General features: G+C 43.6%; 1 protein-coding gene across 1 annotated transcript; it reads right to left on the bottom strand.

Annotated features, from left to right (window-relative positions):
- Positions 1 to 10,487: 10,487 nt before the first annotated feature.
- Positions 10,488 to 126,901, bottom strand: LOC116880671 (WD repeat-containing protein on Y chromosome-like). Its single transcript, XM_032879948.1, is given in 30 exon segments — positions 10,488 to 10,695; positions 15,853 to 15,929; positions 17,926 to 18,110; positions 19,104 to 19,142; positions 19,145 to 19,188; positions 19,815 to 19,854; positions 21,713 to 21,854; positions 22,795 to 22,853; positions 24,404 to 24,499; positions 31,630 to 31,795; positions 32,914 to 32,973; positions 34,449 to 34,494; positions 35,169 to 35,223; positions 36,080 to 36,159; positions 36,240 to 36,346; positions 40,255 to 40,357; positions 43,955 to 44,106; positions 50,511 to 50,616; positions 51,930 to 52,170; positions 59,902 to 59,971; positions 62,690 to 62,807; positions 76,792 to 76,838; positions 83,244 to 83,289; positions 104,008 to 104,100; positions 105,988 to 106,070; positions 106,867 to 107,097; positions 108,417 to 108,482; positions 121,608 to 121,691; positions 122,008 to 122,061; positions 126,838 to 126,901. Coding segments are annotated over 25 exon segments (2,415 nt in total). The 5' UTR covers positions 106,023 to 106,070; positions 106,867 to 107,097; positions 108,417 to 108,482; positions 121,608 to 121,691; positions 122,008 to 122,061; positions 126,838 to 126,901.
- Between the last annotated feature and the right edge of the window lie 4,271 nt (positions 126,902 to 131,172).

Here is a 131,172-nt window from a genome sequence, read left to right as displayed (position 1 = left end):
AAGTAGGCAGAGCAGCGGGCAGAGGGAGAGGGAGAAGCAGACTCTCTGCTGAGCAGGGAGCCTGATGCAGGGCTTGATCCCAGGACTCTGGGATCATGACCTGAGCCAAAGGCATCCGCTTAACCAACTGAGCCACAGGCACCCCAATCCAGTATTTTCAACCCTGGTCAAGAGAGAGAAGAAGGGAGGGCGCCTGGGTGGCTCAGTCTGTTAAGTGTCTGCCTTCAGCTCAGGTCATGATCCCAGGGTCCTGGGATCGAGTCCCACATTGTCCTCTCAGCTCAGTCGGAAGCCTGCTTCTCCCTCTGCCCCTCCTCCCACTCCTTCTTCCAATCTCTCTCTCAAATAAATAAATAAAAATCTTAAAAAAAAAAAAAAAAGAGAGAGAAAGGGAGAGGGTGCCAGGGATTAAGCAAAATATCAACGTGTCAAGATCAGTATTGGTTCTGTTAGACAATCGCAGTTGTTTTTCATGCTTTTGTTAGGCTATTGCAATTATTCATTAAAAAACATAACAAAACAAAAAACAAAAACCAAGTTTGCCCTTCCATTAAACTCCAGCCTGGAAACTGATTTGCAACACTGGCCCAACTTACATTGTATCAGAGGCTTAAAAAACAAACAAACAAACAAACAAGCAACCACTCACCCTCAGAAGTTCTGATTTAATTGGTCTGGGATGGCACCTGGGCATCAGGATTTTTAAGCCTTCCCAGATGAGGCTAAGGTGCAGGCTCAAGAGCCACGGAGCTACTGTTGACTGGATATGTGGCATCTTTCCGCCCTAAGAGTTTGTAAGTTTCATTTCCCAGTGTGGCCTCACACTGGCATTGATACTCTGTTCTGCAAACTGACGAAGACGCTCATCCGTCTCCCTTTTTCTGCATGCAGCCTTTTCTCATGGGCTACAGATGTTCAGTTCTCACTTATAGCTCCCCAACTTCCTTACACCTGTCCCATCGCTTCGCATGAGAGGAATTTGGGGATGGATGTGAGATGGTGGCTGAGCCTTTCCATAGGTCTGTGTATGTCATTTTCATGGCTTCTGTTTTCATCACTTAAGGCTTGAGTCATACTGAGAATGAGCCCCTGTGCAGCCAACCGAATGAATGGTCATGGTTATTTGCGCCAGTGCCTCTTGGGGGGCCCTTCCTTGCATCACTACCACCCCTCACCCCAGCATCGTCTGCCTGTTCTACTCCTACTCCACCCAGCCCAGAGATTTCCTACAAATGTGCTCCTTTTACATGCTTTTGTCTTTTATTACTAAAAATCAAATACGCCAAGCAGAGGGAATCAGGAAACAATCCCCTATGTACCCAGTCCTGGCTGCTGCTCAGCTGGGAATTGTGCTGGATAATAAATTAAGTGCTCGCATAGCTTTTAAGTCAAACATACTGGAGGTTCCATTCTGGCTCCGATTTTTATATCAGCATGGCTTTGGCATTGACCTGCCCTAACCAATTTCCTCTGTAAGCTCAGCTTCTCCCTCCACAAAGTGGCTGTGAGGATTGAAGGAATTTATATGCAGGAAGTGCTTGGCAATTGGGGGACAGAGCCAGCACCGAGCACCCGGAAGGCTTGCCACACGGAGAGGAGGGAGTTGTTTCTTCTTTTCGCTAGTTTTCTTCTCCAATATCAGCATATACTGTTTACTCCTCAGCTGCTATCACTGCACACACACAAACACATCAATATTTTAAAATTTCCTCTCTTTCATGTTTTTTGTAAAAAACGTGGCTTTTTAAATAGACATAGGCAGTCAAAGCATGCCTGTCTTCCTGCTCAGGGAACAAACCAGCTGCTGTGCACTTTGTGGAAATTCAACCTATTTATTAGTGCTGGGTGCCCAGGACTACCTCTTTGCTAACCATTTCCAGATCTGGGAATGTTCTAAAAGCCAGATGGTGCCCAAAAATGGCTCTTGGGAACCATGACTTTATAGTCCATAAGCAGAGGACAGTACTTTTCCAGCTGCAAAGAAGTGATGATTGTCAGGATTTGTGAATTGTCCTGTTTACTAGCATAAAAAAAACATCTAAAAGAGGAGGGTGCCTGGGTGGCTCAGTCGGTTAAATGTCTGACTCTTGATCTCAGTTCAAATCTGGATCTTGTGGTCATGAGTTCAGGCCTCACACTGGGATCCTTGCCAGGAATGGAACCTACTTAAAAACAAAACAAAACAAAACGAAAGAAAAACCTCTGAAAGAGTTGCCTTAATCCTTTTCCCTTAAAACAACAAATACCAGAGTAGCATTCCTTTTTTTTTTTTTTTTTTTTTAAGTGCCCCTATCTTTTTACTTAGAAACTTTAACAAAGCCTCTGCCTTCAGCTCAGGTCTTGATCTCAGGGTCCTGGGATCGAGCCCCACATTAGGCTCTCCGCTCAGGAGGGAGTCTGCTTCCTTTTCTCTCTCTGCCTGCCTCTCTGCCTGCTTATGATCTCTGTCTGTCAAATAAATAAATAAAATATTTTAAAAAAAAGAAACGTTAACAAAATATTACAGCAAACACTTGGCCAATTATGACAACTCTCACCTGTCTCTTCTCCACATACCTTCCCAGAACAGGGACCTCCTCCTCCCAAACCACAAGTCCATTGCCACACCCAGGGTACCTCTCACTGGCACAACAGCATTATCAGGTACACTTGTGCCTTCGATGTCCTTTACAGCTGTTTTTTGGAATCTGGGATACGATCAAGGATTATACACTTCCTTTGGTTGCCATAATCCGCCCAACTCTTTTTAAATGATGTAAATTAAGTTTTGTTTGAGAATGTTGGACATTTTACAACAATACTGTTCATAAGTGTTTGGCCTAAGGAGAGGTTTATTGAGGAATTAGAAGAATTAGAAATAATTAGACAGTACTTGTATTCACTTAGCTCAACTGCTTCTTTTTAAAAGCTTTGGGGGTGAGCCCACGGTTAGGGACAAAACACTCTTCCGTTAGTAGATAAGATAAATCCAAGAGCAAACAGCCCTACTACTTAACATCCACAAAAATCAAATCTAGACTAGCAGAGCTCCACTTTACAATTGTTGTGTTTCAGTGGGACAGAGGTGTATGTCCTGCATACTGCGGGTCCCTACATGTCCCACACACAGCTGATGTGTTGAGGTCATGAACGCTGTACCCTCAGGAGGAGGCACTGCCTTTGCGGTACTGATCAGGCTTTTCAGCTGTCAAGTGTAAGACACCCAACTTCAAGTGCACTGGTTCAAAGAGGGAATTTATAGGAAGAATGATGGCATGTGATTAAAGAGCACTGAATAACCAGCGTATGGATAACCTGGCATGACTCATCTTCCAGAATGCTGGGACTGGCATGAGCACAGCATGCATCTCTTCTGCCCTTGCTCATGTCTGCTCTGTCTCCTGCACACATGCTTGCTCCCTGGGCAGGGTGGGAAGTCCCCCAGCAGCCAGTGCTGACACACACCTCCCTGTATCCTGGAGTCGGTGGCGAGGGGACTTGTGATGGGTGCCCTCCTGGGGACCAAACTGCCCACAGCTGAGCTCTGTAAGAACATGACCACTTGCATTCAAGCCCTGGGCGACGTGGCAGGAGGAGCACTTCTCAGGACAGGAGCTGCTCTGGGAAGAACGAGGACGCTTGACACACCCAGTCGTGGGGTCTGCCAGCTCCCGGGGGCTGCCTGGGCTCTCCCCAGCAGCTCAGCGCATCTCTACAGCACCCTTGTGGGGCATGGAGGAAAGTGGCCAGGAAGTGATTCTTCAGTGAGTGGTGGCATTGAGGATGTCCACCTGTCCCCACCTGTCCCAAAGTTGTGCACAGGAAGGATGGACAGGCATGCTGAGAGGGAAGCAGGCAGTTCTTTCTTCTTTCCTGTCACTGGGAGTCACCACAAATAACCTAAACTATTCATGAATCCCTGTCTCTGAACTCAGCCCTGATGGTTTGCCCAAGAAGGCTTGCCTCCCCTGAGACTTCGGCGCTCTCATCGGTCACTTCCGCTCCTCTCCACCCTGCTGTGTTGTGGGCTCCCAATGAATAGCGGGGACAGGGACAGGATGACTGCCAGGTCTCTGACTTTGGTGTCATTCCTCAAAATGGAGCCCACAGGAGGAGACCAGGGTGGAGGAGGAGGTGAGGAGGGCTGACTTCACCTTTGTGCATGTTGAGTTTGAAATACTTGCCAAGGACCAGACCAGGGCCGAGAACCAGTGAGGGGTGGGGGGTGGCTCCCAGCTGCGGACTCAGGAGGGAGGGCTGAGCGGAAACAGACCGCCATTCTTCACGGAGGCCATGTCTCAGGCTTTGTGTGTAGAAGAAAAAGTGGGCAATGCATGGAGCCAGGGGGAAGGGTGGGTGGTCGGAGGGTGGGGTGAGCAGGGCTACTATGTCCTGTGAAAGAGTGTGTGGGGGGGCGCAGGGCCCCTGGGAAGCAAAGGGGGAAGCCACAGATGGACAGGGGAAGCCACAGTCCTGCTCCAACATCCCCATGTCCTCCCCTTCTCCAACGGGAGGCTGATCGTGGTCTTAAGGATCTTCTTCGACAAGCCCCGACTTCCCCAGGCAGCTACCAGAGACTAGCCTCAGATTGCTCCCTCTGGTCACCCAAACTGGCTAGGACACCCTGACCTCTCCCCCTACAAGGAGACGAGGATTTATTAGCTAATGTAAGAAATGATGCCCCCTGTCAAGAACACGGTCTGTGAAGGCTTCAGCCCTGAGTTGGTCCCAATGGCCTCTAAGACCCCTCTGCAGATTTGTTTCCGGGGACGATGGCAGCTCCCTGCCCCTGCATGTCCTCTCCCTGCCCCCATGAGACAAAGCTAAAGCAGGACTGGCCACATGTGGATTTCTGTGTCCAGCTCTGGTACTCCAAAGAGATCTTTGAGTCATGGGACTTTACAGTGTCTGTGAGGGGTGGAGTTTGAAACCCACTCTTGGCTAAAACTCTGGATAGCATGTGGAAGTCAATTCTCAACTGCAGCTGAGATTCGTTTCAGGAGGTTCCCAGGGGGCGAAGCAGGTGGAGGCAATGGGGTGAGAACCGGGTGACACGAGATGGACAGAAGGGAGGACCAGGATGCCCGGGGGTTCTTTCTGGGTTTGATGCCAGTGGCTGAAACAAGTGCTTCTGATTTCCAGGGCCTGTTTGCTCAGCGGGACAAAGGACATACAGGTCCTGGAAGTAACTTAGGGTTCCGGTTTACTCCTCACTCTCCTAAGTCTACATGTGGGGGAGTGCTCTGCAAACACCGTGTCCCCTGTTTCCTTAGAGCCATTCACTCCAACTGCTCTGCTCTCAGAAATCACCAGGGAACCTTCTGGGGGCTAAGTCTGGAGACCTTTTGGGCCTCATCTCCTCTGGTGGCTCCGTAGCACTCACTGCTCTCCATGTCTCGCCCTCTCTCATGGGTCTGGAGGCCAGAGGTCTGAAATCCAGTTGGTGGCAGGTTCCCCTCTCTCTGAGGGCTCTGCAGGGAGGATCCTTCCTTTCCTCTCCCAGTTTCTGGTGGCTCCAAGTGTCCATTGGTATGTGGCCTCATGTCTCTTTTCCATGTCACCCCCCCACACCTTGTTCCCCTTTCTCCTGTTCTCTCCTTTGCCTCTCTCACAAGGACACTTGGAATGACATTTAGGAGCCATCCAAATAATCCAGGGTCATCTCCTCCTCTCCTGATACTGAGGTTAATCAGAACTGCAAAACTGCAGAACTTCCCAGTAAGGTCACATTCATAGGTTTTGGGGATGGGAACTTGCTGGGTCTGGGCAGCCATTCCTCAGCCCACTACCTGGCCCCACAGTGGACAAGAAGAAATAGTGCCTATGTCTTCCTCACCATGTCCTCCTGTCTGTATTTCACCGGAGAGAAATCTCCCACATAAATGTGCTTGCTTTGTCATTGTGTAGGAATATTAAGCCAGTAATTAAAATTTGTAAGCCTTTAGTAATACCTCTGACAGTCATAAAGAAGCACACAAATGACATCTTTCTTCATGAGAGTCACCACAACAGGAGGCAGAAGTGAAAGGGGAGGCTGGAAAGTGTATCTTGGGATGGGGGTGGCAGGCGTGATATATCAAACTGGCCAAATTACTGCAGACCAACATCTAAACTATAGAATATTCTCTTTGGGACCTTAGAACTGAGGGTGATGGGAGGACAGACCCAGGTTTAACCTGATCAGATAGGACATGGGGTGGTATGAGGGATGGAGGGTAGAGGCTGGCCTCAGAGAGGGGCCTGGGAACAGTCAGGATTCAGGTAGGACAGAGTGGCTTTCAGGGTCTAGAAGAGTGATCCTGCTTTGGTTTCGAATCTCTGAGGCAGCCGACCAAGCATCTAGGAGCTGTAGCTAGCCTCCCTCAAGCTCATGGAGTGGAGAAAAGACTGTGGTTCCTCTTTGTTGGGCCCCTACCTTCCACAGAGCAACCTTGAAAGGCAAACAAATTGTGCTCCAAGGCTTAGCCAAGTGGTATAGTCTGGGTTGTCCCCAACAGAGGAGAGAAGACAGTGCCATCACTCTAATGCCACTGGTGAGAGACAGGGAGCCCGACTGGGCTTCACCACTCATGGTGGGTCACTCACACCAGAGTCTTCAGGTCACCAAAGTCCAGTGGTAAGATTTGGATAGGAGGAGGAAAGAGCTGGTCAAGCTCTGAGCCTGTCCTAGCCCCAGCTCAGCTTCCTGGAGCAGTCCATCCAAGGGACTACCGGGTATCTCAGTTAGAAATAAAATGGCACTTGCTTCCGTCTTCCGTTGTTCCTTGTCTCCGTCTGGGATCTGACCAGAAGAAGGGGTTATTTGGCGGGGCAGATTTGGATTCCCCAGGGCCACTGTTCAGATGCCGGACATCATCAGCCTCTCAAATTCTATCCAGTCTAATCTTTCCCACCAGCTGCCCAGCATAGCACATACGCCCCATAGTCCATGATGCCCCATACTGTCCTTTATGTACAAGGGAAACAGGACAGATGGAGGAATCTGGAGACTTCGTCCCAGACGTGGCTCTTGCCACCTTCTTGCTTATGATCCTGAACAAATTACTCTCTGTTATAGACTGAGTGTTGGTAACACCCCCAAATCCATATGTGGAAGCTCTAATTGCCATGTGGTGGTGGTAGGAGGCAATGCCTTTGGGAGGTGATTAGCTTGAGATGGGGTCAGAGGTAAACAAACTCGAGCAACTGTCTTTAATCCAGCATTTCCCAAACTCATTTCTTCAAGGCCCTGGGGGTAATGCTGGGGTTGTCTCTGTCTGCTCCTGCTGTGGTGGGAGGCAGGGAGTTGAGAAAGCAGGCTTCTGGCTACAGAGGTAGGAGTGGGAAGGGGCAGAGGGAAGACCTGGGTCAGACAAAGATCTGATGTTCTTCACTGCTTTGCCCCATCTTCTTCCAGCAAGGCCAGACCAACTGGAAGTTGCACCTGGAGGTATCTGGAACGCTGCTTGGCATGATTTATAAGATGGGTTTTGTTTTGAATGTCGCTGACTTCATATAATGGCATTATTTCCTCAAGGGATTAGTTAATGGAAGGAACACTGCCCTCAGCAAAACAGCATTAATGCAGAGCTCTCAATTTAAAATAGTACCAAGTAGGCAGGCTAGAACCCCAAGGATTAAACTCTAAATGTTATGGTCCAAAAATAAAGGATTAAAAATGAGTACTTCATTAAAATAAGGAGAGATCAAGTATTTTAAAGGTTTACATAAAGCATCGTGGGAACAGTGGTCTGGCCAAGGTAGATTGGTTGCTTAGGAGGCTCAAAGATTCAGAAACAGAAGCGCAAAGCCTGTGTGGGAGCAAATTGTTCCCCCTTCCCTTTTCAGCAGTTAAGGATATTAAGGCTTAAGGGATAAAGTAATAATATGCTCTGGCCCAGCAGCAAGCTGGTAACATAGCAGTGAGCAGGTCCTCTCTGTGCCTCTGGAGCCTGGAGAAAACCCAGGATTTAAACCCATGTCAGGAAGAAGGCAAGGAAGGAGGAAGGGAGGGAGGGAAGGGGAAGGAAAAGATAGGCAGATAGGCATAGTTTGACAGTCTGAGGCAGTGGGAATCAATTGTCTAGCCTTCAGAGGCATACAGAGGATGTCTGTGTACCCAGCCCCCTTCTCTTCTCCAGGAGAAGCAGGGCCTTTGCATCACTATGGATCTAAGGGACCAGCCATTTTTAAAGGAACCAGTCCCCAGCCTTCACTTGGTTTGAGCCAAGGTAAGTGCTGACCCAAGATATGGCAGCAAATCTCTTTGCTAGGGATTTGAGGCTTGGAATGCAAGAGAACTTGAAGTCAGTCTCTGTGGAATTAGAGCTACAAATTAAACCCAGAGACTGCTGTGGCCATGTTTCCTGCAAGGGGGACAGAGCTGGTCTGCAGAGAAAAAGAGGACAGTACCACAGGGACAAAGATAGAAGGTCAGTCCTGATGGGGTTGTTAAGTTCTTGGTCACCATTTTCCCCATGGTTCTATGAATCAATACATTTCTCATTTTGCCTAAGCTTGGATTATTTAATGGGGAACCAGGAGTCTTCCCTGATGTGAGCATTTTCTACCGGCATCAGCTGGAGTTACTGAGGTCTGGGCTGCTGCGTGGCTGGTCAGAAAAATGTCAGGGAACAAGCAGACAACTTAGCCAGGAAGCAGAGCAACATCTCCCCGGGAGCTACTGAAAATACCGAAACCTGTGGAATGCCCTTCAAGATGGGGGTTGGGGGAGAGGGGGCTCCTAAAAAGCACTCAGTGAGGATCCAACATTCTTGGCAAGGGTGAAATAAGGTATAAGGTCACAGGAGCCTTGGGGTGGGGGACAAGAGGAGTCTAGAAGCTAAAGAGAAGTAGGGGCAGGCTCACCCCTGATGCTTGGGGGCAGGGCAAGAGTACAAATGGGGGCTCAGTCTTTAAAAGTTAAATATCAAGTTAACAAAGTGTTCATTAAAATCTTAACAGATGGTGAGTGTTCTCTCCTCCTACCTTGGCCACTCAGAAGGCTCCAGAAGGCCAGGATGGTTGTAGAATTTTTGGAATCCTCATAGTTCCATGGGGATCTGGCAATGCAGGGAGGGCAGCCTCTGGCTCCCAGCGCCCAGCTCACCCTCTTGCTCCCTCCACCCTTGGCTTCTTCCTGCACCATGACGGACATGTATGGGCACCCTCCCCCAACGCATGTCCACTGTGTGCGTGCACCCCAGCACATACCCGCCCCCTTTGCTGCCCTGCTGAGCTGGGACTGTGTGAGTCTCTCCATGAATGGACAAATCTCCGAGGACACGGCATGACTCTGGACACAGATTCAAGGTCATCTGGACTCACATTTCCAGCTCCCAGGACCTATAGCACGGTCCAGAAGTGGGACACTTCTCAGTCATGCAGACTCTTTGCCCTATGCGGGGGTGGGGGGGCATGGCCAAGACAGTACCTCTCCTGTCCTTCTGAGAAGCCTACTGCTCATGGACTGACCAAAGAGCCGGTGAGCCGGTACTGGAAAGTACTGGACTGCAGGGTCGAGACCTCCTGTGTTTGTGGTACTCTGTACCTTGCTGCCTTCCTTTGCAAAGTGATGGCTTTGAATTAGGGGTGGAGATTTATAGCCTGGTGACTGGGGCCACACTAAGGTTTGAAGTTTGAAAATTTTGGCTTGTGTGACTTTGTGCAAAAAAACCCGTAATCTCTCCGAGGACCGTTTTCTCATCTGTAAAGCAGGGATGCACCTTCCCTAGGCTGCTTCAGGGTTGAAAGACGCCCATGGAGAGATTGGCATAGCAAGTCGCTGTGACTGGCAGCTGCTTTGTTATTCTTTTTCTACCCCTGTCAGGGTCTCTGAGAGGGCTGAGAGCTTCAGAATGGCTGTTCTAGGACCATGCTTGGAAAGGAGAGGGCAATCGGCCTCCTGATTCTATTCCCAGAGCCTGCTTTTCTCAGCTCTGACGGTCCACATTGTTGGTAGTTAAGACCGTGGGCTCTGGATTTTCTTTTGCCATTTACTTAACTGATAGCCATCAGCCAGCCGTCTAACCTCCCGGAGCCTCAGGTTCCTTGTTGGTGAAACGGGACACTAATAGTATCTACTCATAGAGGTGTTATTAGGAATAAAGGAGATAATACATTCCAGCGATTAACCGTGGCTTGCCTGGCATAAGACAAACTTTCGAAATTGTCGGATTTTTCCCAGCAGCCTCCCTTTCCTGTCCATCCACGGCGGCGGATGGCGGTGGTTGGTGATATCTGCGTGTGTTGGAGCTGCAGCCCGTCAGCTCTGCGCTGGCTTCCCTCAATGAAATCTTGGCTTCCAAGGAAGGAAAACCTTGAATCTGACTCGTTTGCTTCAATTCAAGCTCTAATCGCTTTGGGAGGAAGCCCACACTGGCCGAAATCACTCCTTGGTCTTTCTTCCTGGCCCTTGATGGGCAAAGTGGGCTCTCGCTCAGACATCTAGGTTAACTGGGAAAGAAGAACTTGCCAAGAAAATAGCAACCTGGTCCCTTCAGAGCGCAGACAGGGAAACTGCTGTGTGATCAGTGCTCCTTCTGGGCAGCTTCACCTCCTTCTTGTTCCTTCGCGAGGAAATTTACGTTAAACAAATCTGAGCCGATAATAGACAAGTCTGGCTTCTCCCCGACAGCGGATGCGCAGGCGACCTCGTGGCACCGGAGGGTCTGGAAGATGCTCGGCCACCCCAGCCCACATGTTCTCCTGGAAGATGGGCTCCAGTCCAGCGGCAGCCTGGAGGGAAAGAACCAGGTGAGGGTGCAGATTCCTCAATTCCTCAGCCCCCTGCTGCCTCCTGCCAAAACGTAAGCCCCCTGCTCAGCACGGTGGTCCTTGCCATCATCCTACGGCTTGCATTAGCAATACCAGGGGCATGTTGGTCTCTTCTACTCACCCCTCTATCCACCCTCTGTCAGCAGCTCATCTCCCTCCTGTTTATTTCTCAACACCTTGAAAAGCCACCTACTCCCACCTCTCAGAATCCTTTCATAGTCAAGTCCTTGCCACAGTCGCCCCCTCCCCCACCCCAGAATCCGAGCCATTCGCACAACACACGCTGTGCCATCTTAGCCATTGTGAACTACAGTGTAGTTGTGTAGCCTTAAGCCCATTCACACTGTTGTGCAAACATCGCCTCCGTTCATGTCTGGAACTCTTTGCATCTTGTAAAATGGAAACTCTATCCCCCATTACACTACAACTCCCTATTCCCCTCTCCCCCCAGCCCCCTGGCAATGGCCTCTCTGTCTCTCTGAGGCTGACTCCTCCTAGTTTCTCCTGTAAGGGGAGTCCCACGGGATTCATCCTTTTGCCTCTGGCTTATTTCACTTAGCTTAATGTCCTTATAGTCGATCCAGGCTGTAGCCGCTCTTCCTTCTCTAAAGGTTCCCTTGCGAATGGCTATGTCCTATTCAACTTACAGGTCTGGGTACGAACCATTCTTCCAGGAAGCCTGCACTACTGTTTCCACGATGCTTTGCACCCCGGCTGTCAGAGGACAGCCAAGCGGTGAAGGGCTAGAGCCTGGAGACAACCTCCCTGATTCCCCTAGTGTAAACTCCTTCGGGTCACAGACTCTTCTATTCTCACCACGCCCAGCTGAGGGCAGTGTAAATGCCCTGAAAGTATCCATGTACAATTTCCGGCAAAAATCTTGAGACCAAGCCTGAATGTTCTGCATCTATCAGGTATAGGAGGTATACTTGTCTACCCTTCCCTAGAGCACCGTTTGTCTCTGTGGTGCCCTTCTCTGTTTCCTGGCTTCCATGGCCTCTGTCAGTAGCTCCCCCCACCCCCCGTGTCTCTGAGAGTCCAAGGGTATCCTCTCCCTCCCTCTGCTCCATGCATGGTCACTGAGTCACCCACTCGCCTTCCTGGTACAGGGTCTCTTCCCAGTCTGCCGCTCCCAGACTCGCTTCACCCCACAAAGCCCGGAAAGTCCCTACTCCTGGCAGCTTGCTTACCCCTTTGTGTACAAGTGAACCCCAGCTAGTTAACACTAGCGCCATCACTCTGGCCTGCGTTTGGGGGAGGGTGCTTGATTCCACGATCAGCTGCCCATTGCCTACAGCTTCTACTTCCTATCTGGAGCATTGTAAAGCTATACTTCAGGGGGACGTCTGGGTGGCTCAGTTGGTTAGGCAACTGACCCTTGGTTTCAGCTCAGGTCATGATCTCTGGGTCATGAGATTGAGCCCCGCTTGGGGTTCCATGCTCAGTGGGGAGTCTGCTTGAGGATTCTCTCTCCTTCTCCTTCTACCCCTCTCCACTGCCTCAAAAGAAAAAAAAAAAAAAGCTACAACTTCCTTTCTATGCTCATATAAAAGCCCTTCTCTGAGGCCTGGTCTTTTCACAGACCGGTGACACCATGTGCCAGCCTTATACTGACCAGTGGTTTGACTTTGGTCAACTCCCAAGCCTCAGTTTCCTTATCTATAAGTGTGGAAAACACACAGTCCATCTCCAGGATGCTATGAGAATGAAACAAGATCATTTAGTAATTCCCGCCTAAACATCAGAGGTGGCCTGGAAGATCCCCAATATTTTTTGGTGTTGGATGAGGTGTGTGCTGTTTGAGAAGGCAGGCCCCACTGAGAAAGTGCAGGTGAGGTATCTGATGGGTAGACCAAGGACAGGGTCATAGCCCTCTTGCTTCCTGCCCGTGTTCTCTTCTTCTTGTCCTCAATGCTACAGCCAAGCTGTCCAGAGAAAGGCATCCGTTTGATTTGTTTTGATTCTTGCTACTCAAAGGATCACACATGGTAGATGCCCTCTTAACTGAAATGATGGATTGACTGACCCTGTAAACACCGTGCCCGATGCCCACAGCTTCCCAACGGTCACGGCTGGTCAATGACACATCTGCTCCCAATGGTTGAGGGTTGAGTTGTGTGCTTAACAAAGACCTTCTGTATTTGTTCCCAAATCTATATGCCAGGAGTACCTTTTATTGCGGTCATAAATCAATTTACATGATATGAAATTTAATGAAATTCGGGTGAATAGTTTTCATTTTGTGAAAACTAAGACGAATTCTTTGGGAAGACAAGAAGAAGGGTGATATTGAATTGAGGATAGATGGGACAAATTTTTAAAGTGTGTGGAAAATTCTAAAAATCTAGGAGGGTACTGTGCTCATATTGCTTTGCAAGTATCTTTCAGTTCTTGCTCTACTTAAAAAGAGCAGAAACTGAAGCCGTATATAATGTATTTATGGAAGGCTGTGCTGAATTGTCTCTTGGTTGAAGAGAAAGTCATGGCCCCAAATCCAAAGATTGGGGAACAATGTATATCTTACTGTTGCAAATTGAAGTAAAACATTTACTGTTTTATGTAGGGTTCTCTGCCTTAAAAAATATAGAGTTTTAAGTAGCCCAACAAACTGGTGTCCATCCAACTGGATGAGAATATTTCCACTGGTTCCCCTCCTGGCTGGGACTCTCTAAGCAGCCCCACTCTGGCCTCTTTTCTTCACTGCTCACAGCTCCCCCCTTTAAGGTTCCACTCTTGTGGCCTTGCAGCAGAGAGAAAGAGAGAATCGATGCTGAGTCCAGAGCCAACGTTCATGCTGCCCCTCTTGGCGTGGACCTAACGAGCATGATGGTATCTTCCTACAGCTGCCTCCTGCTCTTGGTTTATGTTGTTTGGCAGCCTTGTCCCACCCCACACCCAGAGCCATCTCTGGAGATGGACTGAACGATGTCCCTCAAAACTCAGATGTTAGAGCCCTAACCCCCAGTGTGATGCTGTTTGGAGATGGGGTCTTTGGGAGGTCATTAGGGTTGATGAGGTCATGAGGTAGGACCCTTAGGATAGGATTAGTGTCTTTAGAAGAAGAAGAAGAGAGAGATTCTTGTTTCACCCCATGAGGACATAGTGAGAAGTCCGTCACCTGGAACTGAGTTGCCCCAAACCTCAATCTTGGACTTCTACCCTCCAGAACTCTAAGAATAAATGTCTGTTGGGTAAGACTTGGGTAAGACTGGTTTGTTACAGCAGCCTGAGCAGACTAACACTCCAAGGAGAGGCAATTAAAACCCACACTGGTTCTGCAAAGGTGTTTAAAGAATGATGTTGATTCTGCCCTCACCTGTGATGACAATGATGAAGACCCAAGGTGTCTGTGGATGGAGACTCCTGCTCCCTTTCTGTCTCCAGACAAACACAACGTCATTCTCACCATCTCCTTAGATCACAGATCCTCCTGGGAGATCCTGGGTACCAACAGGAAGTCTAAATGCCTTGCCTGAGGTCACACTGTTTTCAAAGACAGACCTGTAACTCTAATCTTTGTCCATGCCATTTAATTTCTTTTTAAAAAAGATTTTATTTATTTATTTGACAGAGATAGAGAGAGCACAAGTAGGCAGAGTGGCAGGCAGAGGGAGAGGGAGAAGCAGGTTCTCCACTGAGCAGCGAGCCCGATGTGGGGCTCGATCCCAGGAACCTGGGATCATGACCTGAGCTGAAGGCAGCCACTTAACCAACTGAGCCAACCAGGCACCCCTTGTCCATGCCATTTTCTAACCAAACTTTAGATTCATGGCTGTCAACTTTTTTCTGGCATGATACACAAGGTAGGGTTTCCATGTGTGATGCCTTCTGATTTTTTTTTTAAAGATTTTATTTATTTATTTGTCAGAGAGAGAGAGAGGGAGAGAGAGCGAGCACAGGCAGACAGAATGGCAGGCAGAGGCAGAGGGAGAAGCAGGCTCCCTGATGAGCAAGGAGCCCGATGTGGGACTCGATCCCAGGACGCTGGGATCATGACCTGAGCCGAAGGCAGCTGCTTAACCAACTGAGCCACCCAGGCGTCCCTGCCTTCTGATTTTGATAGCGTCTGAAACATCCTACTATTTGACCCACTGGAACAGAGATTGGCTAGTCACCTACTAAAAGTCCTTTGTTGCTTTCCTTCTTGGTTACAGAACTTTGAATTCTCTTGCAGCTAGGTGTGACCATGTGTCTAAGTTCTGGCCAACAAGATGTAAGCAGAAGTGTGTAGGACCTCCTGGAAAAGTTCATAAAGGGAGCAGTTCTGGCTGGGATGTGCCTCCCTTTTGTCCTGGGCATCTGTTCTCCATGATCCTGTTTCTTCAGACTATTTGGAAAGTGGGAGGCCCTGGCGGCTATTTGTACCATAAGATGATAGTGAAGACAGAAACCAGAATGAAGATACTGGGCAGAAGTACAAAGAAGAGGTCTGGGCTCCTGATGATTTGGAACCACTGCACCATGGAAATGGGCAAGTCAGGGTGGTGTCATCACTCATGCACCCCCACAGCCTAGATCTAAATCCCATGATGAAAGGAGTAACAGGTGACACTGAGTAGCTGTTTCCAGGTCCCTTGATGATTGGGACCCAAGACAGCTGGTATGGGGCCTGGAGAACAAAACACCTCACAGAACTGGAGAGACGCTTTCATTCATCTCACTTCTCTGTGGGACCCAGCCACATCCCGGTGCAGGGAAACTAGAGGGCACACAAGGCCTTTGGGGTACCCCATGTTTTCTGAGCTTTGGATCTTCACCCCACACCCTCAGGAAGTCTGAGCGGCTGCAAGAAGAACAGTGAGGGAGTACTGCCCCACATGGCCTTGAAGGCAGCAACATCAGCCATGGAGCTCAAGGTGAAGAACTCAACAAGGTCGCCCTTGGCCACCTGGGATGGCTAGACAAAACTGGGGCTCAGGGTGTCCAGTCATGCAGGTAGGACATCACACTGGCGAGATTTAAATGATGACCTCATTATAGTCTAAGGGACAAGTGACCCATGTTGATGACAGAGTGGTGTGGGATGCCTCAGCCAGGAAAGGCTGCCTTACTTCAGAGGGGCCCTCACTTCAACCTGCCTATTCCTATTAGGCTAACCTGCCATTGCGAAATGCATACCATTGATCGATGTCTTCTTTCATTTCAACTTCAGGGATGGGGTCTTCTGGAGAGCGAGGATTAGGGGTCTTTTCAGGCTGGAAGAAGAAGGAACAGTTATGGGACTGAGAACCCAAGATCACACTTTGGTTGGGGAACAGGGATAACTTGTCAGTTACATGAATTTTCCATGTTGGAACAAGATCCAGCCTGGCTGAATCTGCTGGAAAACAAGAACATTTTCCCCTGAGATTTTACTCAAGTTTTCAAACCACCAACTCATATGAGATATTTTCCAGGTGAATGATTTTCTGCATTCCGTCAACTTATTTTAGTTGTGATTGTATTTGATATGCTGATATTCTGGAAGAATTGCTACTGACACCCAGAATCCAATCAACACATTCAGTTTTGCAAAACAGACATACAGAGAAACCTAACGTTTTTAGGGCTGGAACAAAACACACACATCAGCTGATCCCCCTCTCGTTTCATAGATTAATAGGAGTGATTGGTGAAGGTCACACATCTAATGAAGGTGAACTTGAGACCAGAACTCAGGAGACCCTACCTTGTAAACAGAGCTGCCAACACTTTATTCTGCAATTTCACAGTTTGGATTCCCATTGACTGGCCCAAATACTCTACGTAAGGGCTGAGATTCTTTTCTTAATTTTCCCCATGTATTTCTCTTAGAAAGAATTGACAGACTGTTTCCTGAGGTAACAGCAATCAAATTGGACAGGATAATAAACACAGAAGCACCTAATGGTTTATCTACACAAGACCAAGGTCAATCCTGGAGTCCACTGCCCCACCCCCTTTCACTCTCAGAGAACAAACATCACGTAAATTATCTATTTTGATTTGTTGAACCGAATAGCCTTCCTTCCCTCCCTGCCTCTCCCTTCCCCTCCCTTCCTTCTTCCTCCTGCTTTGCCCTTCTCCCTCAGCTCCCTCCTTCCGGTTCCTACATTAGACTTGCAGTCAGAATTTCTCTCTAGGACTGCTTCCAGCCAAACATCCGCCTGGCTTCTGCGCACGTCAGCACATTTCCCTCATCCTGGCCTTCCTCTCTTCCCACCTCTCTCTGTGCTTTTGTTTCCAAATTGTGGGTCTGTCAAAATTAATGAACTCATTTATTTGCTCTATATCAAATGCACACGGAAATTATGGTATTTCTAAATAGACCGATAGTGCTGGGTAGACACATCCTGATCTCCTGAGAGCCACCACGGTACCTCTTTATAACCTTGGGAATGCTTACGAGAACACGATCGTGGCAATGTTGAGAGGCCTCTGACAAGACAGAAGGTTTTCTTGATCTATGTTTGCCGGGTCCCTTTATTTCCTATTTTGAGTATGTTTGGAGCTCTACAGAAAAGTCAGCAACGAGGTTACACTGTGTGATCAGTATTCTAGGAGGCTGCCAAGGAAAAATCTGAGACACATTATTTTGCTGGCAGAGCAGGTGTTCTGCTTTGAGTTGTAACATAACCAGTGAGCAATAGCTCATGAAATGACCTTCTTTTCAATTTATTAAAGGGCAAGCGTTTCTTGGAAATCCATATATTTCACTAAGCTCTAAATCAAGACTGCATCTACCAGAGCCCTCTCAAAATCTCTTGCTCCAATTTTGACTTTCATAGACTAGGGCACTAACCCGATCATTTCTTCCTATCACTTGCTAGGAAGCCAAGCTTTTGTGTGTATTTCTTAAAGGGGAGTGTGTGCAGTGGGCTGAATTGTCAGTGTCTGTCCTTCTCAGATGTGACTGCAGGGCTGAGCCTGATGCTAAGTCTCCTCCTTACAGTCCAAGGCCATAGACAGTCGCCTTTTTGTTGGTCAAAAGGAGGACAAAGTCAGGTGACCCTAGGAGACGAGTTTCAACCATTCCCACAGATGGACCAACAATCCCTACCCTCCCAACCCCTAACATAGCTCTGGTCGGTAGCATGATCTAGGGACACACTTTTAATCCCTGTATTTACTTGGTTCTCTGGGTCATTCCTTGACCCTTTCAGGTTGCAGTTTGTAATCCAAGCCACGAAATTCCAAAAGGCAAAGATGTGAATTGGATGTGCCGGGACCAACCTTAGCCTTTTCCTCCATCACCTTGTCTTGTTCCTCCTCCTTTGTGTGCAGAACAGCCACATCCCCTCCCAGCACTGGGTGAGCAGGTGTGCTCTGGGGATCTGTCAAAATTTCATAGGGCACTCTAGGGTGGCTCCAGGAGGCAGGAGTGAAAATATTCCAGGGGCTATGTTGCCCAAAGGTTCCTGGAAGAATAGAGACAAAAAGGCATAGTATGGGAGCTAACCTGGCTTCTAATTGGAGCAAAGCTTACTGCTAAGATGGCTAGGTCAACCTAATCAAATTTAGTTCCACTTTCATAGTTCCTTAAGAAACAACTCCAGGGCAGTTGGCTCTGGAAACCTGAGCCTGGTTTGCCTCCTACAAAATGCATCACATGGGCGGTTAAACTACTCAGTAATATACTAAGGATTTACAGAATAAATTCTAAACAGTTTTAACATTTGCTTCAAGGGGTATCAGTTAGGGAAACAAGATGACCCACTGAAATAAATATACAGAGTCTCTCTACACAGTAAGTCAGTTTAATCTTATTACTTTAGCCGACCCTGGCTAGGCCTTTCCCCATACACAGCCCCTCCAGTCCTGAATCATTCCTACAGAAACATGACCCTATGATAACAGGGTTCCTTACCAAACTCACTGAGCTCAGTCTGGCTGAGTTCTTAAAGTTTAACTGTCTTTGATTTTGCTAATTTTTGTGAAAGTAAGCTGACTTTACTGTATGGCCTGAATTTTGTTTTCCCCCCAAAACTCACATGCTAAAGCCCTAACCCCCAATGTGACTATATCTGGAGATTAAGCCTTTATGAAAGTCATTAAGGTGAAAATGAGGTCATAAGGGTAAAACCCTGATCTGACTGGGATCTGATAAGAAGAGATACCAGAGCAGTCTCGCTGCCATGTGAAGATACAAGAAAATGGTCCTCTACAAGCCGGGAAGAGAGCTCTCTCCAAAACCCAACTGTGCTAGAACCTGATCCCAGACGTCCAGTCTCCAGAACTGTTCTCATGCAAGAAATAAATGTCTACTGTTTCAGTCTCCTGGTGGATGGTGTTTGTTAGGCAGCTTGAGCTGACTAATACACTTGGCCACTTGGAGAATTCATGACTCAACAGAGGCTACATCAGAAACCCTGAACTGGGACTGAGGTAATGGCCAGGTAGATGTTCCATACCTATGTACTTCCCGTCCACACTCCACAGGCGCACGTGCGGTCAAGGGAGGACGAGAGCAGAAACTTTTCTTCTATCAGCTCCAGACTAATGAGATGGAAAGGGAGGAGAGATGCTCCAAGGTTTGTCCAGCATGAAAGACACATTGGATCAATATGTCAAAGCTCTGTTAATTATAGTTGGAATATAGAAACCAAGTCAATCTCCCCAATTATTCCTGGTACCATTCTTTCCCTGACTCCTACCATACCACACTATTCAAATTCTCCAGCTTCAACCCCAAGGTATCAAACAAGATACACTGGAAACCATCTTATGGATGATGGGCCTAGGGGGTAGATCACAAGGTTGTAAAAAACAACCCAGCCAGAGTTCAGGTCATGCCTTTAGCACTGACGCCTTTCAACTCAGTAAAAAAATTAAATAAATATAAATAAATTAATTAATTAATTAACGAAATTTCCAAACTTATAGTAAAATACCAGATCAGATCTAGTCAAGGAAGACAATCATCCATTTACAAGAAAAATGAAGACTTCCAATCAGTCTTGTGCAAACAATACCTATATTTTCTTTCACCAACAGCAGGACTAGAATACTGTCTTCCTATTTCAAGTAATTCAGAGACCTTCTGAGAAGGTTAATGTGATCAAAGTTCTGAAAAGTATTTTAACTCTTACAAATTTTCGAACTCTAAAATGGATGGTACTCACAATGTCACCACACTGACATGGGCCTGCCAGAATGTCACATCTAAATCGAAAGAAAGAACACACCTGAGTACAGTGGGAGTTAATGTGAGATGCTGTACAACCATTCCTACAGTACAGGGTCAGATCTGGATGAGTGTCCTGCAAGGGGAGAGGTACTGGTGTGTCAGTCGTTAGTTTTGTTATATTAATTGATAAGTGTTTATTGAGCACCTACTATGTAATAAGACCCTATCCCAGGTCCAAAGATGTACAAAATGCGTCCTGTGCAAGGTGCTTATGTTATGGTTTCCCTCAGTGCTTAGGGTTTGATAAGCATGCAGAAGCAGACAACTAATGAGAATTATTTTGTGAATTAGCCAGGTAAGAGCTATGTTCCCAGTACTTGGAGTAAATGACCTAGACCAGGCAGGTGGCTTTACTCTTAAATTTCAATTTCTCTTACTCTAGCATTTACACTTCTGTGGCGAACAGGAAAAGATGACTCAGTGGAAGTATGCAAATATTTACCTCTCTATTGGCTTTATAGAAATGTATTTATATACACATATAGAAATATAGAAATGCTATATTCTATATTATATCGAATAGTTATATAGTAATGTATATGGGGTTTCATATAACCATTTATATATGTTAGATATTAAATATGCTAAACAAAGCTAAATATGCTCAGTTAGAAAGTTGTCTAAGGGACACAAAGAAAAAAATAAACAAGTCCTGAAAATTATGTATTGTGTGTATGTAGGTGCCCCTGTATTTATATATGGATTATATGTATGGATAGAAATTTTCTGGAAGAAAATGAAAATTCATTAACAGTGTTCTCCAGATGCAGCAAGGGCAGGTTAGGAGGCAGTAGAGTTCACAGTTAACAACTACTACTTTCCATTTTCCATTCTTTTGTGCTGTCTAATTTTTTTTTCCAAACTTGAGCACTTTTACAATTGCTGAAAGGGTTTTAAATTTTTAAACATTTTTCTGACTGCTAAACCAATATATTTCTGGAAAACTTAGAAAATACACATTTCCAAAAATAAAAAATAAATAACCTCATCTACAAAGAGCTAACATTTGCTAAAACTTCGGTGTATGTCCTTCCAGACTTTCAGTCTTCCATATACTTCTTCGTTTTAACAAAGACTCGTACTTCAGTAATTTCGCAATCTGAATTTTTTCACTTAATAATTTACCATGAATATTTTTCCTGTGAATACATTTTCATTTACAGCATTATTATTTAATGACCAGATGGTATTCCAGTGTATTTGTTATACCATCACGTACTGAACCAATTCTCCTTATGTTGGATATCTAGCTTGTCTCTAATGATTGTCTTTCACACAAACAATGTTTTGATTCACAACCTGATAACTAAATCTTTGGGCACTTTTTTTTTTTTTATATAGATTTTATTTATTTATTTGACAGAGAAAGATCACAAGTAGGCAGAGTGGCAGGCAGAGAGAGAGGGGGAAGCAGGCTCCCTGTTGAGCAGAAAGCCTGATGTGGAGCTCGATTCCAGGAGGATCATGACCTGAGCCCTAAGGCAGAGGCTTAACCCACTGAGCCACCCAGGTGACCCGCACTTGTCTTATTATTCTTTTCGGCCACATGCCTAGAAGTAGGACTGCTGGTCTGAAGCTTTAGATACGTACTGTCAACTTGCCCTTCAGATAGTATATACCAATTTGCTATCTAAGAGCATTTGAGTGCCCATTTTCCTGTATCTGTGCCAACTGTGAATATTTTCATGAAGCTATTTGTTACTATATCCATTTGTAAAGGGTTGAAGAGAGCCCCTCCCATCCTCACTGGTACAATTTCATTTTACCAATGAAAACATTCAATTAAAACTGAAGCTGTGCTAATCATGGTATTAAGGAGCCTTCACTGCTTACTCTTGGGGGACTGTAGCTCAGGTCCCTGCAGACCGTACTCTTTGATGTCATAAACGTGCACAAAACCTTCCTGGTCAGCCACGTAGACAAGGGCATCTCCTGCTGTCACCGCGATGCTGCTGACCTGTGCTTTGTCCCTGGACTGAAAGAGACATGCACAGCGCCCATTACAGAGACACCCACATGGTGCATCCCAGACACACACAGACATAGCCCCTCACACATACATACACACGAGCATAGCCTTTCACAGACATGTACACACGGGGCCACTCGTAGATAGCCAGACACCCATGCACATACACACACATAGGGCCCATGACACACACATAAACACATGTGCACACATATGTAGTCCATCAGAGATACACGTGGGGTCAGGGTCATTGCAGATAAAGCAATGTCTTTATCTTGCTTGTCAGACAATGGCAAGTGGAATGCTATATCTCATTTATAGCAAGAACCAATCACTGTGCCTGTGTTAATCTTTCAGCGAGATAGGGAGATGCTATATAGAAAAATACAGCTAAGAACTTGGAGCCCATAAGAGTTGCTGTGTTTCGGGGCGCCTGGGTGGCTCAGTGGGTTAAAGCCTCTGCCTTCGGCTCAGGTCATGATCTCAGGGTCCTGGGATCGAGCCCCGCATCGGGCTCTCTGCTCAGCGGAGAGCCTGCTTCCCTCTCTCTCTCTGCCTGCCTCTCTGCCTACTTGTGATCTCTGTCAAATAAATAAATAAATTCTTTAAAAAAAAAAAAAAGAGTTGCTGTGTTTCATAGCCAGGCTAGTGTCAAAAAAGAAAAAAAAAAACATGGGTGCCTGGGTGGCTCAGTCACTTAGCAACTGCCTTCAGCTGAGGTCATGATCCCAGGGTCCTGGGATAGAGCCCTGCATGGGGCTCCCTGCTTAGTGGGGAGTCTGCTTCTCCCTCCCCTTTCCTGCTGCCTCTCCCCCACCCCACCCCTGTGTGTACTCTCACACGTTCTCTCAAATAAATAAATAAAATCTTTTAAAAAAAGAAAACAAAAACAAAAAACAACAGACCCAAAGCCTGGAAGTGATTTCCAACCAACTTCCCAACTTACAGGAGTGAAGTTTGCAATGGGACAGGCCCCACCAAACAGCTTCCAGAAGGTGACAGAACCTGTGAGGAGGGGACAGCAGAAAGGGCAGCGAGGCTGTGTAAGCCCCCCCCACCCCACCCCAACCCCCCACCCCTGTGCTGAGCGTCTGAGCCTTTGCTGACAGGCCCTGCAGCCTCATGACACCAGGGCCTTGTTCTTTCTCCCTTGGCTAACGGATAAGTTAGAATTATCAGTAAATACTAGGGCGGGGATTATCAGTAAATACTGGGGCGGGGGTCTTCTGTATGGGTTTTGGATTAACTGGCTCAGTAGCCTTTTCTTTCTCCATTAATCTGGGCAGATTTCCTGATGAGAAGGGCCATAGAGGAAGGGTCCAGAAATTTGGGCTACAGCAATAATGTGTGTGTGTGTGTGTGTGTGTGTGTGTGAGTGTGCACGCCTCACGTGCATATCTGTGTGCCTGTATGTATGAGCACTTATTTCACACACACTGTGGGACTTGCCTAGTCAAAGGAATTTGGGGAGGGGGTGGCGAGGTCCTTTTTGGCCTACCAGTTATGCACAATTCTTGACCATGTTTTATACATGGATGTTCATGAAGCAAGCCTTTGTGAAGGGGGACCCCATGTGTACTGCATCCTCTTGGGAGCTCCCTAATGAATGCACTTTCCTCCTCTTCTCTCGGGAGCAAAGGGGATCTGTGCTCCCACTGGGTAAAGCACAAGCCATGGACACCTCATGGTAGAGGGTGGAGAGAAACATCCAAGGACATTTGCAGCTTGGGGGGCCGCTGGGACCCTGAGTCCACAGCCTCTGTCACTACATGATGAGAAGAACACAGACGACCAAGTACCCTGGGACCAATACACATATCTCAAGCCTTCCTTTGCCACCGGAACACAGGTGTCTGGCTGCTTTCAACTCGCAATTTTAATTAAAATCCTACAGCTTTGAAACAGGACTGTGACCCACTTGTTACATTTTACTAAAGCCCACAGTGGGGGGCCGGAGGGGTCATGTCATTTGTGGAATGTCACCAAGCTAGTTAGTGGCAGATCTGGACTCAGAAGCTCATCCTCAAGTTCTTGGGGGGAGCCCCAGCTTCTTCGTCCTAAAATGAGCAGGCTACATAGCTGATCTCCACTCAGGATTCTTTGTTCGTCTTCTTCAGGCTCTTTGGTCAGGCCGCCTGTGGCTGCTTGTGGCCTTCCCCTTCCAGAATGTGCTGTGGCTGCTTGTGGCCTTCTCCTTACAGACTGTGCTTGGCGTTTCCTCAGCCTGACTCAGTGATGTCCTCTGTGGCCCACTTCACTTGCAGAGGGCCTCTGAGTGGGCAGCTGGGGCAAGGAAACTTGATTTGGAGGAAGGGGGAGTCAGGCCCTCACTCTCCATGTGACCACCTCGCTGGCTGGCAGGACTGGGCCAGAGCAGGCCAGGGTGGGGGCCTCATCAGCCTGGGTTCCAAGGAGAGACAGCAGACAGAGGGAGGGATAGGAGAGGTTGCAGAGGACAGGAATGAGTGACTGGGGACCCCCCTCTCCAAACCTGGGCTTTCAGTGACCAAGTCTTAGCAAAGAGCAGCACAGCCTCTGGGGGATGCCATTCTCACCTCCAGGCCCATTGGTGATGAGGGAAGCGGCCGCTGATTCAAACTTGGCAGCCCGAGACTTCAGGAAGGTGAGGCAGGAAACACACCGGTCTGGGCCTGGTGACCAGGGAAAGTTTGGTTGTGATCTCCATCAGGCTCACAGCCCTTTCTTGCCCCCTTCCTGCAACTCTGCCACCTCCATACCCCACCGTGGGCCTGAAGCTGGAGCTGAGCATACAGGGGTGCTCAGGCAAGCAGGCACCTGTGCTGGTTAAGAACCAACCCAGGTGAAGTCAGGTGTGAAGGCTAATGGCCTGGCAGTGCAGGACCCTAGGGCTTTTGGAGAGAGTGAAGGATTTGGGAGAATTTGCCCAGGATTTTATGGGTGTTCCTCAAGAAGCCCCACTCTCCAAAAATTCCTGGATTGGAATAATACGAATTAATCTTACGTCACCTTTGACATTTACCAAGATGGAAAACCATGTGAAATCCCATGGTTTATTGGATTATTAACCCCATGGCCAGATGAGGAAGTAGAGGCTTATAAAGGTGAAAAGCTTCGCTCAAGGCCATAAAGATGTTCATGCTTCTATTCACTTGTTTGTTTGTTTGTTTGCTTGTTTTATCATCATCTGTTAAATCTCTGGTACAGCCGAGGCATTGCACTAAGGGCTGCAGAGAGAAAGGGAAGCAGAGAGCCGAACCAAAGCAGAACTAGCCCCAGGAATGAACAGGATGCTGATGGCACCTGCAGGATGAAGGCTTCTCAGGGGAAGCAGCATCCGATCTGTAATCTCGAAAGATACTATGGGCGGGGGCAGAGAGGGCTCTCTAGGGAGAGACGTCAAACCCCGATCTTCACAGCACAGCCAAGTGTCTAAATAACTTCAAAGTCCACCACCCTGCTTCGCTTTGGTCTTCCAGTCTCCTGGCTAGATTTCCAGGACCTCCACACAAGGGCCACATCTGTCTTGTTTATATCACTTATCTGTAATCCCCTCACAGTGCTTGGCACACAGAACTCAACTATTTGCTGCAGAAGAAAAGTTCCAACAAGCTCTTTAGAAGCAAAGCTGTGAGAGCCACTAAGAACGTTGCTACTTGAGGTTGTGGGCAAGGAACTCCCTTTATATTTCCCTCCTTGAGTCTGTGGGCTCCAGGGTACATAGGTTGCCCAGAGTAGAGTTGCAATGAATGGTCTCATGTAAATAAAGGGCCATATAAATAATGGGGTTGGTACTGGAGTTAAATGCGAGGGGTGCTGCTCCTTGTACTTAACACCGTGAGGACACTCATGTATCAGGTTGTTAATCATTCAACAATATTTATTCTGGCCTCTGAGCTCAGCACTGTGCTGTGCACTCAGGAAACCATAGTGGACATGGTAGACTCAGGCCCTCTCATAATCATTGTTATTGAGCTCTCTCGCCTTGGATTCCTGATCTATGAAAATGGGTGCAATAGTACCTATCTCTCAGGGTCAATGTGAGAACTAAATGAGATAAAATATTAAAAGAACTCAGGAAGGGGCGCCTGGGTGGCTCAGTGGGTTAAAGCCTCTGTCTTCGGCTCAGGTCATGATCCCAGTGTCCTGGAATCAAGCCCCACATCTGGCTCTCTGCTCCGCGGGGAGCCTGCTTCCTCCTCTCTCTCTCTGCCTGCCTCTTTCTGCCTACTTGTGATCTCTGTCTGTCAAATGAATAAATAAAATCTTTAAAAAACAAACAAAACAAAAAAGAACTCAGGAAAATGACATAGAAGATTAAACATAGTATTTTAAAAATATTTGTTATATTAATTATAATTATATTATTATTAAATACTAAATACTACTTAAATTATTATATTTATTAAATATTATATTGTTATAATAAACAAATATCATTAGTTATAAATAAATATTTTTATATTAGTTTCCTAGTTAAAAAGCTTAGTATCTAAGAAATAATAAATGAATTTGGCAAAGTAGCAGGATACAAAGTCAGCCCACAATAATCAGTTGCATTTCTATATAGAAACAAGGAACCATCTGAAAAGGAAATTACAAAAACAACCCCATTTCCAATAGCATCAAAAAGAATAAAATATTCAGGAATTAAGGAAGTGAAAGGCTTACACAATGAAGCCTACGAAACATTACTGAAAGAAATTGAAGACATAAATAAATGGAAATACATCCATGTTCATGGATTAGCCCACTTAATATCGTTAAAAAGTCAATACTATGCAAAGCAATCTAGGGGCACCTGGGTGGTTCAGTCAGTTAAGCGTCTGCCTTCAGCTCAGGTCACGATCCCGGGATCGTGGGATCAAGCCCCTTATCAGGTCCCCTGCGCGGAAGGGAGTCCACTTCTCCCTCTGCCTCCGCCCCCCACCCTCAAAAAAAAAAAAAAGTAAATAAATAAAATAAAACTACACAAAGCAATGTCAATGGTATTTTTTACAGAATAGAAAACCCATCCTAAAGTTTGTATGGAATTTCAAGGGACCCCAGATAGCCAAAATAATCTTGAAAAAGAAGAGCAAAACTGGAGGATTCACACCTCTCAATTTTAATACTATTGTAAAACTACAGTAATCAAAACAGTGTGGTATTGACATAAAGACAGACATGTAGACAAATGGAATAGAATAGAGAGCCCCAAAATGAACCCTTGCATTTTTCGTCAAATGATATTTGATAAGGGTGTCAAGACTGTTCAATGGGGAAAGGACGGTCTTCAAGAAATGGTGTGGGAAAACTGGATATCCACCAGCAAAAGAATGAAGTTGGATGCTTATCTACATATAAAAATTAACTCAAAGTGGATAAGAGACTTAAAGGTAAAACCTAAAACAGTAAAACCCTTAGAAGAAAACAGAGGACAAAAACATCAGGACATTAGATTTGGCAATGATTTCTGGGATATGACACTAAAGGCACAAGTAATAAAATTTAAAATAGACAAATTGGACTTCATGAAAATTTTTTTAAAATGTGCATCAAAAAACACTACCCACAGTAAAAAGGCAACCTACAGAATGAGAGAAAATATTTGCAAATCATATATCTGATAAGGGATTAATATCTAGACTAGAGAGAACCTCTAAAACTAAAACAAAACAAAAAAAAAAGAAACAAAAACCAAAACAAAACAGAAAAACCTGTTTCAAAAGTGGGCAAAGGACTTGAGCAGACGGTTTTCCAAAAAAGCTATACAAATGGCTGATATGCACATGAAGAGATGCTCAACTTCACTTGTCAGGGAAATGCAAATCAAAACCACAAGGAGATACCACCTCACACCCATGAGGATGACTATTAAGAAAGAAAGAAAGAAAGAAAGAAAGAAAGAAAGAAAGAAAGAAAGAAAGAAAAGAATAGGTGTTGGCAAGGATGTGGAAAAATTGGAACCTTATGCACTATTGGTGGGAATGTAAATTGGTGTAGCCACTGTGGAGAACAGTACGGAGGTTCCTCAAAAAATCTAAAAAAACCCCCCATGATCAAGCAATTCCACTTCTGGGTATATACCCCAAATCATTGAAAAGCAGAGTCTTGAAGAGATATTTGTACACCTATGTTCATAGCAACATTATTCACAATAGCTAAAATGTGGAAGCAACCCAGTTGTCTTCGGATGGGAAAACAGATAAGCAAACTGTGGCATATCCACACACAATGGAATATGATTCAGCCTTAAAAAGGAAGTAAATTCTTAATGAAATAAGATGGGATCGGGAGGGAGACAAACCATAAGAGACTCTTTTGTTTGTTTGTTTGTTTTTTTAAAGATTTTATTTATTTATTTGACAGGCAGAGATCACAAGTAGGCAAAGAGGCAGGCAGAGAGAGGAAGGGAAGCAGGCTCCCCGCTGTGCAGAGAGCCCAATGCGGGGCTTGATCCCAGGACTCTGGGATCATGACCTGAGCCGAAGGCAGCGGCTTAACCCACTGAGCCACTGAGCCACTGAGCCACCCAGGCGCCCCGCCATAAGAGACTCTTAATCTCACAAAACAAACCGAAGGTTGCCGGAGGGAGGGGGTTAGGGAGAGGTTGGCGGGGTTAGACACTGGGGAAGGTATGTGCTATGGGGAGTGCTGTGAAGTGTGTAAACCTGGCAATTCACAGACCTGGGGCTAATAATACATTAGATGTTAATAAAAAAATAAAAAATTAAAAAAAAAAGAAAGTAAATTCTTGAATAAGCTACAATATGGATGAAACTTGAGGACATTATGGTAAGTGAAATAAGCCAGTCACAAAAAGACAAATACTGTATGATTCCACTTACAGGAAGGACTTAGAGTAGTCAAAATCATGAAGACAGAAGGTGTAAGGGGAGGCGGCGGGGAGGAGAGGCTGGGGAGCTGGTGTTAAGAGGGAATGATGGAAGGTTCTGTGGATGGGTAGTGGAGATAGTTACTCAGCCACATAACGTATTTAATACCATTGCACTGTACACGTTGTTGTGTGTATTTTACCACAATAGACAAAGCAAGAGGAGGAGGAGGAGGGGAAAGAGGAGAAGGAGGAGGGATTATGAGGAGAGGAGTAGGAAGAGGAAGAAGATGGGGAGGGGAGGGGGGAGGGAGGAGAAAAAAGAAAAAGTCTTAGTCTCTCCGTGAGCCCACTGCTTTCCTGGATTTTAGTCTGGTTACAATCTCTGTCGTTCTCTTTCACTGTCAAATTCTCTCTTTGATGTCAAGGAAGATGTGACAATCCCCAATATAAGGAAGAATGAAGCTAAAATGTCAAAAAGCCAGCAGAAAGTATTTGTTTTGGTCTCATTTGGCTTGGCTTACACCATTGCCTTTCTCCCTTAGCTCCCCTCTCTACTAAAAATTACTTCAGAAGAACAGTCTGGACAGTTTTTCCAAATAAGATGGTGACCTCTTAACCAATCCCATGTGAAAAAGACCACTGGGTTTTGGTTTGACCTTCAAGAAGAGCCAATACTCGTCTTTCCTGGAAGGATAGGGCACTTTCCCATATTTTCATCTCATTTGTGCAATGTAGAAATATGAATTATTGGTAGCTATGGCTGGCTTCATATTTGGGGGAGAAAAGGAGTTTCTCAAAGCCAGCAGTCACATAACTTTAAGCAAAAAATGCTGCTACAAACAGGGTTTTAAATTAGAGCTGCTGGCTAAAAGGTCAACATTGCATTCTTGGCCAGAGACTTTATTTTCATTTTAATGGCAAAGAAAATAATCATTAGAAGGAAATGCCACCGCTTTTCCCTCAAAGATTTTTAAAAGTTTTAGGCACTAGCAGAAAGAGCCTCATAGAAGAATCTTTTTTATGTTATAGAAAAGGGGATAGGAACAGAATGAGTAATAAGGGAACAGGTTGGAATGGCTGGGTGGCTTGGTCAGTTAAGCATCTGCCTTCTGCTAGGGCTGTGATCCCAGGGTCCAGGGATTGAGTCCAGCAATGGGCTCCTTGCTCAGCGGGGAGTCTGCTTCTCCTTCTGCCTGCCATTCCCCTGCTTGTGCTCATTCTCTACTCTCTGACAAAGAGATAAATATAATCTTTAAAAAAAAAAAAAGTCTACAGGTAAGAATTTCTTTTTAATCTCGTGGTATTCAGTTTCTAGACACTGCCTTCCAGAGTGTCTCAATCACAGCAGTCCCGAGGCATTGCTTTATCATTCTTTTATCTGTTGGGCATGCACATCTTGTGTCTTAATTTAGACTGTGAGCCATTTGAAGGCAGCATCAAGCCTCAAGTCTCTCTCTAGTCTTTTCTAAGCATTTCCCTCAGGGTTATGTCGATGGGAATGGCTCAAAGATATTTTCTAATCAAATGAGTTATTAGAGCTGTTCTTTGACTAATAAGTTATCAGGTGCCTCAAGCAGGAGATTGCAGGGTGGGGTTTTCTGAGGGTTTGCTGGTTGGGTTTCAGGAGATGCAAGAATCCCCCAGTTTTATGTAAAATCTCCAGTATCTCCCTGTTGGGGTTCCATGGGTGTGAGGTAGTAGGTCTCTCGGCTATTGGCAGATGGGTGTCTACAGACTGCCACTTGGGAAGGATGAACCTGGACTCTGGAAGTAGGGCAAGGAGTGGTAGGAAGCCTTTGGCTGTGGGTTCCCATGGTTTTCCATTCAACATAGCCAGCCATGAAGTGGATAGATAAGTGTGTTTTTCAAAGGGTTCGTGACTTGGAGAGAGGTGTGGTTACCAGCCCCAACACCTAGCACTGGGCCTGGCACATAGCAGGAACTCAACAGTGTGTTTTGAATGAAGCCATGAATGAACGGGCCCATGATCACATTAGCAGAGAAAGAGGGTCATGAAGAAATGGAACCAGGGCATAAATTTTAGGGAGAATAGGGTGAGAAATTGGGGAAAAGTTTTGGAATAAAATGTACAAGTAATAAGGGACGCCTGGGTGGCTCAGTTTGTTGAGTGTTTGACTCTTGGTTTCAGCTCAGGTCATGAACTCAAGGTCCTGGGATTGAGCCCCATTTTGGGCTCCATACTCAGTGGGGAGTCTGCTAGAGATTCTCTCTCTCCCCACCACCCTCCCCTTCCCCCTGCTTGTGTACGGTTTCTCTCAAAATAAATAAATACATGAAATCTTTAATGTATACATACACACACACACATAAGTATGTATATATATGTGAAATATATATATAGATATACACACACACCATACACACACATATATATACGTGTGTGTGTGTGTGTGTGTGTGTGTATGTGTATGTGTGTGTGTGTGTATGCATACATACAAGTAATAAGGATTGACCCATGTGGCAGAGTGTAGGGGATGAGGACTCTGGGACCCTGGGTGCCACCTGAGGGGGTTGATGGAGAAAATGGCATAAAGCCTGAGCATATAGCTGAGTGACACAACAGAAGATGATGTTTGAAGTGGCTTGGGAGAGTAGCCTTGCTTGCTGGGCAAAAGGAGCCTGTGAAGACAGAGGGGTTAATCAGCACTGAAGCAAAGCCCAAGGGACTCAACAGGGCAGAGAGTCCTTTAGATGGACAGTAGATGAGAAAAGACTCCCGGAGGTGGTGGGCTGGACTGAGACAGCATCTGATGATGAGTGCCTGGGGATGTTGACTGAGCTAGCCAAACTCTTAAATTTCCTCCCAGCTTTGGGAATCTCCCGCCGACAGGTTAAACCTGAAACCAGGCTAATAGCTACAAACTGGGAAGCTGTCCAGAACTGAGATCTCTTTAGGACATGCCAGAGTCCTAGGCTGCTAGGGCCTGCGCATAGTAGCCAAGGAGCTTACCCCTGACCTACCCTTTCCATCTTCTGCATCATCAGAGGGGGTGGGAGTATTCAGCTTGCAGTATATGTGGCCTGAGATGACATTCCAAATGATGATCTCCCCATCATAACTGGAGGTGGCAAGAAGAAAAGGTGGGCACTGAGCCACACACAGGATGTCCTCCTTGTGCCTGTGGTTCTGAGGAAGAGAGAGATGGAGAGGGATGGGGAAGAAGTCAAATCCCCCATCACCCCCAGCTAGCTCCCCTTCATCTGATGCCTAAGACAGAGGATGCAGATGGGTTCCTCCTTCTGTGTTTGCCCACATAGAAGACTCACCTGGAACCAATCCATGCAGCTCAAAAATATGTATTGAGTGAATTAATAGTTGAATGAGTAAGTATTTGAACTTCACGGACTTGCATGATGCCCATCCTTACAGTGGCCATCACTTCCAGGGCATTTTCTGCACAACTTTGTTCTTTCACTCAATAATCACTAATCCACAAACCCCAGGAAGGCAGAGATCATGAGATGACCACTTCGCTCATCACTTCGTCTTCAGTGAATAAAGCAGACTCGGCCCACAATAGGCCTTTGGCATATGCTAGCTGAATGAAAACAAATGAATTGGGCATTGCTATAAACTAGACGCTGGGCTAGGTCCTGGGAATACCATGGTGAAGACAGACAAGGTCTGGTCTCCTGGAGTTTGTATTCTAGTGACTTGTCCCTTTTGGAATATTTATGGGGGTATAAGGTAGGGTTGAGCCATGGCAGCTGATGGTTGGGCACAGTGACTTTTCTTTCTTAGCACTTGTCTTATTGGCTTGGCATCCAGGCAGTTTTGAGGAAGGTCATTCAACCCTGGGAGGCTATAGAAAGTTGGGGGGGCACTTTGCTAATAAGAATCACAAGAACTCCCTGCTCATGGGTCCCCAACAAATCACAGGGCAGGAATGTAAGCTCTTAGGCTCTGTGGCTGCCCAAGGATGACACAGTAATTACATATAATTTTGCATGCCAAGCAGAAGCAAGAAGTAGAGGCTTCTTTGAGCAAAGTTACACCCACCACGTCTTCGGCTGCCATTCCGGCACATGAGTCGTGGCTGAGCTCACAGAGAGTTGCGTGGATTGGTTTCTGTGGCCCCATACCCCAGCTGTCACTCTTCCTGGAGGGAAAGTGGCTACTTGGAGCTCAAGCTCCCAGCTCTACCTGGACCCATCATGAATCCTGCCACAGCAGAGCCTTGGACTGAAAGGTATCTGCCTCATGTGCCCGTTTGAGTGCAAGTCAGACAGTGGACTGGGGCTCACCAGGTCATCCTGCCAGTGTGGCTGGGGCTTCCAGAAGTGATGAAAGTCACGTGGTGCATCCTGTATGTAAAGCCAAAGAGGAGACGTTCTATAAGCAGTGAAATGAGCTGCCAACACACTCACAACTTCAGAGAGAAGGTGTTGGCACATTTTATAACCCTACCCCTCACCCCACCAGTGATGTAGATTTTCGAAATGTCAAAGCAAATTCCCCTAGTGCTGGTGGGAATAAAAAGCAATCCACTTCTGATGTTTGGGTGATTGCATTTCAACAAATCATATGTCAACTGACAAATCCTGCTTGGATGGTCTGCACAGCTTCGTCTTTGTAATAAGACCCATAGCCGTTGCATGTGTTAAAACAAAAGCCTTCAGCTCAGGAACCTATAATACCAAAGGACGAATTCAACGCCAGGGCTTCTCAGGTAGCCATCTTTCAAATCATCTGGGGATGCAAGGCTTAGGCTGTGAAATATGGTACACCTTCAAATGAATAAAGAACTTACAATGTTTAAAGACCGTTGGAAATCCATGACCATCCAGCATAGCAAGCAGGGGAAATAAAATGTCACAGGTAGATTTAAAACTTAGCTGCAGTCAGCATTTTCAGCTTCCCCTGTCTCTGAATCCCTTCCCCTTCTCTAAGCCATAAAAAAAGAATTTTTTCCCCCATAGAGCTGCTTATGGATGGCATTTCATTTCCTCTTTCCACTTAGAGAGGAACTAGGACAGAAAGACAAAGTGGGAGGAAGAAAGAAAAAAATAAAGGGCTGCGCAGTTGATAGGGAGGTTAACCTTCAGTTAGGGATAAAGGTATGTGAGATACAGCTGAAGGCCCTGTACGCAGGGGAAGAGGGAGCATGCCAGCCTGTACAAGGGGTAAGAGAATGAGGCAAAGTGTGGAGAGCTACGCGTTCAAGGCATGGTCTGCTTTGGATTCCCAGGGAATCCACAGAATCCTCTGTGCCTCTGATAGCAATTCTAGCTAACGCTTTGTGGTATTGTGGTTTATGATAAGAAACAGGTATTTGGTCTTGGTCCCCATTTTTGGCGGATAGCTCCCAAAAGCTTAGGAATTTCTTAAGTGATGGGAGCATGGGAGGTCTCTGAAGTTGAGGGACAAGAAGGACCAGCTTGTGAGACTAAGTCCATAACCTGTGGGATCCAATACCATCTCCAGGGAGATGGTGTCAGGATTGAGCTGAATTATAGGACAACACCTGGTGTCAGACACTTGCTTCTTGGTGTAGGACCCACCCCCTCCCAGAACTGTGTGCAGAGTCATTACACTTCTTCCCATAGGCGAGAACTAGAGGGAAGAGACTGAAACAAAAAACGTTTAAAAAAAGGTTTTTTAAAGGGAGAAAGGGAAGGAAGGGGGAGTTCTTCTGTCTATATCATGACTTGTAGTAAAGAGAAGAAGCATGAGGAATTACTACAAACGTTGTTTTCAGTGGGAAAAGAATCCACGGGTGGGGGGAGGATAGCAATCGGAAGCAGGGTTTGGAATACCTAATTTGGTATATTCCACTTACAAAATATACATTTATTCTTCTGTCCCATCCAACAGCTATGATACACCTAGAACAGTAACAGAGTAGCACGTTTCAATACTTAAGCTTATTATCTCTTTAATTTTTGCCTGCAGTCAAGACTGTGGTTTAATTTTGCCATGTCTTTGTGGATAAATGGAGAGAACCAGAGAGTTTTTATGAAGAACAAGATAAAATGTAATTGGATAAATTAGGGTCAGTGTTTTCACTGGTACTTAAGGGATCTATAATTTCCAAGATCTATAGATGATGCTCTGTGAGCAGCTGCACTCCCGAGGCTTACTCTCTCCTAACAGCCTTGTGGAACCATGGAGGCAAGGCACAAACAGAAACTGATCAGGAATTGTTTTCACTCATAGTGTTCAGGAGAGGATTTATGGGATGTGTATTCTTTGACTTGTGGGTGCTAAATTTCATTACTCTAGTGATCTAGTCTGCTTTACTCCTTTAGAAAGCATTTGGTGGAGAGACAGTGCTCCCTATCTCTACCTCTAAGCAGTCATCAAAATGGGCAGAGAATTGCTTATAATATTCTAGAAGAGCCTAGCTGCCTGAATTACCATCAGGGAGCAACTGGCATCCTCAGAAATTCTTTGAGCCATTTCCTTCTGGAAAATTCCCTTCACTCTCTTGGTGTCTTCCTCCAGGATAGATTTTGTATCAGAAAGATGCCTCTCTATATCCAAGCCAAATAAAACTCACTTATTTTGGTTCACCTCCACGTAGGTGCAATCACAGACTTCACTTTGCTTTTCATCTAGAAAGATCACATTATCAAAGTATATTAGACATTTTTCTTTACCACTTCTTGAACCAGCTTGAACATATTGACTCAAACAAACTGATAACTGGGGAAAACTTCAGTAACGACTTTCTAGTTTTCAGATCACGGTTAGCTGTCTTTCAAGGCCCCATAGCACTGCTGGTTTCCGGCTACACTCATTGCCCTAAAAGGCTGGCCCCGCCCCTGCTCAGCTCTGGGAAGAGGCTGGCCTTCTGCTGACAGGACCCTCCATGGTGCCCGACACTTGCTGAGTGTGAGTGAACAAGTGAATGCATGCAGGTCAAAAGCAGATCTGGGAATCACAAATTCATTACCCTGAGTGATTTTTGCCTTTTTTACTTCGACTTCATTTATATTCTCTGAGAGTTGAAGACCATCTGCCTTTTATCTTGCTCATACAAGGGTGACAGGCCAGAATTGTGGAAATTCCACCAAGATCAGGCACAGCATGTGAACTAGTGGAATAGAGCTGCCTTGGGCGGGTCGGGGGGAATCACCATAACGCATAAAACAGACTAGCTTTTAGTTTGTTTGTCTAGATTTTGACTTGTGTGATGTTTAAAATGTTCGGAAAAGTTAAGCTCGTTCGAGAACTCAAATAAATATACCAGGTAATTAAAGGACTGAGGGCACGAGGCTCGGCTGGGAGCACGTATGTTTATGTAACGTATGGCTCTCCTCAGTAGCAGTGTAGTCATTGGTAAAATGAAGGGACGCAGGACTGTTAGATGCATTCTAGACTCCATCTCATTTGTCTCTTCTACACTGACAACAAATGCCCAATCCCTCATCATTATGTTATAGGAACACTTGGTAGGAAGCGACTTGCCGTGTTTCAGTGTGTGCAGACAATGTCCGTTGTTGTAGTTCCATATTTTCAGACAGCCGTCTCTGCCCCCGGTGATTAGCCTAGGAAACAGTCTCCTGTCAGGAAATCATGTCAGGGATCTCACTGCCTAATGGTTGAAGAGACTGAAGAAGACACATACCTTCTTCCACTGGTGTCGAAGGTCAGACATGTGATTCCAGCATTGTCATGAGCCCCAGTAAATCCGGACAACAGCCTTCCTGTTTCGAAGTCCCACACTTTTATCACCTGTATCCGGAAGTTGGAAACAAGTGACACAGAGAGAATGGTTATCAAATTAAAGGGAATTTGCATTTAGAAGTCTATTGTCTTGGATATGAAAGATGAAAGTTTACCCTGAAAGTATCCATCGGTAAGTCCAATGCAAGTTGGCTACCTCAGTGTATTTGTTTGCTGCATAACAATATACCACAGAATGTAGGACTTCAACAACGGGCATTTAGTTTGTCACAGTTCTGGAGGCTGGAAGTCCAAGACCAAGTTGTTGGCAGGTTCGGTTTCCTTTGAGATGCCTTTTCTTGGCTCACAAACGGCCACCTTCTTATTGTGTTCTCACATGGTCTTTCCTCCATGCGTGCACACCCAGGGTTTCTCTATGTGTCCAAATTTCCTCTTGTTATAGAGACACCAGTCAGATTGGATCAGGGCCCACCCTAACAACCTTGTGTTAATTTAATCCCCTCTTTAAAGGCTCTATCTCCAAATATAATCACATTTTGAGCAGCTGGAGTGAAGACTTCAACATACAAATTTTGGGGGAGCACAATTTATCCCATAACACTCAGTGAGAAGATGAGAAAATTTAGAAATCTTTGGATAAAAATCTCCTGGCTACTGAGGATCAGAGAAATCAGTGTGGATTGAATTTTGAGCAGCAAAATTTATTTGGCACCAAGACAAAGCCAAATGAGATAAATGGCCTATTGGGGGGATGGACATATCTTGCAAACCCTCAGCTTTAAGATATTGTTCAGTCCAACTGGTTCCAGGGGGAATTGCTTTCTTTCAGCCCCATCCCTTGAGCAACCTTTGAATGAGAATCATCTGTGAAGGGAGTGGAGAGGCATCTTTCATGACTGCGGGTAGGTAAGTGCCCACCCTAAGGAGAGCATCCTCTGGGGCAGGCTTTCTGGAGCCTGTACCCAAAGGCAGTGACAGGAAGAGAGGGAAAATGCCTGAGGACACACTCGTTCTCAGAACTACTGAATGTTCCTCTTAGTCTTTCACTTTGTGAAAGAGTCTGCTTCATCAACCTAGAAAGACTTCCAGGTCTCTGATCCCAAAACGAGAAGGCATCCTCTCACTGTTGTTGATTTCAAATACCTGAGACCAGATTTTTGTAGTGTACACTTTGTTTCCTTACCCTCTGTCCTCTTATAGTGTCAGGGTTCCTGGAGGAACTCAGGTACATCCATTTGCTCTCCTTAATATTGCAATAGAACCTTAGCATTACTGGGTTTTACTTTAGTTATTCTAACATTTGCAAACATCCCAAAGCTTCACAACATACAGTGATTTGTAATATGGTTGAGGTCCAGAATTGAATGAAGTACCAGTTGGCATGGAAAAATGAGAAGGGCCCAGAGTGGGGCAGATAAACCCTGGATGATACCCAACAGAGACATCTTTCCTTTGGATCTGTCTTCCCATTAAGTGATTAAATAGTCACACGTTTGTTTCCTTAAAAAGAAATTCCCCCAAGAACACCGCCAGCTACTGCAGGAAATGGGAGTGAAAAGTTTGAAGCGAGCAATTAAAATATCTTTAAAAATGACTTTAGGGTTCTATTTATAGAACAAAGAAAAGTCTAAACGTGCTATTTATACTTTTTAGGTGCATTTTGTAGATGGGATTTCATGCCCTAGCAGGGATCCTCTAAGAACTTCCTTGCCCCAAGCAAGGCTTCCTTTTGAAGTTCCCATTCAATTAAACATATTAAAATGCAACCACGTCCCAAATGAAATGTAATCTTGCTATTACATTTTAAAACATTTACAAAATATTTGTAGCCTTAAACTCCGTTGAAAAATTATTCATTATTCTTTTTTTAATTTTTTAATTTTTATTTTTTTGAAAAATTATTCGTTATTCCTGAAAAGTAAACTTCCATAGTACATATAACTGGATATATCGATATGGATGTGAGTAAGTTGTGGTTCCAATGTCATACATTGTAAACATTTGACTGAGTATTTATTAAGTTTACATGGCGCCATTTTCAAGCATAAAATTTTCAGAAGAATTAAAAGCTGGTGGTCCTTAGTTTTCTTCTAGGCAACTCAATGAATAAAATATGGTGTAGTGGTATTAATAACTTCAGGCATCATGAAGACCTTGGGCTACATTCTCTCCTCCACAAATATAGGCTGTAATGTGGCTTAGATACTGTGAGTCGTGACAGTGGGCATGGGTTATAAAGATTTCACACAGATCTGCAAGGTGAGCAAATACTCAAATCAATAACTCCATTCAGTAATTATCTGAGAGTTTACCAGCATGTGCCTAATACAGTTAAGAGCTGAGAGAGTATTTATATCTCAATTCAACATCTCCTTACCACCCACAGGCAGGGAAGATACGGGTTATCAAAAGCAATGCTATTGAAGGAGGCTGACTGTGTTAGCATAGAATAAGGAGCCCAAATGGTAATGGAGCCCTTCCTTCTGCCTGGGTGTGGGGGGGATCTAGGAACTTTTCTCAGAGGAACTTATATCCAGAGTTGTGCATTGAAGAATAAGAAGGGCTTTGACAGATCAAGAAGGAAGAGGAAGGAAACATAGATGAGCTGCAGGTTGCCCTAAGTTCCTGGTGAATGATAAGAGATTCAAAGGCTCACACGTGTGACCCAAAGCAGGACAAGTGAGAACTGAATCTAGCACCACCTGGGAGGAACTAACTTGGGGGTTCAGGAAGAAGGAGGTGCCTATATGAGTCCAGGGCAGTGAAGGAAAGATCTGTGGAAGAGAGAGCACTTGAGTTGGACCCTGAAGGATTGCTGTGGAGTGTAAGAGAAGAGGAGGAAGCAGGAGATTCCAGGGTGGAGATTGGAAAATGTTAGACAGCTCCAGGGACAGGCTTGGGCAGGATGCTGAGACCAGAAGGTTGGCGTCCTTAGAGTCACAGGTTGTTCTGATAAATCTGGAGGGAAAATGCTCCTTTATAAGTAGGAGTCCCAACTATGCAGGAATCTACATTCCTTGAGATGAAGTGAGACTGAGTCATCATAAAAAACTTTTGATCAACAGACCAAATAATCTATTGCTTTCAATACTTAATAAAACTGTGGTGATGACTAATCGCTGAGTGACTGACAAGAACATATGCAAAGACAACTGTGTCTCACTGGGAGCAATGCCAACGTGAGTGTGAACATGAAGAGCACAGGTCCAGATTTCAAGACTGTGGTGCCCCCCAGGACTATAAAACCTAAAGACAGGGTGTGCCAGGCAACTGCAGGAAGAAGGAAAGAGGGCACAGCCAGATGGCCTGGGACACTGGCTTATAATTCAAGAGCCTAGGCCAGTGATTCAGAAAATGAATGAACCAATGATTTAGATTTCAAAACACTTAAACATCTTGAGTATACTTGGGATGTACTTGCCCTGCCCCCATTAGCTCAAGGACAGAAGGACATGGGTTATGGGATGTGGGTGCTTCTCTGCTCTCACTCCTTATTCAAGGAACCCTGGTTATGTCCTCTCCTGTGGACCAGACACTGCGTCACTCATCTAGGAGGGGGCCAGCATGATCCTTGTGAGTGCCAGTGAACGGGGAAGTGAACGTGGAATGTTCCATACCCTTAGCTCCAGATTAGAGATACAAGGTAAGTCATAGGGTTGCATTAATCATCTTACAGGACCATGAAATAATACCATTCCTTAGTACCCGATAGGTCTTCCAAAGAGCTCACACTACAAGCCACTGGGGAAACTGTGAGCTCTTCCACTCAGCTTTCAAAGAAGAGTGTCCAAACAATACTTGATAAATAGTAGAGTTGAAGAAGTCTAGTAGAATTCTTAACCTCCGGGGCCAGAATGTCCCCAGAACATTCTGCTCAGCTCCAAGGTGAGGACGATGGGGTTGGGCCCACGCTCACAAATCCATCATTGCTAAAGAAAGCGAGAGTTGATACTTACAGATGCTTCAGAGCAGCTGACCACCTGCCTGAAGGCCGGGTTGTAGCAGCAGCAGACCACGGGCTCTTGGTGGGAGACCACCAGGCACCGCTCTGGCGGAGATCTTGCTCAGGAAAAACAGAAAGGATGAAAACCTGAACCGAAGGTATGCCATGGACACTGTGGATGAGGCATCTATTGCTTTATTAAGAAAAGTTAACAGGATAGGGAGCACCTGCGTGGCTCAGTCAGTTAAGCTTATGACTCCTGGTTTCGACTCAGGTCACAATCTCAGGGTTGTGATCTCAGGGTCATGAGATTGAGGCTCCCTGTCCCACACCCTGTTGGGTCCGGGCTCAGCATGGAGTCTGCTCAAGATTCTCTCTCTCTCCCTCTCGCTCCCCCTCTGCCCCTCCTCCTGTGCACATGCTCGCTCTCTTTCTCTCTCTCTTAAATAAATAAATTAATTAAAATCTTTAAAGAAAAAAGGTGAAGAGGATAAAAATAGGTCTGTGACCCTGGACAAGTTGTTTAAATGCTGAAAACTCTAACCTTTTTAATCTCTTAAATGGGGATAATGTTATCTATTATAAAGGGTTGTTTTGAGTATTTGTTGAGAAAACCTATGGAATATCCTTCCCACAGACCCCCATACTACCTAATTGGCATTCAGCGAGCAGTAGCTGCTCACCATGAAAAATGATACCACATGCCTCTTATTTAGGGCAAGAGAAGTGTGATTTCCCACAACTACACAGTGGACCTTCTTCCCTAAGAATTTACATCTTCCCTCAAACAAACACCAACTGTACCATCCCATGCTGAGTCTTCAAGCCTGGAGGGCAGTGCTTCTCGATCACAACAGGGATGAGGCCCTGCAGCGTGCCTCCCACATGCACCCGGGGCCAAGGGCGCCTCTGTGCACTCAGGCCTTGCCATGTGTGTCCCCTCTGTGAGGACAGGGCACAGAAGGGATAGCTCTAGGAGTTATGCAATCCAATTGCTTTGCACTCATTTCCTCATCTGTAAAATGGAACCCTTTATAGAAATTTTGTGAGGAGTAAGTGAGGAAAAGGATGTCCAATGTCTGGAGAAGCCTGGTGTGGGGGGAACACTTAATAAATGAATGTTGGTTCCCAGACCTACTGTTCTGTCCTCTCTCTTGATGGTCCTTCCAGTGCTCAGCCCCAAGGCTGGGACCCTAATAGGGATTCGGTGGACCTGAAGCCTCCAAATTAGCGCCAGAAGATTCCCAAAGGGTGGAATCCTTTTCAAGGAAGAATAGCTTTTGGCAGAAGGAGAGGAGCACTTTCCCATGAATGGTCTCTGGACTGCTCCAGGGGAAGTCTGGCCTGTGGGGAAGGAGGAGGCTGGGAGTGGGGGTGCTGTCCCAGGCAGAAAGTGCCAGGCCTGGAGCCAGAGCCTCTGGATCTTACCTACACCACTTCCCCAATGTGGGGAGGAAGGTGCCCAGTCTCCCCCCACTTCACAGATGAGGACATTTCCAGAAGGCTAAGAAGGACCAGGTGACTTGATCAACATCACAAAGTTCCCTGTGACAGAGCAGGGACGGGCAGATGTCATCTGTTGCCTAAGGACTGGTGCTAAGAGATTAGGGCTGTTCTCGCTGCAAGGTGGAATTTCAGTCACTTTGCTTAAAAAAAAAAAAAAAGGAAATCAATCCAACAGGCTGTTTTTCTACCCATAGAGGCCAGGTTGAACAAATGGCCATTGGACTGACTGTAGTCCCATCTTTCAGAGGGTTGCTCTGGCATCCTGAGCCGAGGGCATGACCTTGCAGGTCTGACGGTACCCTGTGGTAGGATGGTTGTTCTGCCCTGGCTCCCCATCCTCTCTGGCCATTCCCATGGCCTCAGGGGAACATGAGGAAGCGTCGGTCCAGGCATAGGCAGCAGCCTTATGTTCTGGACTTCTCAGTAGGGTTTTGATGCTGCGAAATCTGATCACTTTTCTGTAAAGTTATTCTTGATCTGTGATTTAACCACTGGACATAATAAACATATTTCAGGTTCCTCTTAGGCATATGTTAACAATTTTTTAAAGATATTATTTATTTATATATTAGAAAGAGAGAGAAAGCACAAAAAGGGGGAGCAGCAGGCAGAAGGGAGAGGCAGAGGGAGAAGCAGACTCCCCACTGAGCAGGGAGACCGATGTGGGACTCGATCCTAGGACCCTGAGATCACAACCTGAGCTGAAGGCAGACACTTAACCCAACTGAGCCGCCCAGACATCCAAACACATTTTTTTCCCCTTAAAACCCACCTGTCGAGACAGTATGCCATCATTTTTGGCTCGGGAAATCCAGTTGCCATTATCATATAGATGGGATGTGAACCCTGCAAACCACAATATTCAGCCTAATCCTTCTCTGCCTCCTCTCCTTAGTTTACAAAGACTACAGGAATCCGTTATCTTGCCGAACGGTGAGAGGGAAAGCTGCAGGCGGGGAATGAGGGATGGATTTATGTCAGGGCAACAAGTGGGGGTAATGGAGTGGGGTGACTAATCATGGGCCAGGTTTGAACTGTGAGGCTGTAATGATGCTCCTAGTTGTGGTGTGCAGAGAGCCTGAAAATTCTCAAAGCACAGATGGTGCGTCCTGCCAGCCCTGCCAAGACCAGGGACAGGGGTGTGATTCACCCAAGGCCACTGGGCCCAGGAGGCAGAGCCTTCTCTCTACTGCTCACAGGTGCCTTTTAGGAGCTCTGCAGGCTCTGGAGAAGGAAGACTAGACAATGTACCTCCTGTAGTCTAATTAAACAAACAGACAGACAAATGAGCTCTCCTTTGCCTTCAGTGTCTCAGGCAGACTTCTGCCCTTCCAGTGGGAGAAGCACCACGCAGGGGGAGAGAGCGGGCCGGGCATCCTGAGAGAGGCATTCTAGTCCCAGCTCTGCTTCTGAGTCCCTGCTCGACCTTGAGCAATTTGTTCCCTTCTCCAGGCCTCTGCTCGCTCATCTGTAAATCTGGCAGCAGCGTTGCCCTGGGTGACTTGTGGGTTCCCGGGAGGTAGGATTGAAACTCCTCAGTAAGACCTGGCAGTCTCAGTCTAGCAGGATGGGGACGGGCACTGAAGTGGACATTCATGCTAAGGAGATGAACGTCTCAATGACTACCCTGAGTGTGAAAAAGACAACCGGGCACCCACTTTCCTGGCCAAGGAGGAAAAGAAGTGTGGCTTGCAAAGTTGTGCCAAGGAAATCAAGATGGACTCATTTGTAGAGGAATCAGGGAGATGGGTCTTGAAGGCATTTGAGCTCCCTGAGACTGAGGCCCCAGGCAAGAAAAGCCCACTAGGGGACCCTCCATAAGGACCTGTCCATCACTGGAGCTTGTGCTGTCCCTGAGTGACTACCTTGCTGTAGGGACAGGGTCTCACATGTGGGCCCCTGCTGCAGCAAGTGGGTCTGATGCTTTTGGACTGAATTAAAAGCCCCCAGGGCTTCTTGGACAATTTGCTAGAGAGGTAGGGCCAGTGGGTCAATAAGGGTTTAAGAGGTAGATTCCAGAGTTTTGGGTAATCCAAGGAGGTGGTGCCGGAGCAAGCAATGGGAAATGTTCAAGGAAGCTCACCAAATACATGCTGTGAGATAAAGACATGGGGCCATAGAGCTCAGGAGCTTCCCCAGAGATCTCAGCTATGGATGGTTCCATAGAAGGTTGCAAGCAGCCTGGGGCCAAGAGGCTAACCTCATACCTCAGTCTCAGGTGTAGGAGTGCGACCGTGTCAGTGGCCACACACAGGGATCTGGATTCAGGGAGGTAGAGGCAGGCTGCGAAGTCCCCCTTAATACCTCTGGCTTTGGAGGATGCGGTAAACAAGCAGCTGTCCGTCTCTAGATCCCAGATCTGGGGTGACGGGGAGTGGGGAGATGAGGAAAAAAAGTTAATCGGAGGTCTTGAACAGGCTGCTTTGCTGTGCTTTTCCAAAGCTGTCACCTGTGGCGGGGGTCTGGTTAGGACCGACCTAAGTTTAAAGGCTGCCCCACTCTCCCCTCACCCAAAGGAAAATGTTCAAAGTGCTTCCTTTCCCCTCTGCATTTGTAAAGGAAGCAGAGAGCGGGGCTCTTGTTCCCGAGCCCCTCTGCCATGCTGAAGCTTCACCACCCCCCAACCAGGAGCCGCCAGTGTCTTCTCCGCTCCTGGAGTTTTGATATCGTGGAGTTTTGATATCGTGGGTCTGATGGGCACACAGACTCCCTCTCTATCCCCTAGATATGTACCCATTTCTTAATACAGTTCCTCAAAACCAGCCCTGAGGCGGATATGTGGAGGGCTCTGGGAACAAACCTCAGCAGGGCTATTGGGTAAGGACATGGAGGTCCAAACCCCACCACCACCCTCCCCACTGCCTGGGTTGGAATCCTAGTCCTATCGCTTAATGGCTCTGTGGCCTTGGCCATATTACCATACCTCCTTTCAGTTTCTTCTTCTGTAAAATAGGGAGACTAATAATAATGCCTACTTTCAGGATTTAAAATCTTGGGGATTTTAAAATATTAATTAAAAAATAGTGTTTACCATCACAACTGGGCCATGGTATAATGGTAAATGATTAGAATGATAATGTTATTGTTAATCATTTATTGGGATTATTATGCAAGCCATGCCACAGCTCTTGTATTATTTTAAGGTACTACAATCTGATGAGAGCTCAAGGGATGGCCTCATCCATGGGGAAGAGCAGATGGGCCAAGTGTAAAACCAGGAAGAAGGAATCATCACGGAAGGCAGCTGTTGTTCAGTAAGCTAGGCATTGCGTTACATGCTTCCCATGCATTGTTTCATTTACTCTGTTCCAGGCTGAATTCTGTCTCTCCCCTCCCCACCAAGTCTGTATGTTGAAGAACCCCCAGTATCTCAGAATGTGTCCTTCTTTGGAAATAGGGTTGTTGCTAATGCAACTAATTAAGAAGAGGTCAAGCCGGAGTAGAGCAGACCCCCAGACAATATGACTGGTGTCTTTGTAAAAAGGGGAAATTCGGAGACAGACACAGAGAGAGGGAGAAGGCGCAGTGAGCAGCTAAAGTAGGAGTCCTTTTCAGACTTCTCTCCCTCCATAGGTGCGCTGGAAAATTTGAGGACTAAACTGGGCGGGATGTACTTGGGGCTTCTTTCCCCTCCTTTGTGACTCCTGGAAGCGAAACAGCTAGCAAGAAATCGGAAGCCTTTACCCGGTAAGCCAGACTCTTATTTGTTGTATTTACACTGTTGATTTTCGTTAGTTCTCCCCAGCAGGTAGCAAAGTCATGTAGAAAGTTCTAGCGTCCTTTTTCATCTGTGATTTTAGGTCATGGTGTAAAAGGCGGGAAGCAATACACTCTGGGAGGCAAGTATGGGGGTGACAGTAGCAATCAGGGTAAAATAATCCCATGGAAACATGATCCCAAGGACTACTTGTTCAAGGGGCATCTCCCACTCCTTTCTGGAGTATTGAATTGTTTGAAAATGCTGATTTTCCTAGATAGAAAAGTAACACACATAGTTTTTTTTATCAGTCACTTATACCACCAGGGGAATCCATTAATCTGGTAATTTCTTCTTACTTCATGAGGTAATGTTACTGAAAGAGAGGAAGTTTTGATGAGGGGGAGGATGAGGTAGTTCTGGAGCCTGGCAGAGTGATCTTAGTTGATGCTATAGAGGGACCCCTGTGAGGTCTGTGAAAGGGAAGGGTAGGAAGGAACTCTTCCTACTGCTGTTGAGGTTGAGTTGGCAAGTTGGCATTACATCCCCAAAGTAGCTACAACAAATTGACATCACTGACTTATGTATGGCCTGTCCAGCACCCTCCTGTCTTCTGTTAGGAGAATTGCCTCTCTGATTGCAAGCAGTAGGCAAGAGACACAAACTTGGTCAATCTGTGTCTTCCCTTAGATTTTTCTGGCTGGAGCTGATAGCGAATCTGTAGTTGGGCTGTGAGTTCAGACTGGGAATCAATGGTCCCGGCATTCAGAAGGAGATTGCCTTTCTGCACTAGAAGTCAACATCAGTGTGCACCAAGGAAGTATAGGCAGAGAGCATGGGAAAAAGAGTGCCATGCTTGAACCCAGCTGTCCATGAGGTCATCTGTCTGGTGATCTGGTTTCAATAACCCATAAATCTGCCTTTTTTAGCTTAAACTACTTGAGTTCGATTTTTGTCTCTTTGGCTCAAAAGAGTCTTACCTAGTAAAACTACTCTGTTGTGAGCACAATTCACCCATTATCTTCTATGAGCACAACTAACCTACAAGGCGGGTCTTTCTTCCATTTTACGGTAGAGTGACCAATGTCCAAGAGAATTAAGTCACTGAGTTCAGAAGGGTTGAATAGTTTGCCCAAGGTCATCTAGTTCCTGGTAGTTTCAGAGTATAACTCAAGTCTGTATTTCTCCAAAGCATGCTGTGTACCAACCTCCAAATGCAGGCTTCTCTGTCCACAGTGGAAAGGAGTTGCTGGGGAGTGGACACCAAACTAAGGGATTTCCTGGTTTCCCTTCACCCAGAGTTATGAATTCAGTGGTGGAGTGTGAGAGAAAGTGATGGGTCATTTATAGCTGGGATTTTTAAGAGGCAGATATGCCGTATCTGCTATCATGCCCATTGTCCTGGGATGAAGAAGACTCTGAGAACCTAGGGACCTTGCATGAAGACAGCATGGTTTTTAAATGGGAGAAAAAAATGCTCCTTACTGGGAGTACCAGCCTTGGGTATGACAGCAAACAGAAATAAATTTCTACTATCTCAACCCATGGAAAATACAGGGTTTATTTGTTACAGTGGCAAGCCTTACCTTAACTAATATACATGCTATCTTCTTTCAGGAAATAACTTTCTTTCTATGCTAATTCCTGTTGACACAAAACAGCCCTCTTTGTAGTGTGCAGTATTAAATTCACAGAAAATAACAAGTGAAAACAGAAAACCAAACCTGTCACTTTACTCTCCTTTAGGGTAATGCCAGAAACTAACAGACTCCTAAAACGTTTCATGTGTCCCCACGATATAGAAAAGTGAAATATTTGAGCTGAAAAATCAATTTGAAGAACGAAGACTATCTGATCAGGCATGCTAGAAATTTAGCTGTTTGGTTCCTGGTTGATTACTTTTTATTTGATAGGAATAATGTATTCTGAAATAAATTACACACCATATTTCCAAGATAGGATTTCAATATATTTTAAACACATTTTGGGAAGTGATTCAATATGCCTGAATCATCACAGGCAAGATGCTAATCTTGTAATCATGATTTTAGATTGGAAGAAAATGGAGAGGCACTAGGAAAAGAAAATAGGATAGAAGACGTGTCCTCACATACAGAATTATGATTATCTGGTGGTGCCAAGTTTTAAGGAAAAAAAAAACTCATTAAAAATATGAAGTCTCCAACTTTATGGTTTTGGAGGATACCTTAGGATAGATTCAATTTTCAAAAGAAATCAAATATTGAACTCCCCGAGTCTTCCTATTTTAATCAAATTTGCTTGGAGGACTGAATCGAGTTTAGGTCCTAGTTACATCACTGACCATGATCTCAACACCTAATTTTGTGTAAAGTGTCCTCTTGGTTGCCAGGACATGGACTCTGAGCTCACTCTTCTGGAGCCATGTCAGACCCCACACACAGTGAGAATACACTCCTTGAGGCTTTTCTCCCCCTTGCTCACTCTTGCTCTCTTTTCCATCTCATCCCCTCCATGGCTTAAAATTCCATCTAAATGCTAATGACTTCCAAATTTATATCTCCAGCCCCGATGTCTCCCCTCAACTCAGGATGACTCTATCCAACACATACACAACTGAGCTCCTGGTCTGATGCTCCTCTTCCCTACCATCTGCCCCACCATGTCTCAGGGGGCTCTGGCCCAAAGCCTTGGCGTCTCCCTTGACTTCTCTATCTCTCCCCTCCCCCTCCTTTACAAAATAATAGTTTTGTTGAGATATAATTCACATCTCACAAAAATTGCATTTTTAAAGTGTATAATTCAGTGGGTTTTAGCATATTCACAGGGCTGGGCAACCATCACCACTGTCTAACTTCAAAACATTTTTATTATTTCAGAAAGAACCCCCACACTTATTAGTGGCCATTCCCTGTCCCACCTCACTGCATCCCCCCAGCAACGACTAAACTAGTTTCTGCCTCTGTGGATTTGCCTATTCTGGGCATTTCATACAAATGGAATCAGCCAATACATGGTCTTTTGTGACTGGCTTTCACATAACATAAGCTTTTTCAAGGTTCATCTATGTTGTGACACGTATTAGTGCTTCATTTCTTTTTGTTGCTGCATAATATTTCATTGTATGGATATGCCACAGTTTGTTTATCCATTCGTTTGTTCATGGACACTTGGGTTATTTCTACTTTTTGGCTGTTATGAATAATGTGCTATGAATATTCATATGTAAGATCTTATGTGAACATAAGTTTCCAGTTCTCTTGGGTTTAAATCTAGAAGTAGAATTGGTGGGTCATATGGTAACTCCATGGTTAGCATTTAACCGCCAAAATATTTCCCAAAGTGGCGGCACCATTTTAATTCCCACTAGCAAGGTATGGAGAGCTTTAATTTTTCAACATCCTTGGCAATGCTTGTTATCATCTAACTTCTGATTTTAGCCATCCCAATGGGTGTGAAGTAGTAACTCATGGCGGGTGTGTTTTGCATCTACATAATGACTAATGATGTGGAGGATCTTGTCCTGTGTTTATTGGCCATTTGAATATTTTCTTTGAGGAAATTTCCATTTAAGTCCTATGCCCGGGATATTCGTGCATTTACTGTTGAGCATACAGATTTTTTTTTTTTTTTTTTTTTTTTTTTTGTATTCTAGAGGCAAATCCCTTGTCAGATGTGTGATCGGCAACATTTTCTCCCATTCTGTAGGTGGTCTGACCACTTTCTTAATGGTGTTTTCTGAGGCACAAGGTTTTGATTTTTGACAATATCCAACTCATTTGTTTTCTTCTTTTGTCTCTTGTGTTTTTGATGTCACATCTAAGAAATCATTCCCTAGTCCAGGGTTATGAAGATTTATTCCTATGTCTTCTCCAAAGAGTTTTGAAATTGTAGCTCTTTCTACATTTAGGTCTATAGCCTTTTAGTTAACATTTGTGTATGGGGTGAAGTAAGGGACTGAAGTCCTTGATTGAGATATAAGCAGGTCTGCTTTCTTCTGAGGCCTTTCTCTTTGGCTTGCACATGACCCCCTGCTGCCATGTATTCACATGTTTGGAGATGATTGTCCCTCCGTCTCAGTGTGCTGACTTCTACTATAAAGACACCAATCATATTGGATTAGGGCCCACCAATATGACCTCATTTAACATTAATTAATTCTTTATAGGCCCTGTCTCTAGATACAGTCACTTCGAAGGTACTGGTGATTAAGACTTCAACATATGAATGTTGAAGGGATGTGATTCAGCCCATAGCATCTATAAATCATTTATTACGTGTGTAATTGATAAGCTCATTTATGTACCCATGCAAAGCAATGCCACTGACCTGTTTGAGGCTTCAGCATTCCTTTGATTCAGACCGTTCTAAACTCCTACCCTCTGGCCCCATGATATTACAGAAAGAAGTATGGATGAAATCATGAAAATTTTTCATATTCATTGGAAAAGCTTATGAAATGATGGATAAAGCAAATCAACAAAATTCCTTTTCTTTTCTTTCTTTTTTTTTTTGGTGTAAAAATAGTGCATTACAAAGGTCACAGGACAGCTGAATTTTAGAGGTGGGTAGAACCCTACATATAGAAAGAGGTGTGAAGGCAAACAAAATGAAGGTGATGTTACCACAACCTCTACCAGGGCCAGAAGTGCTTGAATTCCAAGCCTTACAGAAAACATTTCAGAAAGGGCCCACTTGCCCTATGCGTATTGCAAAATAAGATAAGCACTAGTAGCGAGGGCCAGTTGCCTCCCCCATGTCCCCATTCCATCCCTTATTCCCCCTCTTCATCCTCCAACACACTTTCTCCAGAGGAATCAGGACAGCATGCAAACAGGGACTGAGATGTTTCAAGGTTTACTCATCCCAGCAAAACACCCAGTACAGAAAATTCTCTAAGACACTACCCTTCAATTGCCCACATATCTTCCTTCTCCAAAGCAAACCCACGGATGTAACCACCATTTGAGTATCTGCTAATGCAGAGACCTCTAGAGCTGCAAAGATGGGGAAAGAAAACACCAAACAAACACAATCTCTATCTGAAACTGTTGGACAATGCATCCAAAATGTGAAAGGGCAAAGACCTTAATAGTGTTGTCGGTGGACATGGAGAATATTTTGTTATCCTCAGCAGATACATGGATGTAGATCACTGGAGCCGTGTGGCTTTTCAGCATACCTGTTGGTTTTCTAGAATGGAAAAAGAACAGATGAACACCAAGCAGTTCTAAGTGCTATTTCTAAATAAAAATGCAAGACTAAACTTGGCCCGGATCTGGCAGTTCTATTCAGCCTGGAGGAGGGTTATGTCTCCTTCTGAAATCACACAAGTATATATCTTGTGTGATAAAAGGACTGAAGCAAATAATACCCAGTTATAGCAACACAACTCAGTGTGAGATGAAGCTCTGGGCTTTGTTTCTCCAACTGCTGACAATATCACTATAAAAGGAATAAACGAGGAAGAGCACAGGATGGTGTGGGAATAGATTCTATGGCACATGGTTGCTTTATGCAGGCCAGAGTTAACAGTATTCAGGTCTTGGGGGACTGTCTTTTTAATGTAAGTTTACTTTAAGGAGCTCTGAGGGATCGCAATGCCCTCAGGGTCGCAGGGCTGGGTGTGTAGGGAGAAGGTGGGGAGGTGGGGAGAAGAGAGGCAGGTCTGAGGTTGAAAGGGAGACCACAATGTCATTTTATAACCACATTATTGGAAGGTAAGAAAATTGTTCTCCATCACCAGACAAATGGGAGTCTAAGGTAATAGAAGTAGGTAGAAAATCATTTTTCTTTCTTTCTGTTTAGACATTGTGCGGAGCCCTATATGTGGATGACCTCATCTGTGACCTTTATTTCTACCAGAAGGGTGGGGATTCCTGTGATCATCAGTAATGAGGAGGACATTGGCTACATCTCTTGTGCTGGGTCACTGTATTAGAAGGTGACAGGAGCAGCACCAGATCCCACGTGCCCTCCACCCTCCATGGTGTTGCCTCCACCCCTGCCTGTCCCTGCTGAGGGGCATGGGTCACCTTGCAGGTCCTCCACTGATGCCTGGTACAGAGGCTCAGCGAGGAAGCATGGTGCACCCTAGGTGACTTGTTCATGTCCCCAAATCCCCACTATCAGTACACAGAAAGTCTATTCCCCATTTTCCACTCTCCTTCCATCTTCAACACTTACCAATGGAAAGGGCATAAGATTTTAGAATCAGCCAAAATGTGTTTGTACCCCAGTTCTGGCATTATGTCTAAAAAGTTATTTAACTCCTCTAAGTTTCAGTTTCTTCATTGGTAAGTGGGGCTAATGAGTTACTTATTAACCCCGAAGAATGAGTCTTTAGTGGGTATCAACAGAAGTTTCTCGGGCTGAGTGTATGGGAGACCAGTTTTGGAAAGGGCTTCCTAAATTATCCTAAAAGGGCATTAGTGATCCCTTGTGTTGCTCTCATGTATTTTATTAGATCAATGGCGCTCATGGTTGGAGAGAGAAAGAAAACTTACCCAGGCAGATAAGGATTCCAGACTCGAATGATTCGATCCATCCCCGTCAGCAGCAAGTTCTTTCTCTCACAGAATGAAAATGCCTTGACTCCTTTGTAGATGTGAAAACCAGTTTGATCACATTCTGCCCGCCTTTGGGGCAAACCAAGGAATGCTTGTTTTCTTCTTGCCTGGACATCTTTTCTAACGCCCCTTGTCTCTTTCATCTTTTGCTTGACATTTGTTGTTCCCATAGTGCACCCTAAAAATATTCACAGAAAAACAAAACACAGCCTCTTAATATGATCAATTTCCTGACAAGTTGCTGATTTTTAAAGGTCCTGGTTTTGCTTTCATTGAGAACTACTTTTTTCTTTCTCTTTCACCCCCTGGTGTTACACCATGGATAGTCCGAAGGATGAAAATGATGTCGGTAAGAACAGCAAGATTCATTTCTCCTCCTTCTCTAGATAGAGCCAAGAAGGGTCATCTGGGGGAAGGAGGAAATGTGAAGAGGGCCAACTCATTCTGAGGAAACTGTCTTCTAATAAATCTGTACCGAGTACCACGCACTGTGCCAGGGTCTCTCTGTACACAATTTTGTTTGAACCTCCCAGAAACTCAGTGAGGCAAGCACCTGTCTTCCATGGGACAGGTAAGAAAGTTTAGACTACGGGGTTTAACAAACTTGTCATTAAAACCACATCTCAAATCCTAAATGAGGGTTCATTGAGTTGACCTATCAGTTTCATCCACGAACCAGCCAACTTTCTGCTACAATTATTTTGACATATATTTTTAGCCAAATGACTTTTTGGCTTATGAACCTACTGAACAGTAAAATCAGAATAGTAGTAGCATACTGAAGCAATCAAAGGCCTTCCTGTTGGTGTGAGACATAGTCTCACCAGATGATCATGAAAGAAATCCCCATCTAACTTACCCTGACCCCTGACCTTAGCTGTGTCCAAGATGACTGAAGGGCATCAGATGAAAAAGATGGGAGACTATTTCATCTTCTATCCTTGCCTTGTCCCCATCCCCAAATAAGAATTCTCTTTTATGGTCTGTGATATCAGTGATTACTTGAGGGATGATTGGTGTTGTCTGGATGACGTGTGTGTTATCACAAGTTACCAGTTCAATTGTTTTCCAGGAACAAGGAGAAGGGTTTGCTATTCGGGAAAGCTGGACCAAAGCCAGTGCCTGCTTCATCTCAGAGGGTTGTTTTTCTTCAGTCCAGCAGACTCTCCTGAAGTAGGACTCTGATGCAGATCTTCTGAGTTTCAGGAGAAATGGGAAGTGTCTATTTTCATCGGAAACTTCCAGAATTTTAAGGTTTGATGCACAGTTTCAAAACAGAATCCTGTTTTTAATCTGTCTGTGGCTGCCTGGCCCACCGCTGCCTCTGGAGACCTCTAGTTTGGGAGCTTGTTGTTGCGGGGGAGGACAGGAAGGTGTTTGGGAAGGGAAAGGGGGCCATGATCTTTCCACTTCTTCTGAAACTTTTTTCCTCCGAGTCACCTGGCTCTTCTCCAGACCATGAATGCCATTTCCAGATAACTGGGGTATGTGATTTCCACCTTATTTGAGGCTACAGTCTAAGTGCTAGGACAGTTTATTGACGGTGAGTTGAGGAGACACCCTGCTGTCCACAGTTTCTCTCAGCAGTGGTAGGACAGCTAGCTAGTCCCACTGGCCCTGTCTTTCCCTTTCTCCTTTGGTATGCAGCAGGAAGGTAAACAACCTTGAACTCAGAGCTCTTTCATCTGCTAGACAGAGGGGAGGGGAGGATAAGTGCTGAGTGCAGATAATTACTTAAGATGGCAGAGTGAACCTGTGTATCTGGGTGAGCACTTGCAGTATCAAAGCAATGCAGCAAACCCTCCTCAAACACCAGTTTGATGCTTTCACCCTTCTTGTTATGAGCAAAGATCTGAAACTTCTAAGCAGGTGTGTCACTTTATTTTTATTTTTTTAAGTAAAAGGAGAGCAGCCAGTTCATTTGCATGATCTCTAGCAGTTCTCTTCCAACAGAGCCAGACAGAGATACATGTTTAAATGGTTGTCATGGAAACCAGAGAGCAGAGCTCTCCCCCAAGGTCTGAAGGAAGATGATGAAAAGTTTAAAGCAATCACCATGGAAACCTAGAGCAGATTCAAGGCAGGTTTTGATCCCCAGCACACTAGCTAGCAGATAAGTCTTCAGGTGCTGGAGTCCTACAGGAAGGTGGATTCTGTGGCTGCTAACACCAGAGCTGACCCAGAAACCACATTCACAGTTCTGGGCTCCCGGAATCCCATAGGATTGGCAACGAGGTGGGCATGTTTCCCCAAAGCTCAGACTTTCACTCTTCTTCTTTTGAGGTAGATCTTGGAGTATCTCCTACCCATCCTTCCTTTTATCTTATTCCTCCTTTCCATCAGTTTCCTCAGTGTGCCAGGAACCCACAACTCTGCTGTGACAAATGGAGTGCTGCCCAGGTCTGCAGAGGGGAGACATTCAAGACCCAGCCTTGGTTTCTCCATGGCCTTAGCCAAGACGTATCTCCCTTTGATGTTCACATGTAACCAGAATGAAGTCAGAGATTCTTATCTTTGATCATCTTGAATAAACAAATGCACTTGAAACCACTTTTTACTCTACAGAGCCCTCTCGTAAATCCCATTTAGGGATGGGGAACTGGTGCTATAGCAACCTGTGGAGGAGAGAGAGAGAGAGAGAGAGTATGTGTGTGTTTGTGTGTGTGTGTGTGTGTGAATACATGCATAGCTGATGGAAGCAGTGGTGTGAGTGTAGGACACTGTGGGGACATGCTTGGGGGGGCAGTAGATGGGGAGATGGAAAGGGGATAGATAGCACAGGAGGAAAATACTTGTCACCACAGAATTCTACATTTCCTGGAAGGCAATGCTTCAGAAGACCACTTGGGGAGAGAAAGGTATGTGGTTTGAATTTCGACCACAGGTAAGTCCATTCAATAAATATTTAATGAGCACCTGTTATGTACCAGCACTCTTCCTAGCACTTGAGACACAACAGTAAATAAAACAGAAAACTCTATCTTTGTGGGGCTCACCTTCTGATGGGAGAGGACAGACCATAAATAATAAATAAGAGATAAATTATATAGTCTATTAGAAAGTGATTGGATTTATGGATTTAGAGAAGGGTAGGACAAAGTAAGGAAGATTAGGAACACCAGGAGCAGGGACTGGGCTCTTCCAGGATATGTATAATGAAGTGGGCAAGGAGGGCTTCAGCGAGAAGCAACACCTGAGGGAAGACTTCAAGGAGACGAGGGAGTGAAAGATGTAGACATTTGCAGGGAAAACCTCCCAGGCAGAGGGAGGATCTGGTGAAAAGATCTTAAATATATTCCAGGAGACTGGTGTGAGTGGGATGGAGTACAGTGAGGGAGAGACGTAGGAAACCAGGCCAGAGATGTAAGGGCTGGGTTGACACACAGGGCCCTGGAGGACTTTGGCTTTTACTGTGCAGGAGATGGGGGTCCAATGGAGGATTTGGATCTAATGACATCGAATTTTCCAGGCTCTCTGGCTGCTGTGTAGAAAAGAGCCCATAGGCGAGGGATAGAAGCAGGGAGAATCATAAGTCTCCTGTGGTAATCCAGGGGAGAGAAGAGAGTGAATTCCACTAGATGGTAATGGGGGCGAGGCTGGGGAAAATGGCCAGATCCTGGGTTCAGTATGAAGACAGAGTCAACGGATTGGATGTGGACTGTGGAGGAGAGCGTTGAAGGTGACTAGTAGGTATTGGCCAGAGCTACTGGAAGGATGGACCTAGAACTAACTGAGTTGGGGAAGGTGGTGTGAGGGAGAAGATGTGGATCTGAGTTTGGATTTAATTTTGATGTCTATGAGACATCCAAATGGAGAGATCCTGTAGAGAGAAACCCATGGCAGTTGGAAATGCCAGACTGAAGTTTGGGGGTGGAGTTAGGCTAGAAGACATGAATTTGGGGAAGGACAGCAACGGTGCTGGAGGGGTATCACTGAGGGGTTGATGAAAATGGAAGAGAAGTAGAGCAAGGACAAAACTCTGGGACTCCAGCAGCAAGTCATGGAGACATGCAGGAACACAGGCCAGCTTTCAGTGGGTCTTAGACAGATTGGAAGGTGAGGGCTTGGAAAGTGCAACTGCAGGCAGTTTTTTCCAGGGGTCTGGCTGCAAAGGCTCTCTGAGCCCCAGTATTTTCATCTTGGTACACATCCGAGAAACTACAAGGGTAGTAATTGGGTTGGGGAAGGCGCTGACTCTTCCTATCACAGACTTGTCTAGATATCTAGAGACAATTAATCTCAGTTCAGAGTATGAGCCGCTTAGTGGTCCTTGCTTTCTGGAACGTGAGAAGGAAGAAGGGATGGACAGGAGACTCATGGCAAAATTAGGGATCAAGGAGTGTGAGCAGGGTGGCTCCTTAGAGCTCGTATCCAGCATTTTTATTGAACTAAGAAGGAAATGGAGGCCTGAGGCCACAGCTCTGTTAGTTGCCGAGCCGGGGCTAGAACTCAGAGATCCTCATTCTGGATTTGTTGTTTCTTGTTCTGCACAAACACTGAATTTTAGCTGCTTCAGTTTCTGAAGGCTGAATTTTAATTACTTAGCATTCATATCCATGATCATTCCAGAAAACCACAATTTCCCAGTTCCAAGAACATCTGATGAAAATTCCCAAGAAATTTCTTAGCCACTGAACATCTCTTTCTAATGCTTTGGAGAGTTAAATGTCAGTGAATCAGAAATGTATAAAGGAAGATTTCCTTGAAAGACAACGTGCGCTCGAAGTCTATGAATCAGAAGTAGAAGGGGACTTGGAGAAGCAACGTGGTATTTGATAGGAGGCTGAGATCGCAGGCATGACTCATGACTGATTTTTCCATGATGTTCAGTGAAATTAGGACAAGATTCTAAAGGAAAGGAGGAATAAAGAAAAAGAAAAAGAAACTCCTAGGATTTCAGCCTTTCCAAATCTCAGAAATGCTCAGGCACAGCTAGGCTGAAAGGCATCACGAAAGAAACGGCTGTCGTCATTATGTGGGTGGTTGACTTTTGAGTCATTTAAAAAAAGTGTTAACTATTTTATTCATTACAAATGCACTGCTTGGAGAGTTCTAAGCAGGTCCTGAAAATTCAGGGGTGAAGCCGCAAGAAGGAAGAGAGGAGGTAAGGGCCAGTTAGAAAGGCTGAGAGAAAAAGGTAAAGATCATCTCAGCAACAGAAATACCTGCAAATGAAATGAAATACCATAAGTCATGCCTATCCTCTCAGTGAAGAACACACACCTCCTGCCTCCTAGCCTTCCCCTTCTCTCTGCAGCAAGCCTGGCTGGGCAGCAGTCATGAGTATCTGTGTCTGAGCCCTTCACAAGTTCCTTTCTCAGCCTGCTGCTGAGCCCAGGGATGCGAGGATCCCATCCAGGGAGCACTAAGATGATCAAAGGTGGCTTTAATCGGCCACAACTTTCTCTCTATGCCATGGTGGACAATAACATTTCTTTTCTCTGCAGAGATTCATTCTGCTCCAGGGTCAGAATTTTCCTTTTGAAACCAGGCTGTCCTAAAACAAGTCCCAGGAGCGGAGGGATAGACTTTCCCAGCCTAACTCTAGGGGATGGCAGGTGGTCAACCGGCCTTGGAGTCAGAAAAACTGGACTTGAGTCCCAATTCCACCTCTTCTGGCTAAGTGACCTAATGGGTCACTTAAATGGGTCAAAAAAATGTTGGCTTTTTTGTCCTCACTGGTAAAATGGAGTGTGTACACACAATTCATACCTCACCTGGCTATCATGAATATCATATAAGAAATATAATGCATTTGGGTGGTTCTTGCCCTTGACCACAAATTAATGTCACTGTGAAGTGTCCAAAGAATACAGATGCCTAGGCCATACCTCCTCGAATAGTGGATTACATCTTTAGAATCACTGGTGGGGGGAAGGGCAGCTTTTAAAGGTCCTGATACCTAGGTTTTATCCCAGACCAATTAAGTCAGAATATCTGAGGATAAGAACCAGGCAACCAGCTTTTATAAAGTCCCCAGACGATCCAATAAGGCAGCCCAGACTGAGAACCACTAATGAATGTGAAAGTTCTTTATAAATTAGTAAGTGCTAAACACATGAAAGGAACCACTATCAGTATCAGCTTGGAAATTAAGTATGGCGATCGTGATGCTGAATATTTGTTTGGGTCTTTCCAACATACTCTCAAGGGCTTCACAAGATAAGTATGAAGTTTAATAAAGGAAATGTGAGGAATTGAGAAGATCTTCAAAGGGCAAATTAGCAGAAAAAAATTCGAAAAATATTAAAATAATATAAAAATGATAGAAAAATTTATGTTATTGTGATTAAAGGATGTCTCTCAGACTGGACATGTGCACAAGTCACCCTTAGTTCTTTTTCAAGTGCAGACTGATTTCATTGTTCCAAGAGGAACCTGGGACTCAATTCTAGCACATGCCCAGGGAATGCCATTATTGTAGGTCCAAGGATGACAAGCACAGGCCTTGAAGACACAGGACCTGGATTCCTGTCCTTGGTCTTCATTTCTGAATGTGTGACTCAGTGCAGTCTTCACTCCTCACTTTTTTGTCACTAGTAAACCCCCTCTTCCCATCCCCACTTCTGGAAAGTACCTCTTCATACGTCATGTGGCTGAATGGGCACTGCCAGGTTCTTATTTTCCCTGCCTTTCCTGGGTCACTTGACTCACAATTGTCCCAAAGATGGGCCTAACTGGTCCAGTGGGAACCTTCCAAGGGGCAGCGGGACTGGGGACTAAGAGTGGCAGCCAGTCTCTGTTAGTGTCAGTGACGTAAGAGATGGGCTCTTCACCCTTTGATGGAACTGCTGTGCAGAGGAGAGAGAGAGACAGAGTCAGAGTACCCTCTGAGTCCCTGCTTCCAGGACTTTCCAACTCTGGGTTGCACTTCTGCCCTTCTCATATTATATGAGCCAGCCAAAAAAATTCTCCTTTTGCTTACACATTTGAATTACATTTTTTTCAATACTGAAAAAAAAAAAAAAGTCCTGAACAATACCCCAGGACAAGTTAATGAATGACTCTGTGTTTCACTTTACTCAACTGTAAGATGGGACTAACAGTGGGACCTAAACCATAAGGTTGTTAATGGAGATTAAATAAAATAATACATAGAAGGAGCTTGTACAGTGTCTGATACTTAGTGTTCAGGGCCAGAGATTGCAACAACTTTTGACCATGAGCTGTTATCCTGGGAATGATCCATTATAGAGGGATTGGATTCTTGGTTCAGATCTAGACAGTTCTTCACTCTGTACCAGAACATCTCTCCTCCATCTGGTCCAGACAAAATGATTCCCATGTGAATAGCAAAGAGTTGTTCTGCCATATTCCCAACTTCATGGACCTAAGATCAGCCTGGCCTAGCCCATGTCCAGACTAGTGGCGCATTTGGGGATGTAAAAGTTAGGGATGGATTGGGATCTGGGTTCTCCCTTGGCCTTTCTCTGAATGCACTTGGTCAAAGTCTGGCTTCCAGACAATGCAAAGGTCTTCAGATTCTGGGTCTTCCTATTGCCATCACTGAAAACTGTTATTTCCAGTTTGCCTTTGAATTGCAGGCATTCCCAATCCTACTTCACGCAAATCCCCCAAGACCACGGTCCTGTGTTGATATTACTGTATATTTAATATCTTCTGACACATTAAGGGTGCTCAAAGTGGGTTTTGCTCTTATTTCAAATCAACAAATATTGATTGAGCTCTCTGTATGTGTGAAGCCCTGTGATAGGAGTGCCCTCCCACACTCTGCTTCTCCAGGAGCGAAGTGTGAGGCTTATAAAGCAAACAGAACAGTGGAGGATGTCACATTTTGAGCTGCAGAGTGTGGGATGCCTGTTGCAATGCAGAAATTATAAAGGTGGGAGACATCCAAGGATCTGGCACATAGAGAACATTACAAACGTAAGGGGAGTGTGAGCAGTACCTATTACTAGAGCGGTGGGCTCATGGTTGGAGCTTGAAATGACGGCTTTGATAGAATCATAGTAGCTCAGCTAGAAATGACCAAAAAAAAAAAAAAAAGAGAGAGAAAATGCTAATTAATATGAAGATCACACACCATGTCAAGAAAGCGTTTGTGACAATACTGAAAGCATTCTCCTGACAACCGTTTTAAGAAGGAGAGAGGAACCACTTGCTCATAGGATAGGAACATTTTAAAAAACCCACTTTTGGGAGTGGGCAGACGTGTGTAGGTGGCCTGGCAGAGTGTGAACGCGTGGGTGTTCTCTCTCCTTGACGCTTGCTCCAGGCTAACACCAGAACAACAATTCCTTGGTATCCTGTCTGGCAGACTGTGCTGAAGATTCTACTACGTATTTTAGATATTTCTGAGAAAATCGGAATGCTGCCTGCATCGCTGCATGGGGTTCACGGGGAAAACAGCTTATCCTTCACCATAAATCATGTTTAAATTGGATGCTATGCTGAGGATCATACTGGGCAGGGTAAAATGCTCTCTTCCCCTGTCTTTGAAAATCGAGAGCCATGGGGTGCGTGGGTGTCTCCGTCAGTTTAGCATCTGTCTTTGGCTCAGATCATGATCCCGGGGTCCTGGGATCGAGCCCCGCATTAGGCTCCCTGCTCAGCTCTCTCTCTCTCTCTCTCAAATAAATAAAATCTTAAAAATAAAAACAAAAACAAAATGGAGAGCCGGGCTCTTGAAGGAGCTATGCCGGGATTAGGGAACCAGAGCCTTCTGGCAGGTGTCAGGGCTGGTCTCTAGTTCAGGGAACTGGAGTCAGTGGGATTTACAACATTTCCCTGCTTTTAGGACACCTCCCTCTGGAGGAAGTCCTTTTTAAGACTATAAACATGTGAGATGGGTAAAGCCATAGTAGTGTTGGAAGAGCAACATTTTAGCTACAAGGGATGACTGTTTTCTCTTTTAGACCTTCCAGGCACTATGCTAGGCTCAGAGGGGGCACATACGGAAGATAAACCTTGGTTCTAACCTCCACGACGGGCAGAAACCAGAAGAACAGAGACACAGGAAGACAAAGGGTAAGTCTGGGAGGTGAAGAGAGGGTTTCTGGAGCTTGGCATCTAACTAAGCACAATAAGATTCAGTGTCCCGAGCAACCCACAGAGCTCAAAACTATCTCTGTCTTTTCTCTGTTGGAACAGCCTCCTCAAGAGGCTCTCAGGTGGCCGGCCTCTGAGTGGGGAGATCATGAACACACCTTGTGGGGTGGTGGGAGAATTTTCCCATGGTATGGCCCCCCTCTGTTGGCTCCCATTCTATGTAGCCAATGCCAAGGCCCCGCTTTGTCTTCCCCCACCCTACCCCACCCCTCCATGTGTGGTCATCTTTTGGATGGCACTGACTCTGGATTTTGGCATTGTTCCTCCTACCTTCCAAGGCAATGGGGGCTGGCAGCTCAGTAGGGCAAAATGTCCACACGCTAAGCATGGCTCCATTTTGCAAAGTAGAAGAAGCCAGGCACAAAAGGCCACATAGTGTATGATTTTATGTACATGACATGGCCAGTAAAGGCAAATCAATAGAGACAGGAAGTAGATTAATGCTTGCCTGGAACTGGAGGTAGGAATGGGGATTAACTCTACATGGTTAACAGAGGTCTTATTGGGGTGATGGAAATGTTCTGAAACTGCATTATGGTGATAATTGCCTAACTCAGTAAATTTATCAACAGTCGTTAATTGTATGCTTAAAGTGAATAAATTTATGATATGTTGATAGCTCAAAAAAGCTGAAGAAGAAAAGGATTTTGGGCCAATCACCTTCGAGAAACATATAGGGATTACATATGGCAATTCTACATGTGTTGTTTAGTTGGATTGTTTCCTTTTTGTATTCTTAATTAATTCACATTTCCTTTCTACCCCAGTATTTTATTTTCTTCTCTTTGTGTCTGAAACTTTCTTGGTGTTAATCTTTCAAGCAAATGCTATTTTCTTGGCCCAAATTTTCTTCCCCTTGAATTTTCCTTTTCACTTAGCAAATAAATTTGGTCGTTTTCCTAGTTTTCCTTTTACCCGCTATTGCAATTTTCTTTCTTGCGATTAGCCTGATGTGTTTAGGAATAGACAAAAGATGTTGGCAGGAGTCTCTCCTCCCCTAGCTAGTGCTCTATTAACACTGAAAAACTCCTCTTCTCTTTCTAATCCTCTGGACAGCGTGTCCACTCTGTATTTGGTTTCTAGGCTGCCTTAACATTAAGAACAATGTCTTGCTTGTTTATGTGTTTAAGAAACACTCATTTAGCTTCTCAGAGCCAGTAGAAATCTCAAGGAAAAGGCTGTTATGTCCAAAGTCATGTTATTGGTCCTAAATACTTAGGTCATTTGAGTTGGCTCCCCACCCCACCACCCCCCAAAAGAGGAAGGAAAACACATCTACTGCCTTCAGACCCAAACAGTGGCCGCAAAAACAAGCATGCCTGGAAGTTCAAACTGAATAATTGCACTAACTTCTAGAAACCAGATGTTTATCATTCTTTGTACTCTTCTGGTATTTCATGCAAAATTTCTTTTTATTTGTTTTCATCTAAGTTAATTAAGTTACCTCAGAAACAGTGGTCACTTCTTAAAGGATATATATATTTATTTGATTGTTTGGTTGCTATACCTGGAGAGAGACGTCAGTCTGGCAAATCCCAATTTACTTTTACTTAAACATTTCTTTCTGTTCTTTTCCTTTTCCCTCCCTCTCCCTCTCTCTCCCTCCCGTCCTTCCTTCCTTCTTTTACCTGAGTAACCCAGTCTCCATGCACTTTCCAGCGGATATAGTTAACATTTGGAGAGATCACAGCGTTATTAATGCTAATGTTTGGCATGTTCTCAATTTGGGGCAGCTTCTTCCACGTTCTAAGGAGAAAGATATAAAAACTCTCAAATGGGTAAGAACAACGGTCCCTCCCACATCCACGCTATCCCAACGAGGAGCCTTTTCTCAAATTATCCTTCTGGCCACCAAATTCCATCCTATTCTCCGAGGCCTTTCTGATTCCTCCATGGGATCCCCTCTGATTGTGCAAGACCACTTGATCCCTCCCTTTCCCGGACTCCAGGATATGCTTAATATGTGCGGCTCTTGTTTTCTCGCCCAGACTTGTAAAACCAGAAGGCTTTCAGAGCCCCACAGGGCCCGGCAGAAAATAAGGACTCAACCAGTGTTGACTGGCTGAGGACTCTAGGTATTCTTATGTGACCCAGTTGAGGTTTGAGCAGTTTTTTAGAAGAAGATAAAGTTTTTGAAGTCAGTCTTACAAAGAAGTGGACCTTGCTTGTAGGTACCATGCGTGAAGTGAAATGGGAAAAAGTTGGCAGTGGCATGGACCATTTCCAAAATGACCTCACATATTATAAAAACTCTTTAATTATTAATACACATGAATGTTCTGGGAGACAGATTGTCCATCCACAGCTGAAGCAGGAACAAAGCATTTAGAACAAAACAGAGGAATGATTCACTGCAGGGGACCCATGTCTGCCCAACAGGTACTCTCCCACTTCTTCCCACTCTTCAAAACCCAAGGCACAGATCCCTTGACTCCAGGGTCTCCTGTGACTCAGTTCTGGCCAACTGGATAAGGTAAAATCGGTGAGGGGCACTGGGAAAACATTTTGCATCTTCAGAAAACATGAAAATAGTGTGAGGCAGTGTTTCTTTCTCTCATTTTTCTTTGTCATTTTTCTTCTTCCCTGGCTAGCATTCTTTCTGATTTTTTAAAAAGATTTTATCTATTTACTTGACAGAGAGAGAGAGAGAGATCACAAGTAGGCAGAGCAGCAGACAGAGAGAGAGAGGGAAGCAGGCTCCCTGCTGAGCAGAGATCCCGATGCGGGGCTTGATCCCAGGACCCTAAGATCATGACCTGAGCCAAAGGCAGAGGCTTAACCCACTGACCCACCCAGGTGCCCCTCTTTCTGATTTTTAGACACAGTCCATATGTGAGATGATGTCTAGAGCTATGGAAGCCATTGTGAGACCATGAGGCATAAACTGAAGGACAAAAAGCCAACATAATGAAGATAGTGAAGTGACACAATAGAGACTGAGGCTTTCATGACACCACCGATAAGCTAAACCAACGCAGAAACCACCTATATCTTGACATTTTTGTTAATGAAAGAAAGATAAATTCCTTTATCCTGTGCTAGTCATTTGTTCCTGTTATTTAAAAATAGCAAACATTTCACTTTTTATTCTGTGTTAAGTACTGTTCCAAGCACATTATACGTATTAATCCATTTACTCCTCACCATAAACCTATGAGATAGGCACGATTATTGTCCCCTTTTTAAAGATGAGGAATGTGAGGCACAGACAGATTAGCTAACTTGCCAAAATTCAAAAGTAGAAGAGTTGGGATTCAAACCCAAGCAGCCTGGATTACAGCTGAAAGCGTTCTTAGTGGTTGGACTGACTGTACACCATAGTCTACAAATGATGCTCGGGTGGTTCAACAAGTCACAGAGTTATGGACTGTTTAGAGCTTCAAGGGATGCTTTAAGGTGACCTGACCTTGAAAATATTTGAGTTAAATATAAGCTGGAGTGGTGGTCTCCATATCGCTGAAGCCTGTAAGTAAGCTATTTTTATAGACACCATCACCAAGCACAGAAATACACTAGCTTCCCCCAAAGCAGTCTCCATATGGGATTTTTTCCCCATAGTAATTGTGTTTTTTCCATTTTATTAGTTCCATCATAATAAAGTTCTCTTACTCTGCACTTTTCATTTTATTGTTTATTTTTTAATTGATCTTACTCTGTACTTTTTCATTGTTATCATGGCAGTTTATTTTTTCATTGAAGTTGATTATTACTTTTGATTATTTTGAAGCAGTAAATTTGTATGTTCCAATCCACTCAAAAATTACTCCTTGAGATTTTTCTGTGAGTAGTGGTTCTGTCAGAATGACAAGAGACCCTCTAAATCAGTGAGCGTTCAGCACTCCCTCTTAGTTTGTTGTAACCTTTGCTCTACTGTCTCATGTCATAGAGGGTTGAAGGGGAGGCTATGTTTGTACTCACCTTCTCTCCAATTTCCTGTCAGGTTACCTCACCTCTTGCACATGCCTTCCCAACCATCCATACCTAATGAAGCACTTCGCTGCTGATTTTTCTTGAATTTTCCACCCAAGACCCTTCATCCCCTACCCATCTAAGCCAAAGAGTACAGAAAATTACGGATTGAGTAGATATCAATTCCCAAACTTCAGAACTCAGGATCCATTATTTGTCTTGTTTCTGCTTTCAGATTATGGCACTTCAGAAACCAATGCTGGTTACCTGACAACCCCCATTTTACTGGTGGAATTGTCCTTTTAAATTTTATTTTATGTTCTAAATTGACTTGGCTTCCATAACAATAACCCCCAATGGATCTTATCTCACTAGTTAAATGGAATATCTTTCTTAAAAACAATTTTCAAGAAGCAGTTTAAAATGTCTGGCATTGTTACTTTATGAAGTGTCTATTCTCTAACAATAGAGGGAATAACAAGAACGTCTCTTCAGCCTTCACCTTCCTTTGTGGTATTTGAGAATCCCTCAACTCACTTTTTCTGTCAATTAATCTCCTGTTTAAATTTCTCTCACATAAAAACTTTTCTGACCTTCTTCCATTAACCTCTCCTTCATAACACCATTCCTCATCTGTGTTACTTTTCTCTGGATACATTTAATTTCTTGGAAGGAATTTTCATGACAGAAATGGGGCAGAAGAGAAAAACTGGCCAATTTTACAGACCTGGTGAGATTAAGGAGATGGTGATGGTGCTCAGTACTCAAAGGTAACTAATTGGAACGTGCATTCATATTTCAAGAGATAAACTCTAGAAAAAACTTTTAAATTCTGCTGGGAAACATGGGTTAAGTATCTTGTGCTGAATTAACTGATGGGGACAAAGTCTCTAAAATAAGGAACAAGGACTTGATTTTAATTTATATTTTATTTTGATAATAGTTTCTGTATGGTCCATTAATATTTTTTTTTAATTCTGACAAGACTCATAATCTGTTTTTTAATCCCCACCAGGCATAAAGTAGATAAATTTCCTGGGGTACTTATGACAAAAGCTGTTCTTGTTCGAAGAGGCCTACAGGACAGAATTAAATAATCTTTCTTGTATCAATTTTTCACCCACTCTAAACTGTTCTCCATAGTGCTGGCTTGATTAAGCTTGAGTATGTTTGTATCAGGAGCCCATTGTTCACCTTGAACTTTATCTTTCAGCTTTAAAACAAACAAACAAACAAACAAACAAACAAAAAAACTAACATTATCCAAGCACCAGCATGAATCTCTAAGGAAGCAGGGATTGGAGGAGGCTGTCAATGCGGACGGAACCTCAAGTCCCCGCCCCGCCATCCAGGACCCTTTAAGAAGCAGTGTGGGGTGGGGGTGGGGGTGGGGGCGCCTGGGTGGCTCAGTGGGTTAAAGCCTCTGCCTTCGGCTCAGGTCATGATTCCAGGGTCCTGGGATCGAGCCCCGCATCGGGCTCTCTGCTCAGCAGGGAGCCTGCTTCCTCCCCTCTCTCTCTCTCTCTCTCTCTCTGCCTCTCTGCCTACTTGTGATCTCTGTCTGTCAAAATAAATAAATAAAATCTTTAAAAAAAAAAAAAAGAAGCAGTGTGGGGCTCTCCACAGTGACACATGAGAACCCTTCCCACACTTCAGAAGGTCCACGGCTGTGGAAGGCCAGTATCCCCTGGGACTCTGGTTCTCTGGTTCCCAGCAGTACACTGAGGTGTTGTTTCACCGTGTGTGTGTGTGTGTGTGTGTGTGTGTGCGCGTGTGTACATGTGTTCCTGTGCATGTTGGGGGAGACGACTTATCCATTACAGGGCAAAGCTCCAGCAGATTCATTCTTTTTCACCCAGGTGCAACTGAAGAATACTGTGAATTGTCTTGCTGTGACTTGAGAGAAATAAATATTCCTGGAATTGTTATTACCAGTTCTTTTCCATACCTCCCCCAAAGGTGTTCTTGGATTTTATCTTTTGAGCAAATGAGTGAACACCTCTAGTCAAAGTGAAATGAAAAATACAAGGCAAATCCCACCCTACGGGAAGGTTTCAGTGGCATGCCCTAGGACTCGCCTCTCACTGTGCACTGCTCCATGGTTTTCTCTAGGACCTGCAAGAATTCACTGAAGTACTATTGAATTTATTGACTGCACAAAGCTAAAAGAGAGAATCTCCTGGATGTCAATGTCAGCATTTAAAATTATTTTAACCAAATGGATTAAGGATGTAAAAAATCAATAAGGTGAAATTTAGCAAGAAGGAAAGCTCTGGATTTAGGTTCAAAACATTAATTTATAAGAAAAACATGAGGAATACATGGCTTGAATGCAGGAGGTAATGTGCCAGGAGGAATGGTGCCTTGTGGTGTCCTGTACTGAGTACTCCAGACAGGGTGAGTAATCATATTTTGTTTTTCTTTTCCTATTAGAAGTTATTATCTCTATCTAAGCTGTATATACTTGCTTTAAAAAGTAAAATAGTTCTGCAAATTTGAGATGCTTAACTCCTCTCCTTGTTTCCATCCCTAAGGGTCTCCACATTATTTTTGATGATAATTTGGTATCTATTCCATGTCTCTAAATAACATACTTACATTGCTTTTTTTTGTTTCTCAGACTGGGGTATTATCTTTTGACCCTCTGCTTTCACTTGCTTAGACTTCAATTACTTAGCATTTTTTACCCACTATCTCAATCTTCTTTCAAGACATCCAGCTCTACAAAACATTCATTTCATTGGCTTCATCTTCTGAATTGCTCTGGCTGCCCTAACCTGGTCCACAGCCGCCATCTTGGGCCCTATTTTTCCTGTCATCCTAGGGACGCCATTTGCTCCTCTTCTTTGTATCTCCTGTTTGCTGTATCCTGGTTCTTCCCCTATTCAGTTTTCTCCCTCATTTTATAGAGAAAATCCTTCAGGACTTTTCTGAAAAGTACTCATATGTGGGAAGTACATTTTGAAACTTTACATCGTCGAAAATTACTTTGCTCTAGTCCCACATTTCCATAATAGTTTATCTGAGTGTAGAATTCAACACTGGAGATAGTTTTCCTTCAGATTTTTTGGGAAGATTTTATTTTTAAGTAATCTTTACACCCAACGTGGGGCTTGAACTCACAACCCCAAGATCAAGCATCACATGCTCTACTGACCAAGCCAGCCAGGCCCACCTCCTTTAGATTTTTAAAGAGATTGCTCCATTGCTTTCTTGCTTCCAGTACTGCTGTGGTGAAGTTAAAATCCATTGTGAGTATTAACCCTGTACATAGTGAACTGACTTTTTCCTCCTCTTGGCACTTCTAGAATCTTCTTTTTGCCTTTAATGTTTTGAGAAATGTTCTCAAACTGTTTACTTGATTATTTTCTTTCCTTTCTTTTCCCCTTTTTTGTGTGCCCAATACTTGGATATTGTACTTCCTGGACTGGTACTATGGTTTTCTTATCTTTTCTCTTTTATTTCACATTTTTTTTAGTCTTTTTGTTCTATGTTTTGGGAGAATGTTGTCTTCTAACTGTTCTATTGAGTTAAAAAAATGTCGCAATTTTAAATTCCAAGAACTTTTTACTCCCCAAATTTTCCTCTGTAATGGCAACTTCTTGTTTAATGGATTTTATCTTGTCTCTCCAAAGATAATAATTATATTGGATTGCTATTTCCTGCCTGAAAGGAGAAAGTATGGGATCAGTGATCTAGCTGGTAGTGCTGCCAAACCTGGGGCCGCTGGAGGGCCATGGGGTTCTTCCTTGCAGAATGTTTTTTTTGGCTCTCAGCTTTTCCCATGGCTGACTTAAGGATTTGGTTTTTGGGGTCTCCTAAGTTACTTACCATGTGTTTATCCGCTTTCCAAATTCCACACTTTGCTGCTGCTGTTTCCATTCACCTTATCCTTGTGGGGTTGTGCCTTCAAAGGAGGGAAAATCCCTTTCCTGCTGTTCAGACGAATTTTGTTTGGGTGGGAGTAAAAGTAGAGGCTTGTGTTCAACCTATCCTATTTCCTGGAAGGGTGTGAAGCTATTTGGAGTCATGAAGGGTTTGCCTTCTAATATTTAGAAATAACCCTCATTTTGGGGGACTGCCTTGAGATAGAAGTTCCCTTTTTCTGGGGGTGGGGGCAAGCCAATTTGGAAGGTCACAAATTAAATATGATGCCTACCTGAGACCTCACTCAGAATCCTTCACATTTATTATTTAAACCTCTGACTACATTACAGTTACTCCAGGCTTGGAATAATGTTCAAATGTTCAAATCTGAGAAAATGTGCTGTTGTTTCTTTTCATTTTACATACAGCCTACAGTGTACTTTTGTAGAGTGATGGCCTTGGTAAAGAAGTGACACTTGGAGGGAGAATTTTCTCCTTCTGGTGCTGTCCTCCAGAGATTACAGGGAATGAGAAATATGTCTCTAGCCACCGTCAGGGAATTGTTTCCTCTGCCTTCCTGAAGCAATAGGTGGGGAAGGAATCCACTGCTGGTATAACCCTTACAACCAACATGTCAAAGCATTTCTCAAGATAAGAAGACCCTTGGGATGCCTGGGTGGCTCAGTTGGTTAATCTGCTGCCTTTGGCTCAGGTCCTGATCTTAGGGTCCTGGGATTGAGTCCCGCATCGGGCTCCTTGCTCAGCAGGAGTCTGCTTCTCTCTCTGCCTATGCCTGCCATTCTGCTTCTCTTTCTGCCTCTGCTTGCCATTCTGCCTGCTTGTGCTCTCTCTCTCTCTTTCTCTCTCTGACAAATCAATCAATAAATAAAATCTTAAAAAAAAAAAAGAGGAAGAAGAAGAAGACACTGAAGCCCTAACTGGGCGATGACAACACTAGAAAAAGAGATGAACTAGGAGATGCTTATGTGTTGCAAAAAGACCCCTCCTGTTCTAAAAGTTTTCTCCTCAGTATTTTGCCAAACAGAAATGGATCCTTTCAGCTGAATGATAGTCTGATGGAGGCTGGTAGAGAATAGCTGAATATCAAGGAACATAAAGTTATAGTGTGAACCACTGCTAACTGAATGGCGTGTCAAGAAAATAAAGCATGGCTGAATTATATTTGGTCAACGGACAAATAAGAGGCCGTTTATCAAAATTCCTCTTATATTCAACTTTCCAGCAACACAGCTGTCGCGTGCAGTTGATGAGTACATATGCTCACAAGTGGTTACCTGAGCACACTCCTTCAGCCATCTCTTCAACAATGAAGAAGTTAATGTCTTATAATTCGTTTTTATGCATTTTCTAATGCTTAACTAATTTTGACTAAAAATAAAATCCCTTAAATTCAAGACCTGATGAAGAGCCAGCAACCAACCATCCATGCATCCATCATCCTTGCCTCTATCCATGCATCCATCAGTCGTCCATCTGTCTATTTAATGTCTACGAAGGACTCAAAAATAAATTACTACCCTCTAGGAGTTCCCAGTTTAGTGAAAGAGACAGATTGTGGACAGAACATTTTGTCTCAGAGCTATAATCCCAATCATTGAAGTATGCATGGACTGCTTTGGGATGCATGGTATGGAGAGGAGAGAAAGTCTTCCTTGAGGAAAAGAGGTTTAGTGAAAGCCCAGAAGGGCACTGTGGTTGAGGCAGAGGAAGTCATCTACACAGACTCATGGGACCATGAGAGAAGAGAAGCGGATGCTTACTAAATGCCCACCTGCTTTAGAACATGGGGGCCATTGCAGTGTGGAAATACCAGGAAGAGATGAATCTGAATAAATAAGCAGGGCCCAAATCCTGAAGTGTTTGGTGGCTACATTGACATGTTCAGATTTTATCTGACTAAAGAAAGTCACTGAAGGGTTTTCTGCAAAGCAGAGACATCACCATCTCTCACAGTCCCCTCTGCTTCCCCCTGGTCTGAGTCACCATCAGCAGCAGAGCAATCATTCAACACAGAAGTCAGAGCATGTCCCCTACTGCTTAAAATCTTGCCATGGCTTCATCCTGCAACAAGACCTCAGGGAACTTCCTTAATTCTGACCTCATGCCTTCCACCCCCTGCACATATTCTGTTTCAGCCACACTGGCACGCTTGCTGTGCCGCCTTAGAGCCCTTCTCTGTATGTTCTGTCTGCAAGGAATGTTCTTCCCCATCAATATCCTTGTGGCTCCCTCACTGCCTTTGTGCAAATACCAGACTTTCAAAGATGACTACACTGGTTACCCTATTTTAACCCACACTCACGCATGTGTGCACACACACACACACACACACACACACACTATGCACACACACACGCCCTTGGCACTGATGATACCCTGTGCCCTGCTTTGTTTTTCCCTTTTTTCCACAGCACTTATCGCCTTCAAGGTTATCATATAATTTATTACGTTTATTGTCTTTCTCCTCCCACTAGAAGTTATCTGACTAGGTATCCAGTAGACATCTTTGTTGTGTTCACTGTTGTGTCCCAAGCAACTAGGATGAAGACTGGCACACAGTACATGCTCAATAAATCCTTGTCGAATGAGTGAAAGATTTTATAAAAATATATGGGAAATGATCTGCGGGGGTTTGATATTGGAGGCTGGGGAGTTCGGCGAGAAATTTGTTTCTGTGATGGTGATAATAGGTTGGATGCGAGAAGTGGCTGAGGGGAGAGAAAGGAGGGCACAGGTGGTAGTTACTAAGGAGAGAAAATTTTCAGGACTTGGTGACCAATTATTTGAATGTAGAGCTGAGTGACTGGGATAACCAACCTGGAGCAGGCACACAGGGCTAGGGATGCCATTCGCAGAGGTCGAGGAAGAGAGAAGAGATGGTAACTTTTGGTGGATGGCAAAGACAAAGGTGAGTGGATGCTTACTATCTCTATGTATTATGGTGTACATATGGGTTTTATGGTCTCTCTCCCCTCTAAACAGCCTATCCTATAGCCATTATCCTTCCCTACATTCTTATCTGAGGGTTTGTTTGTTTGTTTGTTTTGTAAGATTTTATTTATTTGAGAGAGAGAACAAGCTCGGGGGAGGGACAGAGGGAGATGGAGAAGCAGGCTCCCCGCTGAGCAAGAAGCCCCGTGTGGGACTGTTGGGATCATGACCTGAGCCAAAGGCAGACGCTTAACCGAATGAGCCACCCAGACGTCCTTCATCTGATGCTTTAAAAACAACCTCTGTATGAGGCACAACTGAGTACCTTTCCTCATTTCTCTATTGTCCATTTCCACACTGACACCCAGAGGTTAATTCTCAATTTCCCAATTACCCTCAGACACCCTCTAACTTTCCCTGAAATGATCATGTCCTTAGCTGGTTTACTTGAAACAGGAGCAAACCCACTGTAATCCAAGCATTAGGGAAACCACTAGATTTTTTTTTTTTTTAATGGCTGGCAAGGCTCTGGCTTCTCTCCAGTTCCTCAAAGCAGTAACCTCCTCTCATGATAAAACTGTACCCACTTGCTAGAAACTCAACAACTTTGTTCTTCCCTTTCTTCATAGTTCCCAGATGGCCGCCAGCTGGTCGGGGCTATTTCTTGCATTCTAATCCCTTTATCCTGGTTTTCTTTTTGATCTCCATGTCTTGCCCCTCCTCCTTCTAACAGCCACCATACTATTATACCCCTCTTTGGAAGCACCTATTTTCTAAGAGAATTTGATGATTTTTTTCAGAGCATTACCTTTTTTTTTTTTTTTTTTTTTTTGGCTTTTGCTTTTGCTTTTGTATTATAAGGAAAACCAGCTGCAGGGACATGTTGGAAGAAAAGCTATCTCCAAGGGGAGGACAACAACCTCCTGCATGAAAGGGGTCAGAGCTGACTTTGTTCCATGACAGGGCTGTAGGGGACAAATGCATCTGGCATGATCCAGAAGCCACACCTCGGTCTTCCAGCTGCGCTCGGCACTCTTCGCGGGCACAACGAGATGTCTGGTCCCCTTCCTGGCTTTCTCAGTGGCCAGCCAGGGCAATGGAAAAATTCTGTTCCAATCCCCCCAGAGAGGGGTGCACCCTATCCCCAGTGGTTTGCAATATAGAACTTTTATTGATTTACAAGATTATAGCTAGCAGATTGTCTGAAGTGATAAATCAAGGAAGTGAAGCTAATGCGTCCGTGTCTTCATCTGTGTTTGTTACACCTGTGAGGGGCTGGGCTACATGTGTTTGGGGGAGAGTTTCTGTGAGGTCTTGGCAAAGGCCTCTGCAGGTGATGAGTCTCTGTGGGAATCTGTGTGTGTGGGTAGTATTGCCGAGGAGTGGGGGGGTGGACATATTTGCATGTTTGGCTTGTGTCTTTCTCTGTGTGCACACAGGGACCTGTGCAGGGTGACTATGTGTGTGTGTGTGCACAAGATCCATGTGTGAGTGTGTGTGTGTGCACAGGATCTGTGTGTGACCGTGCATGCGTGTGTGTGTACACAGGATCCATGTGTGAGTGTGTGTGTGTAAAAGATCTGTGTGTGACTGTGCATGTGTGTGTGTGTACACACAGGATCCATGTGTGTGACTCACAGGGGATCAATGTGGGGTAGTGACTGTGTGTGTGCCTCTGGATCTCTAGATGGTGTTTTGAAGCACAACTCTGTCGTCCCCGTGTGGGTGTCAGAGGGTAACGCGTGGTGTTCTGTCTGGGTAGCTGTGTCTGGGTGGGAAATTGTGGAGTGAAATTAGGAGATGTCTTTGGCTGAGTGTTGCAAGGGAAATCTGCGGCAGGCGTGTGGAGGGGTGTCTGCAAGGGTTTGGAGGGTATATTTTGAGATGTTTGCGGAGGATTCTGGGGGTGACCCATAAGTCCATGTGGTGTCAGTGGTGTGTGTGTGGGGTGGTGGGGTGTGTGAGAGTAACTGCAGAATATCTCGGGTATCTGTGGGGTGAATGTGAGTAGGTAGGAGTGGGTAAGGGTATCCTACTCTGCAGCATGAAGGGGGACTTGGGGGGCATCTGTGAAGAGTCTGTCCATTTGCCTTAGGAAATATTTGTGGGGATATCTGTGGGCAAGTTCCTGGGACGGCGTGGCTGGGTGTGGGGTGTCTTCAGATCCTTGTGCCTCCCTCCACAGGTATGTGTGTCTGGGAGATACGACATGTGAAGGCAAAATGACCTCAGAAAATTCCCACAGAAGCACACCTTATTCTGCGTTAGTGCCTCATTGTCCCCAGCATGTGACTGGGACAGACCCAGTTCCCTGGCCACAGCGGGCAGCTCTCGTTGGGATGCTCCCATCACCAACCGTGATTTGCCAATGCCTTTCCTTTACACAGCTGGCCTCTGAGGGCACAACATGGCTTGGGCGTCCCTCTCTCCTGATGGGACCAGCCGTGAGCTCCTGCTCTCTCCTGTGAGGTGTGCATAGCTGTGCGGTACTCACCCTGTTCCCAGGGCACCCTCCTTGTACTGAGGGAGGCCTCAGCTGATAAGAGCACAAACTTGTCACCTCCAGGACTAACTGGAGAGATAGAAGAGGGCACATGTCCAGCATCCTTCCTTCTAGCCATCTTCCAAAAATGATGTAAAAGTGCAAGAGACACTTGGATTTCAACCCACTTTTCTCCAAAGGGAGAAAACGAGATGTCCTACAGAGATAGTGTTTTTCACTTTCTCCAGCCAGCTTCAAATTCCCCGATGATACGTCCATTCAGAGGAATCCTGCATCTCCTCATCAAGAGGCCATTGTTGCCAAAGCGGTATTTATGTTTCATGGTTGTAGCACTGGTGTTCGGCATTAACAATGAAGTCCTTTCAGTAGCTCCACGACGCGACTTGCATTGGATCCCAGGCTTGCAGATGGGGAAAGCAAAGCGGAAGGAGGTTGCAGTCCTGCCGGAGGCCTTCATGGCCCAGATCCCAGAGATGCCCTTCTTCATGTGGGACTCGCCAGGCCCTCCTTCAGCGAGCTTCCCCGGGCCCTCCTGTGCTCACTCCAGCTTCGGTGGGGAATATTCCAGGAGCAAACCCAGCCCAAGCAAAGCAAAACTTGCAGGGAGGCAGGTGAACGGGCTTATTTACACGGCGGTCTTGAGCGCTACAGCACGCTTATCATGGGGGCATTAAATGTCCCTCCGAGTAGCTACTACAGAGTGATCTTAGCCAGCTTCTTCTGAAGGAAGGTGTTTGATGAACATCAAAGCCAAAAGCCAGGGGTGTTCATTCCTGTCGTACCCCTTCCTATTCACTTCCGATGAAACTTCTCCAGTTTCCAAGAAGCACCCAGGTGGTCATTCCTTCCCCTCTCTCTGTCCAGCTGACACAGCAAGGGCTTTGTTGGCCCTTTGGCAGGTGCTGGGATGCCCGCCACCTGAGCCCCAGTCCCAGGACACACTCATGGGCTATGCTTCTCAGTCAGATGAGCCCAGGCACTCATCTTCTTTGTCCTCCTTCTGGATACACCTGCATTACCTCATTCGACTCTCAAAACCCCTCGAGGAAGAAAGTGGGGTGGGTATTGGTGTTTTCAGGGTATGAGTGGGGACATGGGAGCAGAGGTAAGGATCTGGAGACAGCCACACTGCAGGGAACACATGGACAGAGACCGGATCTGCAAGCCGGCATCTCCCATCTCTTCAGCCTCCTTCCCCCGGCTCTCCTGTCTGGAGGACAGGTGCTGTCCTTTCTAACAGCATCCATTCTACTAAAAGATGAGGCATCGCTCTAGAGCCTCCCAACTAGGTGGTAAGTGAGAAAGCCGCAGGGGCAGCGCAGACAGTGAGACTTACAGAAGGAGGGCTGCGCGCGGTGATGGGGCAGGCTCCAGAAAGCACAGGATTCCATCCATGCACTGAGGGTGGGAGAGGGATTTGAAAAGCCAGGATGGAGGGAACGGCATACTTCAAATGTGTAGTTTGGAAGCCAAGACCTGGAGGCACGCAAGATTCTGGCATGGCCCACACTGGAGCCTGCGAGGAGATGGGTTCGGCAGGCTGGGCAGGGCAAAGAGGCATGTAAAGAAGGGGCAAAAGGGAGAGGTGACAGGAAGAGAGAATTCCCCAGGTCGGGGAGGGGGTCCATGCCCTCTGGAGACATATCACAGAAGACACCCGGTGTGTTGGGGTTTTGGTACTTTAGTTTCAGGCTTTGTAGTAAAGCCTGGCTAGTCGTTTACCACACACACGGCCATCTCGGCGACTGTTCACCTGTCCCAGCTTCCATTGCAATTAAGGTGACCATGTGACTGACTTCTGGACTATGGGCAGAAGCGATCTAGGCACTTCTAGGTGTGGTCCCCAAATCCTCCTGTCTGACCCTCACTCAGCTCTCTTCCTTCATCTGTTGCCTGGATGTAGAGGGTCCAAGGTCCTGGGGAAGGCTGGGTCCTTGAACCACCACACAGAGGCCACTCACCAAATGCATGCCGTGAACTGTTAGGTGAGCAGGAGATACGTTCCTATTGTGAGAAGCCACGGAATTCAGGGGGGCTGTCTGTTTCAGCAGCTTGCCTACGCAGGGCAGACTGGTTGTGCTTCATCTGAGCCTCTGAACGTTTTCTGTTTAGCTGAACTGTTCATCCTGGCTTTGTCTGTGACTAGTTTGGGTTTCACTGCTCTCTACCCTGAACCAAGCAAAATGGCTGGACCTACCCTTAGGAAGCATATCTTGAGGGAATGAATAAACGTACCAATTTTGGCGGGCCATAGTGGTACTGTAGCTATGATAGGGGCTCCATGGTTGGAGCAGAGAACTGAGTATATCAGGGGGTAGGAAAGTGAAGACACAGTCTAAGAAAGGAAGAAAAAGCTAATCCAAACCCTAAGCTGTCTTAAGAACATTTTCCCATTTGTTATTTTACCCCATGTCGATAGTTACATAAAGAGGCTATGTCCTTGCTTAAAAATGTATTATTCCCCTTCTTTCAGAATTAGATTTTAACTTCAATATTTACCTTAATAGTTCACCTACAGAAGCCAAAGACAGAATGTTCACACATCCCTGCAACACAGTTTAAAAAAGAAAAGAAAAATAAATTCCCTCCCGAAGTAAGGAGCCAACACATTCCATTTATTTCCCATGCTCTAATAAATAGCTTGTGCTCTCTTGGCAGAATCAACAAGCAATGTTTTTTCCAGTTAAAAGGGAATAGAGAGTTTTTCAGGCTTCTCTGTCTCTCCCTGAGCAGATGGGCTTTCCTATTTAGCAAGTGGAACTGCCATAACCTTGAATGGGACATGAGCATGGCCAGACCATACGGTCCAAATGCCCGGACCTGGGTCACAGAGTGTCGTGAGTGACTGCACACAGAGGACCTTGCTCACTCCAGGACATTTCTCATAATGACCTGCACTTGGAACAGCATTAGATACAGAGGAAAACCCTGGCATTATAGCAGGTGTATAAAGTAGCAAAACATGCCCTTTCTTGTAGGAACTAACTGCTACAGGTTTGGAGATGGGAGCTTGCTACAGTATTCTCTGGGATCCAGGTGACTAAAGAATATCTCCTCGAACAAGTAGCAGGTGCTGCACACACTGCTTTGTATGCCTCATCTCATTGAATCTTCACAATAATCCTGGGGGGTAGGCACTTTGATTTTTTCCATTCTGCAGATGGAGGCAGAGAGAGGTTGAACGGTGTACCCAGAGTACCAGAAGTGTTACGGGGCACAGGCACTGAACTTGCTAAATTTCATGTGGTTTCTGAGCTCAGGTGAATCAGCAGTGGAACAAGCTGTGGTCTTAGTTGGGTTCACAATATGTGGCATGCCTAGCTCTGTAATGTCATTTCTTTGTTCGGTCTGGATACACATCTCTGGAAATCTCTGGACTCTCACTATGCTGTTGTTGTTGTTGTTGTTGTATTTTTTTTTGTTTTGTTTTGTTTTAACCTTAGTATGACATACACCCAAAATTCTGTGGCATGGGACTTATGTAATATTTTTCCAATGCATAATCTATTAATGAGAATTATGTTCTCGTCCTTAGGTCCGGTCACTTTCCATACAATTAGAGTATCATTTAGAACCTTGATTTATTTCAAGAAACCACCATATACAGTTCCCCTCTCTCCACATTTCTCCTAGTTAATGTGTTGTTTTCTCACTCCACACTCCCTCCTTAGAGCCCTGCAATCTGTCTCCGTGTTCTTCCGCTGACATTTTTCTCACCACTAGTTCCATTTCTAATAAATCAAATGGAATTTTCTCAGGCTCTCATGTCCCTCAAGTTCCCTGGATGTTCTTCTGTTAAGCAGCTCTTTCCTCTGAGACATCCCCTCTCCCTCAGCTCTTGCTGGTGCCTTGTCCCTCTTGGCAACTTCCTTGCACCTGATATGACTCGAAGCCCGTGTGCCTCACAGCTACCCTGTGCTGAATATGCCTGTATGTGTTGCTCCCTGTCCCCCATAGGATTTAACTGCAAACATCATTTATTGTACTACTTAGTTTCTCTTCCAGTGGGCCTAGCTAAGGGCTGATCGGATGATATTTAATTTCATTAACACTCACTTATTCTGGCTTCCGGCTTCCAGACTTAATGATACCGTGACCCCAATTAAGCTAAGCAGCTGATGAAGCCAGTGGTCATATCAGGATTATTTGCCTGATAAATAACAGATCATAATCAGTAGTAGGTCTTGGGGACCCGTGGCACCCTGACAATAAACTGCTTCGCCTCAGGAGTACCTTTTTTTTTTTTAAACCATTTCCTTTAGAAAAAAAAGGAAACCAAGGTAAACAAAACAAAACAACAAAAACAAAAAAACAAAAATGAAGAGCTCACTGCTAGTCTGAAATCATTTTGCTTCCAAGTCTTATCAAATCATCTCAGAGGCTTTGTTGACATTCTGTGTTAATGACTGGAATCCATCTTTCCAAATGGAGAGAGGCACCAGGGGGCCAAACACCACGCTCTGTCCAGAGTTCTGAGGTCCGAGGTCAGACTGTTGTGGCAAGCTCGCATGACCAAGCCAGCTGCCGGCGCGGGGCCTCTGGATGTGTTTCTAAAGGATAATATTTACAATGTTGGATAGCTGGACACTGTGGAGCTTAATGGGATTCTTAATAAAGGCAGCTTTCATTAAGACAGGGAGCACAGGCAAGGTGCCCTTGCTTTTGAGGGAAGGACAACCCGGCACAAGACTGATGCTCCTCCTCGGTTTGGAAATCATGTGGGTCAAGTGCCTTGTCATGCATTAACAGCCTTTTTAAGTTCCTGGTGGATTGAGAGGAACGGCTTAGATAAATGAAGGAAGAGGAATCACGCGATCTGTCTTGGTAGTGTAAACGCCGAGACACAGCAGCTGCATTTAAACAGAGCAATTTGCTAAATGAGTGGTTGGCTCCTTTCCAGATGGCCAATGTGACACAGGGCTTGGACGAATCCTTCATTCAATCATGCATCTGTCTAGACTGCCACAGGAGAGGCCGGGTTAGAGCCACTGCCCCAGCAGCCCACAGCCACAGCTGCAGCAGCTCCGAACCCCTTAGATGAAACCCACTCCTGTTGACCCCTGAGGCGGCTTGGCTGGATACCAGCAGGGGAGGCTGCGGCAGCAGGGCATGGGGGAAGCCTTGGGGAAAGCCAGCTCCTCTGCTGAAGGATGACCAGCTCGGATCAGGGACCGTCCGTGGACACGGCTGCCTGCTGGAGCACTCCCGCTGCCTACAAGGGACACGCACCCAGGTCATTCTCATCATCCGAAGCAGCTGAGCTTCCAAAGCAGAAAGACAGGCTGCAGGCTGCGCTCTATGTGTTTCCTTTATGTGCACTTTTTAAAGCTTTTCACACATGCTCTGTCTTGATTCTCCCAGTTAGGTTGTAAAATTCCCCAGGCAGATGAAAGAATATTCTTAGCTTTCACCCACGACCCTACTCTGTTGTGCCTTCTCTGTGCCTCTGACAATTAATTCAGTCCCAACTCGAGCACCTCTTTAGAGATGATATCTCGGAGCTATGGGCTGGGGAGGCCCGGGGATAGAGCAGATGATCGCCCCATTCTGGGGCCTCTGGATCTATGACACGTGTTGACTGACCGGGGGGAAACTAGGCCAGTAAAATGGAGCCATTTGATGGGCAGCCTGCCCAACTTTAATAAATTGGGCAGTCAGAGGACTTCGTTGGGCTGTAATGGGGACTTACAGGAAGGCAGCGCTATTGACATATTTCTCCCTGGTAAGTTATCCCCCAAGCCTATTTAATTTCTATAATTGTATTGGAAGTTTCCATGGTGGGAGTTTCACCATATTCTTTAGAGGCTCGTTGAGTTTCACGGCTAGGAGCTCTGACCAGTTAGTAAACAAGCCTCCCCATTCCCCGCCCCATGCCCATTAGCCCTCTGAGCCTCCACTGTGCACAGCAACTTCCACTTACTTCTGACTGGGAGGAAAAGTTTAACCTGGTGAATCACCAGCAGCACTTCCTGTGATCGTCTGAGGAAAACTACAGTCTGCTTCGGAAGAACTCTTTCATTTCCTGCTGTTTCTGATGTACATGGGGTGGAAAAATTTGAATTCTGCTCTGTGCCTATCCACCAAAGCTTTCTCACCAACATTTTTCTCTCTTGGAAGTTTCCTCTCATCAGGGTTCTGCTGACCCTACAATCAGCCTGAAATAAATGCATCAAACGAACAGGGCTGACCTAGAGATGGGTATAGCATCATCTCTCTGCCTGTCTCACCCAGATTCCACTTCTGTAACCATCTGAGCCCAATTTCCTCATCTGTACCACAAAGCCGAGAAAATGGTTTGTGGGATGATTTTGTCAATTCTCCCAAGGATGGTACTGAACTAGCATTACTCTAGATGCATAAGTGAGAAGCTAATCCATACACAAGGGAAGCCTTTGGGCGTGGTCGCCCTAGACTCTATCAATGGAGGTCTTTATGGCAAGAGTCCAGGCTATGGAAAGGGAGTTATTCTATTGTCTAGAATATTCTAGTAGTAGATATGCCAAAAGGCCAGAGCAATGAAGTCACTCAACTCTGAGATAATTACAAGTCTGCTCAAGTCCTTGCAATGAGCAAATAGTTCAGAAAGGGTATGAAAGTAGACTATTAATTTTAAGAAACAAGTTTCTCAGTATGCCGAGTGTAAGTAGCACTGATGAATATTATCAAATGATCTGAAAGTGCATGATCCTGGGCTAGAGGCAATCATATAATGAAACCCAAGGATAATCACTCATCAAGAGAACCTTTGTGGTATGACGTTGGTGAAGCCAGTCCTCCTGGCCTTCGTGGGCATATTATAAATGTAAATTCCCTTCTGCTGAGTGTCACTGAGTCCTCAATTCCAGGTCATCAGTGTGTGATCTCCAAGAAGTATGCAAATTGTGAAGACCTTGAAGCCTGCCAGAGCATGCTTAGGTGACAAGACAGGCACAGCCAGTATTTCTGCCTTAAAACACACTTCTCTCTCGGGCGCAACTGATGGCTTTGCCAGGTTGGCAACATGAACTCGTAGATGCTGCATTCACTGTAAGCCTTTTTCTAGTCTAAAGAAAATTTGATTTTTTTAAAAAAGAAACATCAAATGAGGACTCAAACACTGTTGGAAAATGTCCTGGCTTTTTAACATTCAAATACAGCTCCACAAAGAGTCCCCCACGACTGACATTTTATGTTATTTAAATGCTGTTAATTAAGAACTACAGAAACCAGCAGCGATGACCAAAGCAGGACTCTGACAAACTCCTCCTGACCTAAACTGCGACTCTGATTTGCTTAGAGGCGAAATCAAAAGAACACAGGGTGTACTGGCTCATTCACATATAGCCCACTAGGGGGCAGTGAATGATCGAGTTTCCAGCAGGCTGGCTTCCGTGAGGTTTGGTTGCTATATATACACCTGAAGTGTGGCAGGCCTTTTACACAAAGTGAGCAGCGCTGCGGCGATGACAGGTGTAGGGAGCAGCCAGTTATTGCTCCCAGCACAGTCTGCCAGAAGGATGAAGTGAAACGAAGCATTTGCATTTTTACCAATGAACCTGCATGATAATGAATAGGCAGGGTCGCCCTCATCAGCCCCGGCTTCGCCTCCCGGCTTCTGCCGGGCCACGGCCGCGGGCACCCGGCTGAACCGCACCCACGACTGCAGCAAGGGAGACAGGCGGAGCCGGGGGACCCGATTTACCAGGCGCCTGGGGCTGGTGACCACAGGGGCACTTCTGACCCGCGGCAGGGGTGGGGGTGGGGATGCCTCCCTCTTCCATCCCATCCCGGGGCCAGAGTCCATCTGAGAGATTCCAGGCGGGGAAGCCGCGCTGCATTAATCCAAGGACACCATTCACTTCGTCGTCTGTGTGAACGGCGCCCCCTAAGTTGGGAAGTGCGCAGGTCGTTGCCCGCTCCCCCTGCGTAGGGCCTCTGGGCTCCAGGTCATTGCACAAGAGCAGGTCAGCTCTCTCCCCTGAGGCTCGTTTTTTTTTTGTTTGTTTGTTTTTTGTGTTTTTTTAATATGTGTGTATGTATGTATGCGTGTGTATGTGTGTGTGTGTGTGTGTGTGTGTGTGTGTGTGTGTGTTTTAAATCTGCATTAAAAGGCTTTAGGGGAAGTAGAGAGCAAAATTAGAAATTGGGACCTGTTGGATTTCAGTGTCAGCGATGGTTCCATCTTCCTTTCTCTTCTGCCCGGCTTCCTCCATTCCCTCGAGGAGCTAGTGCCCTCCTGGTGGTCTGTCTTTGCCCTGTGCTAATACTTTCTTCAGGCAGATCCTAGGCTACCAGAGCATTCAACCTTAGTTGTGTTTACAGCACTCCGCCCCCTCTCCCACTGGAAACTGCATCTAAATCTTATTTGTAACTGGGAAACAGAGTACAGAGAAGGGACTTCTCCCTTCTGGCCCTGATTTGCAAGACCCTCTCCTGCCTAATGGGGGACAAATCAGATGTGCCCTTTCTACCTGTGCTCCGATGTCACTGCTTTCAGACTGGTTTCTTCATTCGGGCCCTGTTTCTTCACACATTGACCTAGGACATCCCTTCTGTTTTACTTCGAAGCCAGTAAAGCATCATGGTGAAACGCACAGACTTGGATCAAACTGCTTGGGTTCCAGCCCCAGTCTATCACCTCCCAGTAGCATGTACACTCAGAAATTGCATGACTGCTCTGTGCCTCAGTTTCCCCATTCTCACAAATGGCCGTCTAACATCACCTCATGGTTTGAAATGAATGGGTCAAATGGAAAGCACTAAGCACAACACCAGGCATATGAACCATCACTTCATACATGTTCCCTCTTCGTATTTTATTTTATTTGACATAATGTATTTCTTCTTCGTCTCTAAGACACAGATGCTCCCACCCTCCTCTTCTCCCCCTTGCTTCTCCCTGAAAGAATGGCAGATGGTCTTCTGACCCTTGAGTATACGCCTACCGCTCTCCTTCTACCCTTGGCACCTACCTGATCATCACCATAGAGAATCAGGCACTTGTCAGGATCTTCATAACTAAAGCAGAGAACATGAAGAGAAAACATCTTCAGACATCAAGAACAAGCTCAGGGATGGGGGTGGGGGTGGGGAGAATCTGACAAGTGTCCTTTATGTCATGCCCGTGTTCTATTTGTAGAACTGTCTTGGAAATAGACACTTGTTTACTTCGCCCAGATCAGAAGTGATTTCAGATTCTCTTCATTTAATTGTCTACTTCCCCTGTGCAGCTTCGTAATTAAAATAAGAAACTTATTTATAAAGTCAGTGCCAGAGCTGAGAGATAACTGTAAGGAGGTGCTCCTCTGTGAAGCTGACGCTAAATCATGTTGGCCAGCCTGGAAGGCGTGGCAGGCACACCCCACATGGCAGGGATCCCTCCCATCAGGTGGGAGTTGGAGAAAGGATGGAGGGACCATTGGCTCTCCCCAGTCCACGTGTGTAAGATGAAGAGTGTGGACATTCTTTTGACAAGAGGAGCCAGGTTTTTATGGGAAAATGTGGCAACTCCCCACTTTGAGTAAATGGCTGGTTCTAATGGTTTGGGTGACACTGGCTGGTACCAGGAAAAGGGTAAAGACTGCCCCATGGAGGAAGGCTTGAGCATGGGTGGTGTTGGCAGGAGGGGCAGGGAGGCAGGGAGGAGGGATGAAGAGGCTAGACAGGAGGAGATAGTGAGGAGAGTGGGCAGAAACTAGCAAGACCCCAAGTGTACCACTTTTCCCTGTGACCCCCGGAATCTTCAGCTTCATCTGCAAAAATCACAAAATGCTTCCTTCCTACTTACCTACCTTCCTTTCTTCTTCCCTCCTTCCTTCCTTTCTTTCTTTCTAGATTTTATTTATTTATTTGTCAGAGAGAGCACAAGCAGGGAGATCAGCAGACAGAGGGAGAAGCAGGCCCCCTGCTGAACAGGGATCTCCCTCCACACCCCCACCCCTCCATCCCCCCACCCCCCGTGCAGGACTCAATCCCAGGACCCTGAGATCATGACCTGAGCCAAAGGCAGACGCTTAACCGACTGAGCCACCCAGGCATCCTGCGGTTGGATTTCTTATCAAAACCAGTGAAATGGCTATGTGGATGCAAGAGGTGGACACCCATCCATATCTGGGAAGCATCAATGTTACAACTGCAAGACTTGTTTGACATTATGTGGCCACATTAAATCTGGCAAATAATTTGTCCATTTATATTGGATTTATTTCTTGTTCATTTCCAAAGACAAGAAGGGACCTAGAGAGACGTTTCTTTTTTGTGTCAGTACCAGAAATCTGTGTGTCTCTTAAACATCTTAATTATTATCTTATAGACAATATGAAGCTGCTAATGGATGTTGTTTCCCTCTTTTTTCTGACTTCTAGGAAGTCCAAAAATAAATATGCTATTCATTTCTAAAAATTGTTTAGAGTATTATAGGATATATTTTGCTTATTGACTTTATCTTTCTATATGTGTTTTTTGTCTTCAGCCCCATTCAAATATGTGCGTGTGTATTATCGTTTATCCAATTCTATACTCATTGCTATAAGTGTTCCCAAATCCTCTTTTAGACCATGTGGTTTTTAATAAACAAAAATACCAATAAATGCATTTTTGTCTCTCCTAAAGTTTTTCTACTATAATCTGTAGTAAAAGAAATGTTCTTCGAGTTTTGTTGTCAAAACTGTTTATTAATCTTTTCTTGACTTCTGTGTTTAGAGTCCTGCTTTTGCTAAAGACTTTTTTTAAAAGATCTTATTTTTAAGTAATTCCTATACCTGAAGTGGGGCTCAGATTCATGACCCCAAGATCAAGAGTTGAATGCTCCTTCTACTGAATCAGCCAGGCACCCCACAATAGACTTTTTTTTTAACCCTAATTATTGTTAAGATGCTCTCTTATTTTTTCTTAGATCTTTCTCTGGAATTTTTTTTTATGTATATTGTGATACAAGGACTTAATTTTTCCCCCTAAATCGCCAGCAGTTATCTGTTAGATTATTCTCTCACTAATTTGAAATGCTTATTTTATCAAATACTATTTTCAACATAAACATAGGTCTATCATCAATCCATTTGTCTCTTCTTCACACCAGTATCTTATCTCTTTCATTCACTGTAACTTAGCAGCATACTTTGATATCTGGTAGTTTAAGTCATTATGCTTTTTCAACATTTCTTGGCCATTTTCACATATTTACTCTTATAGATGAACTTTAGAATCAACCAGTTGAGCTCCAAAACAATCTCATAGAGATTTTGATTGGAATTCCTTTGAATCTGACATTTAACTTGGGGCAAGGTGACACCTTCACGAAACTGAATTTTCTCATCTGGGAATGTAGTCGCTTCCCATTTATTTGGGCTTTCTTTCATGTTTTTAGAAGGTTATCTCTCTATCTTAACATTTTTTAAAGTTTTTTTCTGGGAATATTCAATTATGTGCCAGTCAGTTTCTTCCTTAGAGAAGAAATAAGAACAATAGTCAGGAGTCAAGTTCCCCATAGCCAAGGTATACTTATTATGCAGACATTCTCCTGACATACAATTCTCCTGACATACAATTTCACAGCAAAGACCGGTTGAGCCCACATACGATGTTGGAAATACTGGCTAAGAACAGTTAGCCAGTAAAGTAAATTACAAAAAGGAAAAAAACAGTCATACATGTCCCTCAAGAAGATGAAGATCTGAGGCTCTCTGCTAAGATATCAAAAAGATCTGTTTGGGGGCATCTGGGTGGCACAGTTGGTTAAGCATCCAACTTTTGGTTTTAGCTCATGATTTCAAGGTTGTGAGATCAAGCCCCACATCAGGCTCTACATTCAGTGCAGAGTCGGCTGGAGATCGTCTCTCTCTCCCTCTTCCTCTGTCCCTCCCCTGCTCTCTCTCTTTCTCTCTCTCTCAAATAAATAAATAAATCTAAAAAAAAAAAAAAAGACCTGTTAGGACCAAATTTCTCTCTCCCTCATATTTATATAAAAGATTTAAAATGTAGAATTTAGCTCCTTGCACATTGTCATTCTCCCCATACTACTCTTTTCATAATTCTTGGGATTTACTATCAATCATAAATAATCCATTCAGTCTACCAGTTTCTCATTTCCTTACGACAGTTTTGTTTTCTACCATACTGCAGATACTCACTGCCACGGTCATGCCCTTGATATTGTCATTAGTAATAACTGCAACCTTCAGTTGAAAACCCCAATCTCAAACATTCTACCTCCAGTCTTTCCAGCTTATTCACACTGTACTACAGATTTAATTCCAGGACTTTCCATCCGTTGATCCAAACACATTTTCACTGCCCACGACCCTTTCATGCCTCACTTTCCTTCCCGTGTGACTTAGGTTCCTCTGTCAGTTATAACCACTTCCTCATGTGCGCCCTCAACTTTCTCTTTTGTTGTTCTTTCTTGGCACAAGCACACTCCTGATTCATGTGGACTTTCCACCCACCCCATGCATGAAAATGTGGCCGGAGACAAACCACACAACTGTGCTGAGTGGTCTGACTTCAACTTCATGACCACAAACCACAAATAAATTCTCAGTGCTTCCTGGCAGCCTTCCTTCGTCTCCCACTCTCCAAGACCATTTCTACTTCCTCCTTTGTCTGAAAATCTCCGACAGCTCCCAATTCCCATTCTCAGATCAAGATCTTGCTTTCTAAGTCTCCGAGAAAATGGAAACGCTCTACAGAGGCCCTCCACCAGATCCCACCAGATCCCCCTGGTTTATCAATGCTGTTGATCATTCCCATCAGCACACAAACATGCTCTTATTTCTCTCATTGGGAAAATTTTTTTTAAATTGTCTTGATCGCTTTGCCCCTCCAATTATCACCCCAGTTTTCTCCATCCTTTTACAAAAGAGTTGCTTGAGGCAAGGCTTCATGCTGCTGCCTCTGTTTCCCTTCCTGTTCCTATGTGAAGGCATTCCCAACAAGCTCTCGCCCCACTTCGCAAAACTGCAATGACCTCTAGTGGAAATTCTGGGTCCTCAACTTTCCAGCAGCTGTACTTGACATTGGTCACCCTGGGTTTGGGTACCCCGGACTCGGGCCTTGCTACCTGCTTGTGTGCCAGCAATGAGCACGTCCATCAACCTCAGGGCTTTACCTCTGTCTCTTTATGCCAATGACCTGGGTCCACAGAACATGCACAGATGCAACCACCCTGTATTTCTGATGCCCTTACCTGGTCCGTTTTCTTCATAGCACTTACCACTTCCTAGCATCCCTAAGTAATCATATATTGACTGTTAATTGTCTAAAAGCCAGGCTCTGCTAGAGCAAGGGTTTTTGCCTCTTTTATTCATTAATGTATCCCAACTGCCCAGAACAGTGCTGGGCCCATAATGAGCAACACTGATCTTTGTTGTTGATGCATTCATACCCTTCCAGGCTGGCCACACAAAGTCCTTGCACGCACCAGGTGTGTTCCATTGCACAGCCTTGCCTAGAACCAACTTTGTGGCTCATTGGTGTGCTGCCTTCAAGTCCTTGCCCCATTGGCACCTGGCAAGCTCTGCCCTGCCCCTGCCCCATGCTTTAGTCCCCTCTGTGCTACATTTGCTCTCCTTAGTCCTTATTCCTTAACATACTACCCACTGGTTTTGCATATAGCCTCTCTCTTCCACTAGGGTGGAAGTTCTCTGAGAGCATAGCTTGTACCTGCCTCTTTTACTGTCCTGGTAGCCCAAACATGCCTTGCATCCATCTGCGGAAGTACTTACTTAGAAAACATCCTTTAAAAAGTTATCATTGTGTGTGACTGGAAAACAGTCCACACTAGCTGGATGCCCTGTGTCTAGCTTGCACACTCTATTCAGATTCCTCAGGGTGACCCCCATCCACCCTTGGCTGCTTAGCCTCCAAGTTCCATGCCATGACCAGCCCCAGCCAATATCACAGCCTGTTCTGGATGTCACCAGACTTCCCTTCTCAGTCCCAGTGTTCCCACTACATGTGGCCTCTTTGATTTCTGAACCTCAGCCAAACTCAGGGACCACCTCACCCACTCTGGGCTTTTTCTTCCAGTTGAATGAATGTTGGTGTCAAGGACACTGTCTGTCATAGTCTAAGTATTCTCTCCAAACCATTTGTTCCTTCATTCTTCAAGTATAAATATATATTAAGTATATACCACATGCCTAACACTATTCTAGCCAATGGAATATAATAGATAAAGTTCTCACCATAATAGTGCTTATAGTCTAATTCGTAGGCAAATAATAAATAAATAACCAAATAAGGACATCATATGTCAGGTGATGGTAATTGCTATGAAGATAAATAAAGGAGGGTACCGGCAATAAGGAATTCTGGGTCTGGGGGCTGGTATGGTGCTGAGAGTGTATTCTCATGTACAGTGGTCAGAGAGGCCTCTCTGAGTGGGTGACATTGGATTGAGCCACATGGATCTCAGGAGAGAAGAATGCTTCAGGAGGAGATAGTGGGGAAAGCCCTGAGGCACAAGTGTGCTTGACAAACAGCCAGGAGTCTGGTGTCTGGAGCAGGCTGAGCAAGCAGGAGGGTCAGAGTAGGGATGGAATGGGGTGGAGGAAGCAGAAAGGGAGGAAGAAGATTTCTTCCACAAACAAAAGAGAGCCTCCACAGTCTGGGGAAAGAGTAGGAAAGGAGAAGTACCACAAGCAGGGGAGGAAGAGAGGGTTGAGGGTCCCATAGTGGGTACCAGGCCCCACATCCTAGAAGGGCTGCCAGGGGGAGCAGTGGTTCCCCGTGACAGAAGTGGCCGTGTGCAGTGTCCCATAGGGTCTTGTGTCCAAGACAACCAACCACAGAGCCTGAGTAGCCTTGATGGCACTTCCCACTAGTGGGCCCCCCAACTGTGCCACGATGTTGGTGGGGGTACCCCTGAAGTGACTGATATTATAGTGGGTGGTAGGAACTCAAAATAGAACTAAGCTCAAGTTTCGGAAAACAAAATAAGTGATGTTTCTTGCACACCTGAAGCTATGGAATGAGATTCACACTTGCTACGTTATCACAATTACGTTAAAATAAGGGAACATATACTGTGGATGTATCCCGGCTTATTTTTCACAGTTTTTGCTCCTGGATGTTGGCCTATTTTTCTGACAACAAGACAGTTGGGAAAAATGGGAAGAGTTGCCCCAAGTGGAGATCTCTGTTCTGCTGTTGCTCACCCTGAAAGGAGCTGAGGAGCCTGCCTTGTGGCATGAAATCCCTGACTTCTCTAAGAGAGATAGACCCCGGTGGTATTACTGAAAAAAAAAAAAAAAATCCCAGAAACACATCCATCCTGAGTATCAGAACCCAGAAATTATTCATATCACTCTGCAGCTCTGGCAAGAGACCAGATTCCTGGAATTCAAGGCATCTGAAGCATTTCATTGTTGCAGTAAAGCAACAGACACCGGTGATAACAATCCAGAAAGATGGTGTTTACAAAGAGGGTATCTTTGATTTCTTTTTAAGATGCAAAGACTGATAATTTCCTTCCTTCTTCAGAAATTTCTCTGGCTAATCCGTGGGTGTATCTGAGTCTCCCTAAAAGAAGCAAAAGCTCTCAATCTCCTTTGGGAGTTAGAGGTGGTTAGAGGAGTTTTATCCAACCAGCTGCTGCTGAGAGATTCATGAGAACCTTTTGTCACATCTAATAATCTGCAGCTTTCATTCGGTGCTTAGGACAGGGCCCCAGACCCAGGGCAAGCTCAGCATATGTCCCTGGAAAGAACAGGGGAGCCAGGAAATAGGAAGTACCCCACAGTGCTGGGATTGGTTCCAGATTTTGTTTCTTTGAACTTTTCTAAATTACAAAGTATAATGATAAGTGAGTCAATTTCCGATGGGTCTTGGTATTCTAAATCCTAACAATCTTACCAACTCCATATATTTTTCTGTCTGGAGTGCAGTAGGATAAAGCATAGAACAAATCTGGTTTTCGCCTTTAGAGTGGAGAGAATCATTGACTCCCAGTTAAGAAAGGTGATCCAGGAGATTGATACTGATGACAACTGTCCACAAGGCGCCAACAAGAGCCTTCCTTTAGGTGGTAAAATATGTCTCTAGTTATGATGTTGGATTCTTCTCTAGACAGCCTTCCAGAAATACAGTGAATGGATGAGCAGTGGTCCCAATTCGTAACTCAGCTAAGAAGAGAATGCAGGCCATTTTTACTTAGCACATACATGACCTGAAACAAGCTGATTATAATAAGGCATTGAAGGGTAGCTGCGATTTTGTCACTTGGTGAGAAGGTTCGTCTGGAGCATTGTGGAGATTGCTGTTATGGGATGAACCATGTCTTGAGAGAGCCAGACAAAGTTTTAATGTCATCTTGGAAGAAAACCAGAAAACAATAGTGATGTTCATACTTTTGTGCCTCGAGGAAGTTGTAGGGAGTTCAGATTATATGGCAAGCATCACTATCCCAAAAGACCTTGGCCCACAGGATAGGAGCCAAATACCATTGAGGTTTTGTTCAGGATTGAGCAAAGCATAATCCAGTCTTCCCAGAGTGTGTGGGCTAAGTTACAAAGAGGAGAGACTGCAGGCCATGGGCCAATTAACTAGCACATGTAAGAAACTGGGAGGATGCACACTGGGCAGTGATAACAGAAATGAGAGGAGAAGAGGGACAAGACTTGGCCAGTGATTATAAGTGGAAGGTGAGGAGGAGAAGTGACCACAGGGAATCCCAAGGTTCTCAGTTTGAGTGATGAAATGGAGCTGGAAATCAAGACAGAACACATAGGGAGCATGGCAGGATATGAAGAGAGTGCACTTGTCTTTTGACACTTCAAGTCTGAAAGGGCTACAAGCTATCCATATGGAACTTAATCTAGCATTTTGAGTGCAGGTGTCAAGAAGTAGATTCTAAATAATGGTCAAGCCAGTAAAAGAAAGACAATAGTTAAGGAATGTGGTACAAGGAGAAAACCAAGGGTAGCACCCGAGAGGCTCTCAACATGTGAGTGGGGTGAGGATGAAGAAGGGAGAAGGAGGACCAGTTAGAGGAGGCGAACCGGAGACAGGCCACTATTGCAGAGGTCAAGGAGAGAGAAATGGTTTATGTCACAGATATAATGAAGACTTAAAAGAGGGAAAAGATTCACCTGTTAGGAGGTCATTGAATTAGGACCAGCGAGAAATAGTGAGGTTGTGAAGCCTGGCAGTGATGGTGTCATGTGCACATAGAAGAGGACCAGGGACAGGCTACTATGAGTCCCTGAACATGCAGGGTGAGCAGACATGTCCCACTTTAGGCCTTTGCTCTGGCTGTTCCATTGTCTGGGCTGCTGTCTTCCAGGTATCCCCCTGGCTTCCTTGGCTCACTGCCTTGCTTCTTTTGGGTCATTGTTTGAATGTCACCTTCTCACTGAAGCTGTCCCTGACCATCTTACTTAATACTGCAACTGACAGTTGCAGTAGGCAGAGAGGCAGGCAATTCATACACATACATACTTGGCATCACCTTTTCTTTCGTCCATAGCACCTATCATCTTCTAACAATACTCTATTATTTGTGTATTTATAATATTTATTATTTATTGTAAATTCACTCCTCCCACTTGAGTGGATACATCTTTTTTTTAATGTTATATTAGTCAACATACAGTACTTCATTAGTTCTTGATGTAGTATTCCATGATTTATTGTTTGCATATAACAGCCAGTGCTTGTTTCAATACATGCCCTCCTTAATAGTCATCACCCAGCTACCCTATCTCCCTACCCCTCCTCACCTCTGAAACCCTCAGTTTGTTTCCCAGAGTCCATAGTCTCTCATGGTTCATCTCCCCCTCTGATTCCCCTCTTCATTTTCCCTTCCTTCTCCTAATGTCCTCGAAGCTACTCCTTATGTTCTTTATATACGTGAAACCATATGATAATTGTCTTTCTCTGTTTGACTTATTTCACTCAACATAATCTCCTCTAGTCCCATCCATGTTGATGCAAAAGTTGGGTATTCATCCTTTCTGATGGCTGAGTAATATTCCATTGCATATATGGACCACATCTTCTTTATCCATTCATCTGTTGAAGGGCATCTCATCTCCTTCCACAGTTTGGCTGTTGTGGACATTGCTGCTATGAACACTGGGGTGCATGTGGCCCTTCTTTTCACTACATCTATATTGTTGGGCTAAATACACAGTAGTGCAATTGCTGGGTCATAGGGTAGCTCTATTTTTAACTTTTTGGGGAAACGTCATACTGTTTTCCAAAGTGGTTGTACCAACTTGCAGAATACATATTTTTTAAAAGGATATTTATTTATTTATTAATTTGAGAGAGAGTGAAAATGGGGGGAAGGGCAGAGGCAGACAAACTCAAGGAGAATCTGTGCCAAGCATGGAACCCAACACAGGGCTCAACCTCAAGACCCTGAGATGAAAACCTGAGCTGAAACCAAGAGTTGGACCCGCAAACGACTGCACCACCAAGGTTCCCCTTGAATGGATACATCTTAAGGGCAGGAAATCTTACTTATTTTGTACACTGAAGTGTTCCCTGTACCCACAATAGTGTCTGGCCCACAGCAGTCCTTCTATAGTATTTGTTGAGTGAATGAACACAATGGACTATACAAAAACACAGAGAATGATAAGGCCTAGAATAGATATATAAATAATGTACAATGGAAGTCCAGAAGAAGAAATTAATTCTGGTTCAGAGGATTGGTAAAAGCTTTGTGAAGAGTGATTTCTGAGTTGGATCCTGGAAATTGGCAGGATATCAGCAGTCATAAGTGAATACTGAATGGGTGTGTAGGTGAAGGAAACTGTGATGAGGCTCCTAGGTGGAAAACAGTTCACGCATGCAGGGAAAAGCAAGCCACCCAGGGGGCTAGAACATGATGTCCAAGAGAAGGGCTGTGGGAGAGTTGGGTAAGTGTAGTCAAGGTATCTCCAAAGTCACATGCTTTATGCCAACCAGATTTCAAGGTGGAGACATTCAGTAGGTAGTTGGATGTAAGACTCTGGAGTTTGATAGGAAGCAGTCCAAAGATACAAATTTGAGCCATTAACATAGTGATGGTAATTTAAAGCCAAGAGACTAAAGATCCCCAAAGGGAATGAGTGTATATAGAGCAAGAATGGAAGTTGGGGATGCTCCAAGTATAAGAGGTGAGGGAGAAGGGTAGGAACCAGTAAAGGAGACTAAAAAGAATTACCAGTAAAATAGAAGAAAAATCCGAAGTATGGTGTCCAGAAAGGCAAGTGAAGAAAATATATCAATTATCAGCTAGATCAAGTATAGCTGATGGGTTATGTCAGATGTGCTTAAAGAATGAGTTGAGTTGACTAAAGGATTTTCTTTTTTTTTTTTTAAGATTTTATTTATTTATTTGACAGACAGAGATTGCAAGTAGGCAAAGAGGCAGGCAGAGAGAGAGAGGAGGAAGCAGGCTCCCTGCTGAGCAGAGAGCCCGATGCAGGACTCAATCCCAGGACCCTGGAATCGTGACCTGAGCTGAAGGCAGAGGCTTAACCCACTGAGCCACCCAGGTGCCCTAGATTGATTCTTTTAAGAAGTTCTGTTGCAGGGGCGCCTGGGTGGCTCAGTGGGTTAAGCCTCTGCCTTCGGCTCAGGTCACGATCTCAGGGTCCTGAGATCCAGCCCCGGCATCAGGCTCTCTGCTCAGTGGGGAGCCTGCTTCCTCCTCTCTCTCTGCCTGCCTCTCTGCCTACTTGTGATCTCTGTTTGTCAAATAAGTAAATTAAAAAATCTTAAAAAAAAAGAAAAAAGAAGTTCTACTGCCAAAAAATAGGATATGAGCTGGCGGTACCTGTAGGATATAGAGCAGAACATTGTTTGTTTGCTTACAATGGGAGATATAGCATTTTTATTACTTAATGGGAAGGATCCAGTGGAGAATAAAAAGTTGGTGGAAAAAGGAGAGATTTGTAGGAGGGATATCTTGAGAGAGTAACTCTGTTATTTGAATACAGAGATTTGCTTCTGATGGAGCATGGGAAGTTTATTTGATATAGCAAGTGAGAAGGCAGAGTATAGACGCTGGTAGGGGATGTGATGGAATGGAAGCTGGTGAAATTTCTTTCCTATTTGTTTCAGTTTTCATAGTAAGGTAAGAAGCAAGGTCATTAGCTGAGATGAGGATAAGAGATGGGCTGATGGTGATTTGAGGAGAGAGGAAAAAGAATGAAATTATAGACTTGGAACAAGGTTGGAGTACTCCTGGGATGTGTAGATGACTGCCTGGGATCTCAAGGGATCACTTGAGCTGCGTGGTCATGAATTTAAAGTGAGCTCCACTGGAGTGTGTTTTTCTTCACTATACTCATATCTATCTCCTTCACTTCCTTTAATCTTCCTTCCCTACTCGTCATTTGACTTCTTTAAGGACTGATGCATACAACAAGTTTAATCAATGTTTGTTATTTGCAACTGAGATCTTCAGTAGCTAAGGAAAGTACTTAGAGGAAAGCCTGACAGGCAAAGGCAGGATATCCGAGATTCCCAAGTAAGCTGAGAGGTAAAGCAGGGGGCACTTTTGAGACCTTCTTTGTCCCTCTCCTTTATCCTGGTTCTTCTCTATTATTGTGACAGATACAGTGTTGAAGAGCAGGTAAGGAGAGAATGCAAGATATCTTAATGATCATCTTCTTAAACTGAGCAAAACCAAAGAACTATGTTAGTTCCTGAGTGGTGAAAGACTCCATCAACTACCCAGACTTGAAGTGACCTCTCTGCTTAGGTCTCTCAGGCCTGCATCTCCAATCGGTAACAAGCCCAGTTTACATGGTCTTCTGAAAAACTTGAGTTATTTTTCTTCTTCACCCCATCTGTTATTTCAGCTTTTGTTGGTTATCTTTAGCATTTGTCTTGTGGATAATAATAACTGCTACTATTTATTGAGTGCTTATTATAGGCTAGTTACTAGTTCAAGGACTTTATACTTATTCATTCATTTAATCCTCAAAACAAACTCATTTTACAGATGATTATCTTGAGGCACCTGAATTTCTGCAATACTCTACCAGTCTCTCTGAACCCAGTCTAATCCATCCCTCATTTCTCTATTTCTCCTTAGATATTGATTTCAAATATGCATTGGAGGTGCCTGGGTGGTTCAGTTGGTTAAGAGTCTGACTCTTGATTTCAGCTCAGATCATGATCTCAGGGTCATGAAATTGAGCCCCACAATGGGATCTGAGCTCAGAGCAGAGTCTGCTTGTCCCTCTCCCTCTGCTCCTCTCCCTGCTTGCTCACTCACTCTCTCTCTCTCAAATAAATAAATAAAATCTTTAAAAATAGAATAAAATAAAATATGCATTGAAAGGATGCCAGCAAAATGGTGGAGTAGGAAGCCCTGGGCCTTCCTTCCCCCACAAACACATTAATTCAGCAACAATCCACAGACAAATTTCCTTTGTGAGAAATCCAGAAAGTAATTGAAATCCTCCAGCATCATGGAAGAGTATGAAATGATCTCCCTGAAGCTGGTAGGGAGGTTAAGACATCTTCTCATGAGAACCCCTGACTGGTACAGTGCCATATCATCAGGAAGACTCCCTCTTGCTCCCAGCTTCATCCAGGGTAGGAAAGGGTTGGTTTGTGTGCCCAGCATCCCAACTTTTCAGCTCTCAGCTTCCCTCTAGGGAGTCAGAATCCTTGGCTGGACTGATTAAGGGGGATCTTACCCTATGAAGACTGTCTATAAAGGTTGGGAATGATGCCTGCCTTGTCTAATGAGCAGACACCAACACAAAGAGCCCAGGGAAATAAATATTCAGGCAAAGCTAGTCCTAACCGAGGAACAAGATAAGTTCCCAGAAACTAACCCTAACAAAGTGGAATTCTATGATTCACCTGACAGAATTCAAAATAGTTGTCATTAAGATGCTCACAAGTCAAGAGACCAATATAAGAATCTCAACAAAGAGACAGAAAATATTAAAGTTACCAGATAGAAATCATGGAGCTAAAGAGAACAAAACTAAACTGAAAAGTTTCCTAGAGGTGCTCAAAAATGGACTAGCTCAAGCAGGTGAAAAGATCAGCAAACTCAAAGATCGGTCATTGGAAATAATTCAGTCAGAGAAGCACAAATAAAAAAGAATGAAGAAAGCTGAAAGGACTTATGAGATGCCATTAAGTAGACTAATACAAAAATTATAGGAGTTCCAGAAAGAGAAGTGAGAGAGAGAGAAAGGAAAAAAAGAAAGCTTATCTGAAGAAACAATGGCTAAAAATTTCTCAAATCTAGAGAAGGGAATGGACATCCAGATCCAGGAAATGGAAATTTGTTGGTAAAGGTAAATATGTAGACAAATACAGAATACTGAGTTACTATAATAGTGGTGGGTAAATCACTTTCAATTCTAATATAAAAGTAAAAGACAAGAGTGCCTGGGTGGCTCAGTCAGTTAAGTGTCTGCCTTTGGCTCAGGTCATGATCCCAGGAGCCTAGGATTGAGATCCGCATCAGGCTCTCTGCTCACTGGGAAGCCTATTCTCCCTCTGGCTGCCACTCCCCCTGCTTGTGCTCTCTCTCTGTCAAATAAATAAGATATTTTAAAAAGTAAAAGACAAAACTATTAAAATAACTATAACTAAAATGTATTAAGTAAAACAAATTTGTGGCAATAACAAAGTTTGTGTGTAGGGCTGTGTTAAAGTGTAGAGATTTAGTATGTGATTGAACTTAAGTTGTTATCTGCTAAAAAGTAATTGTTATGATTATAAGATATTTTATGTAAACCCTGAGGTGACCACACACAAAAATTACCTACGGAAGTAACACAAAAGAAAAGCAAAAAAGAGTCAAAGCGTATCAATACCAAAAAAGCAACAAAACACAAAGGAAGACAGCAAGAAGACAAGACAGGCAAAAGAACTATTAAACTAACAGAAAACAATAAAACAGCAATAGTAAACCCTTCCTTATCAATAGTTATCTTAATGTAAATGGATTAAACTCTTCCATCAATGAACAAGAAAATAATACCCAACTGTATGCTGCCTGCTAGAAACTCACTCTAGATTTAATGACACACATAGGCTTAAGTGAAGGACTAGAAAAAGATGTTCCATGCAAATGGTAAAAAAACAAGAGCCGGGATAGATATACTATATTTAAAAAAAAAAAAACAAACAGCCAGTAAGTCAAAAACTGTCACAAGAGACAAAGAAAGATATTATATAATGATAAAACAGTCAATCCACTAGGAAGATATCACAATTATAAATATATAGGCACCTAACCTTAAAGCACCTAAATGTACAAAACAAGTATTGATGGAACTGAAGGGAGAAATAGATAACAATAAAATTATAGTAAAAAACTTCAATACTTCACTTTCAATAATGGACAGACTATTGAGACAGAAGATCAATAAAGACATATAGGACTTGAATAACACTGTAGACCAAATGGACCTAACAGACCTATACAGAACATCTGACACGAGAGCAGCAGAATACATATTCCTCTTAAAAGCACACACAGAGAAAATTAAAAAAAAGCATACACAGAACTTTCTCCAGGATAGATCACATGTTATGACCCAGAACAAGTCTTAACAACTTTAAAAGATTGAAATCATACAAAGTATCTTTTCTGACCACAACAGAATGAAATTAGAAATCAATAGCAGAAGGAAAATACTTCCCAAATATTTGGAAAATAAACAACATATTCTTGAATAATCATCTGGTCAAAAAACTTCAAAAAAGAAAATAGAAAAAATGAAAATGAAAATACAACCTACCAAAACTTATGGGATGCAGTAAAAGTGGTAGTAAAAAGGACCTTCATAGTGACCAATATCTACATTTAAAAAGAAGAAAAATCTCAAATCAACAACTTACTTTTAAACCTAAAGGAGCTAGGAAAAGAAGAACAAACTAAGCGCATAGTTAGCAGAAGGAAGGAAATAAGAAAGATTAGAACAGAAATAAAACAAAACGACACTAAGAATTGGTTTTTCAAAAAAATTAACAAAATTTACAAATCTTTAGCTAGATTAACTTAAAAAAGGGAAAATACTCAAACATCACTAGAAATGAAAGAAGAGATACCACAATTGATAAAACAGAAATAAAAAGGATCATAAAAGACTACGAAGAACAATCATACACCAAAAAACTGGATAACCTAGAAAAAACGGACAAATTCTTACAAACATAAAACCTACTAAGACTAAATCATGAAAGAATAGAACATGTGACAAGATGTACAATTAGTATGGAGATTGAACCAGTAATCAAAAAACTTCTACAAAGAAAAGCCCAGGACCAGATGACTTCATTGGTGAGTTCTACCAAACCTAAAAATAATAATAATAATAATATTAGTAATAATAATAAAAGATTTAATACTAATCCTTCTTAAACATTTCTGAATAAAGGAAAGGGAAAGTACACTTCCAAACTCATTTTATAAGGCCAGAATTACCCGATATCACAGCCAGACACATACCACCAGAAAAGAAAACTACAGGGCAATATCTCTGAAGATGTAAACACATAAATCCTCAACAAAATACTAGCAAACCAAATCCAACAGCACATTAAAAGGATCATACACCTTGACCAAGTGAGATTTATTCCTGGGATGGAATGATGATTTAACATATAAAAATCAACTAATGTAATACATTACATTAACAGAATACGGATAAAAATTACATGATTGTCTCAATACATGCAGAAGAGGCATTTGACAAAATTCAACACCCTTTCATGCTAAAAACTCTGAACAAACTAGGAATGGAGAAAAAGTACCTCCATATAATAAAGGCCATTTATGAAGAACCTGCTGCTAGCAACACACTTAATGCTGAAAAACTGAACAGTTTTCCTCTAAGATCAGGAACAAGGCAAGGATACCTGCTTTTGCCACTTCTACAAAACAAAGTATTGGGAGACCTGGCCAGAGCAATTAGGCAAGAAAAAGAAATAAAAGACATCTGAATCAGAGAAGAAGAATTAAAATTGTTCCTGTTTGCAAACATAATGATCTTACATATAGTAAGCCCTACACACTCTACTAAAAACAAAAACAAAAAACTACTACAAATAACAAATAGTAAAGTTTCAGGATACAAAATCAGCATGAAAAATCAGTTGTGTTTCCATACACTAAAAATGAACTATCTGAAAAGGAAATTAGGAAAACAATGCAATAAAAAATAGACCAGAAAGAATAAAATACTTAGGAGTAAGACTAAGGTGGTGAAAGATTTATATATTGGAAACTATAATACATTGATGAAAGGAATTAAACAAGACACAAACAAATGCAAAGAAAGATATGTGTTCATGGATTAGAAGACTTAATACCCAAAGCCATCTACAGATTCAAAGCAATCCCTATTAAAATCCCAATGTCATTTTTTTACAGAAGCAGAAAAAACAAATTAAAGATTCATATGGAACCACAAGTTACCAAATAAATCTTGATAAAGAAGAACAAAGCTGGAGACATCATACCTCTTCATTTTAAACTATATCACAAAGCTATAATAATTGAAACATTATGGTACTGGCATGAAGACAGATGTACAGACCAATGGAACAGAATAGAGAGCCCAGAAATGAATCCACACATAAACAGTCAGCCGATCTTCAAAAAGGGTGCCAAGAATATACAATGTGGAAAGGGTAGTCTCTTCATCCAATGGTGTTGGGAAACCTGGATATCCACAAGCAAAAGAATTCAAATGAACTTCTATTTTACATCATACACAAATCAACTCAAAATAGATTTAAGACTTAAATAAGCCCTGAAACTATAAAATTCCTAGAAGAAAAGCTTCATGACATTGGTCTTGTTAGTGAGTTCATGGATACCAAGAGCAAAGGAAATGAAAGTTTTATGCGAAGTGAAATAAGCCAGTCACAGAAAGACACTGCATGAGCCCACTTATATGAGGCATCTAAAGTAGTCAGATTCACAGAATCAAAGAGTGGAACAGTGGTTGCCAAGAGCTGGGGAGATGAGAAAATGGGAAGTTACTAATCAATGGCCATAGAGTTCATTTAAGCAAGAGGAATAATTTAGAGATCTAGCTGTATAACATTGTACCTATAGTCCTACTGAACATTTAAAATTTTGTTAAGAGGTTAGATTTCATGTTAAGTGTTCTTACGACGATAAATAAAATAAAATTTAAAAAATATGTAATCCAAGCCTTCTAAGACTGTCATCCAAATTATCCCAAAGAGCATTTCTAAATTAGGCAAGCAATGTGGTCATTAAATAAAAAGTTAGAGACATGTTGGAGCTAATATATTTCTTGGGACCAAACTTATAATCTACCAAAATTCTGTTTTGTGACCTTCATGTATATTTTATAGAACAGGTTGAATTATAAGAAATTGCCATTATTTGACTATGCTGGACCTAAAAAATGAAAATACATTGCTGGCTGTAGTATACAATATATGTTCTATTTCTTTTTCTAAGACTGAGTTAAAGTAGACTATTAAATATTTATTAAAATAAAATAAAATAAAATCAACATAGAGTTGAGGATGCGAGACAAAGTGCTTAGCAGGACACAAGTGACTCTTCATTAGCAAACCTCTTGTCTTTCCTGATGTTCTTTTCTTCTCTTTCCTTAAAAGATCTTCTTCAGTCCAAAGTATACTAGTTTCTCCAAAAACGTCAACATCTTCAACTCCTTCCTCTTCCCACCTATACTTATACCGTTGTCATGGATTGGAATGCCTTTCTGTTTCTGGCCCACTACTTATTTGTTCTCCAGTTCAAAGGTCACTTCCCTGTGGAGCCTTTGCTTTCAGCTGCCATTTCTCCTTCGGTCTAACTGGTGGGACCCCTGCTTTCACACCTCATGCACATCTCTATCCAGCACTTAATTCTCATTTTATAAAGATTGGTTGGTTGGCTTGTCTACTTCCCCCACTGGGGTGCAAACATTATGAGAAAGTAGTGTTTTTTTAATCTACATTCCAGAGCTCATTTCATGGAGAAGTGGTATTGAAGATACAAACATGTTTTTTTTTTAAACATAACAGCTGGAATTTCTAATTTGAGAAGTAAAGCTAATCTCTACTTGGTCTTTTACTGACATATTGTTTTAACAATAGAAAAACTTAAGAGTTTCTTCCAAGAAATTTTCTGAGGTAAGTTGATGTTATATCCCGAGCAAAGTGGAGTTTTTCCCTCCTCCTCATACTCCTTCTCCCTCTCCCTCCTCCTCCCTGAGCCCTACCCTCCCCTTTCTTCCTATTCTTCTCTTCTCCTTCTCCTCCTCCTCCTCCTCCTCCTCCTGCTGCTGCTGCTGCTGCTGCTGCTTTTGTCAGTTTATGTTTAAGGAGGGCAATGTCTTGCCCTTGGTTAGCAGGCAAATTAGCAGTAGATCAAGCCAGGATTAAAAAAATACTTATTTTTTCCATATTTCTTTAGTCAGGAAAAAGCTATTGAATATCTCCTATGATCCAAAGGTTCTATTAGGCAGATACATTTATCATTCATCAAAAATATTTCTCTTGCCTGTCTTTTTTACTTTTATATCTAACATTTTTAAAGCTGAAACACACCTTAGAGTGTGTCTACAGTAATGTGAAAGCAACAAAACAGAAGTTGTATTGTATGTGAAATTGTATATTAAAGGTAATGATAGAGTGAGCTCCATACATGGCAATTAGTTTACAATGTGCTCCCACAAATGCACTCAGATACCATGATTAATGCTCCCTGGAGCATTCAGTCCCTGTAACTAGCTCTCATTGTACTTACCAGAACCCTACTCTCCCAGGATATTTTGATAAATACCATGTTGGTTCTAATATTGCTCTAAGCCGTTAGGTCTGGGTGTGAGGGAGTGGTGAGATGAAATAGAGATAAAATGCAAAGTTTATGTTCTGGTTGCTTAGCAAGAAATCAGTAAGGAATCAAGCCAGCAACTCTTAAGTGAGGTTTTCGGGTGACATAGGGTCATCTCCCTCAAATACAGGCCCAGACCCAGTCTGTGGGGATTATAATGGCTCACAAGTGCTGTTTCACATTGGTTTTGTGTTGGGTGTGTCTGGAAGCTAAACATCAGAAGATGAAAAGAAGAAAGAGAAAACTAGTCTCCACATCACAGGAGCAGAGATGTATCTGAAACCTCACCCCTACTCTCCTGGGATAGCCCTTCAACAGAGGAGGGGCTCTCAGAGAATGACATCATCAACAGACAACCCCATTAGTTGATGGGACTGGTGAGTGGACAACCCAGAAGACACCTCAGCAAGGAACAGATAACATGATTAGAGAGCACTACCCATGTCAGTAAATATTCACTGTTACGGACTGCATATTTGTGTCCCCCAGAATTCATTATGTGGATCCCTAATTCCAAGGTGATGATATTTGGGGATGGGGCCTTTGGGAGGTAATTAGGGTAGATAAAGTTGTAAAGGGAGGATTCTCATGATAAGATTGGTGTTTTTGTAAGAAGAGACACCAGACATTGCGCATGCTCCCTCTCTCCATGTATACGTATCACTGGTAGGTCACCTGAGGACATAGTGAGAAGGTGGACATCTGTGAGCCAGAAAGAGAGATTTCACCAGAAACAGAACAGGCCCACACCTTGATCTTGGGCTTCCCATCCTCTAGAACTGTGAGATAATTAGTTCTGTTGTCGAAGCCACACAGTCTATAATATTTTGTTATGGTGGCCCAAGCAGACCAACACATTCATATCCACCAGACAGTACTCCTCTTGGGCTAGGTGTCCTGTACGTTCAATTCCTGAATCCCTAGCCCTTCACACACACACACGCACACACACACACACACACACACCACACACACAGAAGGAAAAGGAAGAGCAGGGAAGGAAAGGCAAAATAAAACCGGAGCCTCCTTTTGTCAACTTACATGAGAGTTTTCTGTCTTGGTCATTCAACAAACATTTCTTGCGAGCCTGCTGTGAGCCTGCCAGTCAGTATGTAGGTGTCAGAGAACACACAACAATGACTAAGGCACTGGTACTGCCTGAGAGTTACTCAGGACCTGTGCCCCGTGACATGCAGGACCATCAATGCCAAAGGTTGGGGAGACTTCTAGGAGATGTCAGCTTTTGGGTATGGAAGAGATTCAGGGGAATCCACGGAGGTTTGGCTCATGAAGAATGGTAGGATTTCAGCAGGAACCACCCATTCTTTGATACTGGGATAGCCCCTAAGAATCTTGTATCATTCATGCCTGTGTCCCACATCCAACAATAAGGGTGCACAGTAGGTACTCAAGAAACATGGTGGCATGGATGGTTGAGGAAGGGGGCAGCCCTGGGAATACTGTGGTGGTGACAATGCCTGGCCCAAGTTGAAGGCCTCGGTTTAACTATGCTGGTGCTTGGGAGACCTGAAGGCTCAGAGGGGATGAAAGCTGAAAAGGCAGAGGGGAGTTTGGATGCTCTCTGAAGGTATGGATGTTTTTGGAGAGGGAAGTAGCAACCATTAGAGAGCAGAGTAGTATGGTCAAAGTTGAGTTTCAGGAAAATTAATCCAGCCACATTTAAAACAGATGAATTCATAATTATATGACTCTAAAAATCATTTCACCTCTCTGGGCTTCCCTTTCCTGACTAGATGTAGGAAAGGTCCCTCCTTTCTGGGTAGTACTGTGATGCGTAACACGGAGGAGACAGGCTGCATGGAAGCCCTGACATTTACTGATTGAACATGAATGGAACTGTCCAAGGAGAGAGAGGAGAGAAGCCCCCACTGGCCAGGGGAGAGTGCCCTGTCAGGCCTGCCTGGCCCTGGAGATGCTCTTACCAGTAATCCAGTTTCAGAGGAACAGCTTCCAGGCCACCAATCTGACAGTAAGGCTCCAGGTTGGAGAGTTCATACAGCTGGATTTCATGGTTTCTGTTCACAGATCAAGTACCATTGGAGTAAATTAAATTCCCCACTTCACTTTTGTAGAACAGTTTTTCTATTTCACGGATTCCACAAAGCAGAGACATCGGGCCAGTGAAACACCTGCCCTACTGAGCAACCTCTCTGGCTGAACCTGAGGTCTCCCTCCCCCGTTCTACCATTTGGGGACATCTCTTCTGCCTGGTTCTAAATCAGTCTGGCCTATCCTTCTCCATCAGGAGGCTGGCACAGCTTCCAGCAATATGAGCTCTGGATGCCAGTAGTTGGGTCATCAGATCCCAGCTCACCATTTAGTCCCCTCATTTGTAAAATGGGGATCTCCTGTCTTTCAGGAAGGTTACAAGGATTGAAAGGACACATGAGAAAGTGATTAGTCCAGGACTTGGGACTGGGCTCACAAATGTGAGCTGTTGTTTATTGCAGATACTAAAGATGGTTAGATCTGCCAAGTGGAGGGCAGAGACCTCTTTCTAGAAACTAAGGGGTTAACTCAGTGCTCCGCTAATTTCCCAGGTTTCCAGCCTGCACTCTTGACCCCTTCCCTCCTGTGTTAGCTTGTCCACCTTGCAGCTGATTGAAAGAAGAACAAATTTGTGGGTATGAGAAACACAACTCACTGCTTTGACCTGTTGGCATAGAACAAATGGAGGTCACTCTCTAAATTCCAAAGTCTTGCCTTTCCCTCAGTGTGAAATGTCTTTTTTTCCCACCTCTTTTCACCTGCATGTAGCTCTAGTGGTTCCCTGCCTCCAGGTGTCATAAGCCTTGCCTCATCTTCTGATTTGTCAGCTCAGAGAGTCTCTAGTAGGTTCCTGAGCAATCACTGAACTGCTGTGTGCACAAAAGACATGATAATTAAATTATTGGGCACGGCTTTTAAAACAAAACTGGGCTGAATGCACACACCCAGGTGTGTTGCTTTTCAGTAGTTAGTATTAATTATATTGATACATTTTAATATATTAAGAAATGTATTTTAATTATTAGATTTAACATTAAATTCGATTGTATTTAATAGCTTCTATTATCTGAGGTTGGAGTAACTGTTGGTTCATTAAAGTGGTTGAAGACTAGAGAACCAGGGGCCACTGGAGGAGACTAGATAGAAAAGAGAAACCCCTAGATTGGGAGGGGGAGTCAGGAGAAGCCCAGTAGGCAGGGCTGCGGGAATCCCCCTCAAGCTCTGCACCTTCCCTTACCCATGCCCGGAGAGCCCTGTGTTTAGCAGCTTGACTCCTCAGTCTCCCAACCCTGGACTGCAGTTCACACCCCTGCCTCCACACCATTCCCTTGTGCTGAACTTTTTGCTCTACGCTTGATTTGAAATTTTCCAAATTTCCTTCCTCACCAAGCCACACGCCCTTCTCTGTGGCCCATTACTGAGGTTAACCAAGCAGCCTGGGATGGTGCCTGTTCATTTTCCTCCTGTTGTCATGATCAAAACCTTTAGGATCTTCAGCAGTGAGCATTATCTTTTTACAGTAGATTTTATTTTTTGAATGAGTCCAAAGCACTTTGGACTGAATTTTGGTAAATAATAAAATAGGAACATTATTTTGAATATAAAATAAAATGTGCTAAGAGGTCACAAGACTGATTTTTTCCCCCATCTGGCCCAAACTGTCACTCTGGAATTATTCCAAAAGAAGGCCTCTTTTGGTGTTGGAGACAATGACATCACTGCAATGGGCCAAACAAGGCCTTAACTTTGCAAAGTAGCTTTGACTGATATTATGAGTTCTAACATGTTTTAAAAAGGGCTTCATGACCTTTAAATACCACAGATGTGTATGTGTCTGTGTAAACTCACACATGGCAATGAATTTCATAACATAACGATTGTTTACTTCTAATTGAAGAGCTGCAGACACTCACCCAGTCCCTATGAGCAGCTTGTTGTACTGTGGCATGCTGATGACATCCGTCACCTACCTGTGCTTCCGACTTGTGGACTTGTCCTAATGTGTTCAAGAGTGGAAATAAACAAAAATATGTCTTTTAATGATAAGACAGTTTGACAGTAGGCATGCTTAAAATTATAGGTTTTTAAAAAAATTGATGTTCTCCTTCAAGTATAAAGAACTTGCTACATAGACTCGAAGAGCCCCCTTTATTTCCTCTCTCTAGGGAGGGCTTATTTTGGCACCCTGAGAGGTTTAGGATAGCTGTAACTTCTAGTGTAGATGATAAGTTTCCGGAGGGCTGAGATGGGCTTCTATATCCTCAGTACCCAGCAGAGAGCCTAGGCTATGTCAGGGGCTCAAATATTGTTGAATGATATAATAAAAAAAGAAATGATTTCAAAGATAGGCTATATTGTGAAATAGGTCAGGCATTTTTATTCCTATCCTAAGTCTACTTCCCAAATGTCTTCTGCCTTCTGAATTTCTGATTCTGTGATTCAATAAGAAGCCAAACCCTAGCATAGCTGCCTAAACTGAAATAATCATTAACAGGAAAAAAACAATAAAAAATTCCTTTCCATTTGTCATTCATTAAGACATATGATAAATTACATGATGGAGTCGTGTAATTCATTACTCCATCTGATTTTAGAAGCAAAATGAAGCATTATCTGGTACTACATATAGAGATCACATTTTATTTGCATTCTATAGACGAGCAAAAGCCAACATGAATATATTACATTCAAGGACACAATTTCTGTAATCATGCCACTTGAAGAGCAGTTTAAAATAGCAAATAAAATCAAACTGGAGCACTCAGCATCCTTATCAAATGAAAATCACATACAAAAACTCTCTTTCTTCTTTTCAACTTCAGCTGCAGGGACCAGAAATAAATCGCTCCATCTTCTCTGATCATGATTAAGGTGTCGTCAGGCATAGAGAGAATGCACAGCACGGGACCCCCATATGACAGCCCTTGCAGCACAGCAGGCAGCTGGAAGGAAACCTCTTTCTGTTGGGCCAAAGCATCCGCTTGCTCTGAATACTCTAGCTGCAGATACGTGCACAAGCCATCCTAGAGGATAAAGGAAAATTCATTAAACATCTACTATGTTCCTTTGTTTCAAAATTTCTCTTTACCATCAGAGTATGGGTAACTCCACCCCTCGACATGCCATAATTATTAGTACTCACCAGCTCATCAGTATGCCAAAAATGTAAGGGTAATAACTGGGATGTGCCCATTCAGCTGGGGTTGGAAGTCTGTTACCCACTTGGGCTCCCTTCCCCACTCCCAGGGTCTCTCTCTCTAAAGGAGATGGTGGTGGTGGTGATGGTGCTGAAGATGATGGTGATGATGATGATGATAGCGGTGGCAGTTGTGATTGACAGTACACTACGTTCCATGCAACATAGACCTTCCCTTCAATTCTCATGATAACTGTATGACATAGACACTATTGTTCTTCTCTTTTACATATCTGGAAACCCCAGCTTTGAAAGGTTAAATAGCTTGCCTAAGATCGAACAACTAGTAAGTGGCTGGCCAGAGACTGAAGTCCTTATCAGTCTGACCGCACAGTTCCCACCCACCAGTATATGCCTCATTTAGAATCTCAGCAGTACACCTAGGGAAAAGAAGTCTGTGGTCAGAGGGAAGGGGTGGGGATACTGTAGGGTCTGCAACATTTCTTTTCTCTACACTTCCCCAAAGCCTCATTCCATTAGAGCCTCCCCTTCTCTTCTCTGGAATCCTGACTTCCTATTCAAGTCAGATGATAATGTAAATGCTTCCATTTGATTTTGCTGGGGAATTGACCCAAGGTCTGAATAGAGGTATCTTACTGTTCAAGTTGTCATTTTAGAAATTAATTCATCCTGGGACAGTAGAAGGGCACTGACAGACACTATGGCAGAGAATGTTTAAAGCCTATGTCTCAGCTCATTATTACACAACTCAAATTGGGGATTATTAATAATGATGATGATATCTGTTGAGAATTTACTTTGTGGCTGTCCCTGTTCTAAATACTTTACATGTGTTAACTGATCTGGTTATCATCAGGTGTTTTTTGCTCATAGAATTTCTTGCTCACTGGTGTTTCATGTTTGCTCTGGGGTAAGATGACAAGTGTATCCTTTACTTCTTAGTTTTAGGAAACCCTTCTTGGAACTTGCCTTAGCTACTGAAATCCCTAGTTAAACTATTCCAAGAATAATCTGACATTACAAAATTTGAAAACTGTGAACATGCATATCCCCTTGGTTCAGTTTCAAGTTGACAAAGCACTGAAGGTCAGAGCATACTCCAGAAAGGAACAGGCTCAGAGCTAACATTCTATGTGTTTTCCTTACTAATCCCAAATTTGATTCACAAAACATAACCCAATTTACCCATTGAATTCTGCCCACTGATGCATAGTCTATTTTCATGAAAAGTTGTTGTATTTGTTCAATATTCTGGAAAGGAAAAAAATAAATCTATTTATAGACAGCATAGGGAGAAACTCTTCACTAGGTTGTTGGGGGAGAAGATGCAGAAGGAGTGGAAATCTTAATTTTTCCAATTTACGAATCTCATATTACAATGCGTAATAGTCAAAGGTCTCTGGAATGCCTGTTTTAAGACATTAATAGGACTGTGAGTTGGAGTTCAGTGTGCTGACCCTACCACTCTTTCCTCATGAGAGAGTGGGGCTCCTAGGACATCTATTTTTGTTTTTTTTTGTTTTTGTTTTTGTTTTTTTAAAGATTTTATTTTTATTTATTTATTTGAGGGAGAGAGAATGAGAGAGAGAGAGAGAGAGCATGAGAAGGGGGAGGGTCAGAGGGAGAAGCAGACTCTCTGCCAAGCAGGGAGCCCGATGCGGGACTCGATCCAGGGACTCTAGGATCATGACCTGAGCCGAAGGCAGTGGCTTAACCAACTGAGCCACCCAGGCGCCCCGAACACCTATTTTTGAAATGGAGTCCTAATCAGCATGAACTTTTTGTCTCTCAGTCTGTATGCTCCCAGGAGGTCCCACTCCACCCTGGTCAGTTCCAGCCAAGACTGGACTGTGTTTAGGGACCCCACATTAGATAACAGCAAAACAAGTGATGGTTGGATGCACCCTTGGGTGCACCCTTAGGTGCATCCCAAAACAAGAGGACATGCAAATCATGAAAATCATTTTTTAGAGACCAGAGCAAGCTGGCAGAGGAGTAGGAGACTTAAATATTGTTGGGTCCCAGGAGTTCAGCTAGATAGTTATCAAACCATTCTGAACACCTACAAACTCAACAGGAGCCTGAAGAGAAGAAAAGCAGCAATTCTAGGAACAGAAAATCAACCACTTTCCAGAAGGTAGGATGTGCGGAGAAGTGAACCCGAGGTGATATATGGGAAGAGAGACTATGAGGGGAGGGCCTGGCTCCCAGCAAGCGGTAAAGCAGTGAAGCACAAAATTGGAGCTTTTAGAAGTTGGCTCCACTGAGGGACATCACTCCAGAGGCTAAGCAGGGGATGGAGCCCTCACAGGGACAATGTGGTCCCAGGTCTCTCGGGGTCACAGAAAGAATGGAGGAGCCTGCGTGTGGCAGAGCTCCCAGGTATCAGGCAGGGAAGCTGGCTGCACAGACAGAGCTAAGGAGGGGCTCTCAGCTCGGGATTAATTTAAACTGTAATCCAAGTCACAGTCCGGTCATGGCTCTTCAAGCAGGGACCCCAGAAATGGCAGATCTGGGGAGACCCCCTCCTTCCTCCTCCAGGAGGAGCGGCAGGGGAGCGTGGCAGAATCTGCTGAGTTTGGAGACTCCAAACCAGGCCGTGCGCCAGAGATAGAAATGCTCGGTCACAGGCCAGGTGAGCTCAGAGTGCGGCTGGAGACCAGGGAGACGGGAGGGATTAACTGCTTTTCTCTGAGGGTGCACTGAGGAGTGGGGCCCCGAGCTCTCAGCTCCTATGGGGCAGGAGATTGAAGGCTGCCATCTTTGTTCTCCACCTCCAAAGCTATACAGAAAGCATTCAGAGAACAAAAGCTACTGGAAGCGAACCCAAGCAGATTTGCTCTCCGAATCAGGCCATTTAACCTGGCCCCTGGCAAGGGTGGTGCAATTCTGCCTCCAGCAAAGACATTTGAGAATCATAGCAACAGGCCCCTCCCCCAGAAGATCAACAAGAACATCCAGCCAAGTCCAAGTTCACTGATCAAAGAGAACTGTAAAACTTCACAGTTACAGGAATTCATGGCTTTCCCCCCATGATTCTTTAGTCTTTCAAAGTTAAATTTTTTTAATTTTATTTTTTTCTTATTCTACTTTTTTAGGTTTTCCTCTTTCCTATTTTAATAATTTTTAGGGATTTTATCTTATCAATACCTTTTTAAAAAAATATTTTATTTATTTATTTGACACAGAGAGAGAGAGATCACAAGTAGGCAGAGAGGCAGGCAGAGAAAGAGGGGGAAGAAGGCTCCCCACTGAGCAGAGAGCCCTATGTGGTGCTCAATCCCAGGACCCTGAGATCATGACCTGAGTTGAAGCCAGAGGCTTAACCCACTGAGCCACCCAGGCGCCCCTTATCAATACCTTTTTAAAAAATCTTTTTAAATTTTCATTGTTATATTCATATTCTATCCCTTCATTTTATTTGACACTTTTTTTTGGGGTATACATATAGGTTTTTCTTCCTTTAAAATTTTGGGATATAGTTTCTTCTAATAGATCAAAATATACCCCAAATCTAGTGATTGACTTTGTTCTAGTCTCCAGCCTGATCACATTCTTTTCTCTTTTTTTTTCTTCTTTCAACCAACTTCTTATATTATCAATTCCTTTTTTAGACTCTTTTTTAGTTTACATCTTTACAGTCATATCCCAACCCTTCATCATGTTTGCCCTTATTTTTGTATGTATATATAATATACATTTTTTTCTTTCTTTAAAATTTTTTTCTTTCTTTAAAATTTTGGGAGGCAGTTTCCTCTAACAGGCCAAAATACACCCAAAACCAAGTGTGTGGCTCTGTTCTATTCACCAGTCTAATATAAATATATTTTTTCTTTCTTTTTTTTTTTTTCTCTTTTCTTCTCCCCCAGTTTTGGGTCTCTTCTGATTTGATTAGCGTATATTTTTCTGGGGTCATTGCTATCCTTCTAGTATTTTGTTCTCTCATTCATCTATTCTTATCTGGATAAAATGACAAGGCAGAAAAACTCACATCCAAAAAAAAAAAAAAAAGAACACGAGGCAGTACCAATGGCTAGGGATCTAACCAATATGGACATTAGTAATATGTCAGAACTAGAGTTCAGAATGATGATTATCAAGGTGCTAGTTGGGCTCAAATAAAACATGAGAGATACTAGAGACTCTCTTTTTGGAGAAATAAAAACCCTTTCTGGAGAAATAAAAGATCTAAAATATAACAAAGTTGAAGTCAAAAAGTTATTAATGAGGTGCAATAAAAAATGAAGGCTCTTACTGCTAGGATAAATGAGGTAGAAGAAAATTAGTGATATAGAAGACTAAATGATGGAAAATAAAGAAGCTGAGAAAAAGAGAGACAAACAACTAGTGAACCACAAGAGGAGAATTTGAGAGATAAGTGATACCATAAGATGAAACAATATTAGAATAATTGGGATCCCAGAAGAAAAAGAAAGAGAGAGAGGGGCAGAAGGTATACTGGAGCAAATTATAGTAGAGAACTTCCCTAATTTGGTAAAGGGAACAGGCATCAAAATCCAGGAGGCACAGAGAGGCCACCTCAGAATCAATAAAAATAGGTCCACACCCCATCATCTAATAGTAAAACTTACAAGTCTCAATGACAAAGAGAAAATCCTGAAAGCAGCTTATGACAAGAGGTCTGTAACATACAGTGGTAGAACTATTAGGTTGCCAGCAGACCTATACACAGAGACTGGCAGGCCAGAAAGGACTGGCATGATATATTCAGAGAACTGACCAAGAAAAATATGCAGCCAACAATACTATATCCAGCTAGGCTGTCATTGAAAATAGAAGGAGAGATAAAAAGCTTCTAGGACAAACAAAAACTAAAAGAATTTGAAGACACCATACCAGCTCTACAGGAAATATTGAAAGGGTTCCTCTAAGCAAAGAGAGAGCCTAAAATTAACACGAACCAGAAAGACACAGAGACAATATACAGTAACCGTCACCTTACAGGCAATACAATAGCACTGAATTAATATCTTTCTGTAGTTACCCTGAGTGTAAAAGGGCTAAATGCCCATATCAATAAACACAGGGTGTCAGAATGGATAAAAAACCAAGACCCATCAATATGTTGTCTGCAAGAAACTCATTTTAGACCCAATGACACCTCTGGACTTAAAGTGAGAGGGTGGAAAACAATTTACCATGCTAATGGACACCAAAAGAAAGCTGGAGTGGCAATCCTTATACCAGATAAATTAGATTTTAAGCCAAAGACTGTAATAAGAGATGAGGAAGGACACTATATCATACTTAAAAGATCTGTCCAAAAAGAAGATCTAAGAATTTTAAATATTTATGCCCCTAACATGGGAGCAGCCAATTATATAAACCAATTAATAACAAAATCAAAGAAATACATTGACAATAATACAATAATAGTAGGAGATTTTAACAGCCCACTCACTGAAATGGACAGATCATCTAAGTAAAAGATCATCAAGGAAATAAAGGCTTTAAATGACACACTGGACCAGATGGACATCACAGATATATTTAGAACATTCCATCTCAAGGCAACAAAATACACATTCTTCTCTAGTGCACATGTAACATTCTACAGAATAGATCACATCCTGGGTCACAAACCAGGTCTCAACCAGCACCAAAAGATTGGGATCATTCCCTGCATATTTTCAGACCACAATGCTTTGAAACTAGAACTCAACCACAAGAGGAAAATTGGAAAGAACTCAAATACATGGAGGCTAAAGAGCATCCTACTAAAGAATGAATGGGTCAAACAGGAAATTAAGAATTTTAAAAATTCATGGAAACAAATGGAAATGAAAACACAAGTGTTCAAAATCTTTGGACACAGCAAAGGCAGTCCCAAGAGGAAAGTATATAGCAGCACAAGCCTTTCTGAAGAAACAGGAAAGGTCTCAAGTACACAACCTAAACCTACAAGTACACAACCTAAACCTAAACACAACCTAAACCTCCTAAAGCAGCTGGAGAAAGAACAGCAAAGAAAGCCTAAACCCAGCTGGAGAAAAGAAATAATAAAGATCAGAGTAGAAATCAATGAAATAGCACTCAAAAGAACAGTAGAACAAATCAATGAAACTAGGAGATGATTCTTGAATTAATAAGATTGATAAACTCCTGGTCAGACTTATCAAAAAGAAAAGATAAAAGACCCAACTTAATAAAATCATGAATGAAAGAGGAGAGATCGCAACCAACACCAAAGAAGTACAAAAAACTATAAGAACATATGAGCAACCATACACCAGCAAATTTGACAATCTGGAAGAAAAGGACACATTTCTAGAGACATATAAACTATCAAAACTGAACCAGGAAGAAATAGAAAACCTGAACAGACCCATAAACCATAAGGAGATTGAAGCAGTCATCAAAAATCTCCCAAAAAACAAGAGCTCAGGGCCAGACAGCTTCCCAGGGGGAATTCTACCAAACATCTAAAGAAGAATCAATACTTATCTCCTGTAACTGTTCCAAAAAATAGAAATGGAAGGAAAACTTCTAAACTCATGAGGCCAGCATTACCTTGGTCCCCAAACCAGACAAAGACCCCATCAAAAAAAAGAGAATTATAGACCAATATCCTCGATGTACATGGATGCAAAAATTCTCACCAAAATACTACCCAATAGAATACAACAGTACATAAAAAGGATTATTCACCACGACTAAGTGGGATTTATTCCTGGGCTGCAAGGTTGTTTCAACATCCACAAATCAATCAATGTGACACAATACATTAATAAAAGAACAAGAACCATATGATACTCTCAATGGATGCTGAAAAAGCATTTGACAAAGTACAGCACCCTTTCTTGATCAAAACTCTTCACAGTATAGGAATAGAGGGTACATACCTCAATATCATCGAAGTCATCTATAAAAAACCCACAGCAAATATCATTCTCAATAGGGAAAAACTGAGAGCTTTTCCCCTAAGGTCAGGAACATGGCAGGGCTGTCCACTCACACCACTGCTATTCAAGATAGTACTAGAAGTCCTAGCCTCAGCAATCACACAACGAAAAGAAATTAAGGGCATCCGAATCAGCAAAGAAGAAGAAAATTTTCACTCTTTGCAGATAATATGATACTTTATGTGAAAAACCCAAACGACTCCACTCCAAAACTTCACACAGGAATTCAGTAAAGTGTCAAGATATAAAATCAATCCACAGAAATCAGTTGCATTGCTATACACCAACAGCAAGACAGAAGACAGAGAAATTAAGGAGTTGATCCCATTTACAATTGCACCCAAAACCATAAGATACCTAGGAATAAACCTAACCAAAGATGCAAAGAATCTGTACTCAGAAAACCATACAGTACTCATGAAAGAAATGGAGGAAGACACAAAGAAATGGAAAAACGGTCCATGCTCATGGATTGAAAGAAAAAATATTGTGAAAATGTCTATGCTACCCAAAGCAGTCTACACACTTAATGCAATCCCTATCAAAATATTGTCAATTCCTTTTTAAAGAAATGGAACAAATAATCCTAAAATTTATATGGAATCAGAAAAGACCCTGAATAGCCGGAGGAATGTTGAAAAAGAAAACCAAAGTTGGTGGCATCATAATTCCAGACTTCAAGCTCTATTACAAAGCTGTAATCATTAAGACAGTATGGTAGTGACACAAAAACAGACACATAGATCAATGGAACAGAATAGAGAGTCCAGAAATAGACCCCCAACTCTATGGTCAACTAATCTTCAACAAAGCAGGAAAGAATGTCCAGTGGAAAAAAGAGTCTCTTCAACTGTGTTGAGAAAATCGGACAGCCACCTGCATAAGAACGAAATTGGACCATTTCATTATACCACACACAAAAATAGAATCAAAATGGATGAAAGACCTCAACATGAAATAGGAATCCATCAAAATCCTTGAGGAGAACACAGGCAGCAATCTCTTCAACCTCAGCTGCAGCAACTTCTTCCTAGAAACATCACCAAAGGCAAGGGGAGCAAGGGCAAAAATGAACTATTGGGACTTCATTGAGATCAAAAGCTTTTGCACAACAAAAGAAACAATCAACAAAACCAAAAGACAACTGACAGAATGGGAGAAGATATTTGTAAATGACATATCAGATAAAGGGTTAGTATCCAAAAATCTATAAAGAACTTAATCAAACTCAACACCTAAGGAACAAATAATCCAATCAAGAAATAGGCAGAAGACATGAACAGTCATTTCTGCAAAGAAGACATCCAAATGGCCAAAAGACAAGTGAAAAATTGCTCAACATCACTCACCATCAGGGAAATTCAAATCAAAACCACAGTGAGATACCACCTAACACCAGTCAGAATGGGTAAAATTAATAAGTCAGGAAACGACAGATGTTGGCATAGATGTGGAGAAAGGGGAACCCTCCTACATTGTTGGTGGGAATGCAAGCTGGTGCAGCCATTCTGGAAAACAGTATGGAGGTTCCTCAAAATGTTGAAAATAGAGCTACCCTATGACCCAGCAATTGCACTATGGGGTATTTACTCTAAATATACAAATGTAGTGATCCAAAGAGGCACATCCACCCGAATGTTTACAGCAGCAATGTGCACAATAGCCGAACTATGGAAAGAACATAGATGTCCATCAACAGATGAATGGATAAAGAAGATGTGATACACACACACACACACACACACACACACACACACACACACACACACAGTGGGATACTATGCAGCCATCAAAAAACCCCCTAAATCCTGCCATTTGCAATGATATGGATGGAACTAGAGGATATTATGCTAAGCAAAATAAGTCAATCAGAGAAAGACAATTATCATATGATCTCTCTGATATGAGGAATTTGAGAGGCAGGGTGGGGGTTTGTGGTGGGTAGGGAGGGAAAAAATGAAACAAGATGGGACTGGGGAGGGAGACAAACCATAAGAGACTCTTAATCTCAGGAAACAAACTGAGGGTTGCTGGGGGTTGGGGGAAGGGATAGGTGGCTGGATTATGGATATTGGGAAGGGCATGTACTATGGTGAGTGCTGTGAATTGTGTAAGACTGATGATTCATAGACCTATACCCCTGAAGCAAATAATAACTTATGTGTTAATAAGAATTTAAAAAATATGGAGGGGTGAACCAAAAAAGAAAGAAAAAAGCTCCTATGAACACTTCAAAAAAATTATTTTTGAGTATTAGAAAGATTATTCTATGAACGGCAGAGTAGATTTCTTCTGTGTGGCTATAGTAAGCAGACTACATAATGGACCCACACATGATCCCTACCTCTTGGTATTCATGGTCTCTGTAATCCCCTCCCCTTGAGTAGCTTACTTGTAGCCAATAGAATACCTAATGTAGAGGGTAATGCCTTTTCCATGATTAGATTACATGAGATCCTAACTTTGGTCTTACTAACAGGCTCTCTCCTTGGTTGGCTTTGATGAGACCAGCTGATCTGTTATGAGCTGCCATATAGAAAGGCCCCCATGGCAAGGAACTGAGGACAACCTCTGGCCAACAGCCAGCAAGGAACTGATTGCTGGCAACAATCATATGTGCTTGGAAGTGGATCCTTCCCCCGTCAAGGTTTCAGATGAGACACAAGCCATAGTTACCAGCTTGTTGCAGCCTCATGAGAGACCCTAAAGCAAAGAACCTAGCTAAGTCATGATTTGATTCTAACTCATAAAACTGTAAGATAATAAATATGTATCTGTTTTAAGTTACTAAGTTTGTTGTAATTTGCTATGGCAGCTCAAAAGAATAGAAATTGAGCTAATGGGTAGAATGTCAAGAAAGACGAATTTCAGCTCATCAAGGGGGGGAAGGTTTCCAAGATCAGAGTTCTCTAACCTTGAAATGGACTGCCTTGTAAGGCATTGTGTTTTTGTTAGCTGGGGGTATTCAAGTGTATGCTGACTCAGAGCTTAGCAAAGAAGAGAATGTGAGCATTGAAGGGGCTATATACTATATAAGGTCCTTTGAAACCCCAATATTCTGTAATTTCAGGAATATATATGGAAGGTACCTTCCACAGAAATAATAAGGTTATATGTCTCTTTGGGGGAGTAAGATGTTGGCTTTTCTCTTATAAGTCCCATGGGTATTTGCTATTGTGTAGTAATGACAGTAAAAGGGAGAAAATAAGATGATGCCTGATGTTCAAGACACCAAGGCTTTGCCCCTTGATGAATCAACACTCAGTGCCAGTGGAGGGGTTGTGAGGAAAGGCCCTGGCTGTGGACCTCAGCTCAGCCCCACTTCCCTCTAAGTCAGGCTCAGATGGAGACACATCATACTCCTCTGAGGATGACAGTGCAGACTTCACCATGGCAACTAGACAATACCATGCACATAATATACAACAAATGTTTTTGAAATGAATGCCCAAACAAACCAAAACACCCAGAGGGATAACTTCAAGAAGAGCATAGGGCCACAGAAGGAATGGGAAACAGAGAAGCTCAGGATGAAAGCAATCACTGCCTGGGCTCAAGATGCCCACTCAGACCACCTTGTCTCCAGAAGGCAGTGCGTGGGAGAGCTGTGGGCATGCCTGGGCATCCTGGAACTCCAAACAAGGTATATCAGGCAAGGGTCATGCAGTGTCACAAGCCACGGCAGGATTCAGGCAGGGCATGGGCCACCAGATGGTCTCACTTTGGTGGTGGAGGACCTGTGTCTATGAATAATTAGGCTCTGCCCAAGGTACTGTTTTCTCAACATGATTATGTGGGATTCTAAGGAAAACTGGACTGCTTCCTCCACACATGGATTCACTCACAGAAGAAGCACAGGTTGAACACCAATGGTATGCCAAGTCCTGAGCCAGATGCTGAGGCCTCAGAACTGAAAGGTGTGTTACTTGCCCTCACAGCATTCACTGTATAGTGGGGTCACAAACAAGCAAACAGTGTAAGACAAAATGATTAGTTCTGTGCTACAGGTAGTTATAGATGGCTATCAGGTTAAAAGGAGAAGCATCTATTAATTTCTAGGGAAGTTAGGATATACCCCTTCAAGTCCACAATGGCTGAACTTCCTTAACATCATTCATTCATTCAACATTTACTGGGCACCTGCATGTGCCAAACATGGTGCTAGATTCTTGGAATATTCTAAAAAAATCAGAATTCAGAGAGTCATTACTTAAGCAAGAGAGGGGAGGAGAGCATTCTAGGCAAAGTATAGTAAAGGTATAGAAATAAGAAAATAGGTCATTACTCTCTCTGCTCCCCCCAACACTGAAGGCTTAGTGGACTTGGAGACTAAGACCCTTCTTCCTGTAGATGCCACCTCTGTCTAAAATGCTCACCCTATACACTATGCTCTTCCTAAATGTTATTCTTTCGTGTCCTCCCTCCCCTTTTTGGCATTAGCTTTTGATTAAGTTAACATTTCCTAGAAAGAGCAAAGAAGATACTTCCTGGTTTTTAGCCAGTACTAAAACATGAAACCCTAGAATAGTGGTGAAGACCTGGGGCTTTGGTTGTTCCTCTTAGCCATTCTTCCTTACTAAAGAACTTTTTTTTTTTTAATCTGTCTATTTATTTATTTATTTATTTATTTATTTTCAGCGTAACAGTATTCATCGTTTTTGCACCACACCCAGTGCTCCATGCAACTTTTAACTTGATACATGCCTCCTCAGAAAAAAAAGACCATATTTACCTGCCAACTTTCACAGCTAGATATGACATATGATTAATTTCTGACTAAAGAAGTTAAAAATGTCACAGGGAGCTCCTGGGAATTGTCCTTAAAGGAAAGGAGTAGATCTCTCTTTGCCTCTTCTCCCTGCCTGCTGCCTAGAATGAGAGCATGTTGGCTAGAGTCCAAGCCGTCATCTTGAGCCATGAAAAGGAGTCCACGTGCTGAAGGTGGGAGAGCAGCAAAGCAGGACAAGTCTGTCCTGATGATTTCATGAGGCCCTTTTGACCAACTGACTTTTTAACCCACTGAGCCACCCAGGCGCCCGACCACCTGACTCTTTAAATGAGAGAAAATATTTACCTTGCTTCAGTCTTGGTGGCTTAGCATTTTCTGTCACTCTGTGGGTGAACCTAATGCTAACTGACATACTGAGCATTAGTTGTAGACCAGAGTTTGAATCCCGGATGCTTTCCTTAGTAGCTGAGGGACTTCAGGCAAGTTATTCAGATTCTCTAAACCTCTGTCTTTTCAGTTACAAAATAAGAATAACAATGCCTTCTGAATTAAGTTATTCTGATATTCTGGAGACTAATGAAATATGAAAAGACCCTAAGACAGTATGGTCATATAGTCAAAAATCAATTAATTGTTTGATAAATAAACGAAGAAAGACATGGCTTCATGGCTCCTTGGTGATACACTGCATAAAATTAAGCTTAGTACAAATGGTTCCAAATAATCTGATCCTTGTTCCACATTCCTTTGCACACATGCAACAGGCATCATGCTGATTCTTGTCTTTGAGCCTCTGGGAATGCCGTTCCTTCTTGCAGGCCTTGCCCATCTTTCCTTCATTCATGCAGTGATTCTCTTCATCCCTTAAAATTCAGCCCAAGATTTAACTCCTTCAGGTCTGACTTCCTGGTCTGGTTGACATGCCCTCATAACAACCATGCTTAATTCTAGAGTGGCTCTAGGCTGTATCTTGACTGTGTGCCACAGGGGCTAAAACAAAGCCCCTTAGTAAATATTTACTAAGTGAATATTGCCCCAGTAAAGATTTACTGAATGAATGAATGAATGAATGAATGAGTGAATAAATGAATGAATGAGAGGATAAGGGAATAAGTGGCTGACTAGGCGGGCAGGAATTCTAAAAATATAGATAATTAGACTGCTTTGGTTAAAAAGATCTAGAATGTTGGTAAAACACCCAGGAATTTATCCATTTGAAACACTCTTCTCTCTTCCCAACAGAAGTTCTTTGTATGGTATTGCACAAATAGAGGGGAGACTGTTTAAAAATAGTTTCATTTAATGATCACTTCTCATTGTAGAAGAACTTTTAAACACACCTAAACTTGTATTGTAGCCCTTGAAACTCTGGGCTTTGCACTTAAAAGGGGGCATGTTTTTGTTCAAATCTCAGGGACAAGATCAAAGAGGTTTACCTTGAGTTTGTTTTTATATATAATTTAAGATGTAATCAGGAAACCTAGCAAGTAGTACTTAAAGAGCTTCTCATTTTGTAATGTGTATTTTATCTCAGGAATAAAACCTTATTTATTGCTATGGACTCAATGTTTGTGTTCACCACACCCCAATTCATATGTTGAAGTCTTAATGCCGGATGTGATGGTATTAGGAGGTGGGGCCTTTGGGAGGTCCTTAGGTCATGAAGATGGAGGCTTTGTGAATGATATCTGTGTTCTTAGGAAAGAGATCCCACAGAGCTCCCAAGTCTCTTCTGCTACATGAGGACACAAGGAAAAGTCTATAACCTGGAAGAGAGCCCTCATCTGACATGACCTCAAACTTCTAGTCCCTAGGACTGTAAGGAATGGATGCTTGTTATTTGTAAGCCACCCAGTTTGTGGTATTTTGTTATAGGAGCCTGAATAGCCGTTCATTAAGATTTCATATTTTGAGTTAATAACCGGGCTAAACAATATGGCAGAGGGTATGTTTAAACTGTTTCATTCCAGCAGACCGGGTATTGAAGGGGGATCCACACTCGTTGGAAATAATAGGTATGCTGATCTTCCTCAAGTTTTCATGGGATACAACCTGATGATCCCATCCTAAGTTGAAAATAATGTAAGTGGAAAATACATTTAATATACCTAACCTACCAAATATCGTAGCTTAGCCTAGCCCACCTTAAACATTAGTCTCCAGCAGGGCCACATTTTCTAATACAAAGTCTGTTTTATGATGGAGTGTTGAATACTATTTTGAAAATGACAAACAGAATGGTTGCCTGGGTACAGAATGGTTCTCAGTGCATTGTCAGGTGTTGACCCTTGTGAGCACATGGCTGACTGGGTGCTGTGGCTGCTGCCCAGCCTCATGAGAGAGGATCAGACTGCATATCACTAGCTCTGGAGGAAAGATAAAGATTCAAAGTATGGTTTCTACTAACTGCATGGCTTTCACACTATCTTAAAGTCAAACCATCCTAGGTTGGGGACCATCTACAGAAATAATTAGTGATAGAGAAAGAGCCTTTCTCTCCTTTTCAATAAAAGTCTCTAAATATCTTGCTGGTCTAGCATATTTTCAATAATTTAAAAAATATTTTCCCAGGTAAACTGTTCTGTGAATCAGGTAGGTACTAGCAGAAATCACAGTTTAGAGCTGAGAGTGATCTTACAGATAGAACATCAAGGTTAATTGGTTCATACAGGTAAAGTTTTAACTGTGGTTTTCAATCATCCAACATTTATAAAATCCATTTACTTTATTCTGTGACCTCATACTCTGTTTCATTATGCATTTGAAAGTTTCCATGTCCAGCAGCTGTCTTCCTCTCTTTTCATACTCCTAGGAGGGAAAAAGAATAATTAATGATGAACATAGCTGCATTTTGTTTAGTCTAGGAGTAAGAGCCCAAAGGATCGAATGTCTAATTAGACTTACCTAAACCCTGTCAACTTCTAACATAGTATTTCTTTCGTTCATTTCTCTGATGCATTCACAACTTGTTTCTAATTCCATTAAAAAATGACAATTAAGGTGAATTTATTCTTCATTGCTATTTTATAGGAAATAAAAGGATTGCACTTTTCACTGAAACCATCAAGGGGAGAATCAAATTACCCAGATGAATATTTAGACAGCTCACCTGGTCAATTCCTACCTGAAAGAGTGCACTCAAGTTCTGTAGCTCTTCTAAGGTCACTTGATGTTCGATCTTATCAAAACAAAAAGAAAATAAATTTAAAAACATATAATACTAATGATAATGCCCATAAAATGCAATTTCTGGGAACCCATTGTTTCTCTCTTTATGAGAGGCCCATGAAATAGCTGAGCCCCTGAGTAATACTTAGGCTATTCCAACCCACATTTTTCCTAGTTTCTACTCCAATTCAATTGACTCTTCAGTCCCCAGTTCTGGAGGAAGGTTGGCTGGATGGGACTGGAAGGAAGGAAGAGGTGAGGTAGTAGGAGGAAAGGAGAAGGGCACAAACTTATCATGACCTGGATGGAAATGGGAAAAGGGAGATTGAAAATATTTTGCTACATCATAGTCCAAAGATTCTCTCCTGTCAGGCAACCTGTGCACTAGACTTGCTTTCTGCCATGTCCTCTGTGTTCTCCCCCATTCCACCCCATTCTGTCTCACCCCAGGCTAAACCAGGAAGAGGTCTAGAGAGAAGTTATCGGGGTTCTCTTTTTCTGGGGTACATTTTCTGAAGCTATGTCTAGAGGTTCTTGGTGTTAGGGAAATGGGCTGTCTTTTAGTCACCTGTCCTTAGCTCAATAAACAGACCACCAGAGGATGTCTCCTATCGCCTCCAGTTTCTGAGCTACTATCTCAACAATTTGGCTTTCATTATTGAAAATCTCTAAATTTCTGGCTTAGAATGAATGAATAAACTGTGACCAGTGGGTAAAGCCAAGTTAAGCTCTGGTGTTTGTGCATCATCTCATAAGTCTTAAGGAAGATAGCAAAGGATGGAACTGGCTATTTCCCCAATAGGATCATTCTCTGAAATCACTCTGACCAGCTTCCAAGGTGATGGCCTTTACCATAAAACTCAGACTGACACCAAAGCCATTGAGAGACCCATCATTTTATAAAATTGAAGTACCTTTCAAATTCTGTCTTGAACAGACCCATAATTACTTTTTATTTGCTTTTATCAAGGAACAAAATTGGAAACCTAACTCTAGAATGGGAAAACACTCCACCTGAAAATTCTATTAAAATTTCCCTGTAGGGCTGTTTTGGCAAGGCCTGAAGGGTAATATTAAAAGGCTGACTAGGGGAATGATCTCAATAGTATGAAAGATGATTCCATCACACTGAGGGGCCATTTCACTTAGCCAACAAAAGTTATGACCACTGAATGAATTCAAAATCATCTTGGACCAAACCTTCTCTAGATCCAAAAAAGCAGATGAGAGTTTACCAGGCTTACACACAACATGTATCAGAAAAAGGTATGTGAATCTGAGGCCTAACAAGATGGTACCTTTAAAAGCATGTGACTTCCCTTCCTGCACCCTAGATGTGAGTGCCAGGAGGTGAAAGAATATTTTAAAGAATTTTAAAATTATTTCTCTTAAGATTGAAAAATTATGGGGAAGACGTGCTATTATTTCTATTTTTTTACATTGCATTTTTCTGAGCCTTTATGATTTTAAATATACAATATAAATACTTTATGAGCCTATATGTTAATAAGATATTTGTATTCCTAAACTAACAAAATAACTCTAGATTTGTACAAGGCAATCAAAACATTACATATATATGTTATACTTCTGTGTTTCCATTGCCCCTGATACCTTTTCCTCTTAGCTTCAAAATTTCCTAATATTCTATACTGTGTAATTATTTGTCCACTAACTCCCTTATTATGTAAAATTGGCCTTTGACCTTTCTCTACTTCCATTACTGAAAGAGAAAAAAACAACCAAAAAATTGCCCTACCTCCCAGGAGGGGGCTCCCCAATCCAGAAAGAGACAAGCTCATCTTCTCTCAATAAATTTACTAGAAATGCTGCTGAGAGAGTAGTGTGAACGCCATCACTAATAGTAGTAATGAAGGATGTGAAATCTACTGCCAGAGGGATTATGTAATTTATAAAGTGCTTTATGGTAATTTTCATTTAGGTATAAAATGTACCCAAAAAGCCTGACTTTCTCCCCAGACCCATCCCCAGAAAATATTCTATCCCTCCCCACTTCCTCCTACACTCATGACCCTCATACAGACTTCTGATCTTCAGATCTTTCGAGGTTTCCTATTTGTTATTGTCGTCATTCTGTTCCATCCTAGATACAAATGGAGATTTTCCTGCATCCCCTTCTCCCACTTTCCACAAAAATAAGGAAATGGATGAAAGGTAAGTATTTTTCAGGCTTGCAGTACAAAACTATGTTAACTAAATTTCCATTGCACTTAAGAAAAACAGTTCTTAAATCTCACAGACCTCATCAAATTTTCATATGTCGTGACGGAAATCGAAAAACCAATGATCATTAGCCAACTTCTTTTGAAAAGGCAGCAAAATAAATACGTTTTGGAGAAACACGGCTACAAAACAGAGCCATTATTGTGCTTTTCCTTGAAAATATAAATCAGGCCTTCACATAATTGCATGTTTTTTAAGGCAAATTTGGAACACAAAGCAGAGAAAACATATGTCCCTTCTGGGTACTCCTGTGCTTGGCAGAGCTTGAAAATTCGTAACTGCCATCGACAGCAAGTCACATTGTATCACTAAAAAGCTTGAATGACTTGTTTTCCTACAAATAAAAACAGGGAGAAAAGCCTGACTATTTTATTTCCAAACTATCATAGCTATAGTGACAACCATAAATAATTCAGTCTACAATTGTGGAGTCAAATTTTAAAGATATTATCTATGGCCCAGCAATGCATTTTGCTTTACTCAAATGCAATTTCATAGAAAATTACCTGGATAATTCTCTAATATCCTATATTAGAGGAGATTCATGGAGCTATGATTCCGCTTGTCCTTACATTGCAGTCTCCCCAAAGCAAGTGGTTTTTATGATTAGAGTGGTTTTCCCATAAGGATTCATTCGCCTGCTGGTTGCTCATTTGCATTGCAAATGAGCTCTCCTATTGTTACAACCCAACATCTCTGTGCTTCCCACTGTAAGAGTCTCCTCAGTCGGGATGGTTTAGGGGTAATTTCACATCTACGACAAGGGAATTGACTAATTAATCGAATAAAGTATCCTTTGAAAATCTGTTCCTTAAGAGGTTGTCTCTATAGCTTCAGAAAATAGATATGATCCTGTGGTCTTGAGATTCTGAAAGAGAAAATGACTCCAGAGGGTTTGGGGAGTTCTATGGGTTGAAATCTAGGCGATCCCGAGGCAGACCATCCAGATGAAGAGGAAAGGGGGCAGGCTACAGGGAGTTCTCCAGTGAACCTAGATGGGGACAGCATTTGTGTGCAAGAGGATCATAGCTTAACCTAGGAAGTAGAGGAGAAAATGGTGGGGGGATGGGGACCTGGGTGACTATCTCAGGAACTCTGGAACCCACCCTCTGCCATGGGTCTAAAATAGATGATTGTGGAGGCACCTGGGTCGCTCAGTAGGTTAAAGCCTCTACCTTCGGCTCAGGTCATGATCCCAGGGTCCTGGGAAACAGCCCCACATCGGGCTCTCTCCTCCTCAGGGAGCCTGCTTCCTCCTCTCTCTCTGCCTGCCTCTCTGCCTACTTGTGATCTCCATCTGTCAAATAAATAAATAAAGTCTTAAAAAAATAAAAAAAAATAGGTGATCGTTTTAGCCATATTAGAAGCAGGAAGATTAAAAGAGCAGCCTCAATTTTAAAGTAATTACTGCAGCCTTAGGCAGCACTGCCTCTACCATCCAAACTTTATTGAGTGTATTGTGAGCTGGTCAGTGGGTACCTTCTCTGCATGTTTCCATTAATCTTCACAACTCTGTAAAGGAGATCTTATTATGATCCCTAGCTTAAAGATCAGAAAACTGAGGCACAGGGAGACCAATGCAATTTCCCAGCTTTGCACAATTAGCCACAGCTGAAACCAGGATCCCAAAACAGGCTGTCTGTGCTACTGACCGGGTCACTCACTGCCCAGCTTGATGTTTTGCTGCCCAGCCTCTGCCTGAGGTTCTGGGCCTGCTCCCAGGGGAACACAGACAGATGAGTGTATTGTAGAGGCATGTGGATTTCAAGACCTTTACTGTTCACTATCATTCATATTCCTCCTCTGGAGAGACTAAAAACCAGAGTGGGTTATTTCAGCTCAAGTTGCTAGTACCTTAAGTGTGACCCTCAAATTCCCCTTTACTTAGAGTTATTCTTACTTATTTCGGTTATGGTTATATGTTATATGGTCAAAAGTATGGTGACATTGGAAGAGTCATTCCTCTCCCTTCCCTCAGTGAGTATTAAAGACTTCCCACAATGGGGGAGATTTTAGAGCTTATGTAAGCTTTTAAAAGGATCCAAATTTGTTGCAAGGAGAAGCCCAAGCATTTCCCAGCATGCTTCTCTAAATTAATCTAAAATGAATATATTGCTGCTTTTCCAGCTGCTTGGGTAGATTCCATGGCCTCCTAGTAGTTTAAAGAGAGAAACAGAGACAGAGACAGAGAAACAGAGACAGAAATTCTTCCTCCAGTCTTACCAAATAAGTATGACAAAGCTGACCTTGCATGTGCATTCTGGTTAACTGTATGGTCAAGTACTATGTTGAGAATTCTGAGACAATATTCACTCTTGGCAGGGAAAAGCCAGGATGGATTCACTCTGTCTGTCATGATCACTGGAGGGAAGAATGAGAACTGAAGCAACACATCTGCACCATGAACAAGGCAACCAGGGAAAGAGACAAGAAGGAGAACTGGAAGGAATCTTAGAACCCATATGGTCATCCCGCTTCCTTTACAGTGGGGAAACTGAGGACCAGAGAAGATAAGTAACTTAACCCAAGATCACATCAGTACCAAGAGTCTGGTTTCCTTCTACAACACACATAGGATAACCTTCCCATTGCTGGACCAAGTTGACTGGATGTTTCTCCTTAAACTGAGTGTAGAGTTAGAAGGGCAGGGATGTTCCCAGTTGTCATCAGGGCGCCCTGGAGCTTTCTTCACATCATCTCTCCTCACTGTTCTTCACTCCAGCCCTGCCTCACCAGGAGGTGCCAGTTCCCTAACTCACAACCCATGTCTCCTTTTAGTCTGTCTCCTGAAGGCACTTTCTTGCCTACCCCTGTAATTCTTCTACCTATTAGTCTGCAAAGGGAAGAGAAGCTCCTGCCATGCCTTCTAGAGTTCTAGGTACTGGAGATTGAGAACCAAGATCAGACAAGGGAAGACCAGTAGTCTAGGAGAGAATCAATCAAAGCAAATCCAACTTCATTGCTCATTGTTGCAGCAAACTGTACAAATGGCCCATGTTCTTTGCCAAATTACCATGCCTTCCCATCTTGTCTCTGGGTTTGGCTGGGTGACTTGCTTTGGTCAGTGGAAAATTAGAAAATGTGATGCAAACAGAGGCTTAAAAAGTGTTTGCACAGGTCCTTTTGCTCATGCCATCAACATGAATACATGCTAAGTAGTCTGTTAAAAGATAAGAGACAGTCATCTCAAATTGTCCCAGTCATCCCAGCCATTCACATCTTAGATCGGCTGATAACCTGCTGGTTTCCAGACATGTGAGGCAGCCAGATGATGAAGAGAACTTTCTAGCTGACCCTGCAAACATGTGAGAAACCAGTGCTTGGTGTTGGATGCCACTGAGGTTTTGTGTTGTTTGCTATGCAGTGTCACTATGGCAACAGATAACTGATACACTGTCACTAATGTATTGGTTGGGGTTCTACCATAGGCACGAATGCCTGAAATATTAGCCCTTCCAATGTTAGATACTGTAAGTCATGACTTTTAAACTTTCTTTGATGTTACAATCCTTGGTAAGAATCTGTTAAATATATATATATATATACACACACACACAATACATGTTATAAATTATATATATAAATATAAAATTTCACAAGACACTGTGAGTGCATACACATATACATATATGATTTATAGTGGGTATGTATATATAATAGGTATGTTTAACAGATTCTCATGAGGATTATAATATCAAAGAAAGTTTGAAAGTCATGCTTTGGTGAAAACTAATTTTTTTTTTAAGATTTTTTTTTTTAATTTGAGAGACAGAGAGTGAGAGAGAGAGAGAGAGCACAAGCAGGGGGAGGGGCAGAGGGAGAGGGAGAAGCAGGCTCCCCGCTGAGCCAGGAGCGCGAAGCAGGGCTCAATCCCAGGACCCCAGGATCATAACATGAGCTGAAGGCAGATACTTAACTGACTGAGCCACCCAGGTGCCCCTAACTTCAATATCTATTCTACTTCCCTTCCCTCCCCACCCCCACTAAATTGTGCTTATCATCCGCTGAACTGATTTTATGACCCACCTGCAGTCTGAAAAACCTCAGCCTTCTGTGCCACAGACTTTCTCATGTTAGTGAATGGGCCTCATTCATTTTTGTATCTTCATATCCTTCTCTCTAATGGGCACAAACAAGCACTCAACAAATGTCTGCTGAATTTGGTTGAACTGAGAGCAGCTTATAGCTACACTATTCCGGGGTTTGCATTTTTGATCCCTGCCTGCTGGATTTTACCTCATCTCCCAAGATTTCAGAGACAGGACAGTTACTGTTCCACTGGCTCCTCTTCTAGGCTCCATGGAAACAAATCACGAGTCACCAGTCACACACAGCTCCATCAAATGAAAGCATCTTTTCCAACATGGCCCATCCTGGTGCCCTGCCTATCCGCTCTCAGTGACAGAGCAGCCTGCAGATGCAATGACCCCACCCTGAGTCTGTGCAGATAGACATGGGGTGTTGGGAAGGTGAAGGGTAGGTACTGTATCCTATCCATCATTGCTTCCCTACATCAAGCATGGTGTCTGGCAAAGAGTAAGTGCTCAAAGCACACCTGTCCAGTTAAACCTAACTAACCTCATCCCTCTGAATCTTGGTTTCCTTATATTATCAAGGAAGGACACCTGATCAGGCTCTCTCCAGCCTTAAAAGCCAGGTTCTAAGTAGTCCCAACTATATCTGAGTGTGCGCATTGGTGGAATACCTACATACTGTGCTGTAACTGTGTCAAGAAGGACCCAACTGCCCTGAGAGATGTTGGAGTCCAGCTAGAGCTTCCTTTGCCACATTAAGTTACTCAGCTTCACTGAAGTACAAACACTTCTGCAAAGGTAAACTTAAGCTATTAGCAGTCTTTTCCACCCAAATAAGAAATTTTGGGGTCTTTCCCCAAGAGCAGACTTTGAGAGAGGGATGAGTATTATATGAAGCAGATCTAGGATGATGGCACAGCAACAAGGTTGGAGCCCTCTCAGATGAAATGAGTTTGGGGATAGTGATGATAAACTTGAACTAGGCCACAATGGGCCAGCCCTGCTGCTTACTATCTTCCCTTGGCTCTTTCCCACTGACTCAGCACAGAAGTTAGTGGTAGAGCTAAAAAAGTCCAAAGCCACTATTCTACTCTATGAGCAAATCTGGCTTTTACAGTTTCTAACACAAACTAAAAATAGCTGCTATGTGCCTGTTTTCCCACAGCTGATTTAAACCTGTGCCACTTAGGCTAGCCCTTTCACTTTGAAGTGGCTTCAACCCACACCCTCCTGCCTAGCCTTGATTCTGCACCATCCCACACACACTTCAAGCCAGAAACTTCAGATGCTGTCACTATTCCAAGATGGCAACAGAAGCCTCAGGCCTCAGAAGTCCCCTGCCAAACACAGCCCAGTCACAAATAATGTGGCCAGTGCTACTGATGTGTCCAGACTGGCTAACCCAGTTAACAAAGGACCAAAACCCAGGCTGGCCACAAATGGTTAAAAACTCACCCTCGGGTCACCTGGGTGGCTCAGTCAATTGAGTGAGTGTTGATTTCAGCCCAGGTCATGATCTCAGGGTCATAAAATGGAGCTCCACACCCAGCTCAGAGCCTGCTTAAGATTCTCTCTTCCTCTGCCCTTCCCTCACCTCTAAAACCAGCTCACCTTCAACCACAAAACGCCCCACACAGCTCTGCCGTCCTCTGACAATGACCAAAACTTCCTACTGTCGTGGGAGACTGAACAAGAGCCTGATGGGCAAAGTGAAGGTGGGAGTAGGCCTACATGGGAGCCACGAGTTTCAGACTTTTCGAATTACCACCCATTTTCCATCACAACTCAATGCACACTCAGAAAACAAAGCTTCCACAATACACTACTTGTGCTTGTTCTGGAAGATGCACTCTGGTATTAACTCCTGTCTCTCTCTTTCTTAGATTCCAGTCATATTCCCATAAATTAGTCTTCTGACCATTTAACTGATCTCACCCACACTATGGAGATCCTATCCGGAGGAAAGCTCCTTTGGGTATATTAGCTGCATGTGTCACAAAGGCAAAAAGAACAAAACCTAATTCTTAACTCTTCATGATCCACTTCTAGCCTCACTTCCCTGAAACCCCATTTCTGCTCCTTGGACCCTGTGTACCTCAATCACTTTTGTGTCTTGGCTTATGCTTTTTCCTCCACGTGGGGTGGCCTCTCCTTCACAACTTTAGAAAAACTCCTAGTTATCTTTGAAGACCCATCTCTAATGCCACTTCCTCCATGAAACCTTCTTTGTCATCTTCCTGTCTCCTCATTAAGATTGAGTCTTTTGTCTACAAATCTTTCTCTCTTACTGAGCTCCTACTTCAAAAATTAGCCATGAGTCCATCATCACCTGCACAAATTTTTGTCATTTCTGTGTTATTTACTTAATATGTTAATATGTTTCCTTAAATAGACTTATTTCGCATACTACCTTCTTTAGCCTCATTCTAAACAATAGAAATTATGAAATCATGAGTTTGATGTGCTTGTGAGATTTCTAGTGTACATTTACATAAATATTTACTAATACTACAATTTTAAAAATCTCATCCTAATACCATTTCCTTGGAGGAAAATCTGTGCTAGTTTTATAAAGTCTTGAGAGACTATATTTTGTTTAAGTTTGAGTTTTCTCTGGGGCTCAGAACATGATATTGCTCCATAAATGTTTGCTGAATTGAAATAAAATAAAATGGATTAGATGGCATTTATTCTCACCCTTAACATATTGACATGAATCTGACTTAAGCAAAGAGGCAACTGTGACCTTGAAAAGCAAAGAATGATACTGGAAAGGAGCCAGACATTAAAAAAAAAAAAATGCTGAAAGACATGGAAAGGAGAGAGAGGAAGCAGCATGGTGA

Source organism: Lontra canadensis, unplaced genomic scaffold (genome assembly GCF_010015895.1).
Source record: "Lontra canadensis isolate GAN:19392208 unplaced genomic scaffold, GSC_riverotter_1.0 scaffold67, whole genome shotgun sequence".
In the NCBI taxonomy this organism is placed as follows: domain Eukaryota; kingdom Metazoa; phylum Chordata; class Mammalia; order Carnivora; family Mustelidae; genus Lontra; species Lontra canadensis.
This window is presented reverse-complemented; position numbering and strand designations above follow the sequence as displayed.